We start from the raw sequence: 144,179 nt of genomic DNA on the forward strand, positions 1-144,179 counted from the left end.
GCCAAGAAGATGCCAGCATGGTTAACGAGCAAAGTCAAGGAAGCTCTTAGAGGCAAAAAGTCTTCCTTCAAAAAATGGAAGTCTTGTCCAAATGAAGAAAATAAAAAAGAACACAAACTCTGGCAAAAGAAATGCAAGAAGACAATAAGGGATGCTAAAAAAGAATTTGAGGAGCACATTGCTAAGAACATAAAAACCAACAACAAAAAATTCTATAAATACATTCAAAGCAGGAGACCATCTAGGGAGACAATTGGACCCTTGGATGATAAGGGAGTCAAAGGTGTACTAAAGAACGATAAGGAGATTGCAGAGAAGCTAAATGAATTCTTTGCATCAGTCTTCACAGTGGAAGATATAGGGCAGATCCCTGAACCGGAACTAACATTTGCAGGAAGGGATTCTGAGGAACTGAGACAAATAGTGGTAACGAGAGAGGAAGTTCTAAGCTTAATGGACAATATAAAAACTGACAAATCACCGGGCCTGGATGGCATCCACCCGAGAGTTCTCAAAGAACTCAAATGTGAAATTGCTGATCTGCTAACTAAAATATGTAACTTGTCCCTCAGGTCCACTGGAAAGTGGCAAATGTAACGCCAATCTTCAAAAAGGGATCCAGAGGGGATCCCGGAGATTACAGGCCAGTTAGCTTAACTTCTGTCCCTGGAAAACTGGTAGAAAGTATGATTAAAGCTAGATTAACTAAGCACATAGAAGAACAAGCCTTGCTGAAGCAGAGCCAGCATGGCTTCTGCAAGGGAAAGTCCTGTCTCAGTAACCTATTAGAATTCTTTGAGAGTGTCAACAAGCATATAGATAGCGGTGATCCAGTGGACATAGTGTACTTAGACTTTCAAAAAGCGTTTGACAAGGTACCTCACCAAAGACTTCTGAGGAAGCTTAGCAGTCATGGAATAAGAGGAGAGGTCCTCTTGTGGATAAGGAATTGGTTAAGAAGCAGAAAGCAGAGAGTAGGAATAAACGGACAGTTCTCCCAATGGAGGGCTGTAGAAAGTGGAGTCCCTCAAGGATCGGTATTGGGACCTGTACTTTTCAACTTGTTCATTAATGACCTAGAATTAGGAGTGAGCAGTGAAGTGGCCAAGTTTGCTGATGACACTAAATTGTTCAGGGTTGTTAAAACAAAAAGGGATTGCGAAGAGCTCCAAAAAGACCTCTCCAAACTGAGTGAATGGGCAGAAAAATGGCAAATGCAATTCAATATCAACAAGTGTAAAATTATGCATATTGGAGCAAAAAATCTGAATTTCACATATACGCTCATGGGGTCTGAACTGGCGGTGACCGACCAGGAGAGAGACCTCGGGGTTGTAGTGGACAGCACGATGAAAATGTCGACCCAGTGTGCGGCAGCTGTGAAAAAGGCAAATTCCATGCTAGGGATAATTAGGAAAGGTATTGAAAATAAAACAGCCGATATCATAATGCCATTGTATAAATCTATGGTGCGGCCGCATTTGGAATACTGTGTACAGTTCTGGTTGCCTCATCTCAAAAAGGATATTATAGAGTTGGAAAAGGTTCAGAAGAGGGCAACCAGAATGATCAAGGGGATGCAGCGACTCCCTTACGAGGAAAGGTTGCAGCATTTGGGGCTTTTTAGTTTAGAGAAAAGGCGGGTCAGAGGAGACATGATAGAAATGTATAAAATTATGCATGGCATTGAGAAAGTGGATAGAGAAAAGTTCTTCTCCCTCTCTCATAATACTAGAACTCGTGGACATTCAAAGAATGTTCTTATGAGAACTGCTCGACTTTTCCCCCATTGCGTGCTGGAATTCCCACTGGAGGCTTGCTTCGAGGTGCCGGCTGGGGCTGGGCGCCTCCCTGCACCTGCTGCATGAGGAGTCCCTGGTCACCAACTGAGTCATTTGAAGGCACAAGGCTTGCTTCTCAGCTTGAAGAGACTGCGTTTCAGTTCGAAGGCTTTGGACTTCAGTTAATACAGCTTGCATGGCTTGGTGAAGGTCCTCTCCTGCTCTGCCGCTCGCTTCCATGCTGTTGGTCATGGTGGCGTCGGAGTGAGAAGGATGTGGCTGTGCCAAACTGTCCTGCTCGAAGCTGAGAGATGCAGACACACATAGTCCTGTGAGGTTTTCTCTTTTTATTAAGGTTACAGTTATGTCAAAAGCTTTCCGACTCACTCACCTAACTATGCTTCTGAGGAACTAATTCCCTCTCTAACACTGACTAAGCATGTCTTCACAGCCACAAACATGGACTCAGCAACTCCCCCCTCCTCAGCGCCCACTTAAGTAGGTTTCTCTTTAGCATGTAAGCAACAGCTCCTCCTTAATCCTGACTGTTGTTCTTCACGTCTCTGAAGCTACCAGGAACGGGGTGAAGGGGGCTGAACATCAGCTCCCCTCTGCAAATGATGGGGGCTAACAGTCTGTTTAGGCGTGGGAAGTGGCTGGGCGCCCGGCTGGGGATCAGCAAGTTGGCAAGGCGATGCTTCAGGAGCAGGCTAGAGGGGAGTGTCCAAAGGAGCAGCCTCTGACAGCCCAGGCTGTGCTTCCACGGAGGTCCAGGTGATTGGGCACACTGCGAGCCCTCCACCCTCAAGTCATCTCCTCAGTCCTCAAAGTCAGAGTCCCCCTCCACAAAGTCCCCCCAGTCCTGGGTCATAATATCATCCCCCTCCCATGCCAAAGCTCCCCCTATCCCGGGGATTTGGGCTTGTCTGGATAATCTTCATGGAACTGTCTCACCAAATCCGGCGCATGCACATCAGTTGCTGCCTCCCAAGATTGTTCCTCTGGAGGGTACCCCTCACTAGTGTTAGGTCCAAACCCAACACACAAGCCGCCCTGTCTACCCCAACTTGCTTATTACACCCGGGAAGAGTGCGGAGCTGAGTGCAAATGAACCCACTATCAGAGATCAAATAACACAAGACAAAAACCTTTGCAAAGGGGACCCAATACTTACAAGCCAAGGCAGGCCAGCATGGGAACCTCGTTTATTGGTGTTCAAGGGTTTATATAGGTTTACCCCAAAGTTTACAATCTCGGGTTCACGTCATAAAATACAAAAGAAACAATTGCTAACAGTCATAGCTTTGGGGTATATGCAAGGAGGTAAAAGGGGTACCGGGGGAAGGACAAAGTGGAAACATCAAGACTATCTTTCAGACTCCATGTCTGCATATTTCGCATGTCCTTGAGATAAGCACTATGCAGGAGCAGACAAAAGCAACTATTGAGGGGAGGCCGAGCTGCAACCGGGCGCCCCCTAAACTGGAGACAGACATGATATTATTCTGCTTACATATCAAAAGGAGTTGTACAAGTCAAGGATATGAGGGGTAATGGAATAGCGTTTGACATGTCTATGCAAGGCACATTAGTAACAAACAAGGCCATGAGCATGAATGTGATACAGAAATGCATAGTAGGGAAGTTTCCAGCTTAAACCGGCTTTTATTATGCGAGCCACTGGAATGTAGGTAAGGGTCAGGTCACCAGGAAATAAACTGACATTTTATATCAAAAGTCAAATAAAGGCCACTTTGGTTCTATTTCCCATGAAGCCCAAGCTAGTTTAGATAGGACAAGAAAACTATAGTTTTACAAGCACTGGGGATTTCAATTCAAACACAACAGTCCCCCCCTTTCAGCCCTGAGAGACTGAATAGTCTCTCAGGTAGCTGTATTTCCTTGCTTGGGTTGCCAAATCGGTCTCAAAGCCATTTCCATGTAAGTCGGTTGCGGTTTTCGAGAAAAGGACAGAGTGAGCTTGCTTAAACAGACTGAGGCCAATTGCATCAGGTTAGGAATACATTGTAAACAGCAGCAAACAGAAATCACCAAAGCAAGTACCATAACAATGTAAAATATATAATGTATATAATGTATAATGAGGGGAGGAGATTGAGTGTGTGGGCACTGGACAGAGGAAAACCTCTTTTCCTTTCCAAAAGGAAAATGTAAACAGTATCATTATTTTTCAGGGTTTCCCCCACCTTTTTATTCTACAGCAGACACATGTTGTCTTGCACCCACATTTAAACTTGTTGTGGTGTAAATTAGTATATTTGTTAAGCAGAGAATAACAGCGGTCTGAAATGCGTGTGTGCCAGTGTGTGTGCGTTTATCTAAGAAAGCAGGCTTTTACCCTGCATTGACATCACTGAGACTTAAGACTTAGTAAAATAAGAAAAGCTACTTTCTTTATAGAAATACACAGTAGATAGAAAGGCATACCTAGTTCTAACTAACTAACTAAGTTGGAGGCCCAACGCCCAGGCTTGGGAGTTACCCTCATGGCTAGGAGAGAGAGAGCAGAGACAAAAGGTGTCTCCTCTCTCTTGGATAGTCTGAGAAGAGAAGAGCGGAAAGGGCGGAAGGAGGAGGGGCAGGTAAGCTTCCCTTAAGACATATCAGTCTAACAGCCGAAAGGAAGTCAGTCAGAGCATCACAAGTAAAAGTAATCAAGCCTATCCATCTGGAGGACCCTAACTCAATCTCCCTTCTGGAACATAAACAAAAGAACAAAACAGGAGTTGCTCTTGCCCCACTTCCAACAAAACCGAAGCTGACTCTGGCCACATCCACACCAGTCATTTATTCCACTTAGTCATGGCTTCCCTCAAAGAATCCTGGGAAGTATAGTTTATGAAGGGTGCTGAGAGTTGTCAGGAGGCTGTTATTCCCTCACATAGCTCCAAATCCCAGAACTCTCTGGGAAGGGGAGCTGACTGTTAAACCACTCTGGCCACTCTGGAGCTCTGACAGGGGAATAGAAGTCTTCTACTGGGAACACACATGCTCAGCCAAACTGAACAGGATTCAGCCCTCCATTCACCAGCTGGTGAGTGGAGGATTCAATTTAGCTGGCTGCAAGAGTCTGCTTTGACAGCATGTTCCCCACAGGGAATAAACTGGCTAAGCACCACCCAGCAGGATTGAACCCTCTGCTCACCAGCTAATGAGTGGAGGGCTCATTCCTGCTTTCTGCAGTGCATTCGGGGTGGGGAGAGACAAAATGCCTTCTTCCCCCACACCCATCATAATCAGATGTTTAACTAGGGTGATAAAACATGTGGTTGGGAGGGGGAGGAAAAGAAAATACAGCATCTACACCCCTCCCAACCTCTTGTTTAATAGGGTTTTAAACCCAAATTAAAATACTAGAGCTGCCCCCCCCAATCCGTTTGGGGCCTGGATCTGGGTTGGGTTGAGTCAGCTCCAGATTGGTTTGGGTGAGAGCCAATCTGCAGTGCTGGATAGGGACCCAAATTGGATTGTGGGCTATGCGCAATAATACTCATACTAATAAGGAGCACAGGGGGGCAGACAAAACACTAAAAACACTCTAAAACAGCTTACAAACAAGACTATAAATATATTAAAACAAGACATCTTTAAAAACACATTAAAACAAAACACCTTTTTAAAACTCTAAAAACATCTTAAAAAGCTATTCAAACACAGATGCAGACTGGGATACTTGAAATTTGGTGGTGATATTTGAACTGAGTGAGTGAAATGTTGGCTAATGTATTGCTCTTTTGTAAATGAAAAATCTTCAAACAAAATAAGTTGTTTTTTTAAAACAAAAGAAGCTGTTTGAAGAATTGAGCTATTAAAACAAAATAAAATATTTTCTTTTCAGCTCAAAAATATATTCTTGGAGATGATACCATCTCTTGTATCCTCATCACAGTACCTTGGGGCCTTTGTGAACCATGTAACTATCAGAAGCTGGCAACCAAGCTCAGTGAGATTATTACTGCAATGCTTGGACAGTTATTCCAATGAATACTCCTGCTCATTGAGAGCATGTCCCACGGCAGCTTAAGGTTATGGGCTGATTCAGTTGGCTTCCCTTGGCTTTTCACAGCTAGCAGAGAACTGGGGCAGCTCGGAGGCACTTGGGTGCCAATCAAAACCAAACCAAACAAAAACAAATCCCCCGTGCACTTAAAAATCCAAGTGAATCTCTCTGAAGGGCAACAGGTAAGAAATATTTCCCATTCCAACATGGGGAAGATAGCCAGCCTCTCGAGGAAATAACAGCAAACAGCTATTGTTCAAAAATATTTACTTCCACCTTTACATTCATTTTTTTTTTTAAAAAAGTCCGAATTTTCAAAATCTTGATTGACACAAGTATTTATTGATACCTGTTCTCTCCATTAGATAAGGGGGAAATGTAAGAGAGGCAGTCTGCTTGCAGCATTTAGCTGTCAAGGGATCAGACCAGAAGAAGTAGACAGTGTTCTCCCACTTGGTTAAGTTAAAAAAACCAAACACTAGGGGTGCTTCTTGACACTCGTCTTTGCTATTGCTTATGTATTACCAAAAGCAAAACTAGCAATATAAAGGCAAAGTTTCTTTTGATTTTATTATGCCTGTAATAAAAAGCCAAGAGGATCCAGGAAGCAGTAAGAGATCAGATTTAAGTAGGACAAAAGGCGCAAAAGGCGCAAACACATACAGACAGGGGAAAGGGCCTATTTTTCATTGTGACCATTTTGCTTAGTCACCGAAGCCTAATTTTTTTTAAAAAAAAATTTTTACACACATTAATCTGGGTTAAAATTGTGTTTGCATTTGTTTGTTTGTTTGTTTGTTTCTCCCAGTAGGAATCCAGGGTGGCAAACAAAAGCACTAAAAACACTCTAAAACATAATAAAAATAGACTTTAAAATATGTTACAACAAAACATCTTTAAAAACATTTTAAAACAAATCTTTAAAAACATCTTTTTTAAAAAAAGCTTCAAAAATGTCAATTCTAAAGCTTTGTTTGCTTGAAAGTAAGGGCCAGCTCACATACGCTCATTGACAGAAATACATATTTGAGCACATAGCCCCGCTATGTGCATGGCATGTCATTCAACATAAGGCATCATCATGTATCAATGTACACAACAGGATACTGGATGGCAACACAAGATTTGAAAGCTTGAGGCTCACTGGTAAGACGAATAAACTGGGAGCCAACTAACACACGTTTTGCCACCAGATGACTTTTCAGAAGCCTTCTGCAGAAGATTTAAATACATTTTGGGTATGTAAATGAGTTAATAATTGCCATGGCTGCCTGAACACTATATGCCAAGGAAACATCAAAAATCAGGTGGAAGGACGGCTGAGCATAAAATAGCTTTTCCATGGATTTCATTCATGAAAGCCAAACAAAATACAGTAAAACACTAAAAATTAAACAATTTTAATTGGTGAATAAAGGTATTTTGTATAAACATAAATCAGAGGGGGTGGGTGGGAGTTCCACACTTACAGTTATGGGTGGGTTTGGAGATCCCCTGTTCACAAAACTCCAATAGAGTGTTGCCCTTTGTAAGTTAACCCCTGCAAGTTTACAAAGAATGCAGAATTCATTCTATCAAGCTATGTTACTTACCTGGAAAAGATGGAAGAAGGTATTAGCCCCAAGGGAGTCACCACTGCTTCCATTTTTAGAACATCCTAATTTTCATGATCTGGTCAAATATAATCAATGTAGAGGTTGGGAACAAAAAGGCCTTTATAGGCTGTTCGATGTGTTTGAAAATGGTATTTCTCTCACCATGGAACAAATAAAGGCTAAGCTGGGGGAACTTCACATGGTTTCATGTGACACAAATGCAGTCTTTTCATAAATATCTACTGAGAGCACAGGGACCACCCAGAGTATTAACATTTAAAAGTCTTTGCATGAGCTCTAGTAGTACAATATACAAACTACTTATTTCAGCACTGTGTGGAGAATCCTTGGGACCAAAATGGGTCTGGGAAGGTGACCTAGGAAAGCAGATAGATGTAACAAGGTGGAACAGGCAATGGTGGAGGATGCCACTTTGCACCATATTGGCTTGCATCAAGGAATCTCTTTTGAAAGTGGTTTTCCAATGGTATTGCACACCCTCAAAATTAAGTAAACTAATGCTGCTCTCCCACCTCCATATGTGGTGGTTGTGCCTTATTACGGCAGCCTTCTGAAATAGAGTATTCCATGAAATTTCAGCAATCGTTGTTCAGATTATACTGCCCAATCCTGAACTAGCATTATTGTCCATCATGCTTACAGAAATGCAGGGTCTGCTTTATAAGGAACTAATATATTTTCTACTGGCTGCAGCAAAGAAAAAGCGCAGCACTACTGGTCAGAAACACATTCACAATTAAAGGCTTGTGGAGGAAGTATGGCAGATTGCCCTCATGGAGCATTTAGCAAATCAAAGTCGCTTAAATAGAAGCATTCTAAAGGAAGATGTATTTGAGGGTATCTGGTGGCTGCTTTTAACTTTTGCAACTAGCGATCAATGTGTTCATCAGCCTCATTCTACTTTTTGGATAGGAGCACTCCAGAGAGTGTGTTTGTATACTTTTCTTTTTCTCTTGAATGTATTTCCACTGCTTACAATTCCTACTGCAACTGCTCATCTCACAACTATGTATTTTTCTCCTATTGACATTGACCAAATACAATTTTTTAATACCCCTATTGTTGTAGTTTACCTTTCTTGTCTGCTCTTGTTGTTTATGTGTTTCAAAATTCAGTCAACATATATCTACCAACAAAAATATTGAACAATGGTTGTGCAAGTCAGCTCCTAGACACCAAGGCCACCTGGGCCTCAAGGGACAATGCTGAATCCAGGAGTACCCCTGAGCTACGAACCTGCTCCTTCCAGGGGAGTGGAATCCCACCCAGAACACGCTGTCTTCCCAACTCCTGGACTCGAGAACTTGCAACACATAACACCTCTGTCTTTTCAGGATTCAGTTTCAGTTTGTTGGCCCAGATCCAGACTATCTCTGCCTCCAAACACGTGTCTAGCACTTCAGCCTCCCATTTCAGATTAGATGGAACAGAGAGATAGAGTTGGATGTCATCCATACATTAGTGACACTTCAGCTCCCAGCAGCTTTATATAGACGTTAAAACAGCATGGGGGACAAGATGGAACCCTGTGGAAAACCACAGGAAAGCTCCCATGGTGTTGAGCAGCAACTTTCCATAACTACTTTCTGGAAACATCCCTGGAGATAGCACCAAAACCACTGAAGTACAGTACCTCCAGCCCCTACATCCTTGAGCTGCTCCAAAAGAATACTGTGGTCAATGGTATCAAAAGCCACTGAGAGATCAAGAACAAGCAGCAGGACTGTACTCCCCTAAGCTTGGAAAAGTTACTTTTTTGAACTACAACTCCCATCAGCCCCAGCCAGCATGACGCTGGCTGTGGCTGATGGGAGTTGTAGTTCAAAAAAGTAACTTTTCCAAGCTCTGGTACTCCCCCCATCTCGCCTGACACATGTCATCAAACAGGGTAACCAAGGCAGTTTCAGTGCCATGACTGGGCCTAAAGCCAGACTGAAATGGATCCAGATAGTCAGTCTCCTCCAAGCATGCCGAAAGCTGTAACCATAATCCCCTCAAGCACCTTGCCCTGAAAAGGGATATTTACCACTGGGCAATAGTTAACTCTTCTGGGTTCATCTTCTTAAGGAAGGGACACACCACCAACTCCTTCAAGGCAGATGGTACTTCACCTTCCTTCAGTGAAGCATTATTCATTCCCTGGACCCATCCAGTCAACCCCGTATGGCTAGTTCTAAAACACCATGATGGGCAAAGGTTAAGGGGGAAGGGGGCTGGCCACACATCTTCAAGCAGCTTGTCCACATCCTCAGGTCATACTAAGTGAAAATGATCCAGTGCAGATAGAACAGACAGTGCACTGAATGCCTCTTTTGGACTTGGTCTAATTATAGCATCCTACTCCATCCAAATCTGAGTGATTTTGTCCTTAACATGCCTCCTAAAGTTGTTACAGCAGGCTGCTGAGCGTGCCAGAGCAATGCTCTGTTGGCCAGATGACAAAAGCCCATTTACCACTCAGAAAAGTTCTGCTGTGTGGCTATTTGTGGATGCAACTGTGGCAGTGAAATAGGCTTTGCCATTGTCACGTGATAGGTATGGTAATGCAACCTCACATATGTTCGGTCAGATTCAGACCAAGATTTAAGCCACCTGCGCTCTAGCCAGCAACCCCCCTGTTTCATCACATGCAGGTCACTAGAGTACCAACGTAGCCTACAAGCTCCACAGCAACAGTGAAGGCACTCAGGAATGACCGTGTTGATGGTTCTGTGCATCTCACTATTCTATAGTGTGGCAAGAGCTTTCACAGGAACATCAACCATGCCAGCTGGAAAATCCCCCAGAGTATTTAGGAATCCACCAGATTCCTTAAGTCTCCAAGGGTGGCCCATTTCAATATGTTCCCCACCCCTGCAGCATGAAGTAGCTGCATTCAGCCAAAACTTCACCAGGGAATGATCCATCCATGACAATGAACTCACAGTGAGCCCCTCCCCATCTATGGAGTATTACCAGTCTACTCTGTGGCAAAGACCAGGAGAAGGGTATAATCAGACACATGCATCAGACCAGTGGTGTACTGAGACAGCCCTATGGTCATTACAGAGGCCATTAAGCCCTGAACAGACCCATTTGAGGCAGCCTCAGTGTGAATATTGGTTCTCCAGTCTCTATGGTTCCGGGTGGCAGGGATGCTGTAGCAAACCACTCATATGCAGGGCAGGGAATGCCCATTACTTTCAACGGGTAGAACTGGGGGCAGAAAAGCCCATGCGTCTCAATGGGTAGACCTGGCATTACAACAGCCAATGCGTTTCAATGAGTAGTTCTGGCATTTCAATGGTAGACCTGGTGTCTGGAAAGTCTATGCATTTCAATGGGTAGACCAGGCCACCAGGTCTACCCATTTGAAGCCTCCTTGCTCTCTTGTTTGTATTTGCGATATTACGCTTATGTATGCTTTTCTGCCTTTATGGAATGTATGCTTTTCTGCCTTTATGGATATTTAAGGAGATACACACGCTGGCAATTGCACTTATTTCTCCACAAAAGCAAGAAACATGTCACACACCCCTCCTTCTCCCTTTCCTTCCTGCGGCGAAATGATTTGAAACAAAAACCCCAGCGAGTAGAATGAAATTGACAAAGCTTTCCAGAGGCAGGCGTGAAACCAACCAGCAGCCCCTTTCTCGCTTGCTGTGCATTGCAGATCTCACCCAGAGCGGCCGCCCAGTTTGCAGGCTGGCAAAAAATAAAATGCATCTGCGCAGTAGTTGCAGACACCCCCCCAACACCCCACCATTGCGATGATTGGTTCAATTTTCCCGGGCTTATTCTCGCACATGCGCAAAAGTGCAGATATGTAATTGGCTGGAATGAGAAGAAGGGGCAAAGGGAAATGCCCAAGAACCACCCATCAGCTGTAAAGTCCGCGGTATTGCACCCTACCTCCTGAAGGCACAGCGGATGATTCCCGATTTTAAACAGCAAATCACATTTTTGCCAGTATTGCAAGGAGCGGATTTAACCCGCAAAAATGCGTAACAGCGCGAGATGTCATTTGGACGACTGGAAAATAATGAACACACATAGCGGGCGTGTCACACGTTTTGCAGTCGTCTGGATGAGCCCTAGGTCAGATCCAGCTTTTCTGTAGCTCCCCTCTGGAACCAAGAGGCTTAGAGCATGTATTGATTCACCTTCGTCTAATTTAGAGAGATCATATTAGATATCAGCTTCCCAGGACAAATGAAGAAAGGATAGTAAAGGCTGTGGAAGATACAGTGTACTTGTCTCCAAATGTATTTTTGATCATTTTCTGCCTTTATGAAGGTGGAGAGAGGAAAAAGGCAAGCCTTCTAAACTCCAAATCTTATGCTGTTGCTTTTTTATGGTTTCTGCTGACACAATCTTGGGTGGTTTAGCCTCATTCCCTCTGCCTGCCTAGGCTCTAGGAAGCAAGGACAAGAGGAAGATGGTGGCAGCTAATAATCATATCATGTCATGTCATGTCATGTCAAGTCTTTCTTCCTTTCAAACGTCTATCCCGCCCTTCATCCAAAGGGCCCAGGGTGGAGCACAACAGTAAAATCTAAAAATCTCATTTTAGCCTACTGTTGTTTTTAATTGTTTTTTTAAAATGTTTTAATTATTTGTTTTTAACTGATAATTTTAATGGTTTTTGCAAACCATTTAGAGGTTTTTCACAATCATGCAGTATATCAATCGACCACAAAATATTAAAATCCATCTCAGTAAAAGCAGACATCTATCCAGAGTATCAAATTTCTGTAGTCCAAGCTTCACTTATACTCAGAAGCCTGGGTATCTAAAAGTGAACAAAGTTGGTGCCCAGGGGAGTGCATTCTATTACCAGGGTGCTGTTGCTGAGAAGGCCCTCTGACAAACCATCGCTCCTCGAGCTTCTCTTGCAGATGGCAGTGCCATCTGCTTCCATCCTCCCTTTCCTGCAATTAATGCACTTGAAATGGGTTCTCAACAACAAATATAGATACATTATAATAATTATGTTAATTACAAAAATGAATAAGCTGTCAAGACTAAAAATCATAGAACAGACACTTTCAATAATCAATACAAAATCCAGTTAATAATTCATTACACTGATTAGAACAACCACCAGCACTACAATAACAGCCTTAAATGGAAAGTTGCAATTAGTTGCAATCATGCTTAGGATAGGTAAAATTGACCATAGGGGAGGAGGAGGAGAAGGAGGAAGGGGAGAGGAGAGAGAAGGAAGAAGGGAAGGGAGACGGGAGGGGGGAGATGATTGGAAGGGGAGGGGGAGGGGTGAAGGAAGGGGGAGGGAAGGGGCAAGAGGTAGGGGATAGGAGAGAGGAGGAGAGGAGGGCAGTTTTGATCATTTGCATGCTTTTTGAGTTCAGTGGGATTTACTCCTGTACAATTATGCTTAGGATAGATGAAACTGACCTGGGGGTGGGGCAAAGGGGGGAGGAGGGGGAAGAAGGAAAGAAGAGGAGGAGAGGGAGGGGAGGAGATTGGGTGGGCAGGCACTGGTCAGAGGGAAGCCCCCTTTCCTTTCCAAAAGGAAAACAATGTGGACACCATCATTGTTTTTCAGGGTTCCCCACCACCACCTTTTTATTCTACAGCAGGCACATGTAGCCTCCCACTCAATTTTTTTTTTAAAAGCCGTCTCTGGCCACATCCACACCAGACCTTTATTTCACTTTAGACAGTCATGACTTCCCCCAAAGAATCCTGGGAAGTGTAGTTTGTGAAGGGTGCTGAGAGGTGCTAGGAGATGCCCTATTCCCCTCACAGAGCTACAATTCCCAGAAGAGGGGCTGACTGTTAACTACTTTGGCCACTGGAGCTCTGTCAGGGCAATAGGAACCTCCTAACAACTCTCATCACCCTTCACAAACTATACTTCCCAGGATTCTTTGGGGGAAGCCATGACTGTCTAAAGTGGAATAAAGGTCTGGCGTGGATGTGGCCACCTGATTAGTCAAGCCAAACAGCTGTCAGTCTGGCTTGTAGAACACTGACATTTGGTTCTTACTGAGCATGCCCGACGCTACAATAGACTTCAGTTAAATTAATTAAATATCAGGTAGGCATTTTTTAAACTTTTCAACTGCAGAAGATGAAGGTCAGAGTATGGGGCAAGGTCAGTAACAGGATTACAAGTACTCTGTGAACATGGCTGATTTTTAATTAATTTCAACAAATTATGAGACCACTGACAGAAGAAGGCCAGCAGAGATCTGGATTTTTTTCTCTTGTTTTACACTTTGAATTCTTGATTCTCTCTGAGTGTTTTGTGTATTGCCATGAAGACTTAGAGGGTTGTCAAGCAAGAGTTTCTGAGTTCAGGACTATAGGTTTTGTAAGGTTTTGTTTGGAAATGTGCTTCTGGAAAGCATCAGAATGGCATGGGGGGTATTTTCAATCTAATATTGCAGAATGCAAAAATTCCATGCTGGCTATAGTATACAGCCACTCTCATGGCTGTATAATGTCCTGAAAGAAGTTACCTTCTGCTTGATGATGTAAATGAACTATTAAGTAAATCACCTGAAGGACTGGAACTACCAGACATGCAACAAGCAAGTGAAAATAAATGCATTTTATCTGAGATAACATTGTTGTGCAATATCACAAAAAAAACCCAAAGAAGGCTGCAGATGGAGCTCATTTTGATTAAAATAGTCATGATTGCAAAACTTTTTTTCATTTTTGACTGTGGTGCCATTCACCCCAAGTCTACCCTGGCCGAGGGTAAAGGATCTCATTCTTCTTGTCTTCTTGTCTCTGATCAGTCAAAGAGACGTGCACACATCCCCAATTTCAATTCCTGGGGAAACCACTGGAGACAGAGAGGCTGAGCTCCAGTCTCATGCAGTTTTTCTTAGCTTTCTTAGGTGCTGTTTTAACTTTGGCTTGCTTCATAACTTTCAAGTGTGGAAATAATTAGCTTTGAATTTATAATGACAGAATAACATGATACCAAGAAAAACACAAACAAACCCTGGTGTTATATTTATTATTTATTTATTTATTATTTCAATTTATATACCGCCCTTAGCGAAATAGCTCTCAGGGCGGTGAACAAACAAAATAAAATACAATATATCATAATAAAAATACAAAAACATATACAAACAAACAACGAAAAGCACAGCAAAAACAAAATAAATACTACAAAAATTAAAATACAGATTAAAATATTAAAAAAGTTAAGAAGATTAAAATGCCTGGGAGCATAAAAAGGTCTTTACCTGGCGCCGAAAAGATGGAAGTGTAGGCGCCAGGCGTACCTCTTCGGGGAGGCTGTTCCACAACTCAGGGGCCACCACAGAAAAGGCCCTAGATCTCGTAACCACCCTCCGGGCTTCCCGATGGGTTGGTACCCGGAGGAGGGCCTTAGATTCTGAACCAAGTGAACGGGTAGGTTCATAGCGAGAGAGGCGTTCCACAAGGTATTGAGGTCCCACGCCATGTAAGGCTTTATAGGTCAAAACCAGCACCTTGAATCTCACCCGGAAGCAAATAGGAAGCCAGTGCAGACGCACCAGGACAGGTGTTATATGCGAAGACCGACTGGTCCTCATCAATAATCTGGCAGCTGCGTTCTGCACCAGCTGAAGCTTCCGAACTGTCTTCAAGGGCAGCCCTACGTAGAGCGCATTACAGTAATCCAATCTTGAAGTTACCAGAGCATGGACAACGGAGGCGAGGTCGTCCCTGTCCAGATAGGGGCGTAGTTGGGCTACCAGACGAAGATGGTAAAACGCATTCCGTGCCACCGAGGCCACTTGGGCCTCGAGAGACAAGGAAGAGTCGAGAAGAACCCCCAAACTACGTACCTGTTCTTTCAGGGGGAGTGTAACCCCATCCAGAACAGGGTAAGCATCCACCATCTGAGCAGGGAAGGCATTCACCAACAATGTCTCGGTCTTGTCTGGATTGAGTCTCAGTTTATTAGCTCTCATCCAGTCCATTATCGCGGTCAGGCAACGGTTCAGCACATCAACAGACTCACCTGAGGAAGATGAAAAGGAGAAATAGAGCTGCGTGTCATCAGCGTACTGATGGCAACGCACTCCAAAACTCCTGATGACCGCACCCAGCGGCTGTTATATTTGGTCTCCACTTACTATCAGCCTGTCATATTACATGTTACAATATGGGATGATGTGTTGCTGACAGGACCTTAATTCTATTTTTTTAAAAAAAAAATTGTGAGGTTAATGAAGCCAACCACATTTTGCAAATGCAATTTCTTTCTTCAGGTACAATCTGAAAGTACCTGTGGCCCTCCAGATGTTGTTGGACTTCAACTCCCATCAGCCCCATCCAGCATGACTTTGAGGTCAGCGATGCTGGGAGTTGTAGTCCAACGATATATCGGGTATGGGGGGCGGTTCACAGTTTTCCCTACTCCTGCACCAGGGCATTCCTGAATCAAATGTCCTGGAGTCAAGAAGCATATTTTCCGAAATTATCTCTAAAGAAAGAAACTGAATTTCTGACACATGTTTGTTTTCAATAAACTCAGGCAGTTTTGGAAATCCATTTCTCTCTTATTTCTTTACTGCATACAATATTGTCTTTCTGTGATTCTCTTAGATTGGCATGACCTGCAAGTGACTTTAGGTCAGTGAAAAAAGCATGCTAGTGATTAGGAATTTGGAATCACTACAAGAAATTGTTGCATGCTTGCTGTAGATGAACAGATGCTTATTTAATTACCTGTGGACCAAAAAGTTGTGCAGCTTCAAAAGCTTATCTTTGGGACATATAAATCTGTAAGAAGTGGCCAATAGTTATTTATATCTCCATTTTTTGACATAAGTCCTCTGAACAAGAAATAAGTGTCTATATGGCATTGAAGTGTCTATATGCCATCTCTCTGTATGCCCATACTTCCCTACTTAATGGTTTGGGAATAGTCAGTATTAGGAAGCTAAGTGCGTATATGGACCTAATCACTTCCTGGGTGGGAGTCCCATGTGAAACATTCTGAACTTTAGAAAAAGGAAGCAAGGAGCATTATTGAATGCTACTAATAAAAACAACAACACATGCATGCACACTCACAAAACACCCTCTCTCCTGATAATTCAGTGGGATGATACTGCATGCTTAGAATGGTGGCACTACAGTGGAACAAATTAATGGGAGCTGTCCTGGCCCAGATGTACCAGAATTTAGACAGATGGCAGGGTATTATTTATGGCTTTGGGTGAAATGAGATCTGATAGTGAGAAGGAGTATTGGACACCCCAAGGTTGGGTAGCAGTCTAACATGCAATCAGTGAAACAGAGTGAACACCTACAAGCAGGGTAGTAATTTGATTCCAAAACATTTTTGGTGCACAGTGCTCTTCCTCATGGGAAGTCACTATGAAAACAAGCTTGCAAACATTTTAATACCCTCAGTATAAAAATACAATCATGTTTTTTAGCCTCAATATAAAAAACACAGCAGAATTGAATAATAAAATCAACCACAATTATGCATAATTTCTATGCACCAGAGTCAAGAAACTTATAGGAAAATCTTATTCAGCTTGTTAGAATAGGGGAGGACCCTCACATTAAGGTTTAGCCTGTGGATTCCCAAATCTGCCACTATATTTCTGGAATTCTACCACAAACATATCTATAAGCCACGGCTGGGGAACCTGTATCCCTCTAGATGTTGTTGGACTCTACCTCCCTTCTGCCCCAGCCAGCTGGCTAATGGCTATGGATGATGGGAATTGTAGTCCAACAGTATCTGGAAGGACACAAGTTCACCAGCCCAAATACAGGTCCTCCTCTAATATCATCCAGCATTCTTTTTTCAACAGTGGCCCGCTGATTGTGTCAAGGACACTCACAAGGCACAGCATGACTGTGGCGGCCTCCCCCTTTTGTTTATCATCAGCATTCCCTACAACATGAATTCAATATAAACCAAGTGGCATAAATGGCCAAAGCAACTTAATAAAAGCAATGGAAAAGCCATCTTAATAACGACTTCCATCTCTAAATATTTTACATAATCTCTATCAATATTTAAATAAGTGCCTTCAACAAAGCAGCCAATATTGACAATGCTTTCCATTACAACATTGACTGTCACTTCACCATTTCCATAAAATGCTTCTAGTGCATTAATAAGCGGTAAATCAGCAGTGCACAATGCTGAGGCCATAGAAAAATCATCATGGCATCTTAGAGCCTTTTTTAAAGCTATAAATCTGAAGAAATTGGGAGCCAGAATTGTAAAATGTTTCTTCTTTAAAGCCTCAAAATTAGCTCAATCACTAGATTAGACAAGAGGACCACTATATGATAGCAATGATCAGTGACCCATTAGTCATTCACTTGATCTTCAGTGGTGAAGCCAAATGTCTGTTTCCATCAATGCATCATAACAAAAGGGAAGAATCCCCCAAACCAGAAGGGACTAGGATGAACTCAAATAAAGGGGCTAATATCAACCAACTCAGGAACAAAAATGGGAAAGAGTAATCACTATTCAAACTACTTTCAGCAAAAAATGTAAATAATTTATACCACATGACATTCTTTATTCCTAACTCAGCTCTTTCTCCTTATTCAAGATGTAATTCTTTGAATTTCGTTTCCTTTTCATATTGGAAAGAGAATAATTTCACTTTTTAATAACATAATCCAATGGATTCTTGCTTTGAAGGAGATTAATTAAAAATCTATGTATTTAGGACAATGATTCCTTATCAATACTATAACTATTTTTAAAAGGTCTTACATAGATTCAGACCCTTTCCTGGTATGGGCACAACTGATGAATCTTCAAGGTCTTAATGATTCCAAAAGTGCTTACCCTGAGAATACTTAAATAACAATTCTATAGCTGTAAGAATATGGGTCAGCACAATGAATAAAACATCCTTTGGCTCAGATAATGTTGCTGAATTTTCAGGGATTGATTATGAATGACTGCAGGAGAAAACTACTTGTGTTAAATTAAAATGGGAATTGGAATATAGTTCACTTGAAGGGTAAAAAGATGGCCAAGATTATCATGTCCACCATCCTGCAGCTTTGGAGCATTCATTGGCTATGCTGACCCTGCCTTTGACCTCCATGTGTTGATCATACTGTTGGCACAGAGCCTACATGCATACAAGCTGTGTGCAGAACATAAGCTCTCTCTCTTCATACAGTTGTTACCCTGCATTTTTGTACTGTTACAGATAGCATGTTTAGAGCCTCCAAATGTACAACACGTGTTCTTGTATAAGCTCTATGGAGATTACTATTGATGTTACTGAACTCTGGCTCTGAAGGTGCAACTACTAGATGTGACAGCAGCAAGGTCCTGCCTATTCCCAATAAAGAGAGTTGTGGGGGCAATTTATCAATGGGTGATAGGGATGTGCTTTGATTTGAAACAAATGTCTAACTGAATCAGATGGGGACCATTCAGATTATTTTACATTTGTTTCAAATCAAATGCACAGAGGCATGAATGGGCATCTGATTTATTTATTTATTTATTTATTTATTATTTTATTTATACCCCGCCCTTCCTTCCAGCAGGAGCCCAGGGCGGCAAACGGAAACACTAAAAACACTTTAAAACATCATAAAACGACCTTAAAATACATTAAAACAAAACAACGTTAAAAACATTTTTTTTAAAATCGTAAAAAAAAAAACGTTATCCCAGGTCCATGGCCTGAGACTGTTCCTGTATCTTTAGGAGAAGAGAAGGTCAGCCAAGTACAGGTGTTCTTGCAACTCTGTAATGGGAAAAACCACAAGGTGGAATTCTCCCTCCCCCCTCCACAACTTTTAAAGATACAGAAGACCTCTTGCAGGCCGGGCCTGGCAACCAAGAGGTCTTCTGTATCTTTAAAAGGTGTGGAGGGGGAAGGGAGAATTCCACCTTGTGGTTTTTCCCATTACAGAGTTGCAAGAACACCTGCACTTGGCTGACTTTCTCTTCTCCTAAAGATACAGGATCAGTCTCAGGCCAAGAACCTGGCAACCCTAAAACAAACCTAAACCTTAAGTAGCAAAGCTGGGTGAAAGAGCAGCCCATATCTGCAAATATGTTTGTCATAGGGAGTGCAACCCCATCCAGAGGAGGCTAAACACCTAGTTCCTGATTAAAACTCCCCCTACCATTAGTATATCTGTTTTATCTGGATTGAGTTTCAGTTTATTGGCCCTCATCCAGCTCATTACTGTCTGCAGACATCTGGACAGAGATTCCACTGTCTCACTAGGGTTTGAGATAAAAAGAGAAATATAATGGAGTGTCATCAGCATATTGATGACATCGCATTCCAAAGCCTCACAGAACTTGTCTCAGTGGTAGACATTAAACAACATGGGGGACAAGCTGGAATCTTGTAGCACCCTGCAGGATAACTTTCATAAGATGGAGCAACAATCTGAGGAGCATTCAGATCAGTGGTGGCTGCTGCCCATTGGGACTGGTAGGGCAGAAGGCAGGGAGGCCAACAATAGGTGGAGCTACGATAGGGTTGCCAGGTCAGTAGCATCCCAAAACCTGAGATTTCAGGGGTGGGCCTGAGTGATGTTACGGGGTGGGCCCAAATGAAGTCATTAAGCAAGATACATTAATCATCAATCACAGTTGCTTGGAGCATACAATTAAAAAAAATCTGATTGGAAATTAAGATAGGAATCTTAGCTAAAAGATGGACTAACTTACTAAGGGACTAAGCCACATAGAACTCAACAGCACTTACTTCTAGAGGGTAGATATAGTTTGGATTGTGCGATTGGTAAACCTTGACTAGGGATCCTCTGCAAAGATATTCATATCCAAGCAGGGTTGGCAACCCCCTGCCTGGAATGCTCTGCCCTGATCTTTTAACGTGGCTGCTCCAAACGTCTTTACAGATTTGACCCTTCATTTCAGAAAGAAGTCTCTACCCTTTCTGTCTACCCTGTGAGTTGCTATAAACTTACTTTGACAGCCAACCCAATTCCAGTGAGTAATAATTGACAAAGAGAAAACACACATGGTTTGGTCTACCTTCACAGGCAGCAGCATGGGAACAACAATGGCAGCCATACTTTCAAATATGTGAATTCTCTTTTATCACTATTGGGCAAGAAACAAACTGCCATGCAACCAACAAGGTGCATCATCAATGGGTTTTAGGGGGTTGAGCTGAGCACATGCAACCACTGCTGTTGCTTCTATGGATGTAAGGGAGTGAGGTTAAAGGTAAATGAAATGCAAACAGAAAATGAAAAACAAAAGACAGTGATGCTTTCCTAAATGCAATACCATACTAACCACAACAAGATTCCTATGAGTAAGGCAGACAACTTAGCATCCCACAAGCAGCCAGGATTCATAATCAAAAACCAAAAGTTAAAAAATCCTGGCAGCCAGTCAGTTAATGCAGAATGCTGCGGCATGATTGCTGACATGAGTGAGATCCTAAATGTAAATGTACTGCCTTTTAAGTTAACTCCGACTTATAGTGACCCTATGAATAGGGTTTTCATGAGGCTGAGAGACAGTGACTGGTCCAAGGTCACCCAGTGAGCTTAATGGCTATGTGGGGATTCGAACCCTGGTCTCCCAGGTTGTAGTCCAACACCTTAACCACTACACCACACTGGCTCTCTCAAGAGTGAGATCCTATCAGCACATAATACCTCTGCTCTGAAATCTGCATTGGTTGCTGATTTGCTACCAGGCCAAGTTCAAGCTGTGCTTTCCATGTTATAGGTACCACATAGTACTTGTTCTGCTCTTGTAAGAAATCAGTTCTGTAAAGTGGCAGCATTTTGGATACTCTGTTCATAGGGTGTTTGTGGTAAGAGGTATTCAGAGGTGGTTTACCATTGCCTTCCTCTGACTTTGGACACATATCATACTTTGGACACATAATGAGAAGACATGATTCATTAGAAAAGACAATAATGCTGGGGAAAACAGAATAGAGTAGAAAAAGAGGAAGACCAAACAAGAGATGAATTGATTCCATAAAGGAAGCCACAGACCTGAACTTAAAAGAACTGAACAGGGTGGTTCATGACTGATGCTATTGGAGGTCACTGATTCATAGGGACGCCATAAGTCGTGATCAACTTGAAGGCACATAACAACAACAACAACAAAGTGGCAGCACCTATGCTGTGGAACTCCTTGCCTACTGACATTAGGCAGACGCCTCTTTTCAACACCTGCTAAAATCATTTTTGTTTAGGCAAGCCTATCCAGGCATGTAGAAGCTATTGTGTTTTTAAATCTGTTTTTAACTTATTGTTGGTTTTATTATTTTGAATGTCTTTAAATACATGTCTTTAACTGTTTTTGCCAATAATTTTATTGTTTTAATTCTTTCTGTAAACCACTTTGAGATTTTTTTACAATAAAGCAGTATATAACTGTTGTAAATAAAATACATAAATAAATGTTGGAGTCACTGTGGCCCTTGGGCCTCTTCCCACTTTTAGGAACAAAGGAATCTGCCTTATACCAACTCAGGCCATTTGGTACCATCTAGCTCAGTACTGATGACATGGATTAACATTGGCTCTCCAGGATTCCAGGCAATAGTCTTTTCCAGAAATTGAATTCTGGACCTTTGCATGCAAAGCATATGCCCTACCAATGAGCTACAACCCCTCCCATGTTTAAAAAAGTATCTTTTAAAATTGTTCTTTTCAATTCACTCTTGAATGCATATCATACCTAGGGCAGATCCACACCATTCATTTAAAGCACATTTAACACCCATTTGAAGCACATGAATCCTACCACAGAATCATGGGAACTGCAGTTTGTTAAGAGTGGTGAGAACTATAACTGTGAGGGGGAAACGACACTTCCCAGGATTCTTTAGGGGAAGTCATGCACTTTAAATGTGAGTTGGATATGCTTTAAATATATTGTGTGGATCCACTTAATAAATTTAAATGTAATTTTTTAAAATTCATTTTTCAAAATGGAAATGAGCTATAAAGTATAGTGGGTAACAACAGGGGCATCACTACACAGGTGCGGGGGGTGCAGACCACACCTGGGTGACACCGAGAGCCGCCCCTAGCTCTCCTTTTGCTGGCGGTCCCCACCACCAAGGCCAGTTTTAAAGGACAGCCAGGTTGGGCACTGGCCTGAGGGCCCCGGAGCTACAGGAGCCCCTGAGGGGCCCTCCGCTCCCCTTCCATGATCTGCACCCCCTCGCACCCCCACACGGCCCCCCTACCTGTCTACAGTAGTCTTTACCATTGCCCTTAATTAAGATGGTGGCCGAAGTTTCCCTAAGGTACTGAAGCTGCTGCCGCCATCTTAGTTGATGGCAGAGATGTGCGTGTGTTTTTTGATCTTTGACAAATGGGAAGTCAATATTTTACTCTTTATTTTTTATTTTTGTTTTTTTTTTCTTTTTTTTTTTTGTTTAACTATTTTTGATTTTGTTTTTTGTCTTTGAATGTTTTATGATTTCGTCTTGTATGTTTTATGAAAATCTGAATAAAAATTATTGAAAAAAAAAAAAAAAAAAAAAAACAAAATAAAAAAACATTCAAAGTCAAAAAACAAAACAAAAATAATTAAACAGTAATATAAAATGTTGACTTCCGATTTGTCGCAGATCAGTTATAGGTCTACAATATATAGCAATCCTGTCTCTTAAATTATATTATAAAATCACTTTCCTCCAGTAGTTATCTTAATTAATCATCAAATCTCATAAACATTACTTTATTCTTTCCACAAAAAGTCAGAGAGGTTTCAATTATTTGAGAAATATATCTATCAATTTTTCTCCAAATAAGCATGTTGATTAATCCATCTCGTTCAAATCTATTAGGTCCAATAATTTCAATAGCCATTCTTCCATTATCAATATTAATTCCATCTTCCATCTTCAATAATCCTGTTAAGTCCAGTAATTTCAGTAGCCATTCTTCCATTATCAGTATCCCATAATAATCTTATTGTCATAGCCATAGTCCAAATAAACATATCGATTAATCCATCTCATCAAATCTGTTAGGTCCAATAATTTCAATAGCCATTCTTCCATTATCAATATTAATTCCATCTTCCATCTTCAGTAGTCCTGTTAAGTCCAGTAATTTCAGTATCCATTCTTCCATTATCAGTATCCCATAATAATCTTGCTGTCGTAGCCATAGTCGTATAATAAGAGTCTGATGGGAATTTCCTTTATCACAAATATTTCCTTGCCATCAATTCTGAATATGTTGCTGAAATATTGTTGTAAAGTCATATCTCTGTACTTCTTTTTTACAAAATGCACTGGCTCATCTTTTGAGTTTTTCCATTGTCACATATCTGTAGTTAATTCCATAGATTTTTTCTATGTCAAGCTCCATCACATCATTCCAGTCCAGAAAATTATCCAAGACATTGATAACTTTATCTCTAATATCTTCATTAATTTCTTCAGAGACAACGTTGAATTCCAGACAGTAAACTTTGTTTCTAATATCCATAAACTCCAGATCTTTTTCCAATTCCACATTTGTTCCAATCTCCAGGGCTTGTATCTTCCCTTTAATTTTACTTTTCTCATCTCTGATCTCATCAATCTCCTCTCTCACAAGATCCCCTATTTCTTTAAGCTCCTGCGTCATTTTGCCCAATTCAATTTTCATCTCCTTTCTACCCTGTCTCAGGGTTTGTTTCGTTATCTCAATCTCATCCATTATTTTCTGAAACATAATTATTTCCAGAATCTCAGCCACTTTCTTGATTGCCATTCTTAAAACCACGAGAAAAAAAACACCACTTCTTATTTCAGCAACAATTGGGTTAATATTCCAGGCTTGATGACATCACAGTATAGACAGAACAGCCTGCCTTATCTCTTATATGTTCAGGAATACAAAACAAATTTAGTTCCCAGCATCAAAACAGTTAGTGGCGTCGTGAACAAGCAGATTCGTCAAAATGAAATAGACCAAAAAGAAAATAGTCCCAGACATATAATATTCCAAAGTTCATAAATCAAATTTATTTATTTATTTTCTCCTCGGAATAGAAATCCCTCTTCCGTTTGTATCTTTAGAATGCACTTCCAGGACAGCTTTTTGCAATAAAAACAAAGATGAGCTTTTTCAATTTCTTTCCTCCTTAATTTCGTGAATAAAAGAGAAGAGTTATAACTCACCCAGAAATTCTTTATAGCTGATTCATTGACAAATCTCTTTTTGCTGCAACAATTTAAACCAAGTGAAAAAAAAAATAGAAAGAAGGATGCTTGTCTGTTAAAGTCCGTTTTTCTTTGAAGAAAAGATAAACATGTCGCATTAATCAGTTAGAGCTTGTTTGGAAGTCCGTCCGGCATTGCTGGCTGAACCTTCTCTCATAAATCAATGAAATCCAGTCCTTCCAACAAAAACAGGCTTTGGTGGTTAATCTCTACGTTTCTCCCTGCCCGGGAGAAAATCTTTACCAGTCAAAAAGAACATTCTGACTGATTTTAAAACTGAAAAAGCTTCTTCTGAGACGAGAGCTCGTCTCAAAAAGCAGGCACAAGCGAAGTCACCCTTCCCGGAAGTCACAAAACCACCATTTTCTGCCACCATTTTCTGATGTTGCAATGAGGTCTAGGCACGCCTAGTCAACAAATCACAACCCTGGCTTCACTTATTGGCTGCACTCCTGAAAGGGTGGGGTCAGAGCTAGGAGCTGCTGTAACAGATCTGTTTGATTTAACAGTCGCGGGTGGTGGTTGATGTTTTGGTATATATCTCAGGAACCAGACCACCTAGAAACTTAATTTTTTTTTAATTGAAGCTGAGAGTCCGGAGATTAAGGTGAGTTACCTGGAGACCCAGAGGGGACCCCCCAAAAACAAGAGAATCCAGACAAAAAACAGACACCTGGTAACCCTAAGCCAGAACCAATGACAGATGGAGCCAACTAATTCTATTGTTGTCTCCATCCTCTTCCCTGCTGAGGCCTACAAGGGCAACACTAAGACTAAGAAGGAGAATGCAGATGGCCAGGGTCACCCTCTGGACTGGTTGTAAGGAGGCAGGTGGACTTGGAAGAATCAAAACCAAGGTTGATGAGGCAGTGCCCCATTTGCCCTAATGGACTACCCTCCACTGATTCAGATCCATCATCAATCAGTGGATCTTACTCCACGAGTACAGGAGATTCCCCACTTCAAATGTTCACCCTCAAACTCACAGAAGGTGATGGAGATTGTGGAGCTCAGTGTGCTTATTTCCACTCTCAAATTGGTTTTACACACAAGTAGCAGGCTTGAAGAGGGCTAGAGGAGGAGCCACAACAAGCACACCAGTGGACAGTACTAGTAGCAAAGCATCCCTAGTACATTAGATTAAAGACTGCTCCTCTCGTGATACTCTGACCAAGGTGTTTTTAAAACAAAAGCAGTTGAATTATTCATTAATGCTCATTTTCACCCCATTATCAACCATGCCAGGCTATTTTTATACTCCCTGTAACACAGGGATGGGGAACCTGTGGCCCTTCCTACAGAAGCCACTGACAGCCTTCTCTTCCACAAAGTTGTCTAATCTCTTGTCAGTGGCTACTAGCCATGATGGATGCTATATCTCTGAATAGCAGTTGCTAGACAGCACAAGTGGGTCGAGTGCTGTTGTGCTCTTGTCCTGCCCTCCCTTGCTAAGAGCCAACACTTTAAACTTGCATTCAGACATCAGTTTTTGCCTTCATCTCTTCCTCCTCTCCTGGTTCCACCTGAAGCAGATCGCTTCACTGTGCTGCACATTAAGGCTGGTTGTGACCTGAAGAAGGGCCTCTGACAATGATTCTGATGTACAGACAGATAGATGTGAAAGAAGACAGCCTCTCAGGTACCAGGCCTCAAGCCACACAGTCAGTGGGTTGATTTTGCCTACGGAAAAAAATCATTGTGTGATATTTGCATGATAATGTTATTTGTTATTTAATTTTATTTGTTATTATAATGTTATTTGTTATTTAATTTAATTTTTGTAAATTGTACTGCTTTTATTGTATTTTTATATTGTATTTTTATACCTGTGTTTATTTTTCTTTGTAAGCTGCCTTGAGGGCCTTTGGCCAAAATGTGGGGTATAAATAATGATTTATTTATTTATTTATTTATTTTCATTTCTAGACCGCCCATAGCTAATAGCTCTCTGGGCGGTGTACAAAACGAGATTAAAATACAATATAGAATAAAATCAGTAACAAAGGAACACATTAAACTAAAAACATTAAACATAAAGCATTAAACATTAAAATGCCTGGGAGTATAGCCAGGTCTTAACCTGGCGCCTAAAAGAAAGAACCGTAGGCGCCAGGCGTATTTCCTCCAGTAAGCTGTTCCATAATTCGGGGGCCACCACAGAAAAGGCCCTAGATCTAGTAACAGTCCTCTGATGATGATGATGACAACCTTCAGCTTTCAGTTTGTGTACAAGTGAATCAGATGTTAAACTGAGCTGGAAGACAAACAGCCACCTCTAGCAAGGTCAGAATCTTTATTCATTTATCTCTCGCCCTTCCTCCCAGTAGGAGCCTTTTGACTCTTTTTCACTCAGGACAAGAAGGATAAGGATAAGAACAATGGCAAGTTGTTTTTATAGCTAAGTCAATGCGAGCTGCCACCTAACCTCTAAACTGGATATTGTCATTTTATTTTTTAAAAGGTGCTACATTGTCTGTGCTCCTGTTTTAAATCCTCTTTTTAAAAAATGGTTAACAATGAAATAATAACCAAAATTCAAAATAATCAATACATAAATAAAATCCAAATCAAAATCCACATTTAGCAGGAGAAAATGGTACTCATAAACCATCAAAACAGGATATTATTAGAAAAACTGGGAGCAATTAAGTTTGATTAAATTGTTGGCAATATTAAGGAACAGAATTAATTACCAAGAATAATTAAATAAATGGTGTCAGTTAACAGGCTATATAAAAATAGAATTGGATATACCAAATGTTGGTGTGGACTATGTGTTATAAATAAATTAAGAAAAGATAGCCCTGAATGGAAAATGTAATAGGAGAAAGGTGTTCTTGAAGTGTATGTATGATTAATTAACTTTATTATAAACAGGATAATCATTCTTTTTATTATTGTATAAATGTTATTCCTCAGTGAGGTTTGTAATTAAAAAAAAAACAGTCAGCAGAAAAATGGGGCTCATCCTGCAGCCGCCCACTCCCTCACCCTGGCACAGCAGCAGAAATAGCTTCTGCCAAAGACTCCCTAAGAAGACACCTGTTGTCTACACAGGGTCACTGAATTCTGCAGGAGGGTTTCTCCCTAAAGTCCTAAAATATCAGAAATGCACTCCACAGTAACTCAGAGCAGGGCTTTCAGTGTGGCTGCCTTTGTTCTGTGGAACAGCTGTCTTGTTTAGATATGACAGACACCTTCTATTTGTACTTTCCAGAAACAATATGACCTGGGAGACCAGGGTTCGAATCCCCACACAGCCATGAAGCTCACTGGGTAACCTTGGGCCAGTCACTGCCTCTCAGCCTCAGAGGAAGGCAATGGTAAACCACCTCTGAATACTGCTTACCATGAAAACTCTATGAATATAGGGTCGCCATAAGTCGGAATCAACTTGAAGGCAATCCATTTTTTTGTTTCAACAAACTTTTCCAGATGGATGAAAAGGTCTCTTCCGTAGGTGTTTATTTTGTATTTTTTTTAAAATCTATCTTTAGGGGTTTCTGGTACTGTTTTAAAAACTATTTCAGTTGTTTTTATGGTATGTTTGTAAATTGCCTTTACAAACACATGTGAAAGGAGATTCGTAAATTTAAACAACAGAAAGCAAAAAATTTAAGGGTTGAGAAAAAAAAATTCTAATATAATGAAAAAATTCTACCTCTTGGCATTTCATAATCTGAGTAATTCAAATTCAGGTTGAAGAGGAAGAATCAGCACCAAGACAAGTGAGACATACATTTAAAAAAACCTTTACTGTTCAAGCTTTTGGGGCTGCTTGGGACTGAACAGGAGGACACATTCTTAATCCAAATTGCCTCCCCCTTTCCTCCAAATAATGCAAGTGAGAACCTTTAGTTATTCATTGGATTTTTGCAATGTTTAGGTTTGCGGTTTTTTAACTGTTCTCTCACTGGAAAACAACCAAGGACATAAGTACTGATTGTTTTATAATAGAATCCAAATGAAATGATTTGCCATGTGGGGCCTGATAATTAACTCAATAAGATTCCCTGAAATAAGCAAATCTAACTTGTTTTTATAGCTATATTAAAATGTGAATCTTAAGCAAAACAAGAACATAAATCTTGCCAGAAGATGCTATAGTAAAAATCAAACTGGTTTTCTAGAAGTGAGAGTTCTTTATTGAAGACCATAAAATTTCCTCACACGCCAGCAGGGAAAAAAAATTATGATAATAAAATCAGCTCCAGTTTAATGACTTGGTAAATGAACAGAACATTTTTGTGTGGAGTCATGCAAGCTCCCAACAGCCCATCGCAACATCCCTTTCTCGCTGTTAGATAGTGTTGTGCCTATTTTTTTTAAAAAAAACCCTCTAATTTGTAGAATGATCATCTCACCTTAGTAAAAAGTCATCATCTATGTATTTATACTATATATTTATACTATGTATTTATACTTGAAAGATTGCCTTACCCCATATATGCCCTCTCAACTACTGTGATCTGCAGAACTGGCACTTTTACAAGTGCCACATAATGTTCATTCTCCACTTGAAAGGAACCAGTCTTTTAGTGTGGCAGCTCCTACATTCTAGAACTCCCTGCTCATTGATATTAAGCAGGTGCCTTCCAGGGGTGTAGTCATCCAGGGCGGCTGGGGGTCTTAGACCCCTTACTTTTTTGGAAGCATGGTCCCAGCATGGTCCCTGTCTGCAAGTCAATCTTCTCACTTAGCTAACAACATGCTTCTTTGCCCTTTTGTGCTGATTGGAGCTAATCATAGTGTTAAGAAGTGAGTCAGTCACTAAGAAGACTCTTACCAGTAGCTAATACATGCCTTCCTTTTATGCTGATTGTTTCTTAGGGTAAGTGAGAAGTGAGTTTCATGGCAAAGTACCTTGGTCTCCTAAATCCTAGTCCCACACTTGACTTCATTTCAGAATTCTTAAAATCAAAATGTTTCTCTCAACATTTAGCCCCAGAGAGAGAGAGAGAGATGGGGGAAAGCCTTTGAACACAGTAGTTTTATTCTGGTTCTATAATTTATTTTATTTATTTATTTGTTTCATTTTTAGACCGCCCATAGCTAGTAGCTCTCTGGGCGGTGTACAAAACAGATTAAAAATACAATATTATAATAAAATCAATCACATATCAACAACAATATTAAAATAAAGCGTAGACGTAAACATTAAACATTTAAACATAATTCTGCGATTGCAGAAGAGACAATGAATCCTAGGGGCATGGCAGCCAGGGGACATGGTGTGACTATCATGAAGGGACCTTGCACTTCTGAATTTGCTACTGCACTACTGATACCTTCACTGTACTCTTTTCAGCACCTGCTAAAAAGCCTACCCAGACATGTAAAGTTGACATGTGTTTTAAACTTGTATGCTCTTAAACTGGGTTGCAGTATTTTAAGTGTATGTCTAATTGGTTTTAACATCTTAATAGTTTAATTCTGTTTTAATGCTGATTTTTATATGTTTATATGTTTATATGTTCTTAATGATATGTACTTACTTTTATCTGGAAGCCGCCTTGAGTTCCAGTTTGGAAAAAGGGCGGGGTATACATAAAGATAATAATAATAATAATATAATAATAATCTGTAATTTTAATTTATAATGAATATTTATAATTGTTGATTTCATTTATGTTATGATTTTTTTTGAAAATATGTTTTTAACTTTGACTTTTTTGACAATTTTAATGTATATTTTATATTCTTTGTGTTTAAAACCACTTAGAGGTTTTATGTTCAATTAGGTGGAATACAACTTCTGCTAAATAAATAAATATTTCTTTGCAAAATATAAGATTATATGAATAACTGGATGATTAAAGACGAATGGTATCCAGGAGTAGATCCTCCATCATTTACTCACATACATACTTACCACTGACTTTAAAAGGTACAAACAGCAAAGTCAAAAGAACAGTGACTATTTAGGGCTACTTCTCATTGAGGTAGTAAACCTGTTTTGGACTATGCCACTTCAGATTGCAGGTGAGAGTTTCCACATAGGAAAAGCTCTCTTCTGATTTATTTTTCAAAGCTAGGTCTCAAAGAGAAGGCTGGCTAGAACATTTCTGCCTGACAGTTTTTAGGGGGGGGGGCATCTGTTTGCTTTTGATTTCTCAGTTTGTACTCTTTAAAGTCAATGCAATGAATGTTTGTGAGTGAATGATGCAGGGTCAACTCATAGTTGTCATATTTTTGATCATCCTATTACTCAGGCCTTAGACACATGTGGCAAGGGTCATTAAACTGAACAGTGAAGATAAAATATATCAACCTCCTATATTATACAGCCATGAGAGTGGCTATATACTATAGCCACCATGGATTTTTCACATTCCACAGTGTTAAATTGAAAATACTGTTCCATGCCATTCTGATGCTTCCCATAAGCTCATTTCAAATCAAAACCTTATAAAACTTAGAAACGCTTGCTTAAGAACCCACTAAATTTTCATGGTGATACACAAAACACTCAGAGATAATTTAGAGTTTGAAGTATAAAAAGAGAGGGGGGGAAACAGACCCCTGTTGGATTTTTTCTATCAGTGTTCTCATAATTTGTTGAAATTAATGAAAAATCAGCCATGTTCACGGAGTACCTGTAATGCTATTATTTATTTATTTATTTATTTATTTATTTTATTTAGTTTAATTTATATACCGCCCTAAGCCCGAAGGCTCTCTGGGCGGTGTACAAAAAGATAAAAACAAGCACAATATATAAATACAATAAATACAATAAATAATAAAAAACAAAAAAACAAACAATAACGAACCAAACAACATCCAAAATATGGAAATGCTGTTTAAAATACACTTTAAAATGCCTGGGAGTATAAAAAGGTTTTCACCTGGCGCCGAAAAGATAGTAGCGTCGGTGCCAGGCGCACCTCATCAAGGAGACTGTTCCACAGTATTACCAACCTTGCCCCATACTCTGACCTTCATCTTCTGCCCAGTGCCCACCCATCCAATCCAATCCCCTCCCCTCCCCCTCCTCCCTCCCTGCTCCTCCCCCAGGTCAGTTTCACCTATCCTAAACATGATTGCACAGGGGTAAATCCCATTGAAGTCAAAAAGCATGCAAATGATCAAACCTGCCCTCCTCCTTTCCTCCCCTCCTAACTGCTCCCATCCCCCTCCTCCCCTCTGCCCTTTCTCTCCTACACCTGCCCTTCCTTCTCCTCCCCTCCCCATCCCCTGTGGTCAGTGTCACCTCTCCTAAGCATGATTTCAGGGGAGTAAATCCCACTAAACTCAATAAGCATGCAAATGAGCAATCCATTCTCAGCAAACTGGTGCAGGATCCCATTTTTTACCTCCCAGATTAAAAAGCAGAGAAATTCACTAATAGGCAAAAAAACCTTGCAGTTTAAGAGCATACCTATAGCCCACAGATATTTCTATCAAACTATCCACTTCCTGTGTAGCTTGGAAAGACCAATCCAAACTGTATTGCATTTTGACAAATTTGTAGGGCAGTCCAATATCTCAGAGAGGAGGTTAGGTCTCCTGCTCCCCTGGTACATTCACTATAGCTGCCCAATCTTCCTGCTTTTTAAAGTTTGATAGAAATAGCTACAGGTACGTTCTTAAACTGCAATTTTTCTTTTGCCTATTACTGAATAAAATATATCAACCAACTTGTGCTTCTCCCTCTTCACACTGACCATGTCTTTATGTGAAATATGAAACAGACTGCCTTCAAGTCGATTCCGACTTATGGGTGACTCTATGAATAGGGTTTTCATGATAAGTGGTATTCAGAGGGGGTTTACCATTGCCTCTCTCTGAGGCTAAGAGGCAGTGACTGGCCCAAGGTCACCCAGTGAGCTTCATGGCTGTGTGGGGATTCGAACCCTGGTCTCCCAGGTCGTAGTCCAACACCTTAACCACTACACCACACTGGCTCTCATGTCTTTATGTAAGAGGTTATAATTTGTAATATCTTGGATAAAATTTTGAAGCCCCTGTTCTGGAACAGCCTGATCTCCCACTGGAAATGACAGAGTTGACTCTCTGTGTTCAAATGTGAACTGTTACTATGTCACTACCATGCCCTGAAGCCAATCCAAGGTAAGAGCAGAAAGAAAGTATCTTGCTCTGATTGGGCAAACACGTCTGCCTCCATTCTCAGTCTTCCTTTACAAATTACCCAAAGGGGAGGGTATTTATTTATTTAATATACATGTATATTTAATATACATGGGGGACAAGATGGAACACTAAGGGCGCCATTAATTAAATTAGGGTAGTGTCCTCAAGGAACCCTTTTAAGAACATAAGAAGAGCCTGCTGGATCAGGCCAGTGGCCCATCTAGTCCAGCATCCTGTTCTCACAGTGGCCAACCAGGTGCCTGGGGGAAGCCCACAAGCAGGACCCGAGTGCAAGAACACTCTCCCCTCCTGAGGCTTCCGGCAACTGGTTTTCAGAAGCATGCTGCCTCTGACTAGGGTGGCACAGCACAGCCATCACGGCTAGTAGCCATTGATAGCCCTGTCCTCCATGAATTTGTCTAATCTTCTTTTAAAGCCATCCAAGCTGGTGGCCATTACTGCATCTTGTGGGAGCAAATTCCATAGTTTAACTATGCGCTGAGTAAAGAAGTACTTCCTTTTGTCTGTCCTGAATCTTCCAACATTCAGCTTCTTGGAATGTCCACGAGTTCTAGTATTATGAGAGAGGGAGAAGAACTTTTCTCTATCCACTTTCTCAATGCCATGCATAATTTTATACATTTCTATCATGTCTCCTCTGACCTGCCTTTTCTCTAAACTAAAAAGCCCCAAATGCTGCAACCTTTCCTCGTAAGGGAGTCGCTGCATCCCCTTGATCATTCTGGTTGCCCTCTTCTGAACCTTTTCCAACTCTATAATATCCTTTTTGAGATGAGGCGACCAGAACTGTACACAGTATTCCAAATGCGGCCGCACCATAGATTTATACAATGGCATTATGATATTGGCTGTTTTATTTTCAATACCTTTCCTAATTATCGCTAGCATGGAATTTGCCTTTTTCACAGCTGCCGCACACTGGGTCGACATTTTCATCGTGCTGTCCACTACAACCCCGAGGTCTCTCTCCTGGTCGGTCACCGCCAGTTCAGACCCCATGAGCGTATATGTGAAATTCAGATTTTTTGCTCCAATATGCATAATTTTACACTTGTTTATATTGAATTGCATTTGCCATTTTTCTGCCCATTCACTCAGTTTGGAGAGATCTTTTTGGAGCTCTTTGCAATCCCTTTTTGTTTTAACAACCCTGAACAATTTAGTGTCGTCAGCAAACTTGGCCACTTCACTGCTCACTCCTAATTCTAGGTCATTAATGAACAAGTTGAAAAGTACAGGTCCCAATACCGATCCTTGAGGGACTCCACTTTCTACAGCCCTCCATTGGGAGAACTGTCCGTTTATTCCTACTCTCTGCTTTCTGCTTCTTAACCAATTTCTTATCCACAAGAGGACCTCTCCTCTTATTCCATGACTGCTAAGCTTCCTCAGAAGCCTTTGGTGAGGTACCTTATCAAACGCTTTTTGAAAGTCTAAGTACACTATGTCCACTGGATCACCTCTATCTATATGCTTGTTGACACTCTCAAAGAATTCTAATAGGTTACTGAGACAGGACTTTCCCTTGCAGAAGCCATGCTGGCTCTGCTTCAGCAAGGCTTGTTCTTCTATGTGCTTAGTTAATCTAGCTTTAATAATACTTTCTACCAGTTTTCCAGGGACAGAAGTTAAGCTAACTGGCCTGTAATTTCCGGGATCCCCTCTGGATCCCTTTTTGAAGATTGGTGTTACATTTGCCACTTTCCAGTCCTCAGGCACGGAGGAGGACCCAAGGGACAAGTTACATATTTTAGTTAGCAGATCAGCAATTTCCCCTTTGAGTTCTTTGAGAACTCTCGGGTGGATGCCATCCGGGCCCGGTGATTTGTCAGTTTTTATATTGTCCATTAAGCTTAGAACTTCCTCTCTCGTTACCACTATTTGTCTCAGTTCCTCAGAATCCCTTCCTGCAAATGTTAGTTCAGGTTCAGGGATCTGCCCTATATCTTCCACTGTGAAGACAGATGCAAAGAATTCATTTAGCTTCTCTGCAATCTCCTTATCGTTCTTTAGTACACCTTTGACTCCCTTATCATCCAAGGGTCCAATTGTCTCCCTAGATGGTCTCCTGCTTTGAATGTATTTATAGGATTTTTTGTTGTTGGTTTTTATGTTCTTAGCAATGTGCTCCTCAAATTCTCAAATGTTTTGGTGAACATTTGTAGGCCCCTAAAAGATTGGGAGGGATGAACATTCAGGTGTGAAGGTTCTTCTTTCATGTGAAAGGGCTTTTAGAATTTTTAATTTTTATTTATAACAAAATTTATGCACCACTTGATTATAGAAAACCTCTAAGTGGTTTACAAAAAACCCCATTCAAATTATCAATAGACAGATGGCAGTGGTTAGATGGTATTTCGTTTTTCTTTTTATTTGAAAATGGAACCAAGAATACACCTGGGAATGGTACTACATGATGAAGCACTGTTTCCCAGGACATTCTGGACTCCATTTTCAAAGCATTCAGAAGTTAGACTGCCAATGCAACCATCTTCTCTAATAGTCAGCATTGCTCATCTGAAAATTTTGCTCTCTGGAAATGCATCTCCCACCTTCACAGGGAATGAAGGTCTGATGAGGAAGGGAGTTCATGCACAGCAGTAGTCTCCCACCCCCACCACCTGGGAACTGGTCCTCTAGCAAACCATGGAAAGACAATATCTTCAATCTCCAACCTGGACAGCCTATCCAGAAGTATACCATGGTTGATGGTGTTGAAAGCTACTGAAAGGTCCAGGAGAACTGGCATAGCTGCATTCCTCTTCTCCCTGTTCTGCTGTATGTCATCCCATCAGGGCACCCCCAAACAATTTTGGTGCCAATACCAATCCTGAAACCAGATTAGAATGGATCTAATCAGTTGTATGCAATATTGCATGGAACTATATAGCAACCACCCACTCAAGCACCTTGCCCAAGAAAGTTTGCAATAAGCTGATAGGGATTATAGTCTTCTGGGTTCAAGGAGAGATTCTTCAGGAATACAGGGCTGGAACTGCCTCCCTCTCCCGAGCAGATCATTGTCTCCTCTAACCCCTCCTGTTAGAGATTCTGATGTTGTGTTGGCTAGGACTACTGAGTACTTTCACTAGTGGCGGCTGGTGGCCCCATGTCAGTGGGCAGTGGAATCTGCTTTAGACTGAACGTTCAAGGCGCTGAAACTTGTTCCCAAAATAGGTTCAACACTGTGGACAGCTCCTTGAAAGTTTGGTCTAAAACCCAATGCGGGTTCCACTGCCCCACTGATAGGGAGCTACCAGCCATCACTGACTTTCACCTCCATCTCACACCACACACAATGTGGCAGGAACCAGGTCACATAATCCTCCATAAAGCACAAATAAACTTTCAGCCACCTGCCGGATCCAAACACTAGCTAAAAGGAAGGTAGAAAAAACATCCTCCAAGCTTATGCTTGATATATTTGTAATTGATTGATAATTGTAATTGATATAATTGTAAATTTATTTATTTATTTATTTATTTAATTACGTTTCTAGACCGCCCCATAGCAGAAAGCTCTCAGGGCGGTGTACAACAAAATAGAGATATTTGTTCAGGGGTAACTAAATTCCAGGGCTATAATCTGATGTCTAAATTTTCTTGGCTTTTCGTCTTCTTCAAGATCACAGCAAATGCTGATTTACTCAGCACAGAGAGAAAATGACCCTGTGAAAGATCATCAAATAAACATTGCAATTGGTAGTTTGTGTCTCTGTGGACTTCACACTTTGATGAACAACTCATTTTCTGCTCTGCACTAGCATATCTCCATACTGAAAGCCAGAGAGCCAGCCAGCCAGGCTAAGTGAAAACTGTAGAGAAAGAGCTCTGTCCAATGGCCAAGCCTATTTTTAAACTTACAAAGTCAACAAGAATTTTGTTTATGAATCAGTATTTGTTTCAATCATATTCTGTAATGGAACAATCCAAACATGCTAGGCATAAGAGCAACATTATTAGAAGAAATAGGTTGAGTTTCAGGTCTCCTTGCCAAAGAAGCAAACACAAACAATGGGCAGGTCTTGTTTAAATAAAATATATAATGTCTCTGTTGTTGAAGAGAAAGCTGTGCTCTCTACTTGTACCTGCGGCTCAGCCAAAAATTGTTTCAGGCTGGTTTTTATTAGGGGTAAAAGGTGCTCCTGTTTTTGATGATTTCTAGCACAAGTTGCAAACCCATTCACATTATTTCAATGCTGTTCTTCTCAGAGCTATTAAATCTTTTGTTCTCACTGTTCTCAACCACATTTGCCCTTCCTGCTATTTAATTCTATCATATTAGTATGCCTACCTTTTATTCCAAGGAGCTTAGGAACCTGAAATGAGATTCTCCCACTTTATCCTTACAAAAACCTTATGAAGTACAATAGTTTGAGAAACAGTCACTGGCCCAGGAGTGTCACGGCTAAGAGATTTGACCCTCATTCTCTGTAGTCCAAGCCAAGTACTCTACCCACCATACCACACTGTCTCTTATTTACATAGAAAACCAAATCTGGGGCTAAAGCCTGGGTGATCTATGCCTCAAATTAAGACCTGTTACCTCCATGGCGCAGAGAGGTAAGTGGTGGTAACGCAGCCGAAGCTCTGCTCATGGCCGGAGTTTGATTCCAATGGAAGGAGGAAGTCAAATCTCCGGTAAAAGGGGTCGAGGTCCACTCAGCCTTCCATCCATCTGTGGTCGGTAAAATGAGTACCCAGCATACGCTGGGGGGTAAAGAAAGGCTGGGGAAGGAACCAGCAAACCCACCCCATATATACGGTCTGCCTAGTAAACGTCGCAAGACGTCACCCTAAGAGTCGGAAACAACTCACACTATAAGTGCGGGGACACCTTTACCTTTTTTTTTATCTTTGTCAAGATGACAGTTCGTATATTAAGCAGCAGTCTAAAGCAGAGGTCTTCGCATTTTTTGGACCTGGAAGTATGTTTGGAAAACTGAGTAAGTGGTGTAGGCATTACAAAATATCAATTCTACAGCTAGAAAAACTGATTGTGCTCAGATAAACACACACATACATGAATACACACACCAAAACAAAACAAAAATCCAAAGGCAAAATACTCCCCTAATAAACAAAAAAGAGCCAGTGTGGTGTAGTGGTTATGAATGTTGGACTGTGACCTGGGAGGCCAGGGTTCAAATCCCCACTCTGCCATGAAGCTCACTGGATGTCCTTGGGCCAGTAACTGTCTCTCGGCCTAACTTACCTCACAGGGTTGTTGTGAGGAAAAAATCAGGAGCAGGAGAACCATGTCTGTAAGCCGCCTTGAGCTCCTTGGAGGAAAGATGGGATATAAATGTAATAATAACATAACGTAAAAAAAAGGTCAAAAGACTCATCCTGAATCAATCAAAACAAAACAAAACTCCCTCCAACAAAAAAAGGGAGGAAGCAGGTAAAATACACACACAATAAAAAAAGCAGGCCAAACAGTTCCCACAACAAAAAACAAAAGAGGGCAAAACAAAACAGACAGGCATTGCACTCATACAAACAGATATACACAACACACACAGTAAAACAAAAACATGCACACCTGCACAGGTCATGCCCCCACCCCCCAAACATACCAGGCAGCAGTGTGTCAGGGTCCCTTAGAGTCTCATGCTGAGGCTGCAAGGTGCAGCACAGGCTTCCCTCTGGCCTCCCTCTTCCTTTCCTACAAAAAAACACTATGTTGGGGAACCCAGGCCTAAAGCACTGGTACAAGACTCAAGGAGATATGTGTGGACTGAAGTGATAGTGAGAAAAACTGATACAGCCTTTTTGCATTTCTTTGTTGCATTTCTCAAGCAAATTCCAGGTTTGGAAACATGGGATGCAAACATTTGGTGAATCTTCTTTAAACTGAAATTGGCACATCTGTGGCAGGAAGACAGCTGCTCAGTCTCTAAATTCATATCTCTCCTATAGTTTAGAAGAACAACTCTTCAGCAAAATTGAGCTTATAGATGGGGGCATTCTTTTTTTTAGTTTCAGTCAGCTTTAAAATGCAAACAAAGATATCCCTTTTGCAATTTCCCCCATTTTATTACAGGTTAAGTGAGAAGGCTTGGTACATCAACTATATATTACTGCTTGGGTAATATATAGTTTGTGTTTGCTCCGATGAGGCACCAACCGGAGATCACTTTTTAAAATGTATAATTTATTTATTTTCCAATAAAAGCAAACAAATTGCCTTCACATTAGCAAAAGGCTTACAGCATACAAAAGGCATTTCCAATTGTATCATCTATGTTTAATTCTTTTCAGTACTGTATTCAGGAAGCTTAAACAATCTTTGACCTGTTGGAAATCTTATACTATAAATATTTCTCCAACCAGCACAAACAGAACTCAAAAACACTACTTAGCGCCAAGCTCTGATTGATTACCTGGCAAATCTATGCATTAAACACATTCAAAATCTATTTTTTAATCAAATTCTAATCAGAACTGGTATCTTCTTATCAGTGATGCTGGAGTATTCTGGGACCCAGTGAGTATGATATTGTGATGTACTCTTATGTGCATAAGCCAAGTTTGTTATCAGTGGAAAGAGGCCAGTGTTAGCTCCAAGGTGTTTTTTGAGGGTGGGGGTGCTTGGTCAAGATGCCCTCCAGTGGGGCACCTTCTCTAATTGGGTCTACTGCCTTCTCATTGGTCACCACCACTCAGTAGCGGCCGGTTGCTATTGCCATCACTCTTTAATACTACAGAAGTGGCTTACCACATTTTTGAAGTAAGTGAAGTAATACACATTACCATCTAAGGACAGGACCCCCTGAGAAGACTATGAAGTCCAAGAGTTTCCAATAAGTTCTAACACTAAGAGCCAAGGATGGCCTAGCATTAGGCAGAATGAAGCGGCTGCCTCAGACAGCAGAAACTAGTAGCAGAAAGGTGTTGGAAAATGCTGCTATGTCTGCTACATGGCCTGTTCTGAACTCCTTAAGGCAGGGGTAGCCAACAAGGTGCCAGATATTGTTGGAATGCAACTCCCTTTATCCCTGACCAGTGACTGTGTGAGCTGGGGCTGGTGGGATTTGTAGTCCAGCACCATCTGGAGGCCACCACATTAGCTATCCATGCCCTGAGGCTAGACTGCCACCCTCAGGTGCAATGAAGGATACACTGGCAAGTGTAAAAGATTCCTCTGTCAATCCAGTCTGCTTCTGTACATGAAATATAAAGCCCGATACAGCTTGGGACCAGGATACCCAAACGACTGTCTTACCCCTGCGCTGTGCAGGTGAGGGCCTCCAACAGTGTTGTGATACCTACCCGTTGGAATTCTCTACCCTTAAATATAGACAGGCACCATCTCTGTTGTCTTTTTGGTGCCTACTGAAGACCTTCCTCTTTCAACAAGCCTTTTAGGTAGAGACTTTATCTCAATATACATCTGTGTTGAAACTGTTAAGACGATTTTTTTTAAAAAATAAGATTTTTAAAACATGTTTTATTTTTAAAATGCTTTGAGTTTAAGATTTTCTTAAGATGTTTTATTTTTATGATGTTTGAAAGATGATTTGTTTTTATGATGTTTTATAGATTTTTTTAGTGTTTTGTTATTTCTTTGCTACCCATGGCTCCTTCTGGGATGAATGGTGGCATATTATTATTATTATTATTATTATTATTATTATTATTATTATTATTATTATTATTATTATTATTATTATTATTAATAATAATAATAATAATAATAATAATAATAATAATAATAAGTTGGGTGGGTCACATTGTATGCCTCATGCTGCAAAATATGTTGGGCTGGCCTTAGTAAGAGCTGTTAGAGATTAGCAAAGGCTTGACAACCACATTACAGGGCTGGTGTAGTTACATCCTACATTGTAGACCCTACATTGAGCAGGAGGTAGAACTAGGTGGCCTCCAAGATCCATGTAATGGAAGGGGCTCTTTCACTCCCTTCTTTTCATAATTGCCAGTCTGGGTAGACCATCCCCTCCATCCCCTGATGCAGTGCTTTTCAAGGCAAATACTTAGGAGGGAAGCAGAGAGAGCATCTCTCCCCAGAGCTCAAGGTAGTTTGCATTGCTCTGTAAAATCCCATTTACATACACAGATATCATGAAGCAGGTTGATCTAGATACATGATGGAAAGGGTCCCTTTGAAACTGGCAGAAATGTATGCAAGATCCCAAAGCCAATTTAATGAAGTTTATTAACAGAGTATGAGAACAAATGGAAGGAAAATGATCCTTCAATGAAATAATAAAGAGAACCTTTTACTTCAAATACAAAAGACCCTGATGGATCAGGTCAATGGCCCATCTAGTCCAGCATCCTGTTCTCACAGTGGCCAGCCAGATGCCTATGCGGGAAGCCCGCAAGCAGGCCCTGAGTGCAAGAGCACTCTCCCCTCCTGCAATTTCTAGCAACTGGGATTCAGAAGCATACTGCCTACAACAGTGGAGGGACAGCACAGCCATCATTGCTAGTGGCTATTGATAGCCTTATCCTCCATGTATTTGTTTAATTTCCTTTTAAAGCCATCCAAGTTGGTGGCCATCATTGCCTCCTGTGGAGAGAATTCCATAGTTTAACTATGCACTGTGTGAAGAACTACTTCCTTTTGTCTGACCTGAATCTTCCAACATTCAGTGTCACTGAATGTCCATGAGCTCTAATGTTATGAGAGATGGAGACAAACTTTTCTCTATCCACTCTCTCCATGCCATACATAATTTTATACATTTCTATCATGTTGCCTCTTACCTTTTCTCTTGTTGGAAGTGGGGCAAGGGCAACTCCTGTTTGGGTTCTTTTGTTTGTATTCCAGAAGGAACAAAGAGTTACAGTCCTCCAGCTGGCTAGGCTTGCCTACCTTTACCTGTGCTGTTCTCTACCTAACTTCCTTCCGCTATAAACTGATATGGTCAGGGAAGCTGACCTGCCCATACTTTCATTGTCTTTTTCTTTGACCTTACAAGGAGAGAGGAGACATCTTTTGTTGGCATTAGGCCGTACTGCCTAAGGATGTTTTCATCAGGTCTGAAAGAGTTACAAGCATGTGTCTGAAGGAGCAGCGTTATCAGCTAAGACTGGCCTGGGAAACAGACACGTTGCCATGGCACTGGGTGATAACAGCTTGGGAATAGTTCTAACAGCTATCTGTACAAGTGAGTGCTGTCTGTGTCTTGTCTCTGAACTGAGAACTTCTCCTAGAGGGGGGGAGTAACTCTACATGTATCTATTTCTAAGCCTTTGGCCTTAATGTCTAAGTAAAGACTCTTAAACTTTCTCAAACCTCTGTGATGTTTCTTTACCATCTTACATCCAAACGTAACATGTTGTTTCACGCAAGAACTGCCAAGCTTCAACAGGGTTATGGACCCAGATCCACAGCGCGTTACACAGGAGTAAGTGGCTGGTCTGAACGGCAGACGGAGATCCAGAGGGCAGCTTGATCGATTGTACCAGACAGAGGTGAGCAGAGATGGCTGCTGTAAACATGTCTGGAGGCTTGCCAATGGATAGGCTTACAGAAAAGAATTATGGCAGTTGGAGGCCGAGAATGCGTGCTTTCCTGATAAAAGAGGATTTATGGGAAGCCATTGATGGAACACCCCCTGCACCCCTTACAGCGGTCTGGATACGGAATGATGAGAGGGCGCAGGCTTTTATTACTCTGGCTCTATCTGACTCTCAACTGCTACACGTGAGAGATGTTACAAACGCCAAACAGATGTGGAACGTGTTGGAGGCCCTTCATGTGCAACAGACCGCAGGATCTAGATTGTGTTTGGCACGGAAACTGTACCAGATGCGCTTCACGGGTGAGTGCGACATGAGTGAGCATCTCACGGAATTCAGACGTTTGTTTGCTGAGCTGATGGACCGAGGCGTCGAACATAGTGAACTTCAAAAGACTTATTTGATCCTGGCTTTGCTCGATGGGAGTTGGAATACTTTTGTCATGGCCATGGAAGCCATGCCCGACAGGGGGCTCAACGTCGCGTTTATTGATGAAAAGCTGAGCCAGGAATGGCAGCGGAGACAAGAGGTGAAGAAAGGTGCCAAGCCGAAGGAGGCAGTCGGAAGCAAGCAGGATTACAAGCAGGAGCAGCAGCGGCTAAAGGCTTGTTATGTCTGTGGAGCTCGTGGGCATCTTCAGAAAGACTGTGCAGTCAAACGAAACTTCAGGGACAGAGACTGGAAACAGGGAAGTGTGAACTTTGTTTGTAAACAGAAGTCTCACAATTTGGGACAAATTGACTGGATTCTTGACAGTGGTGCGTCCCATGTATTAATCAAAGACAGGAGTTTGTTTTACACGTCTACAGATGAGCAGGACTCTGTTCTTTTGGCGGATGGATCGCGGAAAAATGTGGAAGCCCGAGGACTGGTGAGATTTGATAAGCTTGGAATACTGTCAGAGTGTTTATTGGTACCAGAACTGTCTCATAACATATTGTCTGTGAGTAAACTGACCAGTTGTGGGTTTTCAGTGTTGTTTGACAAAGACAAATGTTATGTAATAAGGGGAGATGAAGTGTGTCTGCAGGGAAGTCTGAATGATGCACAGTTTGTAATAAAGAGCAGTCAAGCAGGGTGTGCTGTGTTAAATGCTGAGGCACAGGCACATCACGGCTGCGTCCATGATTGGCATCAGAGGCTGGGGCATGCAAACTTTGACACTATTAAGAAAACCCCAATGCATAGTGAAAACATGCGGTTAAAAGACTGTGGGCAGCTAATGGATTGTGATGCTTGCCATAAAGCGAAAATGACAATTGCACCAATAAACCGGGAGGCTGAAAGCACCACAACAGCTCCCTACCAGCTAGTTCGTGTTGATTTATCAGGGCTAATAAACAGTTCACGTGGAGGTGCGAGATTCTTTATGGTGGTGGTTGATGATTTTACGAGATTTTGTCATGTTTATTTGCTCAAGCAGAAAAGTGAAGCTGAGCAGAAGCTGAAACTGTTCATTAAGAGAATTGAAACTCAACATGGCACCACGGTGGGGGCTATACGCTCAGACCAGGGAGGGGAATTCACGAGCAAAGCATTGAGTGACTTCCTCGAGAGTAAGGGAATACGCCAAACTTTCACAGCTCCATATTCTCCGTTTTCTAACGGGACCGCGGAGAGAAAAAACAGAGTGCTTCAGGAAGCAATGAGAGCCATGCTAATGGATTCCAGTTTAGGGAACTCCTTCTGGGCAGAGGCAATAATGTATGTGAATTACATTCACAATAGGGTGTTACATAGTGCAATTAAAATGTCACCCTACGAGAAGCTCACTGGGAGAAAGCCGAAAGTGCAACACATTCAGAAATTCAGGGCACGTTGTTGGGTACACATACCGCAAAACAAGAGGAGTGGCAAACTTGCACCCAGAGCACAACAGGGTTTTGTTCTGGGGTTTCAGAATGCATATTTCAGAGTTTGGATACCAGAAACACAGCAATTAGTTCTGAGCAGAAGCATTAAAGTCTCAGAAAAGCCTTGGGATCAAAGGCAAACAGTCATTCTCACAGGGTCAGATGACACACAAGCACCGGCACAGACATTTAAACCAAGCCTAGATATAAAAGTGGAAGGCACACAAATTCCACTCAGGGATGCATTAAATGAACTCATTTGTGGGAAACAAAGAACAAAGAAACGCAAGGCTGAGGAAATGGAATATCCTGAGCAAGCTGTGCCAAGCACCAGTTCAAACGGGGGGGGGGGGAGAGCAGAAGCTCTAGTGCCTTTGAGACGTTCTGAGAGATCCAATATTGGGAAACCTCCTGAAAGATTTACTGTGGGATTAATAACCAGTCCAGGGAGGCACAAAGCAGTGGAGATGGATGCAGAGACTCTATATCTGACTTGTGTGCAACCGAAATTTGATTAATAAAGTTTTGACAATGTACTGAACTGTAAACTGGAAATGTATGATGCAATGTATTGAAATGCATTACTTTGTATTGTAGAAATGTATTACTGTAATGTAATTGTTGTAATGGATATACAGACATGATGAAAAGGGGGGACTGTTGGCATTAGGCCGTACTGCCTAAGGATGTTTTCATCAGGTCTGAAAGAGTTACAAGCATGTGTCTGAAGGAGCAGCGTTATCAGCTAAGACTGGCCTGGGAAACAGACACGTTGCCATGGCACTGGGTGATCATAGCTTGGGAATAGTTCTAACAGCTATCTGTACAAGTGAGTGCTGTCTGTGTCTTGTCTCTGAACTGAGAACTTCTCCTAGAGGGGGAGAGTAACTCTACATGTATCTATTTCTAAGCCTTTGGCCTTAATGTCTAAGTAAAGACTCTTAAACTTTCTCAAACCTCTGTGATGTTTCTTTACCATCTTACATCCAAATGTAACGTGTTGTTTCACGCAAGAACTGCCAAGCTTCAACATCTTTGTCTTTGCTCTCTCTCCTAGCCATGAGGGCAGTACCCAAGTCTGGGCATTGCACCTCCATCTTAGTTAGTTAGAACTAGGTATGCCTTTCCTATCTACTATGTATTTCTATAAATAAAGTAGCTTTTCTTATTTTACCAAATCTTAAGTCTCAGTGATCTCAATACAGGGTAAAAGCCTGCTACTTAGGTAAATACACACACTGGCACACACGCAGCTCAGACACTGAGTATCTCTGCATATTTCCATAACATCTCTAAACTAAAAAAACTCCAAATGCTGCAACATTTCCTGATAGGGGAACATAGGATGCTGCCTTATAGCAAGTCTATCTAGCTCGGTATTGTCTACGCTGACTGGCAGCAGCCCTCCAGGATTTCAGACAGGGTACTCTTCCAGCCTTACCTGGAAATGCCAGGGATTGAACCTGGCAGATGCTCTACCACGTGAGCTATGGCCCTGCCCCAATCAGAATTGCTCCATCCCCTTGATGGTTTTAGTTGCCCTTTCCTGACCCTTTTCCAATTCTACAATATCCTTTTGGAGGTGAGGCAACCAGAACTGTACACAGTATTCCAAATGTGGTCACACCATAGGTGTGTACAATAGCATTGTGATACTGGCAGTTTTATTTTCAGTTCCTTTCCTAATGATCCCTAGCATGGAGTTTGCCTTTTTCACAGCTGCCGCACACTGGGTCGACATCATCATTGAGTTACCCACTATGATCCCAAGGTTTCGTTCCTGGTCAGTCACCACCAATTCAGACCCCAGGAGCTTATATATGAAATTAATTTTCTTTGCTCCAATATGCATAACTTTACACTTGTTTACATTGCATTCCATTTGTCATTTTACAGCTCATTTATTCAGTTTTTAGAGGTCCTTTTGTAACTCTTCACAATGTTTTTTTGCTTTTAGTTCAACTGATGTTAGCCATCTGCAGCAGTTTGCCATGCTTACCATAGTTTAAACCAGTGGTTCTCAATCTTTTTTGGTTCACAGCACACTGTAAAACATATAAAAAATTTCTGGCGCACTTTGTGTACAAAATTAAAAATATATTAATATATTTTAAACTATGAATAAAAATATCTTAATAATAATATACTTTCACAATATTCACAGCACACCTAGCCACCTCTTGCGGTGCACCAGTGTGCCCCGGCGCACCATTTGAGAATCACTGGTTTAAACCATAGTTTATAGGATGCCTTCTATACTTAGAGCTTGGAAGATTACTTTTAAAAAGTAATAAATTATAGTTACAGTTACACGGCCCCAAAAAGTAGTAATTACCGTTACAATTACAATTGCTCTGAGAGTAATTGATTACTTCACTTTTACTCAAAAGTAATCACTACAGTTACATTTCAGTTACTTTTAAAAAAAATGCCTACAAGGTGCTGGCTGCTGCACATCTAAGTAGCCTAAAACAACATTAAAAATAAACACACACATACAGAAGTAGTAGAATAATTATTTTTATCCATTATAGCAATGGTGGTGTCTCCACTGGTAAGGGAGGTGGGGGGTAGGGTTGCCAGATTCAGGGCCTGAGACTGATCCTGTATCTTTAGGAGAAGAGAATGTCAGCCAAGTGCAGGTGTTCTTGCAACACTGAAATGGGAGAAACCACAAGGTGAAATTCTCCCTTCCCCCTGCACAACTTTAAAAGATACAGAAGACCTCTTAGAAGCCAGGCCTGGCAATCAGACATCATAGAAGCACTCTCTGTCAAAACACTGGCATCTCCTGGATTACGTAATTGTCCGTGCCAGAGATCGTCATGATGTACTCCTCACTAGGGCCATGATGAGTGCTGATGACTGCTGGACAGATCACCAATTAATTCGATCCACTATGGTCATTAATATTGTTCCTCTACGTAGGCTCCAAGAAAGAAAACCAAGGCATAAAATAAACATCCACGCTCTTCAAGATCCTATTAAGCGAGCTAGCTTTCAAACAACTCTCAAGAAACATCTACCTATGGAACTCCCTGAAAATGTTGAGGAACACTGGATTAAACTGAAGACATCCATTATTGCAGCACGTGAACAAACTATTGGATGCCAAACTAAGAAACATCAGGATTGGTTTGATGAGAATGATAGTGAGATTGACAAGAAAAGGAAAGCCTTCCAGACATAGCAGAAAGACATTAACTGTGCTGCTAAGAAAAAAAATCTATGCCAGTGCAAAGGCTGAGGTCCAAAGAAGAACTAGAGAACTTAAGAATGCCTGGTGGATAAAGAAAGCTCAAGAAATCCAGCACTTTGCAGATGCTCACAATGCACTGGGCTTTTTTAATGCCACAAAGGCCATCCACGGACCAACAAATTACGGTATAAATCCCTTATGTTCAATGGATGGTAGCAAATTTCTTAAGTATAAAGAGTCTATTGCACTGCGTTGGAAAGAGCATTACCATGACCTCCTTAATCGTAACTCTAGTGTGGCTAATGAGGTCTTCTCGCAAATTTCACAACAACAGAGACGAGCTTGCAGTATCCCCTAATTTGGATGAAGTCAATAAAGCCATAAATCAAATGAAGAACAATAAAGCTAGTGGACTTGATGGGATTCCTGCTGAAGTCTTTAAAGAAGGTGGGCCAGAACTTACACAACAACTTCATAAGCTCGCTGAAAAACTCTGGATGAGGGAGGAGATTTTAGGGATGCCATAATTATCACTCTTTTCAAGAAGGGTGATAGAACAGATTGCAGGAACTACTGAGGCATCTCTTTTCTTGCTACCACAGGTAAAATCCTTGCAAGGATCTTCACAAATCGCCTCCTGCTGATCTCAGAGGATGTCCTCCCCAAATCTCAAAATGGTTTCCACCCTTCCAAGGGGACAGTGGACATGATCTTCACTGCACGACAGCTTCAAGAAAAATGCTGGGAGCAGAATAGACCTTTATATATGGCGTTTATTGATCTGACCAAGGCCTTTGACACTGTGAATCGAACCGCTCTCTGGACCATCCTTCTGAAAACTGGATGCCCTGATAAATTTGTGAATATTTTGTGACTCCTTCATGACAACATGACAGCAACAGTGTTGGACAACAATGGCTTTCAGAGCAATCCATTCAGAGTCAGATCAGGCATAAAACAGGGATGTGTCATTGCTCCAACCTTATTTGCTATCTTCACTGCTATGATTCTACACCTTATTGAGGGGAAACTTCCTAGTGTGGAAATCATTTTTCGAACAGATGGAAAGCTTTTTAATCTCAGTAGGCTGAAAGCAAAAAGTAAGGTAATGTCAACCTCTGTCGTAGAACGTCAATATGCCGATGATAATGTAGTCTCTGCACATTCAGAGAAAGATCTTAAAACTATCCTAAATGTCTTCACAGAAGCATATGGAAAGCTTGGGCTCCCACTTAATATCAAAAAACCCAAAGTGTTTCATCAACAGGTGCGAACTAGTCCCTCTGTAGCACCATTGATCCAGCTTAACGGAGTGACATTGGAGAATGTCGATCACTTCCCCTATCTCGGCAGCCATCTCTCTGTAAAAGCTGACATCGATGCTGAAATTCAGCATTGTCTGAGCTCTGCAAGTGCCGCATTCTCCTGTATAAAGTGTAGAGTGTTCGAGGATCGGGATATTTGCAGGGAGACCAAAATGCTTATTTACAAAGCCATTGTACTACTGACCTTACTGTACACCTGTGAAACATGAACCATCTATAAACGCCACTCCCAACTTCTTGAAAGATTCCACCAACGCTGGCTTCGGAAAATTCTGCAAATTACTTGGGAAGATAGGCGGACTAATGTTAGCATATTGGAAGAAGCAAAGACCACCAGTGTTGAAACAATGATCCTCCAACATCAACTTCGCTGGACTGACCATGTTGTTTGAATGCCTGATCACCGTCTTCCAAAGCAGCTACTTTACTCCCAACTTAAGGATGGAAAATGGAATATCGGTGGACAGCAAAAGAGGTTTAAAGATGTTCTTAAAGCGAATCTTTAAAAATATAGCATGAACATCGACAATTGGGAAGTCTTGGCCCATGAACATCACAAATGGAGGTCAGCTGTTATCAAAGGTGCTGTGGACTTTGAAGCATGAATACAGAGCAAATGGGACAAACGAGCTAAGCGGAAGGCACGTCAAACAAATCCTCACTGCAACCATCTTCCATCTGGAAACCTATGTCCTCACTGTGGGAGGCTGTGTGGATCCAGAATTGGCCTCCACAGTCACTTATGGACCTACTGTTAAAGACCTTATCTTGGAAGACAATCTTACTCGGCCATGAGAGATTGCCAATGAATGAATGACATACTAATGTGTAACAGTGCTCCAATACAATTTTTTTTTAAAGCAAAGCTGTTTTGGGAAAGAGGTTTTAGAACAGAAAAGTGGTTAGAGGATAAGTGTGATATTTAACCCTTCATCAGCCTGACAAAGCAAAGAGCCAGTCAGGCTACTTAGACCCACCGAGTTCTGTGATTTTCCACAAACAGCCCATTTCCCAGAAATCTTGTGGAGTCTTCCAAAGCCTGTTGATACTACCCTCTAGTGCATGGATGGCACTATTTGGGTTACAAAAGGAGAGACACTCAAGAGACTTGAGATAGCTTCTAGTATGTATAATTCCCAACATAGAAAGCATTGAAAAGTTAGCTTGCACACCTGCCTTTCAACACAGTTATAGCACTCTTCATTAACTGAATACCACATCAGATGTTCACAAAAAAATCAAACAGAAAATCCATCCAAAATAAGTTGTCAAAGTGTGGATTCAAAGAACAGCTGGTAATGGAAGGAACTTGCCTCAAGATAAGGACAGAGAAGTTAAGATGTTTCCTCTTGCTTGCTCCTGAAGATTCCTTGCTTCTGTACCACTTTGTGTCTATGTGTGGGGGGGAGGGGGGAGGGAGGGGAGGGGGAGCAAGAGTGGGGTGGATTTTCTTTCTACAAATAGTTTCATTCATTCATTTTAGACCACCCTTCAACAAAGGTTCTTGTAGTATACAAAGAATGCAATAAAATGCAAAAAATAATAATAATCAAAATTCAATTACACAACAGCAGCAATACAGATGTTACATTGCGCAGAAACCAGCCAACCAGTTTTTCAGTCCCCAAAAGCCAGATGAAATAGATATAACTTTACCAGGTGTTATGTCAAGAAGGGGAAGAAATGTAAATCTGATGGAGGGAAGTGTCCCCTACATAATCAAGAAGGCTCTGTTATGAGCCACTGTGGAATGCGCTGCAGTTATAGATGGAACTTTCAGCATGGCTTCCCAGCAAATCTTAAGGCATAGGTTGGCATATAATGGGAGAGGCATTCTTTCAAGTACTTGGGTCCCAAGATATATATGGCATTATATAGCAAAGTAAGTTGAAATTGGATCCAGTAGCAAATAGACAACCAGTGCAGTCCTTTTACGAGTGGTGGGACATGGTCCCACCTAGTTCTGCCACTCATTAACCTGGTGGCTACATATTGCACCAGCTGCCACTATCAGACCATCTTTAAGGGCAGTCCCATGTAGACCACACTGCAGTAGCCTAAATGGAAGGTTACCAAATCAAGTATTACTGTTACAAGACTATTCCAGTCCATGAAAGGCCATATGTTTCCTCTTGCTTGCTGGTGAAGGCTCCTTGCTTCTGTAGCACTTTGTGTCTATGTGTGTGGGGAAGGGGGGAGGGGGTGATAGAAGGGAGGTGGGGGTGGTAGGCCAAGTGAGCAAGTGGGGTGGGGGCAGTAGATGGAGGGAGGGAGCAAGCAGGGGCAAGAGAGTGAGGGTGGTGGGCAGTAGAGGGAGGGAGTGGGGGCAGGCAGGGGCAAGAGAGTGGGGGTGGGGCGGTAGGACAAGTGAGAGAGTGAGCAAGCGGGGGGTGAGCGAGTGGGGGCAAGAGAGTGGGGGTGGGGCATTAAGATGAGAGGGAGTGAGCAAGTGGGGGGCAAGAGAGCAGGGGTGGAGGGTGGTAGGACGAGTGAGGGAGTGAGCAAATGGGGTGAGTGAGCAGGGATGAGCAAGTGGGGGATGGGGCATTAGGACAAATGAGCGAGTGGGGGCATGAGAGAGGGGAGTGGGGCATTTGGATAAGTGAGGGAGTGAGCAAGTGGGGGGCAAGTGAGCGGGGACAAGAGAGTGGGAGGTGTTAAGACAAGTGAGCGAGTGGGGGGCAACAGAGCAGGGGTGGGGTGGTAGGATGAGTGAGTGAGTGAGTGAGTGAGTGTGAATGAGTGGGGGTGAGCGAGTGGGGAATGGGGGCATTAGAAGGAGCAAGGAGGGAGACAGCAGGGGTGAGAGAGTGGGGGCGAGAGAGCAGGGGTGGGGGTGGTTGGACGAGTGAGGGAGTGAGTGAGCAGGGGCTGAGCAAGCAGGGGGTGGGGGCATTAGGATGAGTGAGGGTGTGAGCCAGCAGGGGGCAAGCGAGCAGGGGGTGGGAGCAGTACAGCCAGTGAGCGAGCGGGTAGGCAGATGGGTGGCGGGCGAGCAAGCAGTGATCCACCATCCAGAGTGAGTCCGGAGATCACTCCTGAAAGCCAGAAAGGTCTGGTATCCCTAATTCTGTCACTGTCTCACACACACATCATCACTCACCTCCACAGCTCTTCATCTGCATTCTGTTGCCACCTCTTTCTCCTCCTTCATCCTTGCCCTCAGGCTTTCTCCCTCCACTCCTTTCTTCTCCACCACGGTCCATTTGTGCAGAAATTTCTTTTTCTCTCTCTCCTCTCCACGACTATCTGGCTCTCCACCTCCTCCCTCGTGGCCTCCTAACACAGAGCACGAGGGAAGAGCAACCTCTGCGCAGAAGCCCAGTGTGAGGCACATGTCTTTCATCCACCAATCACAGGATTAGAAGACTTCCCCTGCTTCCTCCCCTAAGTAACATCCAAAAGTAACACCGGAAACATTACAGTTGCAGCTGAAAAGTAATGAAATTACGCTTCATTCTGTTACAAGCAAAATGTAATGAAGTTACCCGCTCATTACTCAAAAAAGTAATAAATTACAAGTAACTCATTGTCTGTAATGAGTTACTTCCAAGCTCTGATACTTCTAAAGAAATGTGGCTCTCAGGCTGGCAAAGGTTCTTCTTTCCGGAACTAGATGGATTTCTCACCTGATCCAGCAAGGCTCTGCTTCTGTTATTGAGTTTATCTTGTAACTTCAAAAAATCTCACAGGCTATTCCGATGATAGAGAAGAACCTTGCCATGCAGTACAACCCCACTTGCTTTACACTTGTCATCTCAACAAATGTGGTAGTGGAATCTAGTGCAATTGGTTTGACGAAGGATCACACAGCAGGCAAAAAATTAATCAGAATAACAGGGACACGTCAGAAATGTGTGAGAAATAGCAGATTTGTTACTTGGGGAAAAGCACACTCTCTTTCATATAATGTTTTATTTAGAAAGTTTTCAAATTAAGCCAGGGAAACAACATTAACAATTAATGGGACACATTAAAAGCAAATTCGTTTGATAGTGGGCTGCGGTTTCCCCAGCGGCAACTGCAGAGCTGGAAAAATTAGGCGAAAATGAAGCTGATATTTCATGGCTAATAAAGCAGCTCCTACATTGCCATTATCCGAGGGTCTGGGTGATTCTTGAATTAATGTACAACTGTCTTCCTTACTTTAGATTTCCTAAACTACCCAGGAGAACTCATTGCCCTTGCTGCCCTATGCAAAATGTACATCTAACACTTTTGTCAATTCAGAGGAACACATTTCCAAATGTTGCTGCTGGGGAAAATGCAAAGCAGCAGATTCTTTTGGAGATACATTTTCTCTCTAGAACAAGGCATGACTAACTTTCTTGAGATAAGGACCTGGCCTACACATAGAGCTTCATGAGGAACAGGAATGAGACAGAAGAGTGCTGAGCAGGGTTGCCACGTCAGAAGCATCCCAAACCCTGAGATTTCAGGGATGGGCCCTAGTGATGTCATGGGGCAGGCTGTAGTGATGTCATGGGGCAGGCCCTAGTGATGTCATTAACTATGATACATTAAGTATCAACCACAGCTGCTTGGATTTAAACAAACATTTCTCTGATTGGAAATTAAGCTAGAAATCTTAGCTAAAAGATGGTGTTCCAAGGTCCAAATAACGTGACGGAATCATTCCTTCTCACCTGGGTAGGGAACATTTAATCTAGCCTACTTGCTTCTGGCAAGAAGGGTTTAAGTGCCCTGAAGCCAGGCCAGTCACCAGAAGGCCATTGTTGTCTTGCCTGAACTCCCTAAAGTCAGATTCAAATGCAGAAGTGTGCTTTTAAAAAAGTTTCATCTCAATGTGCTTCATGAATCAGCCTTCAAGATACACAGGAATCAGCATCTCTAACTAAGCATGACTAGATCTGGCTAAAGACAATGTAGCAGTAATTAGCCCCATCCCCTTCACAGCATTATAAGGTTGGGAGGGCACCCTACTTGTGTGAGCTCAGTGTCATTGAGGAGAATGCGCATGTACCATTCACTCATCCTATGAGGGACAGTAAAAGCCCTTTGAGATTGCCGCTGCCACCACCTCCTGCATGTGCTTGGCAAGGGAGGCTGTCCCACTTCACCAGGGTCCTTCCCCTCTGGAGGTGGGCTTTGAGGCAGCATCAGCACAAGCGGGGAAGAGAGCGGAACTACTCTTCTGCAAGATCCTCCTCCCAAGGAGCAGCTGAGCTGTGCAATGACGATGACAGCAAGGGAGAGGAAGGGGGGCTTGGAGTACGTGGTGATACAGCTTCCTGAACAGGCAGTGCTGGCTCAGATGCAGCAGGGTCTATAGGGGCTGAACTGTCACTGTCCATGCGACAGGAGTCTGCAAGCTCCAATGCGCGCAAAGGCTCAGCTCCTGCACCTTCCTTCAAATCCTAGTCTTCCTCCTCCTCGTTACTCCAGACACTTTTCCAGGGGACTCATGACAACTGTAGGAAGAAGGGAGCCTAGTGTTTTATGTTAGATGTTAGAGATGTTAGATAGAAGCACTCAGGAGTAAATATGGATGCCCCTGAATTACAATTCTAAGCACACTTGCTAAGGGACTAAGCCCCATAAAACTCAGTAGGACTTACTTCTCAGTAGATATGGTTAAGATTGTGCTGTTGGTAAGGCTTGACTAGGGATCATCTGCAAAGATATCCATGTCAAAGCAGGGTTGGCAACCCCCTGCTTGGAATGCCCTATCCCTGCCTTTTAACATGACTGCTCCAAACTTCTTTACAGACTTGACCCATCCCTTCAGAAAGAGGTTTGAGAAATGAGTAAGAGAAAGCGTAAGAGTAAGAAGATTCTCTACTCTTTCCTGGCTACCCTGTGGGCTGCTATGAACTCACTTTCACAGCCAACCGAATTCCAGTGAGTAATAATTAACAGAGAAAAAACACATATGGTTTGGCCTACCTTCATAAGGAGTAGCTTGGGAACAACAGCAATTGAAGCCACACTTCCCAGTATGTGAATTCTATTTTACCACTATTGGGCAACCAGTCAGCCAAGGTCACAGAACTCCCCATGCAGAACAACCTGACCCAAGGCTGCAGTTAGTGCAGAATGCGGCGGCACAATTGCTGACATGAATGAGACCCTATCAGCACATAATACCTCTGCTCTGAAATCTGCACAGGTTGCTGATTTGCTACCAGGCCAAGTTCAAAGTGTGCTTTCCCTGTTATGGGTGCCAGATAGTACTTGTCCTGCTCTTGTAAGAAATTGATCCTTTAGTGTGGCAGCATCATCTACACCTTAGAACTCCCTGCCTATTGACATTGGGCAGGGGCCTTCCTTGTACTCTTTCTGGTACCTGCTAAAAGCATTTTTGTTTAGTCAAGCCTACTCAGGCATGTAGAAGCTATTACTCCCCCCCCCGTTTTTAACTCATTGTTGGTTTTATTATTTTGAATGTTTTTAAACACCTGTCTTTAACTGGTTTGGCCAATGATTTTATTGTTTTAATTCTTTCTGTAAACTACTTTGAGGTTTTTGACAATAAAGTAGTATATAAACGGTGTAAATTAAATACATAAACAAATTTCGGAGTCACTGTAGCCCTTGGGTCTCTTTCCTCTTTTAGGAACAAACAAATCTGCCTTACACCGGACATTATACAGACATTTATACAGGACATTTGGTACCATCTAGCTCAGTACTGATGACACGGACTAGCATTGGGTCTCCAAGGCAACTATCTTTTCTAGAAATTGAATTTTGGACCTTTGCGTGCAAAGGATGTGCGCTACCACTGAGCTACAGCCCTTCCCATGTTTAAAAAAGTACAGGCATACCCCACTTTAACATACGCAATGGGACCGGAGCGTGTATTTAAAGTGAAAATGTACTTAAAGTGAAGCACTACTTTTTTTCCGCTTATCGATGCATGTACTGCACTGCAATCGTCATATATGGGCATAGAGGTGTGGCGGAAAATGGCAGCAGTGCTAGCTGGGTCTGTAATAGCCTCCGGATACAGTCTTGTGCCTTTTCTTGTCTGGTAAGCTTTGATCTCGATAAAGCTGGCTAAAACAACAGCAAATTAACTCCTGGAGTGTGTAGCTTCTTGGGAGTTGTATGAGAGAGTGATTAATGATTGCTTGGACGTGAGAACGGGAAAAACGCTGGAGAGATAAGGACGAAGACCCCTCCCCCCATCATATCTCTTCTTACTCTGAACTAGGGATCTGGGACGAATGATGGTTAATTAGTACGAGAGGGGGAGGAAAACTGACTACTCTACAACTACATTATTATTATACTACAGAAAATTACAACTTATCTCTAATCTAAGTGGAGGCATCATTCAGCAGCTTCAGCCCGGAATTCAGGGGTTATGGTTCTTACCAGGCAGGCAACAAGGTTGCTGGGAGCAACTATCTTAACCGGCTCAACCACCCCCCAAAGAAGAAAAGAACAAGACAAGCTGACATAAGTTCTTACTTTCCAAAGGAAGAAGATAGTAGGATTAATGGAGCTAGAAGTTCCTCTCCTCAACATGGGATTGATTTTTAGCATACGGACCCAGCCCAACTGCAATCTATCCATGATTGGACTGTAGTCCACAATAAATGTGATCTATATTTATAAGCCTCCCCTGGGAACAGACCTTGCAGCAGAACTTGCCTTAATGGATACTTTTCCAGGAAAATCACTTGAAAAAAATCCAGGATTAGGCTGCAACTCAAATTCTTTACTACAAGTTTCAGAAAAGGATGGCGAGTTGAAGGAACCCCCTCGTGTGGAGGATAAGGAAGTTACAGCCTATGATTGGAATCTGAGCATTGATGAAAGTTTAACACCTGCTGCTTCAACAATGACTGGCAAAGTTTTTAGACCTCTGAAAATTTCTTCCTTATCGAGGCAAGCAGAAAGCAAGGAGGTAGAGAGTACCCATCCATCTGACTTGAAATTCCATCTGCTACTGCTGAATGAAGAACTTGAACGAATTAAAATTTTCCTGACTGAAAGCTATGCTCTCCTAGTGGTGATAGCTGAATTTCACAAGTTCCACACCTGTGCCCATTGCCCTGATCCCCAAGGAAATGACAAAGCTGTAAACATTGGCCTCAACTCTAATACCAGAGTTGTCACCCCTAGCTACAAAAAGAAAGGAAACAAGTGCAAGACTAGCAAAACATTTAGTACTAAATGTAGCAAGCGGGGCAAGACAAAAAACTTAACATCTAACCCCAAGGGGAAAACAAATCTATCCTTGAAGCGGCAGAAAGGATTAAACTTTAAGAAACTTTTTAAGATTATGGAAGAAACTCAACAGCCCTCCGTTAAGCTGGCAAAGACACAAAAAACAAGTTCACAGACTGGCAAGATACAATCTACAGAAACTGACTTAAGCCCCTGCTCTGACCCGCTCTTACCTCCTTCCATTCCAGAAGACGTGGCTCCACTTCAAGCAGCATGCTTGACTACGGAAATGGACAGAGGGGTCTTTAGCAAGGAAATACAAGACCCGTGGCAGCATGCATTGAACTATAAGCCACCGGATGGTAGGAGGCTTCATAAACCTCTTCCATTAACTCAGCAAAAATGGGAACTGGAACTAAGTCGCTGCAAGTTATTTTTCTCTAACTATCCCAAACCGAGGGGTATGCTGACTCCTTGGCAGCACAACATTTGATAAGCAAGATTGCTCCAGATTGCGGTTTGATTGATGATATCACAGAGATCGAATATCTTTTTTATGATTATAAAACCGCTAGAGCAGTAGTAACCTTTGGGAGTTGGCCATCTTTGATGCATCTTTACAAGGTTAAATATCAGTTTTGGCATATAGGCATATGTATTAGTAGGCTATTTGTGAACCAGAAGCCGTTGCATTTATTCAGCAAACTCCAGGACTGCGAGCCAGAGAACAACATAAGAAAATTTCCTCAGCTTCTGGAAGGGCCTTTGTTTAAAGTACATCCCTTGCCTGAGGAACATTATACTCAACAGCAAAACCCCTTTCTTCCTACTTTTGATCCAACCTTGGAAGAAGAAGATCTTATAAAATCGTTCCATGCCTTGCCTACAAGATCTCAGAAAGAGATTATTGACAGACTAACACTTTTAAGAAATACCCTTGTCCACGTTTTAGATCTAGATAAGACGCTTGACCCCCTCGGAATTACAGAATCTGCTCAAACCAAACCGGGATCTATAACGGAAACTTATCAACAAAATTCACTCAACCCCCTGGTCCAGATGTCCCAACCATCTAAGGATTCTACCCCCTCATCTTTAAGGGACTATGTTCATTACTTGCCCAACAATTCTGAAGAGCTGGTGACTCATCCTAAGATACCCCCGTCAAAGCCCAAGCATGTGATACCAAAGGAAGATGAGTGGTTACGCTTTAGGTATCTTGATCCAGAGGAGCTAGGCCATGCCCCGGTTGGGCCTTTAAAAATTCCCTCTAATACTAAGTCATTGCCTCAGCCCCCTGTTAAATCTGGAGCCATATTTCTGGATAAGGATGACATGCTTGATCGGATCATAGAGCTAGACTGACAGTCTCCCTTGGTTCAAGATAATCCCACCAGATCTTTACAGTATCGAACTCAACAACCTCATAAATGGGGAGGATCGGGACCGAATTTAGACCAGCTCAGAATCTTATCATGGAATGTTGCGGGCTGGTTTTCCAAATTACAATGCCCTGGGTTTAAGGAATTTTTAAGATCACATGATGTAATTCGTATGCAGGAAACCTGGTCTACAAAAAGTATCTTCTTGGATGGCTTTTCGGCCTTGGAGCTACCCGCGAAGCCCGCAAATAGAAGAGGTAGACCCAAGGCTGGTCTAGGAATTATGACTTCTACCTCTTTAAGTACGAATGTTAGGAAACTTCCCCCTTGTGGCCACCTAGCTATTGCGGGTCTAATAGAACTTAGAGCAACCATTTTTTTATTAATAAATGTATACATCCCGCCTTACCCCCACAGACAGGAAATAGCACTATCCTGGGATCAGCTGGAAAATTACATAGTTGACTTAGAAATGCAATATCCCAAGGCGCAATTAATAGTAATGGGAGACCTGAACGCTAGGATTGGTCCAAATAACGATGCCCTGGCTGAATCTCCATTATGGGGGGCGATGGAGGTTGAAAATGTTATCCCAGAGTATGGTTGACACTCAAAAGACCAGAAGGTAAACTATGCGGCAATACGCTTGATCCAACTGGTGGCCCGCTTGAATTTGACAATTATAAACGGGCACATGAAGGCAGATGCCTTAGCAGAGTATACTTACATTTCGGGACGTGGAAGTAGTGTAGTGGATTATGTGTTGACTTCCCCCCTTTGCTCAATCAGATTGCCAACTTTCTAGTAGGTGACAGGCTGGAAAGTGACCATCTCCCCTTGATCTGTACTTTGACAATAATAGGAGGGGAACATCTGGCCACTATTCCTTTCTGCGAAGATACTACACCCGATCTTCGCTATAAAAGACTCCATTGGAATGAAAGGATCTCTTTAAAGATGACCAGTTTCTTAGACTCTTCCCAGGGTTTAAACTTAAGATCTCGTATAGCAAATGCTAATGAAATATCTGTCGCTTTACTTGATTACTCTACTTTGACTTCAGCTTTGGAAAATGTTGTTAAAACTACTATGTCACATCACTCCTGCCGCCCAACTAAACAGTCCCCTTCTAGTTGGTTTGACAAGGAATGCTGGGAGGTCAGGCAAAAGTTGAGAAGTCTATATTAATTATAGGAATGCTAAAGCAAGCCTTCTTCCACCTGAATATTATTTAGTCAAAAAGAAATACAAACAGCTAATTGTCTATAAAAAGAGACAAGCTATTCAAGAAGGATGGAAGACTTTAATTAATGCCTCCTTAAATAACAACTCGAAGCTATTCTGGTCGCTAGTCACCGACGCCTTGGGTTCTTTCTCCACCTCGCGGTGTGCCATCTCTCCTGCCATGTGGGAGCACCACTTTACAGTATTGTTTGCGAATCTTGGGGATAATCCCTTCAGGGCTTCTACTTTGGTAGAGCTCAATTCATTACCAGCCTGGCCCCCTATAGAGCAGAAGGAAATAGCTACCCTGATCTCCAATTTAAAACCTGGTAAGGCACCAGGGATAGATACTATACTACCTGAACTGCTAAAGTCAAACACTGAATGGTGGGCCCCATTGCTTGCTAATCTATTTACCAAGATTAATCTTACTGGCAAGCTCCCTTCAGCTTGGCTCGAGGCGGTGGTTATCCCGGTATTTAAGAAAGGAGATAGAGGTGATCCCACCAACTACAGGCCTATTAGCCTCCTCTCAGTTGTGAGTAAGATCTATGCTAGTGTCTTAAATATCAAATTACAAGCCTGGATTGAGGAGGAGGACATCCTGAGGTGGGAGCAGGCAGGTTTTCGAAAGAGTAGATCTACCATTGACCATTGCCTAGTTTTACAACATCTGGTGGAGAGATACATGAGTGGCTCTAACAAGGGCCTTTAAGCCGCTTTTATGGACCTTAAGACTGCCTTTGACTCAGTCCCTAGAGATTTATTATGGGCCAAACTGTCACAGACCTCGATAGATAAGCGACTTTTATATCTGATAAATTGCCTCTATCAGTGCACCTTGATCCGTGTCCGATGTGGGGCACATGATGGTCTTACTAAATCTATTCCTGTTAATGTGGGGGTGCGCCAAGTTTGCGTCCTGGCCCCCACCCTTTTTAATCTTTTCCTTAACGACTTGAGCAGTTACTGCCTTGCAGATAATCTCCATTCCCCAAAATTGGCAGAGGTGAGATGCCCTATACTGCTTTATGCAGATGATGCGGTCCTATTATCTTACTCGAAAGTTGGCCTTAAACGTCTCTTACGTGTTTTCACGTTATATTGTAAAAAAACCCTACTCACCATCAATTTTGCAAAATCAAAAATCAAGATATTCTCATGTAGGTTTTCAAAAGAGCCATGGAGTATAGAAGGTCAGAAGATTGAGCAGGTCAGGCAATATAGATATCTTGGAATTATATTCTCTTCTTCACTTTCCTGGTCTGCTCATATACAGGCTGCACTCTCATCTGCCAATAATATTTCTAAAGCTACCACCCGCTTCTATTACACCAGGGGTGGCCAATACATTCCAGCTGCCCTTCAAATATTTAAAGTAAAAATCCTCCCGCAGCTTTTATATGGCATCCCTATATGGGTATTGAATTTCAGCGCTAAAGTTGAGGCGGTGCTTTTGCGCTTTTTGCGCTCCATATTTGGGCTACCATGCTGTGCATCTGCTGCGGGACTCCGACTAGAAGCGGGTTTTACATCAATTGAGTGTTCAGCCTGGCTCCTGGCCTTTACATTTTGGACTAAAGTGGCCTATGCAGGACCCCCTCTAGGGTATTTACATCTAATATGGAGAGATTCCTTCATAAGTTCCTGGTCCAAAATTTTCAATGAGAAGATAAAGCGTCTTGGCCTCTCATTGGATCTTTTGGCTACTTGGGACCGGAAGGTAGCAAACTACATCATTGGCCAGCGGATTAGGGACATAGACCTACAGTACTCAATGTCCAGTTCACGAACATCATGTTCACTGCTTTATTTTGGTCTGAGCTTTCTCTTCCCAAATCCTGCGGCCTACCTCAAAAAATTGACTCTATCGCAATATAGATTCCTGTTCACTAGAGCCAGATTTAACTGCCTCCAATCTGCGATTCTTGTAGGCCGTTTCCAGGGAATTCCCCAGGAAAGGCGTTTCTGTTTCTGTAAGCCGGGGGTGATTGAAACCATCGATCACATTCTATTCAACTGTGAATTATACAAGGATGCTCGTATCAAACTGATTCTCCCAATTACTAAAACTTTCCCAGGTAGATCTATTGAATGGTTATTGCATTACCTTCTATCTGACAAAGATAAGGCCATTACTGAATCAGTCGCAAAGTTTCTTTGTATAGCCCAGATTTTACGAAAAAGGAAACTCAGTGCTAGTTCAAATTTTTAAACAAAGCATTATCGTTGATACTGTATTGAGTTTTAATTTGCTGGGGAAATTGTTTAAATCGCTTGTATTGTGGGTCATTGACTGCATAATAAAATTTGATTTGATTTTGATTTGCAAATATATATATGCTAGAGATGGATCAGTGGATGTTGATGGTCTGGAGATTGACTGGGTGCTGCTGCTGGCCTTTTGAGAAAGTAGGTGTCTATGGAGATTTGTAGCTCTTTTCTTTTCCCTGTAGATTTCTTTGTAACAGGCATAAGCCCCCAAAATGTTTGCATTGACTTTGGAACTTCTTTCACAGTCCCTATCATGCTTTTCAAGAAGAGCCATGGCGCTATCAAGATGACGGAAAGCTTCCAAGAGAACTTTTGAAGTTAGGCCTTCAGGCTGTTCCAAGGTCTCATCCTCATCCGGCACATTTTCTTCCTTTCTCTCCTCTTTAAGTTCCAGAAGATCTTCATTGCTGAGGGGTTCAATATGGGACGCCATAAGTTCAGCAACATCTTCTACCTCCACTTCCAGCTCTAACTGCCTTGCCATCTCTACAATATTTTCAGTAACATCAGCTACAGGATCTTCAAAGGCTTCGACATCAAATAACTGTGGGCATAATTTTTTCCAGGCCCCTTTCATTGTTGTTTCCTTGATGTCATTCCAAGCATCTCTTATAGTTTTGATGCAATCCAAGATGTAGCTTTTCCAGAATTTCTTTAGGACTTCTTGCCCTGTCCCCTCTTCATTTTCTATTGCTGCAATACACTTGCTGAAGGTTCTTTTCAAGTAGTTCAACTTGAAGGTGGCTATGACACATTGATCCATGGGCTGCATGAGTGAGGTGGTATTCGGTGGTAGGAATTCCACTTGAATGTTAGGGTTCAGTTCATCTAACGTTCGAGGGTGGCCAGGAGCATTGTCTACAAGGAGCAAAATTTTAAAAGGGATATTGTTGTCCCTGCAATAGGCTTTCACCTCTGGTACAAAGCAGGTGTCAAACCAATCTTCGAAAATGGCTGCAGTCACCCATGCTTTTCTATTAGACCTTCAATGCACTGGAAGTCTAGTTTTAACGTAGTTCTTCAAAGCTCTAGAGTTTTCCCAATGATAAATTAGCATAGGCTTTAGTTTCAAGGTACCAGAGGCATTGCCACCTAACAGAAGGGTTATTCTTTCTTTAGCTGGCTTGTAGCCTGGCATTGTTTTCTCCTCTCTGGAGATGAAGGTTCTTGCAGGCATCTTTTTCTAGAACAGCCTAGTCTCATCCACATTAAAAATTTGTTCTTTGGAGTAGCCTCCCTCTTCAATAATTTTGGCAAGGTCGCATGGATAGCTTTATGCAGCCTCAGTATCTGCAGCAGCTGTCTCTCCTTGCACTGTGATGTTATGTAGGTTAGACCTCTTCTTGAACCTGTCAAACAATCCACGGCTTGCAACAAATTCAGCATCCTTCGCTGCCTCACCTTTCTTAGCCTTCAGGTCATTGAATAGGCTTAAGGCCTTACTTTGAATCATTGCCTGGCTTATAGGAACCTGGCATGCAGTCTGATTTTCTATCCAAAGTATTAAGAGTCTCTCCATGTCTGCAACAAGGCTATCCCTTTTTCTAATTTTTGTTGTGTTTACTGGCATAGCACTCTTAACTTCTGCAAGAATCTTTTCTTTGCTCCTCATGACTGTTCTAACTGTTGTTTGAGTGAAGCCTAGTCTTTGGCCTATCTCAGCTTGAGAAACACCTTCATCAGACAGTTTAATCATTTTAAGCTTCGTATCTAAGGTGATAGATTTATGACTTTTCTTTGTACCTGCCATTATGTACTGCAATACTGTACAGTACTGTACTGTACAGTACTGAAAGCAAGGGAAAACAATACCAATACACACACACCCCACATACACACGCTATTGGGAGTAACAAGCCAGCAGTGGCAAAAGCCAGAACTAATGATGGGCAGAGACAGAGAGAAAAAGCAGGAAAGGAAGATGGGACAATGGAGAGGTATAAAATGGGACAGTAAAATGAAACCAGAGGATCTAAAGATTTTTTTTTATTTTTTATTTTTTTTATCACAAACAATTACAGTAAAGCAGATGGGACAATGGAGAGGTATAAAATGGGACAGTAAAATGAAATCAGGGGGATCTAAAATGAAATCAGGAGGATCTAAAGAGCAAGAGGTGCCCCACACACACACACACACTGCCGCCATCGACCTAGGCCGAGGCAGGCAGAGCTCCGATTGCTCTTTACAGTACTGTAAAGTACTTAAATGTAAAATAAAATACAGTATCTTTAAATGATTATGTACAGTACTGTAAAAGTCTCCAAGGCAGCAGCCGCTCAGATCGCTGGATCGCTCCAGTCAGAATCGCTCTGCTCAGATCGCTAGATCGCTCCGCTCAGATCGCTAGATCGCTCTGCTCAGAATCGCTCTGCTCAGATTGCGAGATCGCTCCGCTCAGAATTGCTCCGACGATGCTTTGCAATGCACATGGCACGTGGAACGCAAGTTCCCTCAGTGTCCATTATTGCAAAGTGCGTAGGTTAAAGTGGGGTATGGTGGAGTATGGCGCATGTACGTTATAGCGAGGCGATGTTAAGTGACGCAATGTTAAGCGGGGTTTGCCTGTATCTTTTAAAATTGTTCTTTTCAATACATTAATGAATGCACAGCATACCTAGGGCAGATCCACATCATTCATTTAAGGCACATTCAACACACATTTGAAGCACATGAATCCCACCATAGAAGCATGGGAACTGTAGCTTGTTAAGGGTGATGGGAACTATAACTGTGAGAGGGAAACTATACTTCATGTAAATCATTTTAATAACTTTTAAAAATGGAAATCAGCTAAAAAGTTTACTAGCTGACCATGGGCTACTCACCATCTCTCAGTCCAATCTGCCCCTCAGAGTGAAAACAACAGAGGGGGACCATGACCATCCCAAGGAATAAGGCCACACTTAAAATGTAGAGGAAATAATAATGTAAAACCATAATGTGATTCTCAAAAAAAATATTGGGTATGTATAGAAAAGTCTTTATTTCAAGACATAGATCTTGCAGTATTACCTTTTATTAAAAAAGAAATTAAAAAGGGAATACAACAACAACATACAAGCATTAATCCCATACTAAAGGTCTGGAAATATAGAAAGGAATAATTGATGCCAGGGATATCCCCATTGATACCAATTTGTGGACACCCGGACTTTTACCTAAAAGAGAGAATGATAAATAAAAAGGTATTAAAAGATAATCAACTCTACAGATTAATTCATTATTATACTGACTTATTACCCATATCCAGGACTGTCTGGAGGACATCATTGAAGAATTCAAATATTGCATGGTTAGCGTGGTATCAACTATCTACATTTATTAGAAAGCAACACGTCATACAACAAGGCACCAGAAACTTGACAGATTTTGAAAGAATGGTAGTTAACATACCAGAAAAAGATAAAGGGCAAATAACTACCCTATATAGATTGCTACTAAAACAGGATTTAGGATCACAACAAGGGCTACGAAGAATACTGGATAAAAATGTGGGGGAAATTTCCTTTTAAAGCCATATCAGCTAATTACACAGAAATATCTCTCAAAATCTTACAAAAATGGTATTTAACGCCATCCAGAATAGCAAGGATAGACAAGTCTTACTCACCATTGTGCTGGAGAGGATGTGGGGTCCTCGGATCCTATGTTCACATGTGGTGGGACAGTGAACGTATTCAAAGATTCTGGATGGAAGTTTTTGAAGAAATATCCATTATAATGGGAATGAAAATAATAACACCGGAATTGGCATTACTTAATAAATTTGATGGCCAAAACCGTATCACATAAAAAACCATATCACATAAAAAGCAAATTGAGTATCTCTTAATAGCAGCATGCATGTTGATAGCAAAATGCTGGAAAGAGACAAAAGGATCAAACATTGGGAAGTGGTATAGCATAGTATGGGAAATAGCGCTCTCAGAGAAACTTACTCAACGTTTGAGAGTAGCAAGAGGACAAAAGAAAAAAGATAGTTTTGCTACAGAATGGTCATGTTTTATTACACATACAAACAAAACATCAGCACCAATACAGGTTCCAATTGCCTTTAATAGCTTATGGCTACAATAGTTTCTCTGGAGATCTGGGATCTGTCCTCTTGTTAATTAATTATTATCTAAAACTGCCTAATAACCAATGTTAAGTAATTTGTATTGTATGTGGATAGTGATAGACTGAGTAGTACTTTTATATGTAATGTACTATTCTTTGCGTATATGGTTTCTGTATTATGTGAATATTTAATATTCAATCTTTCTTTATGTATTTCAAATAAAAAACATATTAAAAAAACATAATGTGAAATCAAATACTTATCGGGACACAGTATGAAGTAATATTTATATAGTCATGACTGTCAAATATGTTTATTATTTATACAACCTAAAATATATGTATAGTGCAATCATATGCATGTTTACTCAGAAGTATTCAATGGGGCTTACTCAAACAGGGAAGCATGCACAGAACTGTAACCTCAAATGATAACGAACTTCACTTACCCAGCCCAACATTCAGGATCGTGCCACTTTAAGCTGTTTTGCAACTGTTTTATACTTGTTTTCATGGTTATTGGATTTTATATGGATTTATTTCCTGTGAGCTGCCTTGGTTTTCAGTCCCTACCTCACAGAGTTGTTGGAAAGACTCCATATACACACACACTGGAGATGTAAAAATACACACTCCCCATACAATAGTTTATTATCAAAACCAGTTGGTCACTGTAGACCATTTTTTTAAAATAAAATAAAATCAGTATTAATTTCTTACCAAATAAAAGCAGTGACACCCAAGTAAGCCCTGCCTAATTGCTTTAAAAATAGGATTGGAGAGGAAGAGAAAGATTTACAACACAAACACAATCCTTTGCTATGTTCAGTCAAAAGTCCCATTGATTTACAGCACAATCCTAACTATATCTACTCAAAAGTAAGTCCTATTGAATTCGATGAGGTTTACTCTGGGTATGTGGGATTAAAATTGCAGTTTTACTCCCAGAAACATGAGTATAGGATTAAAGGTTCATATTGCGAATGTTTTCAAAACAGGCTATGCATTAGACCAGTGTTTCCCAAACTGTTTTTATTTTTTTGTTGCTAGACTACAGTTCTCATAATTCCTGACCATTGGCCATGCTGGCTGGGGCTGATGGGAGTTGTAATCCAGCAACAAAAAAATAAATAAAAGTTTGGGAAACACTGCATTAGACAAATAAACTGCCCTCTTCAACAGCCTAGGAAAATGTAAACTTGTTTGCCTCATCATGATTTGAAAAGTATAACACATTGTAATGGATCATAAGCTGGTGTACACTTTTTAAAATTTCTGTTCAAATATTATTTGAAAGATAAAATCTATTATATGCTATTTTTGCAAGTAATTAAAAAAACCCTGCATGTACACTTCTATTATAATCATAACTGAAATTGTTTACTATGCATGCTTACCAACATCCTGCTGTGAAGTTTTGTTCTAGATCTCCTGTACGCAGAGAGAAAGGGACTTTTGCTACTGTTGAAAGTGATAAATTTACTCAATTTATGAGACAAGCAGGAAAAGGCAATCGTTTTCTGGACTTGCAATGGATTCTAGCTATTACCTGGAGGTCAACAAGTCCTTTTTCAATCACAGCCCTGACTTCACTTATTGACTACAAACCTGAAAGGGCTGGATTAGAGCTGCCAGCTATGAGCTCATTTAACAGAAGTTGTGGGGGCGGAGCTGATGCTTTAGTGTATATCTCTTGAACCAGACCACCTAGGAACTTAATTTTAAAAATATTAAACTAACAGTCTGGACATTGAGGTGACTCACCCGGAGACTCAGAGAGGACCCCAAAAATCCGAAGTCTCTTGGAAAAACCAGAGACCTGACAACCTTAGTGCTGAGTGGGCACAAAGGACTCCCTCTCCCCTGGTGGTACAATCCAATTTCAGTAGGGCATGTGTTCAAAAAAGCTTTGGAAATGTACCTATTTCAAGTTGGTTTTAACGGAAGTGTTTTACCAGACAGGCTGCTGTTTTCCTTGTTGTTATATTGCCATAGCTCTGGAAAATGTTTTTATACTGGCTGAATTATTTTTTAACGTATTGCTCTCTCTCGTGCAATATTATATTGTTCTATTTTAAGGTTTTTAAATATTGGAATATTATTGTAATTTCATGTGTATATTGTTGTGGTCTCTGTCCAGAAGTAATACAATAGTTTTGAGTGATGCTCATGTTGGGGAAGGGCATTTGGGGCAGATCGGAGGAGACTTTGGACCATTCCCTCAACACATCCCTGGGATCAGGGGGAGGGGAGGGCTGGCATACCCCTCCAGCCAGCCCCCATTCTGCCCTGGTCATCATGTGACCAGCAGGGCTCAGGATTTGGCAGTTCTATCACCACATATTCTCTCCCCCCTTCCCCCGCCACCTTCATTGGATTGCCCAGGGATAGGTTCTGTGCTGCCTGTAGTCTAAACTGGGGCAGGCCATTCTACTGCCTCAGAACTCTTATCATCTCTCATTCTGCTGCTTGAGAGGAACAGCCAAGAAAGCAAGTATTCATGTCTCTCTAAGAGTACCCCAACCCAAACTGCAATGGATGCAATCATGCCTGTCTGCCCTTGTCCTCAACCCACTTGAATTAAAAATGGAAGAGGCCCACGATCCTTTACTTTTCCCCAGTAGAAGCATCCTACAAACTATGGTAAGCATGGCAAATTGCAACAGATGGCTAGCATCCTTTGAACTAAAAATATAATGGGGGTTCTCATTGGAATGTAAAGACAAAATACTTCTTTTTGATCCAAAAAGAGGGGCAATAGCCCTCCAGACCTTAGGACTAGATGAGTCAACTGAAAAATCAAGAATACAAGAGAGATGGGAAGTGACTGTTAGGAATTTGCAGAACAAGAAAAATTGAAAATGTTAAAACAAAGCTCTGTCAAGACAAATGCGCATCAATTGGAACAGCAAAAATAGCCTGGAGCCAGGGGAATGGTACAACATCTCACAAAAGAACTAGACAAGAATGTGCTTTACAGCTTGCCTCTTTTTACAGAATCCTTGGGTCCAAAAATTACATAAAAATAGTACAAGAAAGCTGAACACAAAATTGCACCGGTATGCGAGTATTGTAGTGGTGGTGTGGATTACAAACCTGATACATTCCACAATGAGAGAATTCAAAAGTGAATAATTCAGTGCATTCAGTGAAATATCAGGGCTGCAAGTGAATTACACCAAGTCTGAATTATTAAACATAGATTTGGCAGAAACTGTAGCCAGGCAGCTGAAGGAGACATATGGATTTGTGTAGCCTCTACTGATAAAATACTTCAGAGCTAATATTTTTCCAAACTTCAGTTAGTAATATGCCATTAATTTTTCTCCTGCTTTTTCAAAGCTTTAAAGTGACATCTTATATTGGGGAGGAAAATTAAATTTGACCCAGTCTGACTAAATAGAAACAATAATAATGAAAAGGATACCAATAATTGCTTTCCTACTTCAAGTGCTACCAGCATGCCAAAAACAACTTCAGATGAGTCTGAAATGAAAATGATTAATTTTTTAACAGAGCAATACATTCCAAAACCTAAATTTAACAATCTTGTGCCATGAAAGGCAAAATTCCAGCACATTATTAAATGTTGGCAGCTCAGTTAAGGTCATTATCAGCCTAGTACCCTTATGGTGGTGATAGTAAACCTTTGGCTGAGTCTAGTCCAGCATCCCGTTTCACACAACAGCAAACCTGATGACTATGGAAGGTCCACAAGTGGGAGTTAAGGGTAATAGCCCTCTTCTTCTGCTGTTCCCCTGCACCTGGTGTTCAGAGTCATGCTGCCAATGGATGTAGCATATAGCAATCCTGACTAGTAGCCATCGAAAACCTGCACTATCATGAATTTGCTTTTTAAAACTCTAAAGGGTTAACTGACTCAGACAGGTTATTGCTCATTATAATTGATGTTATCTGATTCTCATGGCTGGTTTACCCAAATAACTTCATTGGCTCCCTCTGAATGTCCTTGGAAGTCAGAAGCATGTTGACAGATACATTGGAGCTGTTGTGATGTTGTGGTTGTTGTTCAGTAAAGCAAGCTATGAGACTCACAGACAGGGATTTTAGTAGAGAGAAGAAAACCTGAAACAAAAGAGTTAAGCAGAGCAGAACAGAGCGCCAGGTTTGTCAAGGTCAGCAGCTGGTTGGCAAGGGCAACCGGGTAGATAAGAAGGGAACTCTCAGAAGCTCTGGTGTGGGGGAAAGTCGTTTGTAGAGAGAACTGTGTTTAATGTATTTTGTCAGTAAAGACTCTTACAAGATACTTGCCTGGCCTGGCTTATTTACTGGATCTATTCAGCACCGGAATTTCTTACTTGTATGGTATCTATACGCACGCACCGACAGGGGTTATGGGCTCAGCTTATCATACAAAGTAAGGGGTTCCAGTGCAGTTTAAGTGCGTTGTTGCAGAGGAACGAAAGAGCACGAAAGAGGCAAGTAAAGAGTGGACAACATGGCTGTAAACCTGTCATCCGGGATGCCGATGGAGAGACTGAATGCTGTAAATTACTCCAGCTGGAAATGGAGAATGAGAGCAGTTCTGATTAAAGAAGATTTGAATGATGTAGTGGAAACCCCCCCTCCGGCAGCTCCTTCAGCAGCGTGGACGAAGAAAGATGAGAAAGCAAAGGCTTTTATTACTCTGGGGCTGTCTGATTCTCAACTGTTGCTGGTGAGTAATGAGCCGACAGCTAATCAAATGTGGGAGAAGCTAAGAGCCGCTCATGTGCAGCAAACCGCAGGGAGCCGGCTGTGTTTAGCGCGGAAGCTTTATCAGATGCGTTTTACAGATGAAGTGACTATGACAGAGCATCTTGCTGAATTTCATAGATTATTTGCTGAGCTTCAAGATAGAGGAGTACATCATAGTGACATTCAGATGGTCTATATACTGTTATCTTCTTTTGATCGAAAATGGGATGTACTGGTCTCTAGTTTGGAAACTTTACCAGACGGAACTTTAACTCTGGACTCTGTAGAGCAGAAACTTCAACAAGAATGGAACAGGAGACAAGAGAGTAAAAGGACTGAGTTAAAAGAGACTGAGGCTGTACAACAACAACAATATCAAAGAAACAGGCAAGAGAATAAAATATGTTATTTTTGTGGGTCCCGAGGACATATACAGAGACATTGTTTAAGTAAGAAGAGAAGTAACAGGGACTTTGAACGTCAGAGACCAAGTGTGAACTTTATTACTAAGGAGGATAATAAACTAATTAATTCTAAATGGCTGTTAGACAGCGGAGCGTCTAATTGCCTGATCACAGACTCAAGTTTGTTTTACACATCAAAGCCAGTGCAAGAGAAGATCTACCTGGCTGACGGATCAACTCGGGACGCAATTGGAAGAGGCACGCTCAGGTTAAGTAATTTGAGAACTATATTGACAGATGTGTTATTAGTTTCTGGTTTAAAATATAACATTCTATCAGTGAGAAAACTAACTCAAATAGGTTGTAAAATTACATTTGAAGGGAATAGATGTTTTGTACGGAAAGATGATGAAATCTGTATGCAAGGGAAATTACAGAACTTAATGTATATGGTAGAGAGTAAGCTTGATGAACCCACGTGTGCCTGGATAGGAGTAAATAAAAATATACACGAAAACTGTATACATGAATGGCACAGAAAATTAGGGCACGCACATTTTGAGAAAGTAAAGAATACCCCAAAGCATAGTCAAGATTTGAAACTAACACATTGTGAGCATGTGGATGAATGCGAGGTATGCTATAAATCAAAAATGACAGTGGCACCTATCAATAAGAGCTGTGAAAGTACTACCACTAAGCCCTATCAACTCATTCATGTGGATTTAGCTGGACCTCTCCAGTGTTCAAAAGGTGGGGCAAGATTTTATTTAGTGATTGTAGATGATTTTTCCAGATTTACACATGTATTCTTGTTGAAAAAGAAAAGTGAAGCAGAAGAGAAATTAAAGGCATTTATACAGAGGACAGAGACACAATATGGGGTTGTTATCAAAAATATCAAATCAGATCAAGGAGGAGAATTCACCAGTAATTCGTTTAAAACATATTTAGAAAAGAAAGGAATAATACAAAGTCTCACTGCTCCTTTCTCACCATCCTCCAATGGAACTGCAGAGAGGAGGAACCGGTCGCTGCAGGATTCAATGAGAGCCATGCTGGCTGATGCAGACATGAATAATACCTATTGGGGTGAATGTATTCTGTACACTGCTTACATTCAGAACCACCTTGTGCACAGAATAATAGGCATGTCTCCCTATGAGAAATTGACAGGAAAAAAACCCAGGGTAAAACACATAGAGCGTTTTGGAGCAAAATGCTGGGTGCATGTTTCAAAGCAGAAAAGGCATGGTAAATTGGCCCCAAGAGCTCAGGCAGGTCGTATTTTGGGATTTCAGAATTCATATTATAGAATTTGGTTGCCTGAGAAACAACAATTAGTGTTAAGTAGAAGCATAAAGGTGATAGATAAACCTTGGAAAGACAGTCAAACAGTAGTACTTGATGATACAAGCAAGCAGGAAGCAGCAGATGTTCCTTTTGGTCATCAAATACCATTAAGAACCGCATTGACTGACTTAATTCAGAGTGGCAAACGTACTGTGAAAAGACTGAGAAGTGAAGACATAGCAATGCAAGATAAAGAGGTGCCAGGTACAAGCACAGGAACAAGTGCAGAATCAGGTGCAGGACCAAGTAAAATTGAGAGTGATGAAGAAATGGAAATAGATAGTGTTAGACGGTCAGAAAGAAAAACGAAAGGAAAACCACCTCATAGATTCACATTTAACGTTACACAAAAGAATGATGAGACAGATGAATATCCTGTAGAATGGGAAAAAGAAGGATCAATAGACAAAGAAACTATGGATCTAATGTGGAAATACTGTATTGAAGAATGAAATATATATGAGTGTTATCAAAACTCTGTGAAAAATGTATGAATAAAGAAAACAAAAATGGAAATGTAAATAGATGCTGTAAGGAAATGAAAACCATGTACCAATGTGTATCGCAATAATAATGGAATGGAAATTTATATTGTATAAATGAACATGTAGTTTTGTGATCTGTGAGTCTCAGGTGGGGGCTGTTGTTCAGTAAAGCAAGCTATGAGACTCACAGACAGGGTTTTTAGTAGAGAGAAGAAAACCTGAAACAAAAGAGTTAAGCAGAGCAGAACAGAGCGCCAGGTTTGTCAAGGTCAGTAGCTGGTTGGCAAGGGCAACCGGGTAGATAAGAAGGGAACTCTCAGAAGCTCTGGTGTGGGGGAAAGTCGTTTGTAGAGAGAACTGTGTTTAATGTATTTTGTCAGTAAAGACTCTTACAAGATACTTGCCTGGCCTGGCTTATTTACTGGATCTATTCAGCACCGGAATTTCTTACTTGTACGGTATCTATACGCACGCACCGACAGTGGTTGCGTGACAGACTAGGATTGAGGAGACCCAAGTTCAAATCCCCACTCAGCCATAAAGCTCTTTGGGTGACCTTGGGCCAGGCATGGTCTCTCTGCCTAACCCACCTCACTGGGTGGTTGTAAGGATAAAAGGGGGCAGAGGAGAGAACCATGAATGCTGCCTTGAACTCTTTAGAGGGAAAGTTATATATAAATATAATAAATGAATACAGATACATTGTGAGAGCCAATGGTCCATAGAAATGCTCCTGTTGCAATATTCCCTGATTGCAGTGGCTCCAAAAAGTGTGCTACAATTGTAGACATGACAGTGTGAATGCATTCACAGAGCACAGTTTCATATAGTACAATACATTCTTCCCAGGAACAGTATGGGGATAATATGGATGTAATTTGCATGTGTGAACCAGTCCTTAGATCCCTCTTAAATATTTGTGTTCAAGATCTATGAAAGGCGGCAGCGGCGGCTGGGGTAACAGCAGGGCTTTTGGTCTTTTGCTGTCGGCTATAATGAGTACAGTTGGTCAGGATAATTAGAGCTTGATACGCTAATAATCAGAATGAAGAGATTCCCAAGATTCCAGCAAGCTGCAGGGCACAGAGTTTTGATTTGGATTGCTATATTAATCCAGCTTCATACAAAGTGCTCTAGATGATTTTGAACTAGATACAGTAAGGTATTTTGGCCCTCTGCTGCCTGCCTAACGCCTCTTAGTCTCTATTGACCCAGAAGGGGAAACATAATATGCAATAGCCTTTGTGACTTAGGCAAGCAAAACTAGCTAAAAAATACAAAAGTTTCAGGTTTTGGTTTTGTGGGTTTTTGAAATGTATTTTAATAGGTCTGAGTTAAGAAAATGATTTTCTGAAACATTTTTTGTCATTGTTGAAATTCCCCTCCCACAATTAGGATATTTTGGGGGATAGCTGAGCAAAATGCAAAATACTTCATCTGTTCAGGAAGCATAGTCCTAAACAGATATAATTTGCCCACACTGATGTTATCAGTTCATTGTGTGATTCCCAGTTGGCTGACCTCGCCATGTGACCAGTTCATGACATATTGCCCTAACTCAGCTTTATTTGCACTGTTATGTCACTATATATCTACAGTTGAGTTGCTATACAGCATCATAACATTATTACAATCACTGTGTGATTCCTTATTGGTTAGGATCACTATGAGAAGGAGAAAACAATTCCCAATCAGGAAAAAAAATCATGAAAGTAGCAGTAGATTGCACTGGGGGTGGAGAATGTCAGCTGACTGAAAAAAGTGAATAGTCACATATTTAAAGGGATTTAGGCAAACATATGGTTCAGCCACACATTTTAATATAGAATTAGTACACTACAGACAAATCACAGTTTAACACCTAATTCCATTTATACTGAGAGGAAATTAAATACCAAACACTGCTATTTTAAATTTTCCTAGGGTGAGTGATATAACAACATGGTATCACAGCTTTACACTATAAAGGAAAAAGCCACAATGTTCTGACCACAAATTGCAACAGCCTCTTAGAAAAGCAGAAGCCATATATAAATACACCTTGTTTTTTGTGGTGTAGTGGTTAAGGTGCTGGACTACGACCTGGGAGACCAGGGTTCAAATCCCCACACAGCCATGAAGCTCACTGGGTGACCTTGGGCCAGTCACTGCCTCTCAGCCTCGGAGAAAGGCAATGGTAAACCACCTCTGAATGCTGCTTACCATGAAAACTATATTCATAGGGTCGCCATAAGTCGGGATTGACTTGAAGGCAGTCCATTTCCATTTTGGTTTTTAAAAAATATGTGCCTGAACAGACAAAGGGAAAGGGAATATAATCCCTGATCTTATGCTGCAGGGCTTTCCCACTCTGCAAATTAGGGTTGCCAGCTCAGAAGCATCCCAAACCCTGAGATTTCAGGGGTGGGCCTGAGTGATGTCATGGGGCAGGCCTGAGTGATGTCATTAAGCAGGATACATTAAACATCAAGCACAGTTGCTTGGTGCATACAATTCAAACAAAAACATTTCTCTGATTGGAAATTAAGATAGAAATCTTAGCTACAAGATGGAGCCTGGGAAGGGAACATTTAAACTAGCCAATTTGCTTCTGGCAAAAAGGGTTTAAGTGCCCTAAGGCCAGGCCAGACACCAAAAGGTCATTGTTAGGAAGAAAGGAGCCTAATGTTGGGGTGATGTTAGATGGGAGCACTCAAGAGTAGATGGGTGCCCCTGAAGACTGTAATTTTAAACACACTTACTAAGGGAGTAAGCCCGATAGAACTCAGTAAGACTTACTTCTGAGTAGATATGATTTGGATTGTGATGTTGGTAAAGCTTGACTAAGGATCATCTGCAAAGATATCCATATCGAAGCAGGGTTGGCAACCCCCTGCCTGGAATGCCCTGTCCCTGCATTTTAACATGGCTGCTCTAAATTCCTTTACAGATTTGACCCTTCACTTCAGGAAGAGGTCTGAGAAATGAGTAAGAGTAAGAAGATTCTCTACTCTTTCCTGGCTACCCTATGGGCTGCTATAAACTCAATTTGACAGCCAACTCAATTCCAGTGAATAATAACTGACAGAGAGAAAACACGCATAGTTTGATCTACCTTCATGGGCAGCAGCTTGAGAACAACAATTGCAGCCGTGCTAACAAGTATGTGAATTCTCTTTTACCACTATTTGGCAAGAAACAAACCATTATGCAAACACCAAGGTGTATCATCAGTGGGTTTAAGGCAGAGCACATGGAACCAATGCTGCTGCTTTTATGGATGAAAAGGAGTGAGGTTAAAGGTAAATGAAATGCAAATAGAAAAAGAAAGGACAGTGAAGATTTCCTAAATGCAATACCATACCAACCACAACAAGGTTCCTATGAGTAAGGCAGAAAAACTCAGCATCCCACAACCAGTCAGGATTCCTAACCAAAAACCAAAACTAAAAAGTCCTGGCAGCCAGTTAGCCACAGAAATCAGAAGGTCACAGGAATCCCCATGCAGCACAACCTGACCCAGGGGCTGCAGTTAGTGTAGAATGCTGTGGCACAATTGCTGACATAAGTGGGACCTATCTGCACATAATACCTCTGCTCTGAAATCTGCACTGGTTGCTGATTTGCTACCAGACCAAGTTCAAGATGTGTTTTCCATGTTATACAGTACTTGTTCTGCTCTTGTAAGAAATCAATCCTTTAGTGTGGCAGCACCTATGCTTTGGAAATCCCTGCCTATTGACATTAGGCAAAAATGTTCTGCAGTCACCAACTGGTTTTGACAATAAACTATTATATGGGGTGTATGTCTTTTTACATCTCCAGTGTTTGTATATGGAATCTTTCCAACAACCCTGGGAAGTAGGGTTGGAAACAAAGGCAGCTCACAATAAGAAATAAATCTGACCACTGCATTTTATTTATTTTAATGGGTCTGCGACTGTATAACAAATTAAAAAATCCATTTAAAACCCAATAATCATGAAACAAGTATAAAACAGTTGCAAAACAGCTTCAAGTGGCATGATTCTGAATGTTGGGTTGGTTGAGTGATGTTCCTTATCATTTGAGGTTGCAGTCCTGTGCACACTTCCCTATTTGAGTAAGCCCCATTGAATACATTGGAACTAACTTCTGAATAAATATGCTGATTATATCTGCACTGGTTGCTAATTTGCTACCAGGCTAAGTTCAAAGTGTACTTTCCATGTTATGAGTGCCATGTAGTACTTGTTCTGCTCTTGTAAGAAATCAGTCCTTTAGTGTGGCAGCACCTATGCTTTGGAACTCCCTGCCTATTGACATTAGGCAGACATCTTCATTGTACTCTTTTCAGTACCTGCTAAAAACATTTTTGTTTAGGCAAGCCTACCCAGGCATGTAGAAGCTATTGTGTTTTTAATCTGTTTTTAACTCATTGTTGGTTTTATTATTTTGAATGTTTCTAAATACCTGACTTTAACTGTTTTTGCCAATAATTTTGTTTTAATTCCTTCTGTAAACTGCTTTGAGGTTCTTTATAATTAAGCAGTATATAAATGTTGTAAATAAAATACATAACTAAATTTTGGAGTCTCTTTCCTTAAGTCTTTGAGTCTTTCCTCACTTTTAGGAACAAAGGAATCTGACTTGTACCGACTCAGGCCATTTGGTACCATCTAGCTCAGTACTAATGACATGAACTAGCACTGGCTCTCCAGGATTCCAGGCAATAGTCTTTTCCAGAGATTGGATTTTGAATTTTTGCATGTAAAGCACATGCCCTACCACTGAGCTATAGCCCTTCCCATGTTTAAAAAAGTATCTTTTAATATTGTTCTTTTCAATTGACTAATGAATGCACATCATATCTAGGGCAGATCCACACCATTCATTTAAAGCACATTCAACACACATTTGAAGCACATGAATCACACCACAGAATCATGGGAAGTGTGGCTTGTTAAGGGTAGTGGGAACTGTAACTGTGTGGGGGCAACAACACTTCCCAGGATTCTTTAGGGGATGTCATGCACTTTAAATGCAAGTTGGATGTGCTTTAAATGTATTGCATGGATGTATTTCATAAACCTTGCCTGCATGTAAATTGTTTTAATTAATTTTTTAAAATGGAAATGAGCTATAAAGTTTACTTGGTGACAATGGGCTACTCACCATCTCTCAGCCTAATCTGCCCTTCAGGTTGAAAACAACAGAGGAGAACCATGACCACCCCAAGGAAGAAGGGCACACTTAAAATGTAGAGGAAATAATATGTACAACCTTAGTGTGAAATCAGATACTTATCAGGACATAGTATGAAGAAATATTTATATAAGCATGACTGTCAAAGATATTTATTATTTACACAACCTGTAAAGATATTTATAGTGCAATTCTATGTTTGTTTATTCAGAAGCAAGTCCCAATGTATTCAGTGGGGCTTACTAAAACAGGTGTGCACTTCACTCACCCAACACACAATTCAGAATCATGCCACTTTAAGCTGTTTTGCAACTATTTATACTTGTTTTATGGTTATTGGGTTTTTAAGAGATTTATTTCTTATTGTGAGCTGCCTTGGTTTCCAGTTGGCAACCCTACCTCACAGGGTTGTTGGAAAGATTTCATATACACACATACACTGGAAATGTAAAAATACATTCATCCCATTTAATAGTTTATTGTCAAAACCAGTTGGTTATTGCAGAACATTTTTTTAAAAAAATCAATATTTGTTTCCTACAAAGTAAAAGCAGTGATACTGAAGTAAGCCCTGCTTCATTACTTTAAAAAATAGGATTGGAGGAGGAGAGAAAGATTTACTATACAAACACAATTCTTTGCTATGTTCACTCAAAAGTTCTATTAATTTACAGCACAATCCTAACCATGTCTATTCAAAAGTAAGTTCTATTGAATTCAATGGGGTTTACTCCAGGTATGTGGGATTAACATTGCAGCTTTACTCCAAGAAAAGGGAATACTGGATTAAAGCTTCATATTGGGAAGGTTTTCAAAATGTTGCCCTCTTCAACAGCCCAGGAAAATTTAAACTTGTTTGACTCCAGCACACAAGAGGGAAAAAGACTGAAAGCTATATACTTACTCAATTTATTATATTTTCAGATAAGCAGGAAAAAACAACAGTCATCTGGCCTTGCAATGAGGTTTAACTACTGCCTGGAGATCAACAAATCACAAGCCTGACCACATATTGGCTGCAAACCTGAAATGGCAGGGTTAGAGCAGCCAGCTATGAGCTCATTAAACAGAAGTTGCGGGGAGGGGGACAGCTGATGTTCTAGTGTATATATCACAAACCGGACCATCTAGAAACTTATTTTTTTTAAATGAAAGCTGAGAGTCCAGCAATTAAGGTAGCTCACCTGGAGACCCAGGGAGGACCCCAAAAATCCAGAATCTCCAGGTGAAAACAGGACACCTGGCAACCCTACTGCAAATGCCTACGGACCCCCAAATTTCTGATAGGTGAAGCATACTTTTTACTATAACAACTACAGGTACATGCTACTATTACACTCAGAATTGTGGAATCACTGCTGGAGAGAATGCAGGGTAGAGATGCTGTCATTAGTATAGTTTGAACTTTTCATGCCTGAAGCAGCAAGGACAAGGAGGGATGGATTAATATATCAGTTTTTCAGTTTCTTGTTTTTCTGACCTTAAGACCAGTTTGCCACCTTTCCAGTTCAGTTTGCAATTATTTTTTAAAAAATTACTCATGAAAATTTGTCAGTATTTTAGCATACATTTCTTCTAATTTACACATTTTGCATGCTTTTGCATTACACTCATTTTGCAAGCAATTTTCTCTAATAGTATTCTGTGCTAGTCCTACTCAGAGTAGACCCACTGAAGTTAATAGACATGGCTAACTTAGTTTCATTCATTTCAATGGGTTTACTCTGAGCAGGACTTGGTTGAATACAACCCAATGTATGTTTGTATCTTAGTTTCACCAATATCAGAATTTTTATACAGGCTTTCTCCTAATATACATATGTTTGGGTTGGAGAATTGCATCACAAAATTTGAAAAACTGCCAGTTTTGAATAGTTGTATTTCAGTTCTCATGTTGCTTTGGGAAGTACAAATTAGGTAGATGTGTATTAAAATGTGAACCAAACCAAAAACTTTCCCCATCCCTAAGGGTAAGAGAAAAGAACAACAGCAGAACATAATCAGAAACCCTTTATCTTATCTCCCATCAGCTGTGCTGCCTTTTGGGGTCAGAGATGCCAACATGGTCAGGAGATTTTGCTTGATTGTCTGTATTTATTGTGATCTGCACCAGACATCGATTTCTTGAGCAAAATCATTATATTAAAACATAGTGATGTGTGTACAGAGGGAACTGCCTAGGCATGTGTGTTGTACGTGGGAGAAGATTTTGTATTATAATAATAACAACAACAACAACAACAATAACAACAACAACAACAACAACAACAACAACAAACAACAACTCACCCTTCTTCCCAGAAGGAGCCCAGGGCAGCAAACAAAAACACTAATAGCACTTTAAATCATCTTAAAAACAAAAGCCTTTAAAACATATTAAAACAAATCATCTTTAAAAACATATTAAAATAAAACATCTTAAAAGCATCTTTAAAAACAACTTTTTTAAAAAAAAGTTTAAAACCTCTTAAAAAGCAATTCCGATAAGGTCTCTACTTAAAAGGCTTGTTGAAAGAGGCAGGTCTTCAGTAGGCACCAAAAAGATAACAAAGATACCACCTGTCTAATATTTAAGTGGAGGGTATTATATTAAAGGGTAGGTGCCACTGCAGTAAAGGTCTGCTCCTATGTTGTGTGGAATGGACCTCCTGATAAGATGGTATAAGATTGCAGAGTGCAGTGATCGACTGGGTGTATAAGGGGTAAGACGATCTTTCCAGTTTTATATTATGGGAAGGATTTTCACTGAAGCAGTGAAACAGAGAGTCAGTGTGGCAAAGTGGTTAGAATGTTGGACTATGACCCGCAAGATCAGGGTTCAAATCCCCACTCAGCCATGAAGCTCACTGGGTGACCATGGGCCAGTCAGTACTTCTCAGCTTAACCTACCTCACAGAGTTGTTGTGAGGAGAAAATGGAGAGGGGGGGAACCATGTACATCACCTTGAGATCCTTGGAGGAAAGGTGGGACATAAATGCAATGATAACAACAACAACAATTACAACAACAGCAACACCAACTTGTTCAAAAAGAGACAAAACAGATTCAGTATGAATCTCTCCTATGAGGATAGTTGGAAAAGCAAGTGTCAAATCTCTACACTTTCCCCTCATTTCAAAGCTGGATGTTGGGCTCAGGCAACTGCCTTTACAACAACAACCTCAACTCAAGTAGGCAATGTTTGTGATTATGAAATATTGGTCAACAGGTAACTATGAGCTTCTTGCAGACAGCAATGTTTTGAAGTCCTTAAAATTACTTAAGACCATGCATTGCAAAAACTTGTAAGCAGACTGCCATAGTGTCTGAGGGTTCGGTAGTTCAGCAGACACAACCCACAAGCGCTTAGGCCTTTTTTACACAGCTTGCATTCTGTCCACAGTGAGGCTGTCGAAAAGGACTTAAAGGGTTCATTTTTATTGTTCCAAATGCTGTACTGGAGGTATTAAGAAAAGAGAATACAACTACATGATTGCGCTGTTGTTTTCTGTGAGTACTCATAATAAAAAGTTACTTAGCTCTTGAACAATTCCTCAGAAACCACAAAAGAATATTTTGAACAGAAGAGCTGATCTGAGATAAAACCAGAGCTTGGAAAAGTTACTTTTTTGAACTACAACTACCATCAGCCCCAGCCAGCATGGCCACTGGATTGGGCTGATGGGAGTTGCAGTTCAAAAAAGTAACTTTTCCAAGCTCTGGATAAAACAAGAAGCTCTCATACTATGTTACTCATCTGGAAGAGACTAAGATGAAAACAAAAATAATCCAAGTCTGGGATTTATTCTTTCTTATTCAGGGCAATACCCCCATCAAGCTTTATGTGTGATTGTAAGTTAGCATAGAAAGCTGTAGGAAAATTATAGCACTACCAAAATGATTCTGCACAAAGGCTGGACCTTAGACTTGGAAGTTCCCCCCTGCATACTACTTAAATGTGGTTTCTACATCTCTGTCAAATAAATGTGGCATAAAATCAGCTTCAGTCTTGGACATCTGCATTCCTTGGACAGCAATATAATGATAAAGCAGAATGTTAATCTTTTAAATTTATTAGTAGTGGTGCTGCCACTGGGTGCCACCTGGTTGGCATTAATCCATGACAGGGCCTTCTCGATGATGGTTCCCCATTTGTGGAATGCCCTTCCTAGTGCAGTTCATCTATCCCACCTTTATTAGCTTTCACGAGGAATTTAAAACATTCATGTTTACCCAGGCATTTGATGTCTGAAAGATTCTGTTCCTGGCATCTTTGACATTATTAGCTATAAGTGTTCTTGTTTAGCCAGTGAAGGCATCTTGTTTTACAATTAAACATTTTTTTAAAATTGAAAGATCGAAATCAAACACTGCTGCTTAATTGAGGGAGACTGTTCAGAGTACTGAAGAGTATGGTCAATACACAATTGAGCGTTGGCTTATTTTCCACTGGTAAAACCTTGACACCACAAACACATAATACTGCAGAAAAATGAGTTCCCAAGATAATTCCTTTGTATAGATGGATGCCTTGGAAGCATTCTGTATACCTGCTTGGTCACAAATGTGTGTTAAAACAACAAATTTAGATAACCCAATGTAACATTAGTCAAAATAAGGCTAGAATGGTTGACCATGCTCTGTTGGGAAGAAATTAATATAAGTAATATTTCTAAAGGCAGTATATTCATAACTTTGCCAACTGGTAATGCTAACCCATGCTATTCCTTCCTACTGTGACCCAATGGCCCAAGGCAATTAGATATTTACTACACAATAAAGAATTCAACAATTTGGGGAAAATCTCCCTATGAATAAATAAGAGGAGATGCAGATGGAATCCACCTAATGGCAACCAGATGCCTGTTCCATTATACAAGTCATATATGGGACAGTGATCCACTGTTTATACATCATTAGTTATACGGGAACCTCAGTTCACTCTAAATTCTTTAGTTTCTCTGATAGAGAGTTAGGCGTGACAAAACAGGACCCTGTTAAAACACAGTTAAAAAACAGGCTTGAAGAAGCCTATATGTGGCAATATTAGAAAAATTCCAACCACACCACAAAGATTAGCAGTAATGTAAACCTTTTTAGATGGTAACTTCACCTAGCATAGCATGGTTGAACTGGTGGAAACCCATAAAGCACAGAAAAGTATTTAAAAAGCAAAAATATGGAGGCCAACACATGACAGTGTCAGAACAAAGAAGCATAAAGAAGCAGGAAGCCCAGTTTCCCCTGCCTTTGCTTTTTAATAGACACAACCAGTCTTACACACAATCACACTTTTAGAAATAGGGCAATCATTGTGCTTAGTAGGCCAGGCTTATACCAGCCAATCAGAGATGAATATTCTAAAGCAGCAATGTGGAACTTGCATCCTCCCAGATGTTGTTGGACTCAACTACTAGCCGCCCCAGCCAGCATACTCAACATCTGGAGAGACGCAGGTTCCCCACACTGTGTTATATGCAGGAAGCTCAGCCAGATGATCATAAAAGTTTCTAATGCTTTTAAAATGTGTGCATATACTACAAACAATGATCCTTCACTGACTGGCATTTCCAGGAATGAGGGAAGTGGTGGTCATATGATTCAAGCCTGAATAGAAGAATTCTTAGATGCCTTTTGCAAGCATTGTCTGTTTTATGCAGCTGGAAAATCACAAAGCCAGTTTCTAACTGAACAGGATCTGGCTTTCTATGATCTGAAGAGCCAGTTCCTTCATGTCACAAAAGCTTCCCCCATTTCTTCACAATCCGATTAGTCAGAAAAGCATCTCTTTCGCAGCAGGGCTGAGTCTGCATGAGAAGATTTATCTCTAGTTAATTAAAGATCAGCTCACAGTTTTTTTGTAAGATGATGAAAGGTGACTTATTAGTGAGGAATTGATAAGAACCCATCAGGAGGCATCTACAGAGGGGAGGAGTGGGGAAGTGGGCGGCATGTCAACTGGCTGTGCAGGAAAGTAACCTGTATTAGCAAATCAGAGAGATTCCAACTTCACTATCTTTCACTTTATGTCAGAACATCTGACAGTCTTTATAGTCTCAGATCTAATGCTGTTTTAAGATGAAAGCTACCTGGAGTGATCAGAGAGTCTGTGAATCAATTGTTCTCCTCAGACAGTTTCCTTTCCTGCTGTGCACCATTTCCTTCTACCTGATGCAAGCAACACATTTTCTATACCTAACCCTAAACTTTTTCCTAAAGGAATACAAGACCTTGGGCTAGCAATTGGCTCTGGTCTATTAGTATTAATTTTAATCACCTTTAATTAGCTAGGCATTGAGCAACTTAATCAGGTGTTGAGCTTGTCAATGTTTAGCTTAGATCTCATATTTTCCACCTGTGTGGGGGGTGGGGAAGAAATGTGTTTGATCTACATTTTAATATGAAACTATCTGTGCAGTTCCTGAACTAAAAAGCAAAATGAAACACAGCTGTCCTTCAAAATTTGCACTTCTCCAAATCTTGTGATGCAACTATTCATCAAAATAGCATGCACAGAAATACATATATTAGTGAAGTTAGGGATGGGGAAGAAATTTGATTGTTTGCATTTATCTATGAAATTCACACTTTCTGAAACACTATGTGGACCAAAACATAGCCGTCCTTCAAAATTTGCACTTATTTAGATTTTGCAATGGAGTTCTCCAACCAATGTTTATAAAAATGCATACATTGGGGGACAGTGTGCAAAAAATACATATATTAGTGAAAATATTAGGAGTATTAGGAGCATTATATAAGAAGAAATTGCTTGCAAAAATGTGTGCATTAGTAAAACTTGCATACAGAAATGTGTTTATTAGAAGAAATTTGCACTAAAATGCTGAAACATTTTCATGAGGAATTTACTAAATGGTTGCAGAAATGTCAAAACTGAATTTAAGATTGAGAAAATGAGAAAACAAGAGAACTAAAATTGACAGAGTCTTCCACCCTAGTAATGTGGGTAAAGGATAATGCCAAAATTGCATTAAATTAGGGGAGATCATGCATACACACACAAATGTGGAAATGGAGTGAACCAAACATCAGGTTGGAAAAATGAGGAAATGAGAAAAACCAAAATCGACAAATTCATCTAATCCTACTTACAAGGCATCTTTGTTTTATAACAGGTGAAAGCTGCAAAATGTGCAGTCTAAAAACCTAGACCACTTAGTTGTCCTGATCTGCATACAGCACAACTCTAATCCCAAAAGGGAGATCACACACAGAAGCAGGCTTCTACAGAAGTTCTCCTTGCTGTGCACATTTCTGTCCCAATGCTGGATCAGAAAGATGATGAGTGCAGATGGGATTTGAATCCAGATGTGAATCTATAGCATAATCTACCTCCACATGTATTTGTGGTGGTGATGATGTCTTCACTTTTGATACCAGGTGAACCAAAGAGATTTACATAACTAATTAAAAACAACAGAATCAATAAAACCTAAAATCACCTCTGACAGTTAAAAAACAGATTAAAACAAATGCAGTCAATACAAATAAAGGGCAGGTACTCAAGTTCCACCCAACTAAAAGAGGTCATCAAGGGCCAAAGGCTTGGGTAGAGAGGACGGTCTTTGCATGGTACCTAAAGCTGGATAAAGACGGTGCCGGATGGGCCTCCCTGGGGAGAGCATTCCACAGCTGGAGTTCTGAAAAAGCCCTTTCTTGTGTTGCCACCCTCCAAACTGCCATGGAAAGGGCACACAAAGAAGGGCCTCCAATGTGAATTGCAGGGTCCCTCTCATATGGAGAGAGGGGATCCTTGAAATATTGGGGTCCTGAGCCATACAAGGCCTTACAGGTCAAAGCTAGCACTTTGAATTGAGCCAGAAAACTAATTGGATGCCAGCGCCAGAATTGATGTTATATATTCAGGCTGACTTACCCTGGCCACTGACATCAGCACTCACTGCAGTTTCCAAACTGTCTTCAAAGGCAGCCCCACATGTAACGTATTGCAGTAATCTAGAGGTTACCAGATCATAGACAACAGGCTGCCCCTGTTCAGATATGGATGCAGCTGGGCTACCAGCTGAACCTGATGGAAGGCACTCTGCACTGCCAAGGCCACTTTAGCCTCAAGCAACAGTAATGGATCTAGGAATATGCCCAAGCTATGTTCCTGCTCCTTCAAAGGGAGTGTGATCCCATCCAGAGCAGGCCATATCTGAACTATCCAATCTAGGGAACTACCCATTAAGAGTGCCTCAGTCTTATCTGGATTAAACTTCAGTTGATTGATTCTCATCCGGTCAATTGCTGAGGCAAGACACTGATCTAACACAGCCACTGCCATACCTGCAGATGTGAAGGAGAAGTATTTCTGTGTGTCATCAGCATATTGCTGACAATGTACTCCAAAACTCCAGATGACCCACTCCAGATGATTTATATCCTGTTTCTATAAAAATATTGAACATGGCAAACAACATACAAAAGTTAAAGCAGAATATTCAAATGCATCAATTTAAAATCACACTAAAACTACATAAAAGGCAGGACTGATTTAAAAAGGCAATGCCTAGAAATTCCTGCTTGATGATTGGCCTTGGCTGAGCACTAGAAGGTGAGCCATGATAGGGCCAGGCACAATTCTTTTGACAGAGCATTCCATAATAAATAAGGCTAGGGCTGTGCACAGACACACACACCCATCTGCCCTGTGGTATCAGGGACAAGCAGTTTCATGTACTTAAAAACAATTCTTTGTGTCATTTAGGGGTTTAAATGTCAAAAACATCATTTTGAATTGAGCACAGAATGAAATTGGTAGCCACTGTAGATTGGCATTATATGTTCTGATCTACCTACTCCAGTTAACATCTTGGCAAACACTTTCTGGTCTAATTAAATTTCAGCCTATTTTCAGAGGCAACCCCACACTGACTGCATGAATGAGTCCAGCTTTTTGAGGAAAGTACACAGCTGGAGTACCAGCCAAAACAAGTACAAGACACTCATAGGCACTGCTGCTACAACTTGACTCTCTAGGAGCAGGTAAGCATCTGTTCGCACCTGCAAACTGCAAAGCTGACTTTTACATAGAGAGCAATCCTACCAAAACAATCTGTCCTCCTAGAGATGGTTGAGGATTTCATTTTGCAAATTCCAGCATGGACTGACCTGATCTGCTCCTCTAGGGATGGATGAGAATTTCACTAAAATCGATCTTGGCACTGGACTTCCCCATAGTTTGCACATCACTGTCTTTGTAGGCTAATCCTGAAAGTTGTGAATCTCTGTGGCTTTTCCTGACACAGGATTTTTTTAAAAAAATGAATAAAATATAACAGTATTGTCATTTTATTCCCTGCATTCTGTTGCTGTGCTAATGTGAAATTGAACAGCTTGAGTCCTTGCTATGCTAATGTGAAACTGACCAATATGGGTCTTTGCTTTCCTAAAGTGAAACTGATAGCATAGGATTTTGCTTTGCTAACTTTAAACTGATCAGCATCTTTGCTTTGCTAAGATGAAATTGATGAGCATGGGCCTTTACTTTGCTAAGTTAAACTGATCAGCAGGCCTCTATGCTTTGCTAACATGAAACTGATCAGGAAATTTCTCCCTTTCTCTCAAGGTAACTGACCAGGCAACCTTTGGCTTTCTCTCAGACTAATGTGTGGACTGGGACATAAGCTGCAATCCTAGCAGCTATTGCTAACCTTATCCTCCATAAATCTGTCTATAACAACATAAGAATAAACTTGCCTGCTTTAGGTCAGCAAAGTTTTGCACTTTTCCCCCTCCACCATTTACAATCGGTCTATTTTGGATTAAATTGAGAGGCAGAAAGATTTCTGCTGCACCTGTTCCACAAATTACCAACAGAGTTGCTACACTTTCCTCAAAACAAATAGTTCAGAATTTCCTCATTCTAGGAACATTTCTCAGAGTGACTGGGATCTCCCCCCCTTTACACCTGAGAGTAAAGGCTTCAGGCAGCTGTTTCTACAGTTTCTCTTATCACTACTTTCATTGTACACCTCTGTATGACTTCCAAAATGCATTTGTTTGGCTGCATTTAGTACCCTGGGATAGATTTAAAGCACAGACATAGAATACAAACATTCTTGATTATAATTTAGCCTTTCATTTGCATTTGCAATGATTAATGAGAAGGAAGGGTGCCTAGTGAGACCCACTGGTTCATAAATAAACTTCTCTGTGTGGGCCAGGCCTTTCTTCCCTCACAAAGTTCAAGATAGTGTACTTGAAGATCCCAAGTGGTCTCACATCCAGGTAGTGACAACACCCACCCCTGCTTAGCGTCAGTTAGGTGGAACCCTCAGACCATGCCCTCAGACTATGCATATAAACAGTGGAAATCCAAGCAGTTCAGTGGGTGTTTGGTCAGGGAAAGGCTGGATTAGAAATGGTAAGTGAAAGATACAATACAGAAAAAACAGAATGAAGGCAACTTTCAAGATATAAGAATTAAAGTGGCTGTGAGGCACAGTCAGGAACTGCCCAAGAGCACAGTGTGTTCTTGCATAGTTCCCATTTATTTCCATGGGGACCACACAGAGTGTGTCCAATTTTTAAAAATGCCATTATTTATTACATTTTCTCATGACTTAAACTTTAATATATTTGTTATTTCTTTTTTTAAAATCTAACATATGTATATGTATAGAGGAAAGCAATGGTAAACCACCTCTGAATACCACTTACCATGAAAACTCTATTCATAGGGTCGCCATAAGTCAGGATCACTTGAAGGCAGTCCATTTCCATTTTTCCAACATACAGTAGGGCCCCACTCATACAGTGGTTTACTTTCTGGACCCCCACTGTAAAGCAAAAACCACTGTAAAGCGGAACTCATTGAATAGAATGGCGTGTGATGCCCGAAAACCGCTGTAAAAGCGGAACAAGCGCCGTATGAGTGGGGTTTTAGTCTAATTGTGTCTAATTGAGACCGCTGTATTAGCAAATCATTGTAAAGCGGAGCCCTACTGTATGTATAAGCCAAATGAGCTTAGAAGCCTCCTTGTGATCAGGAACCTGCCTAATTTCATGTATATCACAAGAAGCATATCACAGCATTCTACCTAACCTACTCTAGTTTCCTTGAGAAAGAAAACAAGAATTATAGTGCAGTCCTAACCCTGTGATGTTGTCTGTGTGTATGTGTGTGCATTAGGATGGGGCATATTCACCTCTCTGCCAGTCTTGGCCAGTGGAGAAGCATTCCACTAGAAGGAAGGCTCCCCATAGCAAAGGCTTCAGCTGCACCCAGGCAGTTGATAAGTTCCTACTAGTGATTCCCCTACCAGCCTTAGGTGGCAAAAAGACCTGAAACAGGGCATATTGGGGTGGGCTACTGGAGACTTTGAATCCACAGGATCTAAATCCCTGTGGATCTTCCAAGAGGCCCAATCCTGGACCTTGTGTAGCAAAAAAGAGGAAGCCTCCACACATACTTTCCACCCAGGCCAGCAGGACCTCAGATGTGGTGAAGGATCCACCATTCCATGCATCCCCAGTCTCAGTGTCTATTTTTCTTTCACTTGTTCTGTCTTATTATTTTGCCACAAAATCATTTTAGTTACATTGATATATACTATATAGAGGAAAACCAGGTCTGTCTCAAAGTAACAGAGGTTGTTACAAGCAGTATATGCTGTTCAAGTGGCCAGTGAATAATGGCAAGTTTCCTGTGAGCCCTTCTTTCCAAGTATGGTACAAAACACACATGCTACCTGTTTCATGTTTGCAATACTCATGCAGAATGTATGGAGAATGCACTATGGTGGGGAAAGGTGGAGGGTATCAAAATGTAGAAGACGCTTAAATAAATTTGATGTGATGAAATGACCAGAGAATAAAATACTGTCAATAATGGAAATCTTAAGTTATTAATTTTTTTTTGCAGTAATGTTCTTGAAACATCTTGAGCTTTGATCAGTGTTCTTCCAGCCAAATATTGACCAAACCTGAGCCTGCTTAGGTTGCTCAATTAAATTGCCCTGTTAAAATGTATGAGCTCTTTCCTCACAGTTTCAAGGAGAGGATGGTTGCCTTTCTCATGTGATCTACCTAGCCTGTGCCTTAGAGAGCCTGCCAGATCATAACAGATACTTGTCATGGCTCTGCTTATTGCTATTAGAGAAGAAGAAATACTGGCTGTGACTCGCTAAGACCATTGAAATTGTTTCTCCAGGGACAATGTGTCATTTCTTCTTGAGTGGCTTCAATTTCTTTGCTTCATTAGCCTTGCCCAGAAGGGTCTTTAGCAAAGGACTGTTATATGCAGGAAGACGTTACTTCTTTAACTCCATCTGGCATTAGTCTCTTGCCTCTACTCTCCATTCTGCCTTAGCTACTAATCATATGGTTTGTTGGAAAGATAATTTTGCTTGGAGTTTATATGCATCATTTAATTGTTTGCATATCTAACATACAGTATCTGCTTTACTACTGGTTTTATGGATCTGCATTCCAAAGCATTCATCACCCCCTTTTCTCGGGAAAATCCTCTTCTTTCCTGCCTTTGCCACAAAGCACCTTGGCCATCTCAGCTGAATGAACAAAGCCTACGCATGATCCCATTACAATGTTTTCAGAAAAATATATGGGTATTTAGATGCTATATTTGAATTACTGGGCTTTGTGTTGTTAAGTTGAATTACAAGGCCTCACAATGCTAAAAATATTACAGTTCATGTCATTACTGTTTATGGATTTTTATATATATCATCTAGTGATAATTACCTATGCATGGCTCACCCTGCCACCCCCACTGTTTTAACCAACCCTTTCTAGACCTTTCTAAAGTGACATCAGATGCAACTGATTACATATGACACTCATCACTGTGCAAGAATGGAACAACACCATGTAGTAAGTTGTCAGGGCCGGTTCCAAAGGGCGGCCAGGTTGGGCACTGGCCCGAGGGCCCCGCAGCTCTAGGATCCCCTGGGGGGGCTCTGAGGGGCCCTCCACTCCCCTTCCACGATCCCACAGATCGCAAGACGAGCTTCCGAGCCGCCCACCATCCCCCGCGCTTCACCTACCTTTCTCTGCTGTTCGCGCAGGGTTGCCATCAATAAAGATGGCGGCCGAGGTTTCCGTAAGGGACTGAAGCCTCTGCCGCCATCTTGGTTGATGGCAGCAATGCGCGCGCTGCATGCCATCAACCAAGATGGCGGCAAAGGCTTCAGTCCCTTACGGAAACCTCGGCCGCCATCTTTATTGATGGCAACCCTGCGTGAACAGCAGAGAAAGGTAGGTGAAGCACTGGGGATGGCGGGGGATGGCGGGCGGTTTGGAAGCTTGTCTTGCGATTCATGGGATCGCGGAAGGGAAGCAGAGGGGCCCAGGGCAGGCTAATGCCCAATGGCCCCCGCATTCCTGGAGCCGGCCTTGTAAGTTGCTATTTATAAATTGGTGTTTAGATGTCAGACTTATGTATGCCAAATCAAGAAACAAAACTAGCTTTTTGTCACCTGTTCTTCAAATGATATGTTTTTCTCATAAGTAGTATAGACCATACCTGTGAGGTAGGATAGACTGAGAGACAGTGACTGGCCCAAGGTCATAATCCAAAATGAATATAATTAATGTTATGTGTTCTTATAGCCATGTCTAACTTCCCAAGGAAGACAACCAGCTGGTACACCAACAGAAGATGAGCAAAGGCACTGGCCACTGATCCCAGCTGGTCATCCAGGAGTAAAGCTATGTGCAGGAGCATGCCCAAACTGCAACCTTGATTTTTCAAGATGTGTTCAACCCCATCCAAGGCAGGCTGAAACCCTGTTCCAGAGTCTATGTCCCTCCTGATCAGGAACACATCTGTTTTGTCTGGATTGAGTTTCAATATGTTGGCACTTCACAGTTCCTTTCTCATACAAGGTTCAACATTAAAACACCACCAAAACTGGCAGGGATGTACTCTGGAAAAATGTATAATCTTTGGCTGCCTGTCCTTTGTTCTTCCTCTGCCTGGCTACCTTTCACCTGCTTCTTGTCTGCCTCTTCCAAAGTATCAGGTGTTAGTTATTGTTTGACACAATAGATCTGTTGGGATTGTCGAACCATAGCTCTGACTCACAATGACAATCCTAAGGTTCTCAAGGTTACATTTTCTCTTGCACAACTTCTAAGGATGCTGCCCAGGAAAATCAGATATCACAGCTGAAATTAAACAGACAGGACAATGCCAAAAAAGACTGCAGGATGTTTTCTACAATGATGCTGATATGCTTAATTTGCCAAATTTGTATTGTACAATTAAAAAAAAATGTAGATGAGATGATAGGATATAAATACTATGTGGCATCCTTGCTAAGACTGCTTCCTTTTGACTTAGCTAATTATACCAATACCTTTTGATGCAAATCCAAATGAAGAGTGAAATATCAGACTAATTGGGGCAGTGGTAAGTCTGTTACATTTGACACAGCTATGCTCTGAAGCATATTGCCTCCAAATCAAAAGTCATAACTAAAATTAAACAGAAAAACAAAATTAAACAGGCACTGGTTAGGCCTCATCTTGAATATAGTGTCCAGTTCTGGACACCACACTTTAAGAAGGACGCAGACAAATTGGAACAGGTTCAGAAGAGGGCTACAAGGATGATCAGGGAACTGGAAACAAAGCCCTATGAGGAGAGACCGAAAGAACTGGGGATGTTTAGCCTTGAGAAGAGAAGACTGGGGGGAGATATGATAGCACTCTTCAAGTACTTGAAAGATTGTCACACACAGGAGGGCGAGGATCTCTTCTCGATTATCTTAGAGTGTAGGATGTGGAATAATGGGCTCAAGCTACACAAAGCCAGATTTTGACTGAACATCAGGAAAAAACCTAACTGTTAGAGCAGTACGACAATGGAACCAATGACCTAGGAAGGTGGTGGGCTCTCCAACACTGGAGGCATTCAATAGGTATTTGGACAGCCATATGTCAGGTATGCTTTAATTTGAATTCCTACATTGAGCAGGAGATTGGACTCAATGGCCCTAAGCCCCTTCCAACTTTACTATTCTGTGATTCCCTCAATATAGGGTGATATCCAGTTAAATTACAGTAGATCCAATAAAATCAATGGATGTAATTCCATTGATTTCAGTGGATGTACTCTGTGTGAGACTTATATTGGATGTACCCATGGATGCCAAAACTAAACAATGAAGTACAAATAAGCTTAATCTATTAAAAAAATCTGTTTCATGTCAAAATTGGAGGAAATTATAAATATAATAAAAAACAAAAAAAAGTCTTGTGGCACCTTAAAGATTAGCAAATGTATTGTGACATAAGCATTCATGAATGGCAACATCTGATTAGATGAATTATCCTGAGTTATAAGTATGAGGGGGGTGGTTGCAAACATTGAGGTCAGAGGGAAATGAAATGCAGAAAATGCCTAATTCATGATGGTAATTCACAAAACACTTAAGAACATAAAAAGAACCTGCTGAATCAGGTCAACGCCCCATCTAATTCAGCATCCTGTTCTCACAATAGCCAACCAGTTGTTGATAATACATAATCTTGGCATTGTAAAGCCAGTCTCAACACATATCACTTGCTAACAATCGTTTATCTTGGTTCAAAGAAATATATATCATTTTTAATATTGTTTTGTCGTTTATAGATCTTCAAAATGTACTTTCTTTTCTTCCTGAGCCACCTGCTAGATCTGAAAGTGAGAGACTAGGCTTCAAAATATGAACACCACTGGGCTTGAGATAAAGCGCTATAGCTCAGCATCAGCTCTTCATGTACAAAATGAAAATGGTCGCCTACACACTGGTAAAGGAATATCTCAAAATTCTGTGCAAAAGATAAATAATGGAAGGTGTTTTTACAGTAAAGATGCAAAAGCTGCAGTCAACTCACCAGATGACACACAATTTGGAGCCCTAAACAGTTTCTAAATAAGGATATGGCCTGGTTTGCATGTGCAAAGTTCAAAAAGAGAGCCTAAAGATCCAAATTTGGGGTACCATCCCAAAACTGAGCAGCACATGCATATTCATATACAGAAAAAGACCCCAACTGCAAATGTATTATTTTCCTAACAAAGTTTTCAACTACAAAAAAAGTTAGAATTAGAAAATGAAATTTAAAATACAATAAATCATAACTATGCACTGTAATAGATTTTTGTCATTACATGGGTATAAAACACAGTATATGTGACAACAGCGCTACATCTTGGGCAGAGCAATCCAGTGGCCCCACTAACACCAGCTTGATGTCATGAGGATCAGTACATGCCACTGAAATAGATGTGATTAACTTCCAAGTAATATGCGGAGAAGTGTGATTCTCTTCTTGCTTAATCTGAATCCTCACTAGTGCAATTCAACTAAAGTCACTGGAATTGCACTGCTTCACAAAAACACAGTTTTGAATGTTCAGATTGGAAGGCTAGTGCCTGCAGAGCTCTGTATTCCATATCTCTAGAAGACATTCTTTTTCTGCAGAGTGATTGTCTCTGTAGAAATGGAACTCAGAGTAGTTGATTAAAAGTTGCAAGTTCCATAACACTGTTCCATGATCCCCCCTCAAAAAAATAGCATAAGAATGCATGATTCACACACACTATACAAAAGAAACTTAAATGTCATGCACTTTTAATAGCTTGCCATTTTCAGTTACATCTGAAGAGAATTGCACCACAAATTCAAATATAGTAGATGGCAACTGGAGCAGCTTTAGGACACAGTTCTTTAATGAAACAATATTCAGCAAAGCACAGCGCTGTTCAAGCTGAAATACCTCTTCATTGGGAGAATATTGGTTTGACTGAAAATCTCCTCTTAAATGCCAGATGACTCTATAGCTTTTTTCCCCCTTCCAAGCAATGATCTCAATCATTTTAAAACGGACAACATAGCATTTTGGTGCTTGAGTGATAGAATAAGTTTTTTTAAAAAAAAATTGTGGTGAACACCAACAAGAGTGCAGCCCATACCACTTAGCAATTTCACAAACATTTTCTCATCTTTTTTAAAAGTTCTTTGAAGGCTATGCGTTTCCTCTGACCAGCATTCTAATCTGCACCCCCTGTCCTTTTTTTTAATTAAAAAAAAACAGCAATGATTCAGTCACCCCTTTGGCATAGCTACTTTTCATTACCTGGGGATATTATATTGTGTGATGGGTGCTAGATGAGAGGTAGCACAAATATACTGCTAAAAGAAGAGATTAGGGAGTGAACTCTGAAAAGGTTAATCATCATTAAGTTGATGTGGAGATTCATGCATAGTAAAGTTCTTGTGGAAATTCATGCGCAGGATGATTTTGAAAGGATACTTTCTTGGAAAGCAGTAGAAACGATGAGGAAGCAATCAAATAATTTCTGCCCCATGCCAACAGAAATGTAATAATAAGTAAGACTAATATTTATTTTTCCTCTTACTGCTGATATGCTTTTGCCATGAGATATTCAACAACACAGCAGTCATATAATTGCACAGGAGCTGAATTTTTTTTTAAAAAAGTTGCCTAGAAGCATCTGATTATGTTGGAAACTTGTTACCCATTTGCCAGAAATGTCCTCTCCACACCCCAAAAATCTCAAAGCCACATTCTTTCATGTTTCACACATTCATTTAAACTTAGAGAGACTTCTGGAGATATTTCTGCTAATCTCTCATTCTCTGGTCAATCAGCTCTCTGCATCACTTAGCCAGTCCCTATCCAAAAGTATTGCTATGGCTGGGAGGCCCTTTCTACCTTCCGTCAGGCAGGAAAACTGCAATAAATTTGAATTTTTCTTAAGCTTCCGGCTTCTTAACCCTACCTGTGCAGGTTCCCCCCCCCCGTTATCATGATGGCAATCCAGCCATAGGATATAAGATTAGTTGGTCTACTGTCATGGTAAACCTGCTATTCTGACAGACCACATTCAATTGACACAACTGATGCTAATTGCGTCAGCTGTTGTCTGTGATGTCCCTCTGTAAATATGGTAAGTGCGGGTTTATATAGGGATATATGGTAAGTGAATTGAGTAAGAGGCGGGAGTACATGGGCTAGAATGCGGCACAATGTTGGATGATGATTGGCTGACTGTTTGAATGGCTGAAGGTATAAATGAGAGGATGACAGGTGAGTTGGGGAGGTTGTTGGGGGGAGTTGAGAGGAGAGTGATTGGAAAGGAGTTGAAGAGGGAGGCAGTTGGGATTGAGTTGACAGAGGTCTGAGGGAGGTTTGGATTCTATTAGGCTGATATTTGGACATAATATATATAACTGGAAACATAAGAGTGACGCTATATGAAACCATACGCTTGTTAAACATTCCTAAAGTAACCTTTAAAACCCTATATGGTTCTGGCCTGTCAGGCCCAGGATGTGACTCAGGAACCAGACCAACGGCTGTAGTTAATTCGTGTTTTATTAGGGTAATGTCCAAACAAAGACTGCGTTTTCTCATGAAGCAATACAGGGATACAGGTCCTGCGGCATTGGGAGAAAGTTGACAGAGCAAGGGACTTCTTCCCGCCTGTTCTTTAAGAAGGGGCCAAACAGGCGCGCAATCTTTCGCTCCTCCTTAACTGCCCCTCAGGTACTGCCCGCCTTCCCCCCTTCTCTCCTGTCTTTTCAGCTGTCTGCGTGTGCGCGGTGAGGGGGGAAGCATCACCCCCTCCTCTTCTGAAGTTTCCGATTCCAGGATGGGGGTTAGGGGAGGGGCTGATGGTAAACTGCCTCCCCGCTTTTCGGCTGTGAGCAGCCCTCCCTCTTTCCCCTCTTGCTCTGAGCCTGAAAGAGGGGGAGGCGTGAGAATGTCCAGGGAGGGCTCAGACTCCCCGTTGCTAAGCGACCTTATCACTGGCAGTTCCTCTGTTTCGTCTTCGCTCCAAAGGGGGGAAGTTCCTCCCCCTTCCCTCTGCCATCCATCTGAATACTCTTCTCCCAACTCTCCGGGATCCAGCTCCCCGGGATTGGGACCCCAGCTCTGCCTTCCGACACCATCCCCCCTCCCAAGCTGTGCCCCCCTCCCCTTGTCTGGCTTGGGCCAGTGGGGAAAACGTTGATGGAAAAGTTTTACCAATTCTGGAGCATGCACATCAGCTGCATCTTCCCATGATCTGTCAGCCACCCCATAGCCTTTCCAGTGAATCAAGTACTGCAGCTTGTGGCGTCTGATCCTGGAATCTAAGATCTCCTCAACTTCAAACTCAAGCTGCTCATTTACCAGGAGTGGAGCTCCGGGAGGTTCCTCCGGCCGTAACTCACTGGGAGGGGCGGCTTTCGTTAAGAGGGATCGATGGAACACAGGATGTATTTTAAACATGTCAGGCAGCTTCAGTCGGTACGCCACGGGATTGATTTGAGTTTCTATTTCGAAAGGACCCACCCTCTTGTCTTGAAATTTTCTACATTTGCCCGGCATCTGGAGGAAGCGGGTGGACAGCCATACCTGGTCTCCCGGTTGAAGGGGGGGGCCCTCCTTCCTGTGCAGGTCAGCAACTCGCTTGTACTCCGTTTTGGCTTCGTTTAACTGCTGTTTCAGTGTCTGTTGCGCCGCTTGCAATTCCTTAAGGAAGTTCTCAGCTGCCGGTACCAGCATTCCTTCTGAGCTGCTTGGAAAGACTTTAGGATGGAATCCATAATTAGCGAAGAACGGGGTTTGTTGAGTGCTGGAGTGCAGAGAATTGTTGTAGGCGAACTCTGCAAAGTGCAAATATGATACCCAGTCAGTCTGTTGATAGGACACATAACTTCGTAAATATCTTTCCAAAACGGCGTTCAAGCGTTCCGTCTGCCCATCTATCTGGGGGTGATGGGCGGAGGAGAGTTTTAATTCCGTCTGCAACTGTTTCCACATTGCTCTCCAAAATTTGGCTGTGAACTGAGTTCCTCGGTCTGAGACTACGCTGTTTGGCAATCCATGCAGCCGGTAACTTCTTTTATGAATAACTTGGCCGTTTCTTTAGCCTCTAAGGCCCCTGCACAAGGAAGAAAGTGTGCCATTTTGGTAAGTAGATCCACCACTACTAAGATGGCTGTCATTCCTTGGGACTTGGGTAGATCAGTTATAAAATCCATGGAGAGGTCCTTCCAGGGTTCGTGTGGGACAGGCAACGGTTGTAACAGTCCTGCTGGTGTCCCTGTTTGTGTTTTTGTCCGCAGACAGACAGAGCAGGACTTTACATAACTCTCAATATCCCGACGCATTTTAGGCCACCAGAAGTCCTTGGCCACGTTCTGAATGGTCTTGTAAATCCCAAAGTGTCCCGCTGTGATGGAATCATGACACTGGCGTAGGATTCTGAGCCTTAATTCCCCTTCTGGCACATATCTGGCAGTTTTGAACCATAACAGTCCATTTCTCCAGTGAAAGGTTACTTCTGAGTCTTGACCTTGTCCCGTCTCCTGCTGATATTTTAGCATGTCTGCATCTTCTTGTTGTGCCTTTTTGAGTTCCTCTTCCCATGAAGGCTGGCATACTCCCAACGTTAATTTCTCTGGCGGGATTACGTACTGAGGCTGGTCCTCGGATTCACTTTCTTTGTATTGTGGCTGTCTGGATAAGGCATCCGCTCTCTGGTTTTTGGCTTGGGCATGGTAAGTAATCTGGAAGTTAAACCTAGTGAAGAACTGGGACCATCTTATCTGTCTCTGGTTCAGCTTTCTGGCGGTTTGGAGGCTTTCAAGATTCTTGTGGTCGGAGCGCACTTCAATTCGATGAGAGGTCCCCTCTAGGTATTGTCTCCAGTTTTCAAAAGAGTCCTTGATGGCCAGCAGCTCCTTCTCCCTAACTGTGTAGTTCTTCTCTGCAGGCTTTAACTTCTGAGAGAAGTACGCACAGGGGTGCAGCTCCTTCCCTTCTTGGTCTAATTGTAGCAGGACCCCCCCAATGGCAAAATCTGAAGCATCTGCTTCCACTACGAAAGGGCGGTTTGGATCAGCAAAGCGCAGAATGGGCTCAGTAGCAAACCTTCTCTTCAGCTCCTCAAAGGCCTCGGTGGTGTTCTCTGTCCATTGAAACTTCTTCTTCCCCCTTAAACAGTCAGTCAGAGGAGCTGTTAATTTGGAAAACCCTGGAATGAACTTTCTGTAATAATTGGCAAACCCCAAAAACCGTTGTACATCCTTTTTGGTGACAGGTTGGCCCCAGTCCAATATGCAGCTTACTTTCCCTGGGTCCATCTCCACACCTTCCGCTGAGATTCGATATCCAAGGAAGTCTAGAGACTTGAGGTCAAATCCACATTTCTCTAATTTAGCATACAGGTGATTTTCTCTCAGTCTCTTCAACACCGTCTTCACATGCTGGTCGTGGTCTTCCTGGTTCTTTGAGAACACCAGGATATCATCTAAGTAACAGATTACATACGTGTCCAACAAGTCTCTAAACACGTCGTTCATGAATTTTTGAAAAATTCCTGGACTTCCACAAAGCCCAAACGGCATGACCAGGTATTCATACTGTCCGTAAGCGGTCAAGAATCCTGTTTTCCATTCATCTCCCTCCTTCATTCTGATCAGATTGTACGCTCCTCTCAAATCCAACTTCGTGAAGATTTTTGCAGAGCGCAGTCGGTCCAGCAACTCTGAGATCAGGGGCAGCGGGTAGCTGTTGGGGATGGTGATCTGGTTCAATGCGCGATAGTCGTTACAGGGTCTGAGTTCCCCCCCTTCTTTTTCACAAACAATAGTGGCGCTCCAGCAGGGGATTGTGATTGGCGTATGAATCCTCGCCTCAGGTTTTTATCCAGGAATTCCTTCAGGGCCTCCCTCTCATTCTCTGTGAGAGAGTAGATTCTCCCTGATGGGATGCTGGCTCCTGGCACTAGGTCAATTGCACAGTCGTAAGGGCGGTGGGGGGGTAAAGTCTCTGCCTCTTTTTCATCAAACACATCTTTGAATTCTTCATACTTTGGCGGCAGGGTCACTTGCTTGATCTCTTGCACTGCCCCCGCTAGGGTGTTCTTGATTCCTTCAGGTTGACAGTTCTCCTGGCAATACTGTGAGGTGAACCACACCACCGCCTCCTTCCAACTTATTTTGGGTTCATGCTTTGCTAGCCAGGGCATTCCCAGAATCACCTCAAAGTTCGAGAGATCTGACACGTATAGCAAAATGAACTCTTCGTGCCCAGGGATTTGAAGTTTCACTTCCTCCGTGGCTTGTGTCACCCCTCCTGACTTCAGGGGTCTCCCATCGATAGTCTCCACAGCTAGGGGAGCGTCCAGTTTCCACCGGGAAATTCCATGACGCTTGACTAACTTTGCATCAATAAAATTTGTGGAGGCTCCACTGTCAATTAAGGCAGTGGAATTAAACACCACTCCTCTGGAAGTTGTAATACGAATAGGCAAGACCAACACCCCCTTTGAGGGAGGTTGGATTGTTGGGGGGCCTTTATACAACGCTGCCCCCAGTCCACCGGCCTGCACGTGGACTGGGTGTTCTAGTTTCCCGATGGCTCGGCTTTCCCCCCTTTCAGTCCACAGTCTCTGGCCCGGCTTTGAACAATAAAAGCATAAACGTTCCCGGCGTCGTCTTTCCTTTTCTTCTTCCGACAGTCTTGGCCTAGCCCCTCCCTGTCCCTCAGTTGCATTACCTGCCATCCCTGCAGTGGGAAGGGTCTTGTTGCGGGATGCCGAGGCTGAGTATCTCGGGACCTCCTGCTTCCTTTCCAGGCGCCTTCCTTCCATCCGGTGATCTATCTGTAGGCATAGCCGGATGAGCCCTGGTAGGTCAGCGGGGGGGGGAGGTCCTGGCCAACTCATCCAGGATTTCAGCATTTAATCCACTCCGGTACATAAACATCAGGGCGGCGTCATTGTAGCCAGTTTCCTGGGACAGAATTTTAAAAGTGTTAGTGTACTCGGAAACAGTCCCTTTAGCTAGCTTCAGAGCACCTAGTTGCCGCGCTACTGTTTCAGCCCTTTCGGGTCTTGAAACATCTCGGTCATCTCCTGTATAAATCCTCTGTACCTTCCTAAGACAGTATCCTTTCTCACGAGATACGGAGTCACCCATTTTGTAGCTTCTCCCTCCAGGAGGCTAATCACGAAACCTACTTTAGCCCCATCGTCTGGAAATTCCGTGTGCCTGACATCCAGATATAACTCACATTGAGCCACGAAGGTTGCCAACTGATCACTTTGTCCCGCGTATTTTGGGGGCAATCCAATGGGAACCTTTACTACGGCAGCTGGAGGGGCTGTTTGCATCTGGTCTATCGTGGCCTTCAAGGTTTGATTATCCGTCTTCAGCGCCTTGACTGCTGCTAGCAGGGCTTGGACATCCGTCTGCAAATCAGCTACCTTAGTCCTCAAGAGTTCCACTTCTTCCGTCTCAGAAGTGGGGTTCGTCCCCCCCGCTGCTCCCTTTGACATCTTGTCCCAGTCAAGTGAAGAGAGTGTTGAGGGTGATTTAGGTGGCTCTGTCAAGCTGTCAGGCCCAGGATGTGACTCAGGAACCAGACCAACGGCTGTAGTTAATTCGTGTTTTATTAGGGTAATGTCCAAACAAAGACTGCGTTTTCTCATGAAGCAATACAGGGATACAGGTCCTGCGGCACTGGGAGAAAGTTGACAGAGCAAGGGACTTCTTCCCGCCTGTTCTTTAAGAAGGGGCCAAACGGGCGCGCAATCTTTCACTCCTCCTTAACTGCCCCTCAGGTACTGCCCGCCTTCTCCCCTTCTCTCCTGTCTTTTCAGCTGTCTGCGTGTGCGCGGTGAGGGGGGAAGCATCACCCCCTCCTCTTCTGAAGTTTCCGATTCCAGGATGGGGGATAGGGGAGGGGCTGATGGTAAACTGCCTCCCCGCTTTTTGGCTGTGAGCAGCCCTCTCTCTTTCCCCTCTTGCTCTGAGCCTGAAAGAGGGGGAGGCGTGAGAATGTCCAGGGAGGGCTCAGGCTCCCCGTTGCTAAGCGACCTTATCACTGGCAGTTCCTCTGTTTCGTCTTCGCTCCAAAGGGGGGAAGTTCCTCCCCCTTCCCTCTGCCATCCATCCGAATACTCTTCTCCCAACTCTCCGGGATCCAGCTCCCCGGGATTGGGACCCCAGCTCTGCCTTCCGACACGGCCCAGTTTATCTGAAGGAGCGCCTCCAGTATCACCAAATATGCCACCAGACAAGATCAGCCTCACAGGACCTTCTCTCGGTCCCACCGACTAAGACAGCTAGGTTGGTGCGGACCAGGGAGAGGGCTTTTTCGATCGTGGCCCCCACCCTCTGGAACTTACTTCCCTTTGACCTTCGGCATGCCCCCTCCCTGTTGACTTTTCGCCGAGCCTTGAAGACCTGGCTCTTCAGGCAGGCCTATGGGATCTCTGGGGTGGGTTAGGTTTTACACTGTATTAATGTAAGATGGTCTTCAGATGAGATGTTATGATATTAATGTGATGATTATGTATATGAGCAGATTGTATTTTATATTGTATTTTATATTGTACGTCGCCCAGAGTGTCCGTTCAGTTGGACAGATGGGCGTCTGCTAAATAAAATTTTATTATTATTATTATTATAATCTTGTTATTTCCTAGTGTTATCAAATAAATACTTTTATTGGTTTACCAAAAGCCTGATTCTTGGCTGGGGATATACAGACCAGAAAGGAGGGCAGGGCAATTACCAAGGCTGAAGGGAAACTGTATCTAATGGTGGCAGCGGTGAAGGAAGAAAATGTAACATCGTCAAGTATCCAGAGCAACCCAGGATTGTATGCTTTATAGACAAAGATACAGGGGGGTTGTGAACAGCAAGGGCACCCAGACACAAAGTAACAAGCCATAGGGAGACTAAGGCAAAGTCTCTAGCAGTATTGTTTACAGGGAGTGGCTGGTGGTGCTGCCTAGCAGTGGGATCTTGAGAGATCTGTGCTAGGGTGAGCTAAAGAAAAATAAAAACTACGTTTCTCCCTCCTGGTAGCCATGGGTGGGAGTATCACAGGTGGTGCCGGTGGGAGGAACATTACATTGTCACATGCTCACCTTTTGCATTTTCTTCCCCCCTTTTTATGGTCCCTCTTTCTCTTTTATGCTAGAATTTCCCATCCCTTATGCTTGTAAATATATATATATATTCTGATGATCTCATTATACCTTTGAATTATTTCTTTAGCTGGAAGATATGTGGTGTGATATAAAATATCTTGGCAAGCATCTTGGTGAAAAAGGAAATCTCCCAAATATATTGGTTGCAGGCAACTTCCAACTCTGTTGTTAAAGGAGTAGGGCCATTTTTTAATGTTATAGCTTTTATTATTGTTGTCGTAAAATATATTAGACATTGCCATGGATTACGAGGTTAGTTTGTTTTCATTGTGTTTTGACCAGCAACAACACCAGAAAAAAAATTCTGGGGCACAGAAGAGGCAAAGTATATTTCTAGGTGGGTGAAATATCCTAGGTAGGGAGCAAGCTCCTTGTTTTTTTGGGGGGGGTGATTGCCGCCCTTGCTCCTGCCCCTGATTTATACTGGCATTCCACTTTTTATTAAACTGGTGGTGGCCTTTGGCTGTGTAATCAAGATGTTGTGTTTTCCAGATGCAAATGAACATTGCAAAGTAAACTTTTTAACAGAATAAAATCTAGAGATGTGATTTGAAACAAACAAGCCCCCCTAGCCATACACTATACATTTGCATTTTACATTTTATATAAGCACGTAGAAGACCAGAAACTGCAGACAGTACTGAATGGACATCCTTATGGTTATAAATGCTTTAACCATCCTTAATGAAAAATGGCCACTTCGCATTCTGGAATATGCATACAGGCAATGAGCTACTGCTCCTTAGTCAGATAAAGTGAATTACCCATAAAACTAATATGCTCCAAAGGAGTGGGGTGGGGACAGGTGGAAACACTAGATAAGAGAAGTCACAGAATCATAGAATAGTACAGTTGGAAAGGGCCTATACGGCCATCGAGTCCAACCCCCTGCTCAAGCCAGGAATCCAATGCAGAACTTGAGATGTGCAAAAATTGCACAAATGTTCAGTAATTTTTTAAAATAAAAACCATCTTTATTAAATCAATGTTACCTTTGTTAGGAAATATATTATTTTTCTATTTGAAAATCCATTTGATTAGCACAGATTTCTGTGGCTCATCTGTGCTCATTCATATAACCCATGTATATATACCTTGAGCTTAAGTGTGCACAACTTCCTCTGCCTATGCGCAAAATGGATGTATGGTTCTGTGCTTGCTACTTTTAATGGCAACTTTCCATAGCATAAATTTAAAATAGGGATGAGGAGCTGATAAAAGGGAATCACACTGATCATTTAAATATCTGAAACATTTTCTGTCTGTAAAGATTACAGGCCTCAAGTGGCAAAACAAAAAAAGTGGGGGTTATAGTTGTAGGCTGTCATATTCCCTTCTTGTCTAAAAGATGTTTGGTGAATATGCTTTGAAATCTACTGCATGTAAAAGTGTCAGCAAATCCCATAGGAAATCTACTTTCCTAGATAAGGAGTTGAATGCGCTTCAAAGATTATTAATGAAGAAAGTAAAGAGTCTTTTCCAATGACTGGAAGGAGGAGGTGGAGGACACTGCCACAGCAGCAACAACAAAAAGTTTAGTCTCTGACACATTTGTGCTACAGTTGCCATCAATATATCACATGACCAGATGCTGGAGGGGAGAGGAGGGAGACCTCCATTCCTTCTTTCTCCAGTTTGCTGACAGTAGCTGTTAGTAAATAGGTATGTGAGAAGATGGAAGATCATAGAAGAGTAGACTTGGAAGGGGCCTAGAAGGCCATCGAGTCCAATCCCCTGCTCAATCCAAATTAAACCATACCCAAACTAGTATCCCACCATTTCTAACCACTGCTAGTATCAGATGTAGGGCACAATCTATCCAAAGTGATTTACTTTTAAGCCCTTTTGATTTCAGTACAAAGTTAATGCCTGTGCTTAAATTTCCCCATTAAAACTAATGGCCCATTGAAGTGTATAGCTTTGGCTGGATCATGGCATCCCTTTCTAGCTTGGCAATTTTACATAGACAGTTTTCATACATGGAAAATATCTGCCAAAAAAAAATCTTACTGCATTTCTACAAACACCACAATTAAGGCCAGTGTTATGCTATATGACAGTATTCAAGGGCATCACTACTGGGGTGCGGAGGGTGTGGCCCACACCCGGGTGTCACCATGAGGGGGTGACACCCAGAGCCGCCCCGCCCCGCACCGTTGCCCGGCAAGGCTGCTCCAACTCCTCCTCGGAGGTGGGTGGGCAAGACCAGGAGCAGCGTCGGCGGGGCGAGGGAGGCGTGCTGGCATTCCCAGGCCTTCTCCGGCTGGGTGCCCCTCCGGCGCGCGCCCTCCCAGGGGCATGGACGGGGTGGCTGGCCTTGAGTGCGCATGCATGCGTGTACGCACGCAAGCCCAGCCACCTCGTCCATGCCCCTGGGAGGGCACTCACCGGAGGTCCGCACTCCCACTAGTGACGCCACTGACAGTATTTCTACAGATAAAGTACAAACTAACAAAACACTTTTTGCACTAAAGAATTAATTCTTTTTACACTGTTTCCTTTTACAAGAAATGTCCAGAAAGTCTAGCAAGAGCTGTGCATCTGGCAGTACTAACACATTTTAAATTAGTTCTCCTTCTCTCCTTATTATCAGGGATTACAAATGTGAAAATTAGTCATTCTTCTGAATCTCCAAAGTAAATAATCCAAAGTGCTGACAGATCATATTCATATAACTGACATGTCCTAAAACAGTGTTCTTCAACCTTGTGTCCCCAGATGTTTTTGGAGTACATCTTCCATCATCCCCAGCAAGGATGATGGTAGTCCAACAACATCTGGGGGCTCCAAGTTGACAAACACTGTCCTAAAATAAACCCTGTCATACCTGTAGCTTGTTGGAGAATTCTTCTCCTTAGGATCTTTTGCTGGGGGTCCTTGAATAAAATTGAAGACACAGGCTTGAAGCAAAAGGTAGGCCTTGATTCTTACAAGCATATGCAGGGCCAGCCTCCCAGGGAGGGCTGCACTGAGGCACTGTGTGCAAGCTCTTTTATAGAGTACAGTTACAGCATGTGACAATGATTTCACCAATCTCATGAGTCCTTGCCCACATAACATCGTTCCAAGCCAATCAGAAAGCATTAGCTAACTCCAGTGGTGATTCCAAGATTCTGTCCATATCATAAATGTTACCATTGTCCTACTGTCTCTTCAAGACTAATGAATTTTGGTTGTAGTTGGAACAGTTACTATTGTGAATATGCTTTCAAGCATACTTGGTACATTCTGTATGCCATTGTTTCCTGATGGGTCAGGCTGACTCAGGTACACCGGAGAAATGTGGACAAGTTCCCTAGAGTTAAGTTTTGCCTCAACTCAGGGTGTTTGTGAATGTATGAGCACCCCCAGTTCTATTCCTTTGCCATAGGGGTTCTTGTGTCCTCATACTTTCTCAGAAATCCCATTTCCTTACTTATGAAATACATAACTCATGAAAGAGGATTTTGTTTAAACCCCTGAGCTACATTGTGAAACCACACAGACTAAGGAAAACTGGGTGACTCTGGCTAACTAGTATCCTTCAGCCTCAGAGGTATAGAGGCAGGCAAGCAGGCCACCCCAGATGTACCCTTTTCGTTATGAAAACACACTTATAAATTTGTAAATTTAATACACTGGATTGTTTTTAAATCATTATTAAAATCTCCCTATTTCTCTTCATTAAAACGTTTGATTATGCTATAAAACGTTTCTCCTTTAGATGGATTCAAGAATCAAATATTGGCAATTCCTACTAATCACAGCTTTTTCTCATAATTGAAATGCTCCTTGATTCCGAACAATAAAGTAATTAATTTTCTGCATTGGGTCTTGGCAAACAAACAGAAGGTCTCTTTGACCGCTGCTGTTTTGCAACAGGTTTTCTTTCTTTCAGATCTGAATTAAATGCTAAGATTCAGGGTTCCCTAAACGTATGAATCTCAGGGCCCCAATAGGCCTGAAGTTTATGATTATAAAAAAAATGTGCCTTCTTAATATCTATGATTATATATGTGTGGGTACATAAAATTCCCCACTAGCTAAGATCCATGTAACAGCATTTCAGACATTATATTGCTAAGGTGGATACAGGTGTGAATGAGTCTCACATCTGCATTCCTTTCTGATAATTAACATTTGGATCACATTTCCAAGATGTACAATAGACAACACTGTCCTCCACCGCTTTAAGCTTTGCTCCTAGCAGTTTTCCTTCACTTTGAATGCTCAACTGTAATTCAATGTGTAACAGTCCTAGGTGCTCACAAGAGATCTATGGTGAATATATAACATTAACCAGAGTTATTTAGGAAAACATCCAATGCTTTTATAAACAAGACTTAAAATGCTGAACTATAACTGGATTGTACATAAGTGCCACAAGCCACTTTTGAGTCCCATCAATTTGAGCAGGAAAGAGTTATGCTCATGTTTAACTCTGCCATAAAAAAAAATCTATAGGACTTCAGAACATTTCACTTTGCTTTCATTGTACACACTTTGCTTTCATTTGTTAAGGTAGAAAGCATAGGTAAACCTTGATTATGAATGTGTTAAAAAAGCAAATTAATCGCGCACGCGCGCGCACACACACACACACACAAAATCATTTTGCTGGGATGATCCAGGATGAGTTGGTCCAGGTTCAGCTATCTTACTACCAACACACACACACACACCCCTAGCATCCTCTATCCTGTTCTCTTGCCATATATTTTTCAGTATTTATATCCTGCCCTTTACACAGTAGTGGCTGATATGGTGAGGCGGAGCCACAGAACTGCTCTTCTGATTCACGTGTAATTGCACCTTCACTTGGATGGAGCTCAAGCAGGGCAAGGTGATGGTGAGGTCTGAGCTTCACAGACACACCACTGGGAGTGCTGGATTGACTTTGCCAGTTTGCCCATTCAGCTTCGCCATCACACCCTGCCGCACTCCAGACACATCCAGGTAAGCGACAATGACACTGGTGTCAGGAGGCCAGCTACGTGCTACCACATGAGCTGCTACAGCCTTCACCCAAATGTCATATGGCAGGTCAAAACAGAATACAGTATACTGTATGACCCTACAAATATAACTTAACAATAAAAGCTTGTTAAAAGCAGCACTTCATCAGATACAAAATCACCTTTCACATCTGAAAAATCAAATGGCAGCAGTACCCTCCCATCAACCAATGGGCCAGCAGAACAAAAATGTTTTAAACATGGCATCAAAACCCAATGGGAGTGGGAGCTTGCCTGATTGAAAGGGTGAGAGAATCCCAAAGTCAGGTGCTACTACTGAGAATAAAGTGTTTATTAATTTCTTGCAGTTAGTCAGGATCCTTAAGTGGGACACAAAGCCACATCCTGTCCTTAAGGAAACTCTTCCAGTTTGAGAGGATTCTAATGATCCTGGGTTGCTTGCTTGGAAACTGCATGACATGGAGCTCAACCGTAACCTGCAAACATTTGCCTACCTTCAGCCCCCCCTCCATCATTGCCAGTGCCCTGGATGGTCCAATGTTTGCCTCTCAATAGTTGTAGACTGTGACTTGCATCCAGAAACATGTGCTAAGAATCTCTATACAGCCCAAACACTAAATCCTTGGATTAAGGTGAAATTGAAGAAACTCACCCCTTTCCTCCTCCTTTCCTTGGAACAAGTAATTATTAGTATTTCATTCATTATCAACATCATCATTATTGTTGTTGTTGTTAATCCGCCCCATCATAAGGTCCCAGATCAGCTTACAACAATATAAAAGTACAATATTAAAACCAATTAAAACAATTTACAATCAAGAGAATAGGGTTGGTCCTAAAATATATATCTTTCAAGTGAAACTCCAGCTTCTCCACCTCCTAAATCATGTTGTCTTTCTGCCCCCATATGGCCCAAACCCATGTCATCATTTGCATTTGAGTTTCCCATGGCACATCCTAGGTCTCTGCTTCAGACTCCCAGGTCCCTAGCACCACTCCCTGCTCCTCATATGGTAACATCAAGATTGCCCAACCTCTCTCTCTCTTGCACCATCATAGAAACATTGTTTGTAAGCTGTTAGTCCAGGCAATGTGGGTTTGAATAGTCTGTGTACAATTTTACTTCAACTGTCTCACTCTTTTGTACATATTGCATTTTAGCAATTCAAGTCACATAGTCATTTTACTGTTTTATGTCATTTTGGCACTTATAACTATAGATGTTCTTTTATTTGCATGCACATTGGTGCTTACTAATTTCCCCAATTAATTGAAGTAAATAAGGGCAGATGGATAGATTGTGGTTACATTATACAGGCACGAGCCGCAATGTTAAATGGAAAATACCCCGCATGCCATTCTGAGGCTTCCCATAAGCTCACTTCAAAACAAAACCTTAAAAAACGTATAGTTCTGAACTCAGAAACGCTTGCTTAACAACCCTGTCAATTTTCATGACGATACACAAAACAGTCAGAGAGAATTGAGAGTTCAAAGTCTAAAAAGAGAGAGAAAAACCTCAGAGCCCTTTTGGACTTTTTTCTGCCAGAGTTCTCAATCTGTTGAAATTCATTAAAAATCAGTACCTGTAATCCTAATACTGATCTTGCCCCATACTCTGACCTTCATCTACTGCAGTTTAAAAGTTAAAAAAATGCCTGGTTGATTTTTAATTAATTTAAGAAATTTTGGCTGGAAGCCTATTATAACGCAGGGCATGCTCAGTAAGGACCAACTGTCAGTGTTCTAAAAGCCTCACAGCTGCTGGGCTTGGCTAATCAGAGGGCCACACCCACACCAGACTTGATTTCACTTGAGACAGTCATGGCTTCCCTCAAAGAATCCTGGGAAGTGTAGTTTGTGAAGGGTGCTAAGAGACTCCTATTCCCCTGAGAGAATGGTTTAACAGTCAGCCACTCTGACTGAAGGTCTGTGAGAGGAATAGGGCGTCTCCTAGCAACTCTCAGCACCCTTCACTAACTACACTTCCCAGTATTCTTTGAGAGAAGCCATGATTGGCTTTGAGCCATGGCTTTGAGAGAAGCCATGATAAATTCTTTTAAATTGTTTTTAAAGGATGTGTTTTTAAATTTGTATATTTGTTTTTAATGCTTTTAGTTATTGTAAACCGTCCAGAGAGCTTTGGCTATGGGGCGGTATATAAATACACTAAATAAATAGATAAATAAATAATGATTGTCCAAAGTGTAATAGAGGCCTGGTGTGGATGTGGCCAGGGACAGCTTTGTTTTAAATTTGGGTGGGAGGTAGGGTTGCCAGGTTCAGGGCCTGAGACTGATCCTGTATCTTTAGTAGAAGAGAAAGTCAGCCATGTGCAGGTGTTCTTGCAACATTGTAATGGGAAAAACCACAAGGTAGAATTCTCCCTTCCCCCAGCACAACTTTGAAAGATACAGAAGACATCTTGGTTTCCAGGCCCAGCCTGGTCAGTTTTACCTATCCTAATCATGATTGCATAGGAGTATATCCGATTCAACTCAATAATCATACAAATGATCAGACCTGCCTTTTCCTCCTTCCCCTTTCCTCTCCCTGCCTCGTCCCCTCTTCCTTCTTCCGCCTCCCCTGCCCACTCCAGCCCTCCATCCCTCTCCCACTTCCGATCAGTTTTACCTATCCTAAGCATGATTGCACGGGAGTAAATCCCACTGAACTCAATAAACATGCAAATGACCACATCTGTCCTTCTTCTCCCCTCCCCCTCCTGCCTGCTCCCATCCCAGTCCTCCCCTCTGCCTTTCCACCCCTCCCTCCTCCCCCTTCCCCATCCCCTGTGGTCGGTTTCACCTATCCTAAGCATGATTGCCGTGTGTGTGTGTCTGTAAATCCCACTTAACTCAATAAGCATGCAAATGATCAATCCATTCTCAGCGAACTTGCACAGGATCCCATTTCTTACCACCCGGATTAAAAAGCAAGGAAATTCACTAATACCTATAGGAAACTTCACTAAAATTGCAAAGTAAATCAGACATATTTAAAGTGACCATCTCAACTATATCAACTGTCTTAATAATGTTGCTTCCTCCCTGCTAAAACAAGATCAGCACAGGACATATCTTCTTTCTATTATTTGGGCTGATTACAGGTGTTGCCACCACTCACCATATGCTCAGAGGCACATGTTACCAAATTCTTCCAAGCTACACAGCAAGTGGATTGGACTGTGAAAGACCAACCCAAAATGTGTTTGCATTTTGACAACTTTGTAGGGCAGTACAATATCTCAGAGAGGAGTTCAGGTCTCCTGCTCCCCTGGTGCATTCACTATAGCTGCTCAATTTCCCTGCTTTTTAAAGTTTGGTAGAAATATCTGTGGGCTATAGGTACATTCTTAAACCGCAAGGTTTTTTGCATATTAGTGAATATCAATACAAGTTTGTTTATTTATTAGATTTATATCCCACCCGTCCTCCCAGTAGGACCTCAGGACAGCAAACAAAAGCACTAAAAACACTTTAAAACATCATTAAAACAGACTTTGAAATGGAAATGGACTGTCTTCAAGTTGATCCCGACTTATGGCTACCCTACAAATAAGGATTTCATGGTAAGCGGTATTCATAGGGGGTTTACCGTTGCCTCCCTCTGAGGCTAGTCCTCCCCAGCTGGCTAGGGCCTGCTCAGCTTGCCACAGCTGCACAAGCCAGCCCCTTCCTTGTGTGCAACTCCAGCTGGGGGGCAACTGGGCTCCTTGGGACTATGCAGCTTGCCCGCAGCTGCACAGGTGGCAGGGCATGTAACCCCTGAGCCACTCACTGTGGGGGTGATCTTTAGCTGGCCCTTGATACCCAAGAGACATGAGCGAGGATTTGAACTCACAGATTCCGGATTCCCAGCCAGGCTCTCCCCCCCCCCCGGTGCTGTAAAAAACAGACTTTAAAATATATTAAAACAAAACATCTTTAAAAACATTTTAAAAAAGGTTTTAAAACATTTTAAAAACAAGAAGGTTTAAAAACATATTAAAAAGCAATTCCAACACAGATGCAGACTGAGATAAGGGCTCTACTTAAAAGGCTCGTTGAAAGAGGAAGATCTTCAGTAGGTGCTGAAAAGATAACAGAGATGCTGCCTGTCTATTATTTAAGGCAGAACTTGGAAAAGTTACTTTTTTGAACTACAACTCCCATCAGCCCAATCCAGTGGCCATGCTAGCTGGGGCTGATGGGAGTTGTAGTTTAAAAAAGTGACTTTTCCAAGCTCTGATTTAAGGGGAGGGAATTCCAAAGGACAGGTACCACTACATTAAAGGTCCATTTCCTGTGTTGTGCAGAAGGGACCTCCTGATAAGATGGTATCTGCAGGAGGCCCTCACCTGTAGAGTGCAGTGATTGACTGAGTATATAAGGGATAAGACGGTCTTTCAGGTATCCTGGTTCCAAGCTGTATAGGGCTTTGTACACAAAACCAGAACCTTGAACTTGGCCCAGTAGCTAATAGGTAGCCAGTGCAATTCTTTCAACAGTGGGGTGACATGTTGGCAATAGTCACACCGCTGCATTTTGCACCAGCTGCAGCTTCCAGACCAGCCTCAAGGGTAGCCCCACATAGAGCGCATTACACTAATCCAGCCTGGAGGTTACCAGTGCATGGACAATAATGGTCAGACTATCCTGGTCCAGAAACAGCTGCAGCTGTCTTACCAGCCGAAGCTGGTAAAAGGCACCTCTAGCCACTGAGGTCACCTGGGCCTCCAGCAACAAAGATGGATCCAGGAGCACCCCTAGACTACAGACCTGCTCTTTCAGAGGGAGTATGACCCCATCCTAGCAGGCAACAGACCAATTATCCGAACTCAGGAATCACCAACCCACAGCATCTCCATCTTGCTACGATTCAGACTCAGTTTATTGGCCCTCATGAAGCCCACCACAGATTCCAGGCATGGCCTCTCCCAATTCAGATGTTACAAAGAAATAGTATTGTCAGCGTACTGCTGACACCTTGCCCCAAATCTCCTGATAACCGCTCTCAAGGGCTTCATATAGATGTTAAACAGCATGGGGGACAAGATGGTACCCTGTGGCACTGCACAGCACAACTGCCAGGGTGCCGAAAGACAACCACCCTATGCTTTTCTCTGAAAATGACCTTGGAGATAGGATCAGAACCACTGTAAAACAGTGCCTCCAATACCCATCTCACCAAGTCGGCCCAGAAGGCTACCATTATCAATGGTATCAAAAACCGCCAAGAGATCAAGTAAGAAAGAATAATAGGGTCGCACTCTCCCTGTCCTTCTCCTGATAAAGGTCATCCATCAGGGTGACCAAGCCTATTCAGTCCCATAACCAGGCCTGAATCCAGACTGGAATGAGTCAAGATAATCTCTTTCATCCAGGAGTAGTGCAATTGCTGCGCCACAACCCTCTCAATCACCTTCCCTAGGAAGGGGGTATTTGTGATTGGGCAGCAGTTGTCACAAACCAATGGGTCCAGGTTGGGCTTTTTCAGGAGCAGTCAGATTACCGCCACTGTCAGATGGCTGGAACCGCTCCCGCAACAATGCATTGACCACATCCTTGATCCACTCGGTGAAACCCCTTTGCCAAGCTTTAATAAGCCAAGAAGGGCAAGGGTCAAGAGGACACATTGCTGGCCGCATCATCACAAGCACCTTGTCTACGTCATCAGACTGCATCAATTGAAACTGTGCCCAAGTTGCAGCAGACATTGCACTAGCCACCTCACTGGGGACTACAGAAGATGTGGATGGTGCATCAAGACTGTGACATAGGAAAGCAACTTTACCCTCAAAGTGCCTTGCAAATAATTCACAGTAGGCCTCCAAAGGGTCTAAAACTCTGTTTCCTGGAGTTGATGCCAACAGACCCCTGACAATATGGAAAAGCTCAGCTAAACGGCTACTTGAGGATATGATGGTGGCAGAGAAGTGGGCCTTCTTCACCACCCTCACCACTGCATAGGAGGCACAGTTATGATGTTTTACTCATGCTCGATCAGCCTCACAGCACATCACATCACAGCACATCTTTTGCCACTTGCACTCTAGCTGTGGTCCAGCCTGTTTCATTGCCCTTAGCTCACTGGTGTACCAAGGTTCAAACTGGGCTCCACAATTCTGGAGAGGGCGCTCAGGGGCAACTGTGTCAAGAGCCTGAAGTGCCTCGCTGTTCCACAGCATGACAAGGGCTTCCACAGGGTCTCCTGCTCTATCTACTGAGAACTAGGAGTTTTTACTTTACCATCTGCTTCCTCATTTGTATTGAGGATAGGGGGAAAATTAGCTACCTGTTCAAGATACAAGTAGCTGTTTTAGGAAGTAACTGGGATCTGTAACTGACCAGATTTCCATTTTGCCCATCTTGCATAGTCTTCAACAAAAGTTGCCTAGTAAAAGGTATCTCTCCCACTCCCTCATTGTAGGATACCAATAACCTTCGGTACCAAAGAACATATTAATAAACCAAATCTGCTGTGCTTATTTAATTAACATACCTCAGACTTTTTTTTCCTGCTTTGTGTTCACTGTAGATGGATTACATTATAATGCCTTCAGACAGAACAGGCTTCATCATGGCTCACAAAAGGTATTTGGAAGAAACTTAGAAACTCTTTGTGATTTATACCTGTCTCAATACACATTGATTTCTCTTAGTGATTTGACTCTTGGCTAGTGCAGTGCACACCTTCTTTTCTGTTGGGGATGCTCCCACAAGGTTCTCTTATTTCAAACTAACAAAGGATTCCCATCATAGCATAATGTACTTATGTTCTCTCTTAATAGATAATGGCAGTCATTCACTTCTGTGGGAAGAAGTAATGTAGTTTCACATGGGGACACAATGAAGAGAAGCAAAATTTCAAATCCCCCCTCCTCTCCATTAATAACCTGACACCCTAATGTCAAGGTAGGTCTGTCTTCTCCACTATGTTCCTAATTGCAACCACTTACTTTGATCCCACAGAAGTGAATGGCTACCATTAATGTGTAACAGAGAAAATAAGTATAGTTCATCATTGTGACAGGAACTTTGCTAGTATCAGTTAAGCCCTCTAGCTATTTTTTCCAGTTACAAACTGATGCTTCCTTTGGTCAAGAAAACTTCAAAATATTTTAAAATGGCATAAAACCAAACCCCTATAAATATAATGTTGTCTGAAATGTGTGTGAATACTAGATTCAACTTGGTTATGAAAATAGCCATCCTAAATACTAAAAATTGGCGTATTTAAATTCATTATTACGTTCTGTAAACTGACTTCTCTCCCCTGCCCTAATGCTGTATAATTTGAATTTTTGTGGTAAGCCACATTGGGCACAGCTTGCTGTGGGAAGTTGGCATATAAATAAATGCAATCCATCCATCAATCAATTAAGTTAAAAAAGCCTCCTTCAAGATGATTGTTATATCACAGAGGGTTCTAAAACCAAGAGATGTAACCCAGAGAAAATTAAGATTGCAATCCTAGCCCCATTTACCAAGCAGTAACCACCACCACCCCTGAACTCAGTGGAAGTTACTACTGAGTAGATAAGAGTTAGGATTATGCTGTAAATGTGCTTAAATCCAATTCAACTCAACTTTATCTGGGTACCCGTCTCGAATATCACAGACCAAATGCACCAGCCATTCTAACTGGGTTTAAAAAAAATCCTAGAGAAGAAATTGGTGTTCCTCTTCTCTTGCAGCAGTATGGAACTAAAAGAAGCAGTTTGTCTAATAATTTAGTATAAACTTGAAATATGAACAATAAATACAGGCATCAATAATATAGGAGAGTATCTCAGATTTGTATAGCTTGGGAGGGCAATAGAGCTAAGTACAGCCCTCTATGCCCTTGTAGGAAACATAAATGAAATTAAGGGACTTTTCAAAAAGTGAATGGGCAGGGGGATACAATAATGAGCTGGCAAATGCACAGCATTTCCTTTTACTTAAAGGACTCTCCATTTCCTCTAATGGCTTGCCTCTTTCCAATATACCACTTCTCTCTTGATTGTCTGGTGTTGTTGATGTTGTTTTGAAGGACTCCGGCAGACTATGCAGTAATAAAGTGGCATTTCTATTCATACCTGCAATTGATCATTCCAATATTTTGAATTAATCTTCCTTCCCTATGCTCCTTTCCCCCATGCTTCTCGTACCACAATGCCAATGGGTTAGAATGGCCCTAATCATTCAGCCTAGTAATAAAACATCATTAAACCTACAGACTTGAGTGAAAATGCCACTTTGCTATCTCCTTCCCAGGCCATAAAAGATTCCTTATGATTGAAAGGACTTCATTCTGCTGCACAGTTAGTTGCTTGCTCTCCACATGCTGCTCCCAAGGCTGAGATGATATTGCTCATCATGATGAGTCTTTATCCCTGATGGGCCCTGCCCATTACTCAAGGTGGCGAATATCTTTTATGTGCCATAGCATCTGTCCTCCAAGTGCTTTTATCTACCCTCTGATAGCTACAAGCACACATCACTACTACAGCCTTCTATGCATAGCATGTGATTTTCTGTTTTAGGAATGAGGCAGAGGCTGGTTCACAAGTACATGTGAGTCATATACTGGTGTGATTATCTGGGAGAAATCATGAATTAAGCATGAGTATTCAAAGGCCTGGTTCTGCAAAGAGGCTGACATAGCAACCATTTCTAGTGGTAGGTCACCCAGTTTCTCTGATGACAAGGAGACACCTAGCACACCAAATTGTGCATAGAAAATTTTATACCTCCTAAATAGGCAACGAGATTGGTCTCTGAGAGGACTGCCAATGCTGACTGATGCTCTTTGCAGACTGCAAGACAGACTAATGAGATCTTGCAGTGGAGGACAAAGGCAAGCTCTTGAGTCAAGAAATACTGTAAAATGTTGACCCAGCTGAAGAGTAGCTAGTGACAGCAAAATGCATATCTAATCTCATTCACTCAGGTATGAAGGCAACGGCTTAGAACCATACTGAATTCACACATCATAATTACGTCATGTAGTGTATTATACACAGTAATTCAGAATGTAGACAAAAATCACACCAGTGTTTGTTCTCTCATCCTTAATGTACTCCGATGATAAGAATGTTATTGGCACCTAATTTCCTTCAAACTTTCATTTATGGACCAATGAGTATTCTGATACTCAGGGCTGGCCCAAAAATGAGACAACTGTTTCAGGGGACTGGCATGGGAGGACACCAGTTTTCCTCACTTAATTATTGTGCAGAAGCCAAGGCAAGTCCTGCTGCCAACACTTCCACAGTCTGCCTCAGCAACTAGAAAGGCTTTTAAACTTAGGGGTTTTTTTTAAAAAAAACCTGTTAAAAATAAATATATATTTTTAAAAAGTTTGGAAGTCTTTACAAGCATTCTCCTTGCCACTTTGCCCAGAATGCCTGGCCCTTGGCCCTTTCCTAGAGCAACACAAGGAGGAGAAGTTGGCAGAGAAGCCACCATCACTGTCCTTGCTAATGTGACAGCAAGTAACAACAACAGGTCAGGGAGACAGGAGTGGAAATAGGGACAGGAGTAGGGTTGCCAGGTTCTTGGCCTGAAACTGATCCTGTATCTTTAGGAGAAGAGAAAGTCAGCCAAGTGCAGCTGTTCTTGCAACACTATAATGGGAAAAACCACAAGGTGGAAACCTCCCTCCCCCCTGCACAACTTTTAAAGATACAGAAGACCTCTTGGAGGCCTGGTTTTTCCCATTACAGTCTTTCAAGAGCACCTGCACTTGGCTGACTTTCTCTTCTCCTAAAGATACAGGATCAGTCTCATGCCATGGACCTGGCAACCCAAGGCAGGAGGGGGGGGAGAGGAGAGCTATGATATTGGCACTGCCATTGGTGGTCTGATGGTGGTAACATAAACAGGATGAAGCAGTGGTGGCAGGAAGAGAAGGGGCAGAGGCAAAGCTGGTGGGATCCCTTGTGCTGGACCTCCTGTTACTTGCCCCCTCCCCCTTTAAAAAAAGCATTGCCAAACTTGCAATCCGGGAGGATCAGCTCACCTCCGCTGGTAATACAGCAAAAATCATTGTAACAAAAGGATCTTCCTCTAATATAGCTACTGTAATTATGTGTAGCATTTGCAAGGTTATTATAGGAGGAAATGTTGGTAGATTCAGGATGGACAAGATGAAGTTCTTCTGTGTTCAGTGCCCAGTTCAGTTATGCAATTCACTCCCACAAAATGTGGTGATGGCCATCAGTCTGGATAGCTTGAGAAGGGATCAGACAAATTCATCAAATGACTCCCAGGTACACTACCTCCAGCATCAGATGCAACATAGCTCTGAATACCAGTCACTGGAGACCCAGAGTGGGTGAGGGCTATTGCCCTCATAACCCACTTGTGAGCTTCCCATAGGTATCTGGTTGACTTTTGTGGAATACAAGATGCTGGACTAGATAGGTCTTTGGCCTGATTCATTCTGGCTGTTCTTATGTTCTTAAGAATTCAAGAACAAGAGAACTTAAGAAAAAAGATCCAGAAAAGTATGTATGTACAGTATTGATTTAAAGCATTCACTGTTCTTTAGCCAAAAAAGCTCTGTAGTGTCATAATGTGCAAAATAATTGAGGAGATAGGTGGAATCCAGCAATTGCTCCTTTAATGTCCTAACTGGACCATATGCAAGGGTCTGAATCTGCTGGTATGTATAGCATGTGCCATTCAGCAGCCTTTACTTTGCATCCTGTTAAGCTGTGGCTTATAAAGAGTTAATTCTATATGAGAATGAATGATGGCAGAGTGTCATAGGAGGGGGCTGGGGATTTATTACAGTAGGGCCCCGCTCATACAGCGGGTTACGTTCCGGACCCCCGCTGTACAGTGAAAACCGCTGTAAAGCGGATCCCATTGACTTACATTGACCAAAATGGTGCCCGGTGGCAAAAAAGCGGAACAAGCGCTGTAAAGCGGGGCCTTTCTACAATTCACAAGCGCTGTATTAGCGGAATGCTGTAAAGTGAAGCGCTGTAAAGCGGGGCCCTACTGTATACAGCCACAAGAGTGGCTATATATTATAGTTAGCATGAATTTTTTGCATTCCGCAATGTTAAATTGAAAATACCCCCATGTCATTCTGATCCTTCCCATACGCTCATTTCAAAACAAAACTTTACAAAACTGAACTCAGAAACTCTTGCTTAACAACCCTCTATATTTTCATGGTGATACACAAAACAGACAGAATTTAGAGTTCAAAGTATAAAAAGAGAGAGAGAAACCAGACCCCTTTTGGACTTTTTTCTGTCAGAGTTCTCATAATTTGTTGAAATTCATTAAAAATCAGCCACGTTCACAGAGTACCTGTAATCCAATGACCTTGCCCCTTGACCTTCATCTTCTTCAGTTTAAAAGTTAAAAAATGTCTGGCTGATTTTTAATTAAATTAAGAAATTTTGCATTGAACTCAATGATAATGTCAGGCATCCTCAGTAAGAACCAACTGTCTGTGTTCTAAAAGACAGACTCCCAGCTGCTGGGCGTGCCTAATCAGGGGGCCACACCCACACCAGACTTTGATTCACGTGAGACAGTCATGGCTTCCCCCAGAGAATACTGGGAAGTGTAGTTCGTGAAGGGTGCTGAAAATAGACTCCTATTCCACTGGCAAAGCTCCAGTGGCCAGAGTGGTTTAACAGTCAGCCACTGTGACTGAAGGTCTGTGAGGGGAACAGGTCATCTCCTAACAACTCTCAGCACCCTTTGCTAACTACACTTCCCAGGATTCTTTGGGAAAAGTGATGACTGCCCAAAGTGAAATAACAGTCTGGTGTAGATGTGGCCAGGGACAGCTTTGGTTTAAATTTGGGTGGGAGGCTACATGTGCCTGCTGTAGAATAGAAATGCTGAAAATGAATGATACTGTTCACAATGTTTTCCTTTTGGAAAGGAAAGGGGCTTCCCCTCTGCCAACTGCCCACCCTCCAAATCTCCTACACTCCCTCTCCCCCTCCCCTTCCTCCCCTCCTCGCACCTCCCCTCCCCCAGGTCAGTTTTACCTATCCTAAGCATGACTGAACAGGAGTAAATCCCACTGAACTTAAAAAGCATACAAATAATCAAACCTGCCCCCTCCTATCCCCTCCCTCATGCCCCTTCCCTCTCCCTTCCTTCACCCCTCCCTTTCCCTCCCCCCTCCCCTTCCAATCCCCTCCTCCCCTTCCAATCCCCTCCTCCCCCTCCTCCCTCTCCCCTCTGCCCTCCCCCTCCTCCTCCCCCACGGTCAGTTTTACTTATCCTAGGACTACAACCTGGGAGATCAGGGTTCAAATCCCCACACAGCCATGAAGCTCACTGGGTGACCTTGGGCCAGTCACTGCCTCTCAGCCTCAGAGGAAGACAATGGTAAACCATCTCTGAATACCACTTACCATGAAAACCCCATTCATAGAGTCGCCATAAGTCAGAATCGACTTGAAGGCAGTCCATTTCATTTTCAAGCATGATTACACAGGAGTAAATCCCATTGAACTCAATAAGCATGCAAATGATCATAGAATCATAGAATAGTAGAGTTGGAAGGGGCCCATAAGGCCATCAAGTCCAACCCCCTGCTAAATGCAGGAATCCTAATCAAAGCATTCCCGACAGATGGCTGCCCAACTGCTTCTTGAATGCCTCCAGTCAAACTTGCCCTCCTATCACATCCCATTTGCCCCTCCCCTCCTCCTCCCCTCCCCCTCCCCCTCCCCTCCCACTCCCCTCCCACTCCCCTCCTTCCCACTCCTTCTGCTTCCCTCTCCCCCTTCTTCCTTCCCTCTACTCTCCCCTCCCCCTCCTCCTCCCCCATGGGCAGTTTTACCTATCCTAGCCATGATTACACAGGAGTAAATACCATTGAACTCAATAAGCATGTAAATGATCAAACCTCCCCTCCCCCTCCTGCCTGCTTCCATCCCCCTCCTCACCTCCCCATCCCCTGTGGTCAATTTCACCTATCGTAAGCATGATTGCAGGGGAGCAAATCCCACTGAACTCAATAAGCATGCAAATGATCAATCCATTCTCAGCAAATCTGCACAGGATCCCATTTCTTACCTCCTGGACTAAAAAGCAGGGAAATTCACTAATAGGCAAAAAAAACCCATTGCAGTTTAAGACTGTACCAATAGCCCACAGATATTTCTATCAAACTTTAAAAAGCAGGAAAATTGGGCAGCTATAGTGAATGCACCAGGGGAGCAGGAGACCTGACCTCCTCTCTGAGATATTGTACCGTCCTACAAATCTGTCAAAATACAAACACAATTTGGGTTGGTCTTTCACAGTCCAATCCACTTCCTGTGTAGCTTGGAAGAGTTTAGTAACATGTGCCTCTGAGCATATGGTGAGTGGTGGCAACCCCTGCAGTCAGCCCAAATAACAGAAACAAGATATGTGCTGCTCCGATCTTGTTTTAGCAGGGAGGAAGCAACTATATTAAAACAGTTGATATTGTTCAAATAGTCACTTTAAATATGTTTGATTTGATTTGCAATTTTAGTGAAGTTTCCTATAGTAAATCATTCTCTTTTGCTTCTGTTTCTGTGAATATGTGGAATGGAATGGGAGGAAGGGCAGGATATTAATTTATTAAATAAATAAAAAGAATGAGCTACAAATCAGGAGGTCTCCAGTTACAATCTTGCTCCTGCCATGAGCTCATTAAGTGAATAGAGGACTCCATCTTACACTGCATCAGACTATTTGCCCATGCCTGGCACTAGCTCTCTAGGGCAGGAGTCACCAATCTTTTAATATGTATTTTAATTTTTGTAGTATTTATTTTGTTTTTGCTGTGCTTTTCGTTGTTTGTTTGTATATGTTTTTGTATTTTTATTATGATATATTGTATTTTATTTTGTTTGTTCACCGCCCTGAGAGCTATTTCGCTAAGGGCGGTATATAAATTGAAATAATAAATAAATAAATAAACCTTTCTGAATCAGTGGGCCCATTTGGAATTTTGAGAAACTGCTGTGAGTGCCAATAACAAAATGGTTGCTGTGGAGTGTGTGGCATAACACAAAATGGCTGCCATGAGATGTGTGGTATTACACAAAATGGCTGCCATAGGTTATGTGGTATTACACACAATGGCTGCCACATCTAAAAATACAAAAATGGTGCAGAAATGCCCTGCCCCCATCTCAGGTACTGTGGATTTGGGGGGCAATATTATTATCAACCTTTCAGAGCATCATAGAAGGCACTGGCAGGCACACTAGTGCCCATAGGCACTGGGTTCTGATCCTTGCACTAGGGTTTCCAGAAAGGGGTGTTTCCCTATCTGGAGATACAGAAACTGAATGTGGGACCTTTTGTATGCAAAGCATGTGCTCTACCACCAACCACTGTGCTCTGTCTTCTGCAAGCTACTCTGTCTCAGGTAAAGCACTATTTATTTAGTTTATTATTACTGCTACTAATCTGCAAAAATAATTATTTTAATCTTAATATCTGTCTTAACAAGAACTTCCTGCATTGCATATGCATATAATTATATATAACATATATATAAAATAACTCCATGTTAAATTACATCATGAGTAGATTCCACCTGGGGAAACTTGAAAAAACAAAAGAAGGCATAAACATCTTGTTTTTACCATTTCTTGCACAAATACATTCAAAATCCTGTTTTAGAAATCTGGCTGTGCACATAGGTACATACTATTTATCAAAAGAAACCAAAGTTTGTTGTTTCAAAAGACACACTGTCTTCATCACAGGCCTTTTATGTGCTTATAACAGATTAAATGCTGGCTACAGTGGGTTAGGAAAAGTTTTAATGAAAGCTGTCCTGCATTTTCAGCTTCTCTAACGTAATAGTTGCTATTTTAATTTGCACTTGGTCTTGTGTTAAATGGAGAGATACACTAACATTAGCTATTAAGTTTTATCAGATCTCACCCAGTGCTATTTTTGTGCTGAAATGAACCCTAAATTATAATTTTTAAATCACATTCCATTTTAATACCATAATATATGTTAAACAAAATGGAGAATTATATCTGCACCCTAGGTAATTTAACTGGGTCTGCCTTTGAGCTTCTTGTCGTATTTTCTATATCCCTGGTTGCTCCTCCCCCGCCCCCTGAGCTTTCATAATACATTTACTGCTATTATCTACCTGTGTGAGTTTCTGCAAGACCTGCTCCCTGCATTTCTGGCTAATTTCCACCTGGCCTGGAGGGGTGGGGCCCTGTCTCTCTCCAGCTACAAAAGCAGCAACTGCTGAAGGGGCCAAAGACCATCTACCTGTGTGAGTTTCTGCAAGACCTGCTCCCTGCATTTCTGGCTAATTTCCACCTGGCCTGGAGGGGTGGGGCCCTGTTCCTCTCCAGCTACAAAAGCAGCAACTGCTGAAGGGGCCAAAGACCATCTACCTGTGTGAGTTTCTGCAAGACCTGCTCCCTGCATTTCTGGCTCATTTCCACCTGGCCTGGAGGAGTGGGGCCCTGTCTCTCTCCAGCTACAAAAGCAGCAACTGCTGAAGGGGCCAAAGATCATCTACCTGTGTGAGTTTCTGCAAGACCTGCTCCCTGCATTTCTGGCTCATTTCCACCTGGCCTGGAGGGGTGGGGCCCTGTTCCTCTCCAGCTACAAAAGCAGCAACTGCTGAAGGGGCCAGAGACCATCTACCTGTGTGAGTTTCTGCAAGACCTGCTCCCTGCATTTCTGGCTAATTTCCACCTGGCCTGGAGGGGTGGGGCCCTGTTCCTCTCCAGCTACAAAAGCAGCAACTGCTGAAGGGGCCAGAGACCATCTACCTGTGTGAGTTTCTGCAAGACCTGCTCCCTGCATTTCTGGCTAATTTCCACCTGGCCTGGAGGGGTGGGGCCCTGTTCCTCTCCAGCTACAAAAGCAGCAACTGCTGAAGGGGCCAGAGACCATCTACCTGTGTGAGTTTCTGCAAGACCTGCTCCCTGCATTTCTGACTGATTTCCACCTGGCCTGGAGGGGTGGGGCCCTGTTCCTCTCCAGCTACAAAAACAGCAACTGCTGAAGGGGCCAGAGACCGTGTGTGTGTGTGTATGTGCGCGTGAACCTGCTGCTCGGGATGTCTATAGACTACTTGGGTTAGTTGTTTTTTAGTTGTTTTTGGGGTCAAGATTTAATTTTGGAGATTCATTTTTGCTGTTATTTGGACTACAGCATATTTTTGTTAGACACTGTTGTGAAGTGTGTGGGGATTGCTTAATTGTATATTTATTGAGATGTTTTCATTAGTTTGTTGTTTATTATTATTGTTTGGCTACTTATATACTGTGTATATTTATATTTCTTTGTTGTATTATTTCTCTGTTGTACACCGCCCAGAGAGCTATGCTAGTCGGGCGGTATAGAAATTTAACTAATAATAATAATAATAAATAATAATATTATCCTTTCACCTAAATAATCCCTCATTTTTCCATTCTGGGAAGCAATGATGGCTGAAAGACTAACCCAGGCTGAAACCTCTAATGTCTTCCTTGAATGGGTAATCAGCAGTGATATTTGGCATTCAGTTATGTTGACCTTATTAGAATTGTCAGACGGCATTCAGGTCCTTCACTTTCTCATTTTCTAACATAAAAAGGTACTTTTAAAATACATTACCAGATTGCAAAACCTTCAGTATAATTTGTGACACCATCCTCTCAGAGGTAAGCACTTTAAAAACCCCATTTGTCCCAAAGGGAGAAAGTTGAACACATCCTTAACTTTCTGATTTTACTTAAATGAACTTGATTTTAGTGAGATCATTCTTATGTTTGGGAAGACATTCTGGAATCAAACTGGATCTGCTTCATCATTACATTAATGTAAATAGATGCTCAGGACAGAATACATATAGCTGGTTGTTTCATTTGTATACTCCCCTATTTTCACAAACAGGGCTAAACTGTATATTCGCTGCGTTTAGATGATCATATTGCAGCTTATTAAGGCTAAATATTTACTAGCCTTTTGCCCACTACATAGCCCCCTTTCCCCCTCCATTCAACACGAGTCTCTAATTTCCATAGTTTCTTGTTTTGTCTGAACCAGGAAACTATGGTAACCAGTTTCACAAGGAGTTAGGAAATTAAAGTTGGTTTAATTTCCTGGCTCATTCCAAAGTTGGAATGAGAAACTATGGTTAACACAGACTTCCTTCTTTAACAGGGGCGTAGTCGTGAGTGTCTTAGGGGGTCTTAGACCCTTTACTTTTTTGGGAGCAGGATCCCAGCAGGGTCCCTATGTCTCCAGCATTCTACAAGTCAATCAGCACGAAAGAAGAGTGTATTAACTACTGAGAATAATCTTCTAACATGCTTCCTTGTCCTTTCCTGCTGACTGGAGCTAATCAGAATGAAAGAAGATGAGTCAAATAATAAGAGTCTTCTCAGTGCTAACATTCTCCTCTTTCATGCTTATTGGTTCTTAGGCATTAACAAAGAACTCATTCTCAACCCCACAGCAAAGAAAAAGTGGGGAGAGGGCATGGCTGTGATTAACAAGTGACCCTGCACTTCTGAATTTGCCACTGCACTACCGTTTAATCATGGTTCATCCATAGGGATGAGTGAATCTATCAATTCTGGTTTCTCTCCGTTTCTTATTTTTCCAACCTTTAGCTTTGTTCTCCACATTTGTAATTTAAAAAATTCATCAGCATTTTAGTACAAATTTCTTATACAGATTTTTGTATGCAATGCTGTCTAATATACACAATACTGCAAAGCAATTTCCCTAATATAAAATATTTTGTATGTTATTTTCACTACATATGCATCTTTATGCACACTGTATTCTGGTATATGTGTTTTTGTACACATTACTTGGTTTTCCTTTGCATACTCTTTGGAAAAGTGCAAATTAGGTAGGTTTGCCATTGAGTGCAAACTGAATCTAATTTCTCCCCCATCCCTACTTGAGTAAAGGGGCTGGGTGAGCAAGCAAATGGCTTACAAAGCTGAGATATGAGGGTCCAAATTGGGCTACGATGGTAATTGCATGATTGCTCATATTTCATTTTTAAAATTTAAAACAAACAGTAGTTGGAAGCTGTTATATGGGGAGAAAAGCTATTGGTTCCAAGCATCACATCGCTTCTAGGCTGATTTTCATCAGATTCATAGCACAAAGGGATGAGGAAACCTTTCTTTTGTGTGCCACATGCACGCACTGCAGCAGCCATTTTGAAAAGGCATATTATATCTAGTCACATATTTAACCATCTGTGGATGGTGGGTGTGGTGGAGCTGTACATCTCACCTGACCTCTGCCTGGCTGTGTCACTGCAGCATACCAGGGTGGAAAGGGAGAGGGTGTGGTAGTGGCAAGGTCAGCACAGGGCAAATGTGCCAAGGGAGCACATCAGCTCCCTTGCTGGCACATTTTCACCATGTTGAGCTTGCCACCACCATGCCCCTCCCCCTCTCCATCCCAGTTTGTGTAGTGGCTCAGACAGATAAAGGTCAGGTGAGCAGCGCATCCCCACTCTGTCTGCTGCTGCATTTAGTGTAACATGTAGTTTAGCTCTTAGACATAGCCTAGATGCCACTGTTGCCTCTTTGCTGATATGAGTTGCCTTTTAAGTTGAGACCTATCCCAGTCTGTGTCTGTGTTGGAATTGCTTTGTAATATGTTTTTTTTTAATCTTTTTTTAAAAAAGAAAACAATATGTTTTAACCCTTTTTTAAAGTTGTCTTTAAAACTTTTTAGAAAAATGTTTTTTGTTTTAATGTATTTTAAGGTCTGTTTTATGATGTTTTAAAGTGCTTTTAGTGCTCTTGTTTGCCCCCTGGGCTCCTGCTGGGAGGAAGGATGGGATATAAATCAAATAATAAATAAATAAATGATACATTTGTTCAGCTTCACCCATCCAAATCACATTTTTTCTCATTTTCTAATGGTAGTGTTCCAAAATATTACTTGTGGTACTTTCATTAGAGATCTTTAAAAATATATAATATCTCATTTAAAAGCTGCTCTATCAAATCTAGTTTTAAATAACTGCATAAGTTCTCCATAGGAGAGTTTTTTCAAAAATAAATTGTTTCAGGATTTATCTCATTTTTGACATTTTGGTCTCACAGCTTTAACCTGGTTTCTTGACTTAGGTTATAATTCACTCTAAAGTGTCTGCCAGCTCTTATTTTTGTGAATGAAAAGTAAATTTGCACTGATTTACTGTTCCCACAAGTGCACTATACATCAAGATGATAAAAAGCTCATGATTTCAAGGTAATCCCAACTTCCTCCCTCTCTGTTAGACATGCCACGAGACATAAAGGCTTTACACAGGAGACTGTTACTATTTCTTTATAAAATGTATTAAACATTTTCCCATAAATTGCTCAAAGGGTTCCTCTTTTGGTGAGGTTTTCAACAATAAAACAAAATGGAAAGAAGGACAATGGCCAAGAAGGACTGCCAACTCTCTGCTAACCAGTCCACTGCAGTGCAGATTTACATATATAGCTATTTCTCATGTCTGAGGCCCCGCATGCTGTCTCTTCCTTTCCTTCCTAGAGCAAGGATATTTGCCTATTATTGCTCATTATTGCTTACACAATCAAAGGATGGATCAAAGGCTAGATTTCAAATTTAAGGAAACTGCCTGGAAAGATAATATACAACTCTTCACGTGTCTCATCTCAGGGCAAGTTTCAGTAGCATGCTACTTATCTTGAGGTGCAAAGGGGGATTGAGCTCAACTCATAAATCATTTAAAGACAGTAATTTAAGAGTGGATTAAAGTAGTGAGCAAGAAGGTATGGCTAATAAAGGTGAAATTTCCTGCCTGTGCAAATATCTCTTGCATTTCTTCTACACAATGTTGTCTACTAGCACCACCACAGTCTGTCCTGAATTAAAGGTGCATTGGAGTGTGTGTGTGTGTGTAAGCATGTGTGCAGTTGGGGGGGAAAGTTAAGCACCTTCTTCCAGCATGCCCTTTTTGCATCCTCCAAATACCACTTTCCAACAGAAAAGATGTGTGGGCTAAAGTTTGTGAGCTCACTTGTCTAACTTGATGTTCTGTGGAGATCCCTGTGAATGCCTTTTAGAGAGGAAATATACATAATTAAGCAACACTTTCCTGCTCAAAATCAGTGGGCTGTATTGAATTAATATTCAGAGAAGACCTATTGAAATCAATGGACTTCAGCTAGTCAATTCCACTTATTTTAGTGGGTCTGTTCTGAGCATGGTCACATCCACACCATACATTTAAAACACATGGCTTTCCCCAAAATATCCTGGGAACTGTAGTTTGTTAAGGAGGCTGGGAACTGTAGCCCTGTGAGGGGTAAACTACAGTTCCCAGGAATCTTTGTGGAAAGTGATGTACTTTAAATGTGCTTATAGAGCCAGTGTGGTGTAGTGGTTAAGGTGCTGGACTATGACCTGGGAGACCAGGATTCAAATTCCCACACAGCCATGAAGCTCACTGGGTGACCTTGGGCCAGTCACTGCCTCTCAGCCTCAGAGGAAGGCAATGGGAAACCCCCTCTGAATACCGCTTACCATGAAAACCCTATTCATAGGGTTGCCATAAGTCGGAATCAACTTGAAGGCAGTCCATTTCCATTTTCATATAGTGTGGATGCGGTTTATGACTTAGGTGGATGCAACCCAGTATGTTCACTACCTCCACACTGTCACAATGCACATTGTTGCCAGTTAAAAATCTGTGAAATGGGTGAATTATTTCCCAGGCTTGCTTTGATGTTTTTTCATTGCTGGCACCATCATAAGTCGCAATGGAGCTAGAAAGCATCACACCCCAAGTCATAAGCAGCAGTAATACTCTCAGGGTAGAGACACACTTACTGTTCTGTTGGTTCCACCTCTCTTTTCTGAAAATGGGGGCACATGATGCTAGTCAAACCCCACCCCTTTTTAAATATAAAACCTGTTCAGCTCAAGTGTATTTTTTTTTAATTAACTTCAAAGAGATTTCACTACTGATTGGCAAATGAACCCATTCCCCCTCCAGGTGGCCAATGGAAATGCTTTGCTGTGGGTGACTAGTGTGCTCACAGCCTCATTCCTACTGCATCAGAGTAGACCCCTCTCACTTTCCAGTCTTTAACCACTCTTCTTACTGATGTAAGCAACAAGTAAGCATGTTGACTCACATGAGGATTCCTTGACCAATATAGTATGGCTTAAGTGCTTTATATGAGGCCATAAGGACCAGGACAACATAGGGCATCTTTGCTGGTCTCAGGCACTTCATTCTCCCCATCTGGATTTGGGCCTGAAAGACCAAAGAAAAATGTGGCTTCATGGAGGGTAAGCTGTAAGCAAGTACAATTTGTGACACTGCGCATCATTACTGCTCACAGGACATCTCTGTAAAGACATTAAACTTAGCTTCCAATTTCCTGGCTTTGTAGAGCTGAAGCCAACACGAGATAGCCTTAACTCTGGTCTTAAACCAGCAGGGTTAAAAAAAGGAAATGAATGAAGGTTATATGTAACTGGGACTCAGATCCTCTGCAGCCATGACCACTTCCTATGCTGACCATGAGAAGAAAAATTTGCATCCTTTTCCAGTTGTCTGCTACATAACTTTGACCTTTTCCATTTCACCTTTATAACGTTTATTAACCTCTTTCATTCTCTTTTTGCTGATTTGTAGCATTCAGCAAATGGATGGCTTGCCTTCAGATTGGAGTGTATTTGTCTTGGACAGCAAACATTATATCAACTTTGACATGTAATGTATTTTATCAGGTGAAAACTCTCTGTAATGTGTGCAATGAATCTGATTCCAGCTTGATCCAATTTGACCAAGTGATGCATGCAGCTGCAATTCAGCATGTGAAAGATTGATCAGATGGGTAATTTGTTCTCTTGAAGCAGACGTGAGGCTAAGGGAGATGCAGAAAGGAAAACCTGATACACAGATGGCAGCAGAGCAATCCACAAGAACATTTTCCTAGTCCACTGGTACCTCTTAGTGATTACTTCTGCCAGTTACAAACACTGCATGTGAACAGAATGATTCATGTGCTTGGAAAACACTAGGAAACTGTGCCTCCTAAAGAACTTTCAAATATTTGCTCATTCTCCCATGTGGAACAGCCCTGGGGATATCAGCTAGCCTAGTACATCCCTAATTACAGTTTCTTCTTCCCAACAGTTACTTATATGAGAGTTCCAACTGAAAAAAATGTAACTTCATTTACATGACTCTATCCCAGATGTGTTAGAGATGCTTTGGAGGGAGGAACTGGCAGCCATTTGAACCAGCCTATTCATTTCATACACCACATTCACACTGAACATTTATTCCACTATTATTCTAATTTAAACAGTCATGGTTTTCCCCAAAGAATCCTGGGAAGTGTAGTTTGTGAAGGGTGCTGAGAGTTGTTAGGAAAGCCATATTCCTCTCACAGGCCTGCAATTCCCAGATTTCTCTGGGAAGAAGGACTGGCTGTTAAATCTGCTTGGGAAATTGTAGCTCTGTGAGGAGAATAGGGATCTCCTAGCAACTCTCAGCACCCTTCACATACTACCATTCTCAGAATTCTTTGGGGGAAGACATGACTGTTCAAAGTGGAATACTAGTGGAATAAATATATAGTGTCAGTGTAGCCATAAACTCATACAAACTGATTCAGAAGACACATTAAGGATCATATAATCTAGCCTCTTGCTGGATGCTATAATTTCAAATTTTCCCCACTGGGAAAGGAGTTCCACTTCATATGGACTTGCCTTCAAAACTACCAGGCTCTTCCATAGCCTCCTCAGGCAATTCACTTGAGTGTCAACCCAAACTGATATTCAACTTAACTCTCCTCTACTGAACTTGAATCTGTTCCTTTTTATGTTTCCCACAAAGGCTTTGGTAAGTTTTCTTGCTAGGTTTTGAAGGGCCTTGAGAAACACAATCCTGCTGGATGAATTTGTTCAAGTTTGTTTATTACTCCAAAATATCTTAGTTCTGGAGATGGCCTGGCTTCTGAATAAAGGGAAGAGGCATCAGGCATCTTTCCAGAGCTTGGAAAAGTTACTTTTTAAAACTACAACTCCCATCAGCCCCAGCCAGCATGGCCACAGGATTGGGCTGATGGGAGTTGTAGTTCAAAAAAGTAACTTTTCCAAGCTCTGATCTTTACAGACTATATGAGCTAGTCAGTGTGGGAATCCCTCGTGGGGAACTTCCCTGCATCTCTACCTCTTCTGTTTCTGGAATACGTATTAATTGTTAAGGAATCTGGGGTGGCAGAATAAAAGGATCTGTATCCTTCCCAGTCTCTCCATTAATATCATCATCTTCCTCAGTTTGGTCAAAGTAGAGTCCTGGGGTAGATAGATGTGGCCTTACCTTGTCTGGTTACTGATGGGTCAGCTAACACTATGTACAGTGATCCTATTATCACCCATGTTTTGCATAGAGCACTACTTTGTTGGAAAGCTCTCAGCTGAGAACCCCATGTTTAACTGGGCTGGAAAAGTCTTAAGCACCCAATTACTCAGGCTCCTAAGAGCTCAAATGTATTTTCAATCCACTCGGTGCTGACTCCAAGGACTTCAGAATTCTTTTCCAGTCCTGACATCTAGTATATGCTACCCTTACTGTTGTAAATAATAGCTTCCAAATATAGACCAGAGTCCACGTAGTTGTTTTTCAGCTTCTGATTCCAGACATCATTCAATGAAATAGACTTCCTCAGATCTATTAATCTTACTATGCCTTCAGTTTTAAAGACCAACAATGACATTTCATTGTCAGTCTTGTCTACTTAATTTCTGAAAATTGTGGGGGGGGCACCAGGGACTTGAATGTAAAGACCCTGGAGAAGGAAAGAAGCCACTGAGATTATGTACAGCCTGACACTATGTAGACTCAGTAGTAAGTCCCACTGTGGGTGGATCTTACTCCTAAGTATTATGAGCATAAGACTGCAGATAGACATGGGAAAGAAATTCAGTTTTGTTTCCATTTTAATGGGAAACTGTCTTACTGGCACTCCTTGAATATGCAAACCAATATGCAAACCAGAACATAATTGTCCTTCAAAATTTGCACTTCTCCAAATTTTGTGATGAAATTATTCAACTAATTTGTACAAAAATGTGTTCAAAAATTAGGGCTATGCACTGGATTTGGTTAAGGTCCAAGCCAAATCAGGCCCATTCAGATGTTTTCAGGCTTCTGCTGAGTCAGTTTCTTACAGCCACAGATCACTATGGGTTGGATTCAATAACCAAGAGTGACCAAGAGCTGTCAGGGCGGGGTGTCAGGCAGGAATAAGAGGCAGCTGAGACTCTCCTTCCTGCCTGATGAGCAGAGACAGTGATCCTCCATGGGTGTGGATGCTGTTTTGCCAGGGGCTTTCTTGCACCTCCATGGGTGCAGAGGAAAGCCCTTTGCAAAACAGCATTGTGCAGGGTAAATTGACTTTGTTTTCAGTTGGGAGGGAGGGGAAGAAGACACTACATCTCCTTTGTCCACCCCCTTTCCAACATATGTTTAATTAGGGGGGTTTACCCTAATTATACATGAGTCCTGCCCCCCAATTTAAGAACATAAGAACATAAGAAGAGCCTGCTGGATCAGGCCAGTGGCCCATCTAGTCCAGCATCCTGTTCTCACAGTGGCCAACCAGGTGCCTGGGGGAAGCTCACAAGCAGGACCCGAGTGCAAGAACACTCTCCCCTCCTGAGGCTTCCGGCAACTGGTTTTCAGAAGCATGCTGCCTCTGACTAGGGTGGCAGAGCACAGCCATCACGGCTAGTAGCCATTGATAGCCCTGTCCTCCATGAATTGGTCTAATCTTCTTTTAAAGCCATCCGAGCTGGTGGCCATTACTGTGTCTTGTGGGAGCAAATTCCATAGTTTAACTATGCGCTGAGTAAAGAAGTACTTCCTTTTGTCTGTCCTGAATCTTCCAACATTCAGCTTCTTTGAATGCCCACGAGTTCTAGTATTATGAGAGAGGGAGAAGAACTTTTCTCTATCCACTTTCTCAATGCCATGCATAATTTTATACATTTCTATCATGTCTCCTCTGACCCGCCTTTTCTCTAAACTAAAAAGCCCCAAATGCTGCAACCTTTCCTCGTAAGGGAGACGCTCCATCCCCTTGATCATTCTGGTTGCCCTCTTCTGAACCTTTTCCAACTCTATAATATCCTTTTTGAGATGAGGCGACCAGAACTGTACACAGTATTCCAAATGCGGCCGCACCATAGATTTATACAACGGCATTATGATATCGGCTGTTTTATTTTCAATACCTTTCGTAATTATCCCTAGCATGGAATTTGCCTTCTTCACAGCTGCCGCACACTGGGTCGACATTTTCATCATGCTGTCCACTACAACCCCGAGGTCTCTCTCCTGGTCGGTCACCGCCAGTTCAGACCCCATGAGCGTATATGTGAAATTCAGATTTTTTGCTCCAATATGCATAATTTTACACTTGTTGATATTGAATTGCATTTGCCATTTTTCCGCCCATTCACTCAGTTTGGAGAGGTCTTTTTGGAGCTCTTTGCAATCCATTTTTGTTTTAACAACCCTGAACAATTTAATATCGTCAGCAAACTTGGCCACTTCACTGCTCACTCCTAATTCTAGGTCATTAATGAACAAGTTGAAAAGTACAGGTCCCAATACCGATCCTTGAGGGACTCCACTTTCTACAGCCCTCCATTGGGAGAACTGTCCATTTATTCCTACTCTCTGCTTTCTGCTTCTTAACCAATTCCTTATCCACAAGAGGACCTCTCCTCTTATTCCATGACTGCTAAGCTTCCTCAGAAGTCTTTGGTGAGGTACCTTGTCAAACGCTTTTCGAAAGTCTAAGTACACTATGTCCACTGGATCACCTCTATCTATATGCTTGTTGACACTCTCAAAGAATTCTAATAGGTTACTGAGACAGGACTTTCCCTTGCAGAAGCCATGCTGGATCTGCTTCAGTAAAGCTTGTTCTTCTATGTGCTTAGTTAATCTAGCTTTAATAATACTTTCTACCAGTTTTCCAGGGACAGAAGTTAAGCTAACTGGCCTGTAATTTCCAGGATCCCCCCTGGATCCCTTTTTGAATATTGGGTTTACATTTGCCACTTTCCAGTCCTCAGGGACGAGTTACATATTTTAGTTAGCTGATCAGCAATTTCACATTTGAGGTCTTTAAGAACTCTTGGGTGGATGCCATCTGGGCCCGGTGATTTGTCAGTTTTTATATTGTCTATTAAGGCTAGAATTCCTCTCTCGTTACCACTATTTGTCTCAGTTCCTCAGAATCCCTTCCTGCAAATGTTAGTTCAGGTTCAGGGATCTGCCCTATATCTTCCACTGTGAAGACAGATGCAAAAATTCATTTAGTTTCTCTGCAATCTCCTTATCGTTCTTTAGTACACCTTATCATCCAAGGGTCCAATCGCCTCCCTACATGGTCTCCTGCTTTGAATGTATTTATAGAATTTTTTGTTGTTGGTTTTTATGTTCTTAGCAATGTGCTCCTCAAATTCTTTTTTAGCATCCCTTATTGTCTTCTTGCATTTCTTTTGCCAGAGTTTGTGTTCCTTTTTATTTTCTTCATTCGGACAAGACTTCCATTTTCTGAAGGAAGACTTTTTGCCTCTAAGAGCTTCCTTGACTTTTCTTGTTAACCATGCTGGCATCTTCTTGGCCCTGGTGGTACCTCTTCTGATCTGCAGTATGCACTCCAGTTGTGCTTCTAATATAGTGTTTTTAAACAACTTCCAAGCATTTTCGAGTGATGTGACCCTCTGGACTTTGTTTTTCAGCTTTCTTTTTACCAGTCCCCTCATTTTTGTAAAGTTTCCTCTTTTGAAGTCAAATGTGACCGTGTTGGATTTTCTTGGCAATTGGCCATTTACATGTATGTTTAATTTAATAGCACTATGGTCACTGCTCCCAATCGGTTCGACAACACTTACATCTCGCACCAGTCCCCAGTCCCCACTGAGGATTAAGTCCAGGGTTGCCGTCCCTCTGGTCGGTTCCATGACCAACTGGTCTAGGGCATAATCATTTAGAATATCTAGACATTTTGCTTCTTTGTTGTGACTGGAACACATATGCGGCCAGTCTATGTCTGGGTAGTTGAAGTCACCCATTACTACCACATTTCCTAGTTTGGATGCTTCCTCAATTTCATATCTCATATCCAGGTCTCTCTGAGCATTTTGATCAGGGGGATGATAGATCGTTCCCAGTATTAAATTTCCTGGGGCATGGTATCACCACCCACAATGATTCTGTGGAGGAGTCTGCCTCTTTTGGGGTTTCGAGCTTGCTGGATTCAATGCCTTCTTTCACGTATAGAGCAATACCGCCACCAATACGTCCTTCCCTGTCCTTCCGATATAGTTTATATCCAGGGATAACCGTATCCCACTGATTTTCTCCATTCCACCAGGTCTCCATTATGCTCACTATATCAATGCTCTCTTCTAAAACCAAGCACTCCAGTTCTCCCATCTTGGTTCGAAGGCTCCTAGCATTAGCGTACAGGCACTTGTAAGCAGTGTCTCTCTTCAAGTGTCTTTGGCACTTGTGGTTTGGCCTGTGGTAATTTTGCCCTTTTGAATTGATATCCTGTGCCCTGCTCTCACATTGCCTACTTATAGGCCTACCCCTTTTAAAATTTCATCATTTCTTTGGTGTTTATCCCCGGGGGGAGGTTTATTCCAAACTGGACCTTCCTCAGCTCCTGTCGGGTTTCCCCCCTCACTCAGTTTAAAAGCTGCTCTGCCACCTTTTTAATTTTAAGTGCCAGCAGTCTGGTTCCATTCTGGTTCAAGTGGAGCCCGTCCCTTTTGTACAGGCCCGGCTTGTCCCAAAATGTTCCCCAGTGCCTAACAAATCCAAACCCCTCCTCCCGACACCATAGTCTCATCCACGCATTGAGACTACAAAACTGTGCCTGTCTGTCTGGTCCTGCGCGTGGAACCAGTAGTATTTCAGAGAAAGCCACCTTGGAGGTCCTGGCTTTCAGCATCCTACCAAGCAACCTAAATTTTGCTTCCAGGACCTCACGGCTACATTTCCCCATGTCATTGGTGCCAACGTGCACCACGACCACTGACTCCTCCCCAGCACTGTCTACCAAACTATCTAAATGACGGGCGATATCCGCAACCTTCGCACCAGGCAGGCAAAACACCTTGCGGTCTACACGCCCATCACACACCCCACTGTCTATGTTCCTAATGATCGAATCATCCACTACAAGGATCCCTCCAGCCCCTGGAGATATATCCTCGGCACGAGAGGATAGCTGCTCATCCCCCAAGGAATGGCTCCCTTCTAAGGGATCATTTCCCTCTTCATCGGCTGGATGCTCTCCTTCCCTGTGACCATCGTTCTCCATGATAGCAGGAGAGCTATCATCCTTGGAGTGGGACACAGCTATTGTGTCCCTGAAGGCCTCATCCACACACCTCTCTGCCTCTCTCAGCTTTTCTCGGTCAGCCACCTTGGCCTCAAGGAAATGAAGTCATTCCCGGAGAGCCAGGAGCTCACTGCACCGAGAGCACACCCACGACTTCTGTCCAACAGGCAGATAATCATACATGCTGCAGGCAGTGCAAAACACTGGAAAGCCCCCACACCCCTGCTGGCTTCTTGCCTGCATAGTTTTGTTCAAGGTTTATTATGTTAATGGGTTGGGGACTGTGGTTTAGTTGAGGTCAGGGAACAGACGGGCAGAGTGGGGGGCCCTGGCCTCCTCGCCCTGCTGCCAAACTCACTCTGCTGCTTAACTCGCCTTGACGCTTTGTCAGTTGGGGCCTTGACACTTTGTCAGCTGGGGGCTCCCTCTAGCTCGTGGAGCCTATTTATTCAGAAGTGGCTGCAAACCAAGGCAGGTAGTCCCCAGGCCGACCCAGGGTGGGTCAGCTTGATGCCCCTCCTCCAGATTGTAGCCATGGGACTATGTACAGCCCTAACAAAAATGCATATATTAGGGGAAAGTATGCATAAAAATGCATACAGTAGTGAAAATAATATACAAACATGCATTAGGGAAATTGCTTGCAAAAATGTGTGTATTAGTCAAAATTTCGTACAAAAATGTGTACATTAGGATAAATTCACACTAAAATCTTGATGAATTTTCATGAGGATTTTAAAAAATGCAAATTGATGCAGAACTGAATTTAAGACTGGAAAATAAGAAACCAAGGTAAGCTGAAATTGACAGATTCATCCAACCCTAATTGCAGGCTTAATGTTTCTCCTGCTTTGTTTTACATGATAACTGAAAATAATTGGCTCTTCTTCATTTCACTCTAGCTTGCTCAGTTCCTGGTAGATTATACCATAACATTTTCTACCAGCAATGTACACTTAAAAGGAAGGAATACTAATTGAACTCTGAGAGGTTTAATTCTGAATAAGTTTATACTGGATTGGATTGTAAGGTTGCAATCCTATGCACATGGGGAATAAGTTCTATTTGGCCCAGTAGGACTTACTTCTGAGTAAACATGCATTGGATCAGGATTCACATGAATGAGAGAGTAACAAAAAATGGTAAAGGTAAAACAGGATAATGAGACCGAGGTATAAAGTGAACTAGAGTGGGTCTATTTTCTATTGTTTACATTTTATCCTTAGGGAGCAAGAGTAGGATATAAATTATTTTAAATACATAAAAAATAAATATATAATAAAAACCCACTATGCATCCAAACACGTATATAGACTTCAGAATTTATTTCCTCACGGATGTGATAGGATAACTGTAAGAAGATTTATAAACTCCCTCATTGGCACAAAAGCCAGTCATTCTCCAAAGGAATTAGGTGGGGACAATTTCCTATGTGGGTAGGTTGCTTATTAATTGCTAATTTTGGGATTCCTTGCAACTTTCTCCAAAGCATCCGGCCCTGGCCACTGGCCAAGACAGCTTCAGACCAGATGGATTGCTAGTCTGATCCATTAGGGTAATTACTATGTTCCTGGACATAATAGGGGGGGCCCTTTGTGTTAAGAACATTTGGTGCTAAGAGAAAGATGAAAATATCACAGATGTTTTACTTGTACAAATGCAGGGTGCTAGCAATTAACTGCAGACCTGTGGCAAAGCTCCTCAGCACTAGTCACATGTACACCCGCTCCTCTTTCTATCAGCATTGAGGAGGTGGTCCCAATAAGCATAATGTTGGCTACTCTTGCAATGTGTCTGTTTTGCCAGTTACTCCAAACCTGAAAGGCAGTTTGTGGACTGGAAAGGGAAAACAGCAGGAGGAGACACAAAGCAAAAGACCAGGGGGTTGGAAAAAGCAGAGAATAGCCATCTCTGCTGCATCCCTTCTCAAGTTCACTCAGCTTTAATTTTAATCTTCACAGTTTCCAAGTATTAAACTGAAATGGGCAGACTGCTGGTGTGCATTTATCTGAGGAGATAATATGAAACGTTTACAGGATTTTGTTCCTCCTGTTATCAGAAGATGTTAAAATAGAAACCCCTTATGGGATTTCCCCAAGGTTAATGAGAATTGGACTGACTGTCTGTTGACTTAATTCACAGTCCTTATTTTAAGAATCTCTTGCCAAAATGACTGCCTTTACCTCATAACACAAATATTAGGAATCCTGCCAACGTATCTTAAAGATGGCTTAGAAAAAAGCATTTCAGCTGGGGGAACCTTACCATCGTAGGATAATCAGCACTAACCAATGTTCTCCCTTCTATATAACTATTACAGGTAGAACAATTTTGCATTCTTCTTGGGCATCTGGTCAGTCTAATCGATGCTACAAAGTGATCAGAGTATTCTGTATTAACATGGTACAATCAACAGAGCAAGGATAAGGAACCTGTGGTCCTCCAGATGCTTTTGGATTTCCATCATCTCCAGCCAGCACGGCCAATGGCCAAGGATGATGGAAGTTGTCACCCAAGAAAGGTCACAGGTTAGCCATCCTTGGGACAGAGAATGCAAACTAGTGAATATGAAAAGCCCAACTCAGCTCATTAAGGATGGTGAGCAAATTGCTACCTCTGAGTCCTTTAGTATCACATATGATCACATACTCTTTTAAAAGTAGAGAAAAGAAATTCTAATGTATTCTGCACACTTGACAGGTACTCTAGAAATTATTTCCATAATCCAGAGCAAATTTAGGTCTTGTCAAAGGCTTGCCCATTTCCCAATGGTTATTTCTTAGGAACACTATGCCCTTGGGTGTACTTTTTATTTTAACTAGCCCTTTTCTTGTGCTTTTAACAGCAATGACACACAGGTGAAACACTGCTTGCTAAATTTCTGTGTGCCAGAGGGCAGAGGAACAAGGCCAGTAAAAATAAAACAAAATAGCCATTGACCATGCAGTGTTGAGGGCTAATGTTCAAGAAACTGGTCAAAAGTTTTACTAGGCACATGGAGCTACTTGTGTTGTTTGCTATACTGTGGTCAGTCTCTAAGGATGCCAGTTCGCAGCCTGGAGATCTCTTCTGTACTTTTAAAGACAGCCTTTCTTAGCAGCACTTAGATTATGGAACTCTTTCCCAAGAGATGTGCAGATTGCTCCTTCTCCTTTAAGCTTCAGACATGATTCTAGTACCTTTTTTATTTTGCTGAGCTTTCAGTGTAATTTAAGGCCTTTTTACTTCTCTTCTTTTACACTTGCGTATTTTTAACTTGTTTTTATGATATACTATTTTTTAATAATTTTGGATTGTTTTTATTATCTAGGGTTATGTTCAACCAAGCCCTATTAAGAGGAGATCCACTGAAATTAATGAACCTAAATTAGTCATGTCTATTAACTTCAACAGGTGTATTCTGGGTAGGACTAGCATTGAATAACACCCACATTGTTTAATTTATTTTACTATTTTTATTATTTTATTATTTTGATGTGGTTTAGTAATTTCTCAAGATGTTTTCAATTTATTTATAAACAAGGTGTGGACTCTTCTTTTTTGGAGGTATTTAAGCAGAGGCCATATGTCTGGGATGCTGTAGTTGTAAGCTTCCTCATTCACTTAACAGGTTCCCTTCCAACTCTCCAATTATGTGATTCTGTGAAAAGTGGGGTAGAAATGTCTAAATTCATAAGTAACTAAAATAATGAAAATCTCTCCTTAATCCACCTGCTGCAAATTGTAGGGCTCGTCTTTTAGCGGGGGGGGGGGAGAGATGGCTAGGCTGGGGGGGAGTCATCAGTCAACAGAAACTGTGGCTACCCCATGTCTCAGTACACCTGGGATTTAAAGGAACAGGTCAGATGCCCTGATTGGAACCTGCAATCTTACCAGTCTCTCTATCCCTATAGGAGTGTCAATATATCATACAATTAGGGTTGCTGTCTCCCACCTCCCTGAATGGAACCTGTCTGCCTTTAATAGCTGTATGATAGCCAGAAGTTCAATTAGGGTAACATCTCTTTGTGGTGTAGTGGTTAAGGTGCTGGACTATGACCTGGGAGACCAGGGTTCGAATCCCCACACAGCCATGAAGCTCACTGGGTGACCTTGCGCCAATCACTGCTTCTTAGCCTCAGAGGGAGGCAATGGTAAACCTCCTCTGAATACTGCTTGCCATGAAAACCCTATTCATAGGGTCACCATAAGTCAAGATTGACTTGAAGGCAGTCCATTTCCATTTTCCTCTTCCAACAAAGAGATACAGTGACACTGAAATTTCTGCTTGTCACACAGCTGTTGAGGGACAGCTATTAAAAGATGACAAGAGCTCTTGTCAGAAAACAGATTAATATTGGCAACCCTGCCTAAAACAGTACCAACTATATATTGTGTTTAAGTTGCACCTAGATGAGGTTGTCCAGCTTACAAGCCAACATAAGAACATAAGAAGAGCCTGCTGGATCAGGCCAGTGGCCCATCTAGTCCAGCATCCTGTTCTCACAGTGGCCAACCAGGTGCCTGGGGGAAGCCTGCAAGCAGGATCCGAGTGCAAGAACACTCTCCCCTCCTGAGGCTTCCGGCAACTGGTTTTCAGAAGCATGCTGCCTCTGACTAGGGTGGCAGAGCACAGCCATCACGGCTAGTAGCCATTGATAGCCCTGTCCTCCATGAATTTGTCTAATCTTCTTTTAAAGCCATCCAAGCTGGTGGCCATTACTGCATCTTGTGGGAGCAAATTCCATAGTTTAACTATGCGCTGAGTAAAGAAGTACTTTCTTTTGTCTGTCCTGAATCTTCCAACATTCAGCTTCTTTGAATGTCCACGAGTTCTAGTATTATGAGAGAGGGAGAAGAACTTTTCTCTATCCACTTTCTCAATGCCATGCATAATTTTATACACTTCTATCATGTCTCCTCTGACCCGCCTTTTCTCTAAACTAAAAAGCCCCAAATGCTGCAACCTTTCCTCATAAGGGAGTTGCTCCATCCCCTTGTTCATTCCGGTTGCCCTCCTCTGAACCTTTTCCAACACTGTTCAGGCAGGCCTATGGGATTTCTGGGGTGGGTTAGGTTTTTATATTGTATTACTGAAGGATGGTTAGATGAATTGCTGTTAATATTGTAATTTGCTGTATGTATATGTTTTTATACTGTTTTTATATTATGTATGTCGCCCAGAGTGTCCGTTTAGGCGGACAGATGGGCGACTAATTAAATAAAATTTTATTATTATTATTATTATTATTATTATATCCTTTTTGAGGAATCTCAACAACTAGGAATCAGTTATATAAATAGAAAGGCTGTTGTACAATTTATTGTGCATAATTCAAGTGCATGAGAAGTGTTGTGCTTTTGTTGTGGAATTCTTCTGCCTATAGAATTTGGAAGAATTAAGTTGCAATGATGGAGGTACACATTAAAGGAGACTAAACAGAATGTTCCCATTAGAAACACTTATGCCTCAGCACATAGCAACTGATGCTGAATAGCATGTATAAATTGTTTGATAGATAACAAATTATCCCATAACAAATCATTGCACAGAAAGTGTTGTGTATGTAAACAAAAAACACATACACTGGAGGGGAAATTATGAACGGTCAAAAATAGGAAAAGTGGCTAGTCAAAGACAACCCGGTGGCAGAAGGAAAACCCTCACACCTCCTGACTCTCACCCTCACATCATTGCCCTAGTCCCTATTATAAAGTACCCTTGAAATATTTGGCACAGTATGTCAGTGGCCTGTATTCTGGATCTGAAGTCAGGTGGCTGAGTTTCCAAAATCAAACATACAATATTATATTGAATAAGACCATTGCTCCATTAGCTCAGTATTGTGTGACCTGACTCATAGCAGCTCTCCAAGGTGCTGAAATCCAATTTAAATGGCAGAAGCCAAGGACTGAACCTGAGTCTTTATGCATGTGCTTTCCAGCTATGAAGGCCCTCCTCAAAGAGGTTAACAACAACAAACTGCACATTCTTGTACAATTCCACTATTTGCGCCAGAATATATTTGCATCAGAATACTTAAAGAGAAGAACGATAAGGGAAAGTTTGAGGTTTCAGGAAGGGAATTCAGTAAGAATCCTGACTGTGTTTCTCAGGGCTTGAATAAGGGTTATGGAGGATTCACTCAATATAAAAATAATCTGGAGTTCTAATAATAAGAGTGTGTTCTATTCTTTTTCCTTCTCACCTTCTTGACTTGACTTTTAACCCACCTATATATACATCTATTTTCATCTAATGCAGTTCCTGAGTTTAATGAAGAAAGTTGTTATAGTCTGTTTCACTATACGTGAGTTAGGAATGGGTTGTACATGCATGCTCATTACTTGATGTCATTTGCATATGTAAATGGGCCATCCCAGATCAAACAGCAGATAGCTCATTCATATCCCCTCCAAAGCAATGTTTTTTCAGTGGAATCAATTTACACACTTACCTGTGAGCCATCAGGTGATGTATACACTTCTGGGAACCAGCCTTTAGTCTCTAAGGCAATGGTGATAGTCAGTGGCCCTCTGGATGCTATTGGACTCTAGCTTCCATCAGCCATGGCCACTATGATGGGAGTTGTAGTCCAACAACATCTGGAGGCCACTGGTTCCCAACCTCCACTCTTGGTATCACAACTCAAGTTATGGTGCACTTGAACTGTGATGCTAAGCAAACTTACTTGGAAGTAAGCCTAATTGAACTCAGTGGGCCTTATGCCTGAATAAATGTTTTTCGGATCAGGATACTGATCCTTTTTGTTTGGCTTTCTTTTCTTGCTATGTTTTTATACTGTTTTTATATTATGTACGTCGCCCAGAGTGTCCGTTTAGGCAGACAGATGGGAGACTAATTAAATAAAATTTTATTATTAGCATTGCTAATTTTTCAGAATGAAATATCCTGTAATTGATCATGAAATAATGAACAGGCAGGCAGCAAAAAATACCTCCCACAGAAGCCAAGCTGGCTGCTCAAGAGAGAGAAAAGGAGAACAGCTGGCAGGAGTCATTCTCTGATAAAAGAGAACAAACCACTTTTGCCTGAAACTTGGCTTGCTTCTGAACTTTTGAATTAGGTGATTTGAACACAAGGAAGTAGCCAATGTGAATGATCATAATTAACATGTGTCAGTGTGTCTAATATGAATATTGGAAGAGCATGCATTCCCTTGTGTCTCTGAATATGTGCAGTCTTAACATTGAGATATATTGCTCTTGACTTCCCACACCTAGGAACAGTTCTCTCTCTCTCTTCGCTAAACAATTTGGAAAGTAAATATTCAGAGGTAAACCACAGTTGTGTAAAGGCACTGTTTGGTGAATAAACTAAAGCAATCATTCAAAGGTCTTAACACTTTAAAAGCTAATGAATGTTGGCCTCTATAAAGAGCCACTCAAATACTGGACATTGTGGAATAATCCAGAGTTGGAGAGATAAGTGAGGTAATTAGTCCTCTGGATAAGGGAGAGGGAAGTTATAAGGCATGGGAAAAGTTCTGTTAAAGATGAAGTTTGAAATGAGATAGAGAGTCAATGAGGCAGACAGATAAAGTCCAGCTGTTAGAAAATGGAAGGCGATGCAGAGGAGAAATAAGAGTGAAGTGACTTTGGTACATGAAAGGAAATCAGACTTTGTGCCTTGCCAGGTCCTTGCCAGTATCTTCTGGCAGGACACAGGCCTGCCTTTTCTCCTTCCTTTCTGGTCTGGATTGGAAGCAGGCTGGCATTTCTGCTAGCTGGCGGTTCAGCCAAGATGAAACAGGAAGGCATTGTTAGCCTGCAAAGTCTTGTTAGAGAACTAAAGCTTACAAAAACCAGTCTCTTTCTCAACAGGAAGAGGAATTTCACCAGGTCCATCTATACCTCAGTCCTATGAATGTTCACTGTGTTCAGTGAGATTTGGTCACCAGTCTTTTTTAAAACAATCTAGCTGTGTTTATGACTCAACAGGTGTACTAGGTTTTTTTGTTCTTTACAGTGTTAATCAAAAATGGACCTTTAATATTGTGGCACCTACCCTTTGGAATTCCCTCCCCTTAAATATTAGTCTTTTCAGTGGCTATTGAAGACCTTCCTCTTTCAACAAGCCTTTTAAGTAGAGACCTTACTGCAGTCTGCATCTGTGTTGGAATTGGTTTTAGGTTTTCTTTTTTTAAAAGATGTTTTAAAGTTTTTTTAAAAGAATTTTTAAAAGAT

At 41.8% G+C, this 144,179-nt stretch overlaps 1 long non-coding RNA gene across 1 annotated transcript; it reads right to left on the bottom strand.

The window, feature by feature from the left end:
- Positions 1-64,650: 64,650 nt before the first annotated feature.
- On the bottom strand, positions 64,651-67,089 carry LOC133378347 (uncharacterized). The gene is made up of 3 exons (XR_009760970.1): positions 67,025-67,089; positions 65,179-65,254; positions 64,651-64,726 (listed from the first exon to the last, which is right to left on the bottom strand). It is a non-coding gene; the product is annotated as an uncharacterized LOC133378347 (long non-coding RNA).
- Between the last annotated feature and the right edge of the window lie 77,090 nt (positions 67,090-144,179).

The sequence above is a fragment of the Rhineura floridana genome, chromosome 2 (genome assembly GCF_030035675.1).
Source record: "Rhineura floridana isolate rRhiFlo1 chromosome 2, rRhiFlo1.hap2, whole genome shotgun sequence".
In the NCBI taxonomy this organism is placed as follows: domain Eukaryota; kingdom Metazoa; phylum Chordata; class Lepidosauria; order Squamata; family Rhineuridae; genus Rhineura; species Rhineura floridana.